This window comes from Pagrus major, chromosome 15 (genome assembly GCF_040436345.1).
Source record: "Pagrus major chromosome 15, Pma_NU_1.0".
Taxonomy (NCBI): domain Eukaryota; kingdom Metazoa; phylum Chordata; class Actinopteri; order Spariformes; family Sparidae; genus Pagrus; species Pagrus major.
The window spans coordinates 29,614,951-29,723,637 of record NC_133229.1 but is presented as its reverse complement, the minus strand read 5'-3'; the positions used below and the strand labels follow the sequence as shown (position 1 = coordinate 29,723,637).

The following is a 108,687-nucleotide window of genomic DNA, read 5'->3' as shown; positions in this document are numbered from 1 at the left end:
CTTATTGCTTCCTGATTTGTAACAGCTCTTTCTTCTGTCCCTGGGCTGGAAAACTGTAATCGCATTTCGACTAATAATATACAGTAAAAATCATCTACAGTTTAGTGTCTTATTGTGTAGTTGAGGGATTATTGGGACTCTGAACAGATTGAAGAGGCAGTGACCTAGTAGACTCACTTTGCTCAGAAAGCTCAGACAGATTGTTAAAAAAGAATTTACTGAAAAAGTATTAAAAAAAAAACTTTGGTTAAAGGTTTTGTTTAAAAAATAAAATCACTGAACTACTTTTGGAGACCTCAGTAGGTGGATGAGTACTCTGTGTGGCCGCCTTGTTGGCTGGATGACTCAATTTGTGGTGGTGTAGTTTGCTGGGAGGCTGAGCGACCGTCTGAGCGCGTAGGAGTGAAAGCACAGCAGCTTTGACCACGTTGTCCTGTTGTCTGACACTGACGGAGTGACATGACCCAGACATCTGACACAGTTTCTAAAGTGGAAGATCATGTGACAGTTGGAACATATCGAAGCAGAGAAATAAAAGAGACTACCGGTCAACTCTGGTTTTCTAAAACACATATTTGGACTTCACTATCAAGTTGTTAGAAATGTTCTTGACACAGATGCGTCAGTCAGGTCTGAGTCAGGGTTTAACAATGTTCAAGGACCAACATGTTGTTGAAATGTAAGCAGTACAAAAAGACCACACTCTCCGAAGATAAGCCGCTGAGCACGTCAGCTCCAAACAGAACAGAAATAACTTCAAGCTGGAAAGACGCTGTCTAAGAGTGAGGAAAAGAAAAAAAACAAGATGGGACTAGCCCCATACTCAAATGTTCAAAGTCAAGATTCAAGATTTAATTGTCATAATGCAACACACTTGTATCATGAAATTTCTGTTTGTAATTTCCTGAGCTATATTCACATAAAAACAAAAACAAAACAGATTAATTAATAAATAATAATCAAGTCAGAAAATGTGTTGAAGATGATCCAGGAGTCTCGCAGTCTGAGAGAAGAAGCTGCTCTGTGGTCTGCTGGTGCGGCAGCAGATACTTCTGTATCTTTTGTCAGACTGTGGCTGGTGGTGGTGACATCTTTTAGTTTCCTCTGGGCTCTGTGCAGACATCTCACATCACTGATGCTCTGTAGATGGTACCAGTGATGGTCTGGGCGGTTTTAATAACCTTTCCTGTCCCGGGCTGTGCACCACGGCAGTTTGTGATGTTTCCAGTCAGAATAGTTTCTGTTACTTCTCTGTAAGAGTTGATGAGAACTTGGCGTGGGAAATTAACCTTTAATTTCCTTGTGAAGTAGAGCTGTGTCATTAGAAGCGTTATCCCCTTACTGCTTGGAGGAGGTTGGTACATTTTTGTAACTGTCCCGGTTTTCTGGGATCCCTTCGGTGAATCGCTGTTCCTGTATTATGTCTTCTGAGGGACTCTGACTGAACGTTATCTGCAGGCATGAGGCTTGACAGATTGGACATTCATCTCAGATGGTCTAACAAAAGATACCATTAAGTTGCAATGTTGGAAATGTAGGATTTAGTGGATGTGGAGCACAACAAATATGAGGTAAAAATCAGGATATCTTGGCTGTTGGTACTTTGGTTCTGACCATTCGATTTTTAAAAGCGTCTCTCGCCAGTCCTCCAACTTTAGCGATGTGCCAGATCACAGGTGTACACCTTTAAACTGATTAAACAAGCTGTAAATGAAGATCAGCAGTGATTTTATCCATTATTGGAACTGGTTAAGAAAGATAACAAAAAGACAAAACCCACCCAACCCACAGTCTTTTCACCCTTCTACTGTCTGGCAAAAGATACAGAAGTATCCTCGGTACTTGCTTATATTGAATTAATTATTCTGTATAGTATGTAACCAGTAACCATGTGGTTACTCCTGTAAGTGATGACGTAGATAACACTGGACTAGATTTTGTGTTTCCACATCACTGAACTTCATAAACTCTCTTCTTTCACCAGTTGTGTTTCTTTGCTTTCACTGCACCTTAGTTTAAACTTTTCTTAACCAGAAAAACTGGATCTTGAGCTCTGCTTGCTGCACTTGATCCTGAACCGCTGATGACGTAAAAGCCGAGTTGATCTTGATCTAAAGTTGCGTAGGTGTAAATAGATTCTTGTCTCCAAAGAAGGTGTTATTGTGCGTGTGCGTACTCAGACAAAATGGCGCCTGACTATTTAAAGCAAACACTAGTTTGTGTCCTTTTTGAATTATATAAAACTCATCAGTGGGAGAGACTGAATGGTTTGTGAGTGATTTTCATTAACTATAAAAATGTATGACGAATCTTTCAGTATCCCTGAAGAAGAATGTACAGAAGGTCCCTGATATGAACACAGGCTTTCTGCACATTCAAGCAGCTAGTTTGACTGTTTACTTCCTTTGCTGACCTTGAATGCTCCGCAGCCGGACCGACATCAGCAGATCAGCTAATGTTGTGACTGTGATTTCTAAAAGTGTATTTTTTCTGCTTTTGATATCAAAGAAAAAGCATCTGTAATCCCCCCTCCTGATGTTTCTTGACCTGCACTGGCTTTCCTCTTTTCTCCTGAGCTCAGTCTGACAGTCGTGTAACTGCTGTTTGTTTCAAAGTGCTTTTCCAGGAGCCCTGTCTGCTCTGTGTGTTGTACAGTAAAAGCAGTTTATCTCACGGGTTTGTCGTCCTGTTGTTCTGTTTCACATCTTCACAATGTGTGATAACAACCTGTTTGAATGCTCACTCACAGGAATAACTATCAGAGTAAATCAGTGGGTGGTATTTGCATGTTGGGATTGATTTAAATGTAGCAAATGCAGTGACTGAAGTTTATCTTTTATTACACTTGCTCCTTGTCAACTTTCTAGTCCTTTCTTTGTTAAAAAAAAAAAAATCAGGCAGTTTTCACTGTCATGCAACCACAAGTATTAAAAAGGTAACAGTACAGTAACAGTCTGTTACAAACAAGTAAGATAATCAGATTTGTTTATTTCAACACGACTGTGCATTTTGAGAAGGAAGAAAGAGAAGGAGGGAGAGGATGAAGATGAAAAAAGGAAGAGGAGGATGACACACTTCTGCTGACCATCTCCCAGCATCTGTGGCTAAATCCTCCCATCAGCACCAGTGACGTCTCTCCTCTCAGCTGGACACACGGACTGTCTGCTGCCCTCATTTCTTCCTCCCTCCTCCCCCTCTCAGTTATTATTTCAGGCTGATCACTTCAGCTCTGCGGTCAGTGTCCCTCTGAGCTCCCAGCGGACTCCTCGTCTCTCTGTCCATCGAACAGTACCTCCTCTGAGTGCTCTCGGCCCCTGCAGCCCCAGGGCTCCGGCTGGGCTTCAGATCCTCCACTCATCCACCATGCGGTCTCTGATGGATAGCAGCTGGATGAAGTTTGGACCGGCCGGCCGGGACTCCCTGGACTGGTCCCCCGGACCCTCGGCTCTGCCGTCCACTGACAGACAGTCACCGGTGAGTTTGTCCAAATCTAACGGGTTTGTTGGGACTATTATTTTATTTTAATGGAGAGACACTACAGGTGAAAAGGGTAATTTTTTCAAATTATAACCATTGTTATAACATTTTAGAGTTGAAGGTTTTTAAAGAGAGGATTTTGGAGATCTCTTTTTCATCACTTATTCCTAAAAAACATGATGAAAATTGATCTTTTTTAAATGGCTGCTGACTAACACAGCCCTCTAGAAAAACATTCCAAAAAGAGAAAGGTGTATAAGTGGACTGTTTGGTGTATGTAAGTGCTCCTGAAGTGGAGTAAAAAAACTCATTTTGAGAAATTTGCCTTTATTGTAAAGTTCCATACATTTATATGTATAGATAGAGCAAAAATATTTACCTTTTATATCTCCATGAAACTTCCCCAGTTGACTACTTACAGTATACTGACTATAGTTTCCTGATATTTTATGTTTAAATATACAAAATAAAATTAAGTACACACCAATCTGCAGAAATGTCTGGAGCTGATGTCTGAAAGACGACATGTTACTGAAGCAAAATTGCTCAAGATCGACTGGTGCATGAAAAGAAAAATGTTTTCACATGTAGTGTCTTCAGTTAGAAAGAAAAGGAAGTAGGTAATAAGTTATTTAATACAGCAAAGAAGCAAATAACAAAGAAAGCAAAGAAAACGTTTCCAGAAGTTTTTACAGTTGGATGCTTATGGCTCTTATACATTTTATAGGCTGCACAATGAACTAGAATATTACACATTCTTGTAGCATTTTACAACGTTACAAAGGTTGCAACTTTGTAAATAAACAAATAAAATACAAATATGGGCTTACAGATGCACCTGGCTTCATTCAGCATAGCAACAAAATGATGGTATTTGGCCAATGAGATTATATAACAAGGTAAATGCCAGATAAACTCCTTATCTGATTGCTGAATGTTGGAGGTAATCATGAGGATGTGCAGTTAAACAAATACTTGAATACGGCATTATTAAACGTGGATTTATTTTAGGACTTGTGTGATTTGGAAAGTATGTTTTCAGGACTAACTTCTTTCAATGAATGACGTACAATTGATACAATAAAATGAAAAATATCTGAATTCAATCCCAGAGATCCATCTTTGTCAAAAAACAAAAAACCTTTAAACTGTGTCTTTAAAGTGCACAGGCAGAAAGAAAACACAACTTCCTCATCTCTTAGTCTCACCACCCAAATGTCTCCTGAAACAGAAAAAAACCCAACATTTTTCTAGGTGGTTTATGTTTAAAATATTTAGTGTTGGTGTGACTCTTTGCTCGAACATCTACAGCAAAATGTAACACGGCTACTTTATTTTGCTTTCATTCAAATCTTCATTAGATCTATATCTGGCTTGCAGAACTTAAAGTGCATGAATGTATTAAGTATTTAAACTCATTCAGTGGCGGTGTGCTCACATTAACCATCGGCCGTTTTGATGGTTCAGATTAATTCCTGTAAAGAGGTCAAACAGATGTTTGACTCACAGCACCCTCTGTTGGACAGATGTTATCTGACCAACTGACTTCAGTATTCACTTTACCACTAAATGTGATTTTTGAAGTTTCTCTATTTACGGCCAACATTTCATCATGGTAACCAGGCTGGAATTAATCTATTCTCAGAGTGTATAATACAATTTATTTGTGTTTGACGACAGGGCCAGAGCTCAGGTGAGGCGATCATCAGTGCAGGAGCCATGACCTACATCGGCATAGCAACCGTCTCCTTCCTCCTGCTCTTCATCAGTTTCCTCGGCTTCCTGATGTGGCGCCGCAGGCGTGGCTTCAGCTTTGACGGCAAACTGGGATTGGCCAACGTGATCGCCCTGGAGGACCTGCAGGACCCGGAGAGGAACTGTGAGCTGCTGTCATCCATCCGTCGCAGTCGGAGGGAGCACCAGCTCCCCAGCTCCAGCTCTGAGCAGGACGTGACGGACGGCGTGTTCCTCATGGTCTACCTGCCCTCGCCGTACGAACAGACACTCACCAGGATTGCCAGAGCTGCCAGCACGAGCAGCTCCAAGGACGTGGAGCTGCTGCCTCCCAGTCCTGGACTGGAGACAGGCAGCAGAGAGGAAGAAGAAGAGAGGAGGCTGAACGACAAGGCAGTCGTAGAGGAAGAAATCAAAGACTGAATCAGGCGGAATACAAAGGAGAGAGGGGACGATGAGAACAAATCCAATGAATTCCTGTTGAGGAAAACATGAAACCTTCCTGACTACAAAAGACTCTACTGTACATCAAACTAGATCTTGAGAGAAACAAAACTGACAACAGAAGGCTGTCATCACCCGGCCCTGTCCTGCTGCACCAACACCTCTTTGTAGATCTGTAGAGATTTTTGGACGTGGTTTGATGGGATGGGATCCAGAACACACTTCCTGTCTTCAAACCTCCCACTGGATGTTATCCTCAGTTATTCTTCTTCTAACAGAGAAGCTGACTGCTGCCGAGTGCTGTTTTTGGTTGTTAGGTGTCCTTTTGACAACGACGGTCTTTTGCAGGGATCAAACCTCTGATTTTCTAGTGACAGTCCACTAAGAGCCCCGATGGTACCCTGCTGCCCCTGCACCATCCTGCAGTATGTACAGTTAAATGGCTGAAGAAGGTGCAGAATAGACGGAGTGTATTTGATGTGATATTTTACAGAATACATCATGTGTCATACATAACCTGAAAAGACAGTGTCACTCGTTGTTTTGTTTGCACATAACATTGTAAAAAAATGTACATCTGTATTAAAGTCATTCTATTTTTTACTCTCACAATGTGCATTTTATCCGTAACACAGCTGTAGCATCCTTTTAGAGTTGTATTTCCCCCCTCCGACCTCAGTCTGTCATGGAAGCGGAAAATATTTATTTTGTAATACGATATTTGTATGCATTTACACAGTACATTCATTTTGTCTCATTGTTTGACTTCTGGACACAATGACTGGCAATAAAGTGAGGAACTCCGGTTCCTGCAGTTCACTCTCAGTTGCGTTATTGTATTTTGCAATATTTTATCTCTTAGATGTCACCAAAACAAATGCATTGTTTAAAAGTCAGAAACTCAGTGAGTCATCCCTAAAAGACAGATGGTGGCGTTTCATTATCAAAGTTCCAGGGAAGGAGGTAAAGCACCACAGTTCAAATGTCTTCCTGGACTGACGGTTGTTTTTCTTTCAGGTCTATCTAGTTTGCCTGGATAGTCAGCAGATTTGGCTTTGTTCCTCCTTCCTTAAAAAACAAACAGAATCAGGTAGCAAGTGCAAAGCGAGTCAAAAAATAAAAAAGCCTGGGCTGAACCCTTTGCTTGAATTTATTCTGGGGCAGACTGATCGTTAACGCTCCTCAGGTGCTGCAGAACTCCATCCACCAATCACAGCCAGCACAGCTTCCCAGATACAGAGCAGGTGAGTCCTATTAGGCCTAATCCATGGCCAAAACATACATGTGAAAGGTCAATGGGATGCATGTCCTCACACTGAACACTGACATTTATCAGCATTGGTGTATGTCTACACGTAGCCGACTAAATTTGAAATGGCATGTTTTTCTCTCCATTTAGGTTTCATGCTTCATCATGTTTGTAGTATTCTTGAAGATTAAGATCGGTTATATACACATTGAATCTGTATCCATGCAATTTTCTCTGTGATCACTTATCTAAAAAATTTTATATAACTCACCACACTACACAGCTCATGTCATTAACCTCAATTTATGTCGATTTGGTTACACAAATTAATAATGCAACAGTGCAGGAAATTGTAGTATTCATGACCTGCGATCAAATCTCTATTTTAATTTTATTTTTTTATGACAGAAAGAGAAAAAAACATTTAAATCAGAAAGACTACACTTTGAGTTTGGTTGTATTACAACGTGATGGAAACAGAATACACACCGATCAGGCGTAACATTATGACCAGCTGCCTAATATTGTGAAGGTTCCCCTTGTGCAGCCAAAACAGCTCTGACCTGTCAAGAGGTGGACTTAAGACCTCTGAGGGTGTCCTGTGGTGTCCGGCACCAGGGCGTTTTATAGTGGATCCTCTGGGTCCTGTATGTTGGGGGGTGGGGCCTCCATGGATCAGACCTGCTCCAGCACGTCCACCTGTCAGTGGTTTTAATGTTGTGGCTGATCGGTGTATGTAATGATGGAGACGGCTGTGAACCAGTTTTGTTATTTGCCATCTGAAAGAGGACAAAAAAAAGAGATTCAGCTGTTTTCCTGTCCTATAAGTATTTTACTGTACTTCCAATTTAGTGTAGTTCTGAGGAAAATGGTCTGTAAATGCTAGTGTGGGTGGAAGTTGTTTTCATAGACAGTGCCAGGGATTGTTTCTTGCTAGCTGGGGGCTTGATTATTTATCGGTGAGGCTATGGAGTTTGTGGATAACATATGCAGCTGTAGAAGAATATTGTCAACTCTAGAAGGGGGTTATAGTTTACTTAAAGGGAGCAGAGAAGGGCCTGTAAATCTGTAGATGAGCTCATGTGAGTCATGTTACACTCAGCTATATAGTATTTCTGTGCGTGTGTGCGTTCAGGTAGGCGTATTTGAGTAGGGGGGGAACCCTCAGGCCAATTCATTTGAAAAACGAGTGGCAGCTTGTTTCATCTCTGTCTGAGGGAGATAAAGAGAGAGAGAGAGAGAGAGAGAGAGAGAGAGAGAGAGAGAGAGAGAGAGATATTTAAAAATACTCCTGGGAGAAGGAGACAGGGCATATCTTGCTGCCCAATATGTTTCAACATGCCACACCCTGAGGGACAGTGAGTGACCGACACACTCACACACACACTCTTACACACACACACACTGTATATACTGTATATATAATTAATGTAAATCATGTGTTTGTGTTGTTATTTGTTGTGTTCTGTCCGAATGTTTGGACAAGTTGTGTTTTGATGCTTTGGCAACATTGTTGTAAAACTTTCATGCCAATAAAGCTCCTTTGAATTTGAATTGAATTGAAAATTGAGAGAGAGAGAGAGAGTGAGAGTGAGAGAGTGAGAGTGAGAGAGTGAGAGTGAGAGAGCGCGAGAGAGAGTGAGAGCGAGAGAGCGAGAGGCAGAGAGAGCGAGAGCTTGATGCGTTGCTGCTCTGCGACTGCACACAGCTGCATCACTGGCCGTCAGTGCAGCATAGTGATGCAGCAGAATTGTGAATCAATGGCTGCTCGACCTGTTTTGTCCTCTGTGCATCGGAGACTACTGAGTCTTTTGGGGGATAAACATTGAAATGCTGCTCAGTTTGTCAGTATAGCCTGAGGCTTCTCTGGCAGCCACACCCAGCACTCACACATATAGACCTATACAGGTTGAACCAGTGCCAAAGATATCCTGCATGCATCCTGCTGCACTCTGCTGCACTCTGCTCTGGACTGCTCCTGGACACTCGGCATGGCTCTCAACGTCCCGGGACTGGTGGCCACCCTCATCTTCTACCTGCTGGTGCTCGGGATTGGCATCTGGGCTTCCATCAAATCTAAAAGGGATGAAAACAGGGCACAGGCAGACCATGCAGACATGGCTCTGCTGGGTAACAGAAAGATCAGCTTGGTAGTGGGCATCTTCACCACAACCGGTGAGTTCAGTTTTCATTTTTTGTGCAGCACTGCAGCAGGTGCAACCTGCAGGTTCCCAGTTTTCTTTTAGACATTTAACAAATTATAGATTCTAAGTTTTGGGTCGGGTTTGTTTATATGTGTGTAAATAATGTAATGTAGGTGATATATTGCAAAGTTTGGTTTGGAGTTAATTAATGTGACTGAATAGTCTCATGAGGGATGTAAATGACCAGATATTAAAATGTTCATTCATTCATTCATTCGTTCATTCATTCATCTGCCAACCAAGCTGTATTATCCAAACATCTCATAGACAGCTTGAACATTTCTCAATAATCTCTTTACAAACACATTTCAAAATCTACTTCATTTGTGTTGTTACACCTTGTGAATTAATAATAGAGATTTTCCAGTAACAGGAAACAGGAAAACGCCTGTAAATGAGATAATCAGCACTCCAGTCACAGTTATTTATAGAAGCACACAGATGTTGACACCTTAATGGAAGTTAGGTGACTGATGTTCAACACATGAATTAAGAGTTACATTTGACAGTGAATGGTTACAGCCACTGTGTCCATTGAACAACCTGCATCTGACTTTAGTTGAGGTGGTAGTTTGTAAATGGGTCATGTGAATGCATAGAATTTTTGCTCTACAGAGAAGATCTGTCACTGTGTTCACACCCTTAACACTCAACATACAACACTGATTGTATCTTGGATTGTAACATTTTCTTTACTTCAAGGACGTTCGCAAAGACAACTGTAATACAATTTTGTAACAAGTTTGAAATGTGAAAATGAACCCTGTGTGTGTGTGTGTGTGTGTGTGTGTGTGTGTGTGTGTTTCCCTGCAGCTACCTGGGTTGGTGGGACCTTCATCATTGGCACAGCTGAGACAGTGTACGATCCAGATTTGGGACTGATTTGGGCCGTGATGCCTTTAGCAGCAACACTGGCCTTCACTGTTGGTAAGATTTTCTTTTGTTTTCCCTAACAAACCATGCTTAGCAGCCCTGCAGCTCTTTGAGGAAGACTATGAAGGATTTGTCATGTGCTGTCTGACAACAAACCATTCAAAGTTCATCCCTCTTCCCCCTCTCAATCAGACTAAGAGAACAGTGGTGGTCAAGTGACCTAGAGAGCGAATGAAAAGAAGGAGTGGCTTTGTCTGCAAACAAATCAGAGTAATCAAACATTATTTTCTGACTCTTACGTTGTTAAACATGCCCACAACTCTACTCTCTGTGTGTGTGTGTGTGTATCTCAGCTCTGCCCTCAGTCAAACAGACACACAGACCCTCAGCTCATGACACAGACAGAGCAGAGGAGAGAGACAGAGACAGTGATGTTACCTGGTCAGTATGATTTTGTAGTCATGACCCAAACAACACATCCTCATACTGAAACGACTGAACAGGTTGATTGCTAGTGACCTTGCAAGCTACGTACAGTGTATCACCGTTACCAAAACTACATGACTGCTTCAGTGTTTGAGGTACACTTGCACTTGGTACACTTGTTTAGGTTTAAGCAACACACATACTTGGTTAGGTTCAGGAGACCAGAGTGTTTTGGGTTAAAATCAGTATGCTACTGCATCTCTTTTCAAGGTGGTCTTTTCTTCGCTGAGCCGATGAGAGAGAGGAAGTACGTGACCATGATGGACCCTTTCTGCATCAAGTACGGAGACAGACTGAGTGGATTTCTGTCTGTGGCACCGCTGATGTCCGAAATTATTTGGGTGACATCAACACTGATAAGCTTGGGTAACAATTTATCAAACTACTGTACATCTTGGTCTGCACGAACATTTGTGTGTCTTTGTGCATACTGTGATTGTACTGTACCCGTGTACCATTACAGCGTCTGTTCAGCCAAAATGCTGCAGTACTTGTTTTTTTGTTACGCAGCTGCTTTTTTTGTTTGATCAAAGCATGTCATATGTTGTAATTACTGAGCCATTAGTTCTTTATTTTATACTCATGCAGTCGGATCTGCACATAATTAAAAACTGATTCATCGATGCACTGAATTAATTGTTTCATACTGAATAATGATGAAATGTTAGTAGTTTTGCTTGAATGTATCTTTATGTGTGTGCATATACTGTTTGTGTATTTTAAGTGTGCATGGCAACTGCATGTGTGTTTCATAGGAGTAACCATGAGTGTCATCCTGGACTTGTCCTACGCTGTGTGCATCTGGATTTCTGCTGCTGTGGCCATCACCTACACCCTGCTGGGAGGTCTCTACTCTGTGGCCTACACAGACATCATACAGCTCACTCTCATTTTTATCACTTCGGTAATTTGGTCACTGACTTTGTTTGTATCACCAGTTACAAAGGCCCATTTGCATGTCAAATCATATCAGGGCGTCCACTCAAACCACTGCTGCAGCATAATAAAGACATTCCCATCAGTACCAGCTGCTCTTGTGAAATACTGACGCTTGAGGCCGGCGACCAACCCGACCTACAATCCCAAAGCGTCAGTGTTACTGTCTTACCAACAGGAGCTTTAAGCGCTAATGAGCAAAACAATGGTCTAAATCAAAGAAGATATTTTGACTTTTATTTTGGGCCAAGCTCCAAAAATGCTGTGTCTTTCCATAATGCAAACCAATAGAGTTATTCATTATACCTCCCCTTGCATCCTAACTGCTCATTTCTTTAAAGCTGCTGTAAGTGTTGTTGTCTTTTTGGCTAACTTCCTGTCCGTTTTGCAGTTAGAAATCCCCTCCATTCTCTCTGTCTCCACATGAACGCACGCTGTAATTGCCAGACATAGCAAACACTACGCCTCTGTATGGAGTTCTCTGTCCTGATTGGATAAAGTGGGTAGGGATATCCGAAAGGTCTCTTTTCATGCCTGCCAACACACAGATTTTTGACTCCCAACTCGTCGAAAAAACGACTCAACTCCCAATTCGACTCAAAAATAATCTTTTCTTACAAATAGGACCTTTAATACTCATTTTAATAAAAGTATATCACTTCCAGCAGCTTACTTATCGTAGTGTATTTCTGTCTCCGCAGTGGTTGTGCGTCCCTTTCCTCTTAATGAGTCCCACCTCTGTTGACATCACAACCACATCCTTCAACCACACCTTCCAGGCTCCATGGGTGGGCACCCTGACTGCAGACAGAGCCTGGAGGTGGATTGATATATTTTTGCTCCTGGTAAGGTAATGAAAAGCATTTGATGCTTACCAAGACTGATCGTATGCAATAGTGTGTGATAGATGATCTTGGTGTTCCTTGTACTCATAACAATAGCAACTATGACTGTACTTAAAAGATGATGGCATGTGTAACTGTGTAAAGAAGCTCTGGCATTATTTGCTTTTTAATATACTAACTTAAAGGATCACCTCAGATTGTCCTCACTTTGTAACTGTGGCTTTCGAAGTCCAACCGAAATTAAATTGCATGTTTTAGTCTGCTACAGCTACAGATCTGTCCTGTATATCACATATTTTATGTTCTTTAAGAAAAAAATCAGAAACCAAAAGTGAGAAATGTATTTTCCTCTATGGTTCCATGACGCCCACTATTTTTGAGTTCAAAAATCAAAAAGGGTGGAGGATTCCATTAAAACTACTGCAGGTCTGTTTTCAGTATTGCTGCCCTCATGAATGTCTCTTTGTTTCTTCCTCTCCCAAGAGTATAGGAGACCTCGGTTTCCAGGACTTCCACCAGAGGACACTATCGGCCTCTACCTCGGCCACGGCCAAGTTGCGATGTTACGCTGCAGCGTTTCTCATCCCCACCTTTGGGATTCCTCCTGTGCTCATTGGGGCGGTGGCTGCATCCACAGGTAAAGCAGGAGTGTTTAGTACTGTTCAATTTGAAATTTAAACTTGATATCCGTTTTTCTGTCCACTGATTATAAATGACACTAACATGCACCCCTGTACTTCTATTTCTAAGACTGGAACCTGACCTCATATGGGTCTCCATCTCCGTTTGAACGAGGTCAGACAGGTCTGATTTTACCCCTCTCCCTGCACCACCTAACCCCGCCCTACATCTCCGTTGTTGGAATTGGAGCTGTGGCTGCCGCCGTCATGTCATCAACTGACTCTGCCCTGCTGTCTGCAGCCTCCATCTTCACCTCAAATATCTACAAGACGATCCTGAGGACCAAGGTAAATGTGGAGGGAAGAGGGTAAAAGGTGTAGCCAAACCAATCCATCACTGAACAGATGGAAATTGTCTTGTTTTAGGGGAGAGACTTCAGGTGAATAGGATAAAATATTGATCTTGCAGATACCACCATGAAGCTTCCCCAGCTGATTACTTACATTAAGACAATTTTTTCATATTACAAGTTTTCTGAAATGTTTTGTTTAAATGTGTAAATAAAGCATTATCTAATTAAGTAATACACTAATTTGCATACATTTCTACAGCTGAACTTTGACATCTCTTTAATATCACTCAATAAATCAGAAAATACTGTCAGCCATGAAGAAATTTACCTTATTTTCAGGAATATAGTGTTCTATAAATCAGGCAGCAAATTATATACCTTTGAGTATATGTATTGTCAAATTCCAGACCTAAATGTGAATTTTTGGCATCTTCTTTTCCACTAGTCTAAATGTTAAATTTAAAAAAAATACAGCTTACAGGAAAATGTGACTAACAGATGCACTGAAGTAAACCAGAGAAACAAAGTCATGGACACAGTTGTGAGTAACTCTGGAAAGCTATACCGGCATTAACTTTTTTATCTTTTGTCATGACAATCACTGTTATACTTAGACGAGAGAGAAGGGGACCCAAACACAGACAATACACAGGAAGCAGGATAAGGGGAATGAAAAGTGAGCTTTATTTAAATGAAGCTAAAAGTACAAAACACAAGAAAACTAGACAAACCAAAAAGGATCACAAGGACCAAAAACAAAGTAGCAACTAAAAGCTTAAACAAAGTGCAACAGAAAAGTAAAGTTCAAATCAAATGAAAAAACAAGGAACCAAAATCCGAACATACCAAATGGGGAAAGACAGAAGGAGACACTGGCGGAACGGCGGCGTAACACAGAGCACGGAGTACAGGAGACGCCAGGGAACATCACAGAGGAATGACTGAACGAACTGACAAACACATGAGGGAGAACAAAGGCTATATACACAGACACTAACGAGGGGATCAGGAACAGGTGGAGTGAGGAGGGAAGAGGAACAGGTGAGGAAACGAGTGGAAAAGCACTGGGAGGGAAAAACACACAGGAGGAACTGAAAAGCAAGAAGAGACACATGAGGGCATACTATCAAAATAAAACAGGAAAAACAAGAACAAAACACTGAATCATGACAATCGCAGAGTTGTAAAATCCTGTTAGAAACAGTGGAGCAGTTGTGTGAGAAGCCTTTAAATGTATTAATCTGTTACTCAACTGGATTTCCTGGATCATATTTTGATCAAGTACCTGGAACAACATTCCACCACCAACACAGCCCTGCACTGTTTTGCAGTTGCTCTCCAAGCGTCGACCACACGCAGTAAGGAGGGAGGGCATGAGAAAAGTTAAAAAAATATATTAAATTAATGTCTCATTCCAGTACAGCCTTCTTCAATCTCCCCCCCCGCTGTGTCTTGTCATTGCAGGCATCAGAGAACGAGATCCGATGGGTGATTCGTATTGCTGTGGTTTTATTCGGCCTGGCTGGTACATCACTCACCTTTCTCCACACAGGTGTTATGGCTTTCTGGGTCCTGGGTGGAGAAATCGCCTACATTATGATGTTCCCGCAGCTGGTCTGCGTGCTCTTCTTCAACATCTCCAATGGTTACGGTGCCACTGTGGGATTCATGGTTGTTTTTTTCTTGAGACTTTTGTGTGGAGAACCCTTGTTAGGGCTCCCACCTGTCATCCATTTCCCAGGATGCACCTTTGAAAACGGTGTTTACGTTCAGTATGCCCCATTCAGGACCATCTGTATGTTGGTTTCTTTTGTCACCATATTGCTGGTCTCCGCTGTGGCTTCTGTGCTCTTCAACAAAGGACTGATACCTCAGAAGTGGGACGTGTTTCAAGTCCAGAACCCACCACAAACACAAATACCAACGGAGGGTGCTCGCAGCAATGAAATCCACAATTCACAACCTCTGTGTGAGAGTGGTGGAGTCTCAGATCCAATGTTGGAATCAACTTGTTGAAATGGAGATGATCGTAACGTGATGCAACAGTGGACCCCATGTTTCTCTGAACCAATTGAGGAACTAGAAAATGAACTTCATTGTGTCTTGTGGAGATGAAGGAAGCCCAGAGTGGCTATAGGCGCAACTAATTTTTTGATGCCATTATATTGAGATCAAAAGTTTTCTATAGATGGAGAAGATTGTTTTAATAAGAGATAAATGAACCTGTTATCACAGGAAAACAAAAGCTCTTTTCATAAATTTGAAACTGTAATTAATTGTTGCCTTAAATTTGAACTTTGTAGCTAAAATTAAATAAATAAATAAATAAAATAATGGTTCTGGATATTTTCTGTCCCTTACAGATATTATCGTGGGTGTGTATTACAGAAGCTAGATTGGGTGACATCATCGCTAGAGTGGAGAGGACCAACAAAAAAATTCTATAACATTTCTCTTAATCTTGACTAAAACCCCAAAATTTAATTTCGCACACATATTTTATACATTGTATCAGTGGGACATTTTGTGCTGGTTGCAGGCATTTAGTTATGGAAGCAAACAGAGCACCACCGACCCTCATGAGCTCCCATGTTAAATCTGAGCCTAAACGTCTGGAGGAAAGTAGATAGAAAGATGTTCCCCATCTTTGTTGTTTGTTTATTTGTGAGTATTTTGTAGTAAATGAGTACTACTAAGTGTCAGCAGAATATCCATGGATGGCAACTCACTGAGCGATCTTTTTGTCGGCCTTTTGTCCCTCTCTCTCTCTCAGACAGACACAGCTGTCTCTATTTATACTCACTTGCAAAGCATCAGGCAAACACAACAATTTGTTTTCAAGATAGATTTATTTTAAATCAAGCAGAATCCAGATAGAGAAATATATGAATAAACTTTTAGGTTATAAGCATTACAGCAGCAACACATTATGCTTACAATGCTTATATATATATATATATATATATATATATATATATATATATATATATATATATATATATATATATATATATATATATATATAAAAGTTTATTAAGTATAAAAGTTAATTGTAAAGCTCTGCTGGTTTCACTCACTAGCTTTGAAGCTAAAAAAAAATAACACATTAACCCTGACAATTCTAGCCTGCAAACTGAAAACTTGTTTCCCAAGTAAAAGTGGCTTCCAGCCAGACTGAGCCAGTGATGTTTGCTAACAAAATTGCCAGACGCTGACACAGGCATGTATTTATTTGTCAAGTTGAGCGCCACAGGCTGAATGCTATCAAATCAGTAAGTGAGCGTAAAGAGTAAAGTTTATTTGTACAGCAACTTTCAAGGATACAAAATCACAAAGTGTTATACATTAATGATAAATACACAATTTAAAGCAATATAAAAAAAGCAGTGACAAATCTGACAATGTTTTATTGGTTTAAAAAACAATAAAACATCATAGAATACAGAGTGTTGAGTGTAAGTTTCTCTCAAATACAAGTCAAATAAATGCCAAAAATAAAAAAAAATATATGAGTAATATAACTTCCAACTGTCCAGTTGTTAACATCACAAGATTCACAATGAAACCAGCTGGACCAGCCAACTGAAGCTGGCTTTCTTCACCAGAGGGCATCAATGTACCTTTCAGTTGGAGGAGGCTGTTGTTTTTCCTGTTTCTCCTGAAATGTCTCCCTCCTTTTATAAATACTCAGCTGGTCTGTCACTCAGACACTCAGACATCAGCCAGTGAGGAAACCAGTCAACGTGTCCATCATGGCTGTCAACATCCCAGGAGTGATAGCGATGGTGTTTTTCTACCTCCTGGTCCTTGGGACCGGCATCTGGGCTTCTTTTAAGTCCAAAAGGGAACAGAAGAAAAGTGTAGCCACTGGAGTGGAGATGACCCTGCTGGGAAACCGGAGCATAAACTGGGTGGTGGGGATGTTCACAATGACAGGTGAGGAGAGCACAGATGGCAAAACTAGGATGGAAACTGTGTAATGTGAATTAAACTCATAATAAATCTCCCTTACACAGTAGGTGCAGGATGCAAAAGGGTGCAAAACACGATGTTTTGACTTAAGTTATGTGAATATAATTTAAATACCTGCTAACAATGCACCAAGCTGCAGCTTTTTGCAGAATGACTTTCAGTAAGTTTCAGAAAGATGATGAATGAGTGCCCAGCCTGATGATCTCCGTCCAAATAGCTGCTGTTTCTCTTCTTCGTGACTTACTGTGTTTATCCATCCGTAGCTACGTGGGTCGGAGGAGGATTCATTGTTGGCACAGTTGAGATTGTGTACACACCCTCCATGGGACTAACCGGGGCAATCGTAATGTTAATGGGATACAGCACATCTTTTATAATTGGTAAGACTTTGTAGTTACTTCTGACAGGCTACTGTTTTTCTGCATGGTTAACAAAACAATCTCTCCAAACAGGAATTACTGTAAATTAGACATGAATAAGAATCAGCTCTGCTACCTTTAAACTTAACATTGAATGTGTATTTTTTTTTTAAATGTAACAAGGCTGATAGAAAAGAAATAAAAATAGATTACAAGCATGTCATTTTTCCTTTTAGTTGTTTGGGATTTTTTATCTCACTTGATTTCTTGTTACTCTAACTCTGATGTGGTCTGTACTTCTTTTTTTTTTTTTTTAAATAAAGGTGGCCTTGTGTTCGCCAAGCCAATGAGAGAAAGAAACTATGTGACGATGCTGGACCTTTTCCATATCAAGTATGGAAAAGTACTGACAGCTGGACTGAGCCTGGCTACACTTGTTCTTGAGGTGTTCTTAGTGCCTAATATCCTGATTGGTTTAGGTACAATTTATGGTTGCATCATTGTGTGTGTGTGTGTGTGTGTGTGTGTGTGTGTGTACTTTATCTGTACAATAAATGTATAGACTGATGTTAAGTCTTCCCCTCACTGTGCTGGTAAGACTTACTGCAATGAAGATTCAGTGGTAATATTTACACAAAAACTGGTTATACAATTACACTAATATAATGTGTTTGACAGGAGGAACCATGAGTGTCATCCTGGATTTGTCCTTCACTGTGTGCATCTGGATCTCTGCTGCCGTCGCCATTACCTACACACTGCTGGGAGGTCTCTACTCTGTGGCCTACACAGATATTATACAGCTGGTCCTCATATTCATCAGCTTGGTGAGTTTGCTATAGTTTTTTTCCAGCGTGTCTGGCTATTTGTGTTAAGAAAACAAGGCATCAAAAACTCCAAAGCACACCTTCAAAAAGTGTGTTTATTTATCATTGATATTTTTGTGTCTCTGCAGTGGCTCTGTGTTCCCTTTGTTCTGATGAATCCTTCTGTCTCGGATATTAGCCAGACGCTGATGAACAACACCCTACACTCGCCCTGGATTGGTACACTGGAGCTGAGAAAGACCTGGATAATGATTGATGATTTCTTATTCTTTGTAAGGAGGCAACAATACAGCCTTTATCAAATACAATTCAGTCTAGTTGTTATGGCCGTCTTAAGACTTTTGATAAATAACACAAGTGTTTAAATGGTGGATAGTTTCCCATTGTTACTAAAGGTTCAGTTCCTAGGCAGAGGCTTTTAACTGAAACAGTATGATTGTGAATGTCAAGTTGAAATCAACTATCCTCTGACTGTAGTTGGTACGTTTAAGAAAGTTTTCCTAAAATCTGAAGGGTGCTTCAAGGTTAGTAGCAGGCAAACATTGTCCATGTTTCCCCTTTGGAGGTGACACGGTCATGATTACATCAACCAACTAACTGTTTCACACTAAAGGCGCTGGGCAGTCTGGGATTTCAGTGCTTCCACCAGAGGACCCTGTCGGCTTCTTCCTCAGCCACAGCCAAGCTCATGTGCCTCGTTGCTGCCTTCCTCTTACTTGTATTTGGGATCCCTCCTATACTGCTCGGGGCAGCGGCTGCATCCATAGGTAATAATGTTGTGCCGTGTCTTTGATCCAAACCTTGTTAATACATGCTAAAACAATAACCAATTGTATATCATGTACCAGAGCTATGACAGAAAAAAGACCTGTAGATCCCAGATTTGAATAACAGAAACTAAGAAACAGTCATATCTTGACTGTGGATAGTCTCAGGGTGTGTTGAAATCATTCAGTCTTGACCAAAAGGGTAGACCGATTGAACGACAGACTGACCAGCCCGTTCTCTGCAGAAAACATTTCAAAAGGTTCATTATAAAAGCAATTTATTATGACCCATTTTTATGTTTGTGCTAGGCAGCGACCTTTAGTGGCCATAGCGATTTTTACGGCAGCAAAAGAGGAAGTCAGGTGAAGTAGTATAAAGAGCAACAAAGTCTGCAAAAGGTAGGAGGTTGGGGACAAACAGTAGGGTCAAACGAGCACAGGACAGAACATTCAGGCGACTGCTGTTTGTTTATGTCCAGTTTGTGTCCAAGCAAAAGTCAAGTAAGTTAGTTCAACTCACGAACATCGTTAAGTTGTGTTATATCCATGAAGTTACGTATGTAACCAATTGGTGTCTCCTGAAATTAACATACATTTTTCAGTCTTTCCTTCTTTTGTGTCCACGCTTCAGACTGGAACCTGACTACCTATGGTTCTCCATCTCCATATGAACGTGGGGAAGCAGCTCTAGCTCTGCCCATCACCCTGCAACACCTCACCCCGTCTATTATCTCCATTATGGGTACAGGATGTGTGGCTGCCGCTGTGATGTCATCGACTGACTCTTCTTTGCTTTCTGCAGCGTCTGTCTTCAGCTCCAACATCTACAAGAACATCCTGAGGCCTCAGGTGAGAAAATGCACTTGTTTTTTTCAATTTACTACATCACAACAGGTAGAGTTTAGTTATTAGTCAATATGTCATACAGTTTATACAAAATGAAAAGTATGAGCATGACATACATGACGTACATACATTTGACAGTATTTTTCTGTATTTATATATATATATATATATATATATATATATATATATATATATATATGGGTTGTCAAGCGATTAAAAAATAATCTAATTAATTACAAGCTTTGGGATTAATTCATCAAAATGAATCGCACATACCAATATTTGCAGTAATCATTTAAACATTTTGGTAGATGAGTGAATCAATGAATAAATGCACGATTTCAACTTTAAAAGGTGATATTTCAAGCTTGAAGGACTCCCAAGGTACAAAAACAGCACTCCTGGCAGCAGTTCCATCATCACACACACACATCATCACACGCTGTCCCTAAAATGGATTGCATTTATTGTTTACCTGTTCTTCTTCCTCCCCTATTCTTCTATAGGCATCAGACAGAGAGATTCAGTGGGTGATCCGTGTGTCTGTGGCAGTAGCTGGATTGGTTGGTACATCACTCACCAGTGTAGCAGTCAGCATCCTAATGTTTTTATTTCTGAGCACAGAAGTGGCCTACATTGTAATTTTCCCTCAACTCGTCTGTGTCCTATTCTGCGACATCTCCAATGGTTACGGGGCTATTATGGGCTGTCTGGTGGGAATACCATTAAGACTGCTCAGTGGAGCCCCACTACTAGGGTTAGCACCAGTCATACACTTCCCAGGATGCACTCTTGAGGACGGTGTTTATGTCCAGTACTCTCCAGTTAGGACCATCGCCGTGCTGTCTGCCATTGCTGCCATCTTGTTGTTCTCCTATCTGGCTTCTGTGCTCTTCAACAAAGGCATGCTTCCTGAGAAGTGGGATGTGTTCAAAGTGAAAGTCCAGCACTCACCACAACCACTGACACCAATAGGTGACACCACAGAACATGATGAGAATGAGAAATTGAACAGGAACAACTCTCAGAACGAGGCATCAGAGCCAATGAGTAGCACAAGTTGTTAGTGTTCCTGTGTGTACAGTAGTATCTGTTTTCTTGAGGTATAATACAGACCAGTAGATACTAGTAAATATCTCCTTTATTGTTAGAACCAAATCAGATGAAACGGCCTTCAATCTGGCCTTCAGCTCTGTTGTCAGCCTCCCACTGGACCTCAGAACATGTGAGACAGCTGACTCCTTGAAAGTAAACGGTTCAACCTGGGCACCCTTTAAAGGGCACCTTTATCTCTGTTGTGTTTTGTTCTGCTTATTGTTGCTTTTAGGCTCCTTTTAGAATCATGTCTTTTCTGTCTTCATATATTATAATTAAATAATAAATATAGCTGGGCATATTGTAATGCTATCTTTATAGCAAATAGATATTCTGTATTGCTTGTTAAACAGGTGCTTGCTGTGATAACTTATGGCCTGTTTTCCATCTCCACTGAGAAGAAAGTTATCCAAAATAAAACAGGATTTCAAAAATAGACACCATGTCTCGCAGACCTTGAGGCAACATGTAGCGTGAGAGTAGCAGAATACGAAAACAAGTGAGAGTTTCTCTCTTCGCTCTCCTGCTTTTCTCCCCTTTACTTATTGTGTCTTCTTCCTATCCCATCTTTCACTGGGCTGTCCAAGCTGAGCGGAAAGTTACAGAGGGGTCGATGATCTGCTCTGTTTTCAAAGATGATCCTGGTGCTAGTCACTACAATTCACAGAGATAACAACTGGATCTCATGTGTTCACATTCAGCTGCTGACCTCCTCACAGAGCAGTAGACACTCAGGGACCAACACAATTTCATACAGTTTAACTTTTTTGGCGGATTCTGCCACCTTTCTAGTTTCAAACAGTGTTCTGGGGACCAGTTTTGGGGAACTCTAGGAGAACAGCTTGTTTATTCAGTTATGGAAAAAATAATTATTTCTGATCTTACCTCATTAATGCTGTTAATGTTACATTTCTGAGATTGAGTTTCTTCTCCAAAACCACATAGTGCTCCCTTTAACTCATATTCTTAATAAATTGCATTCATATGTTGCTGGTCTATGTGTATGATGTGAAATATGTATTTGTGTATATAAAATGCAAATAAACATGTATAGATTGTCAAGTAAAGGCAAAGGCGTACCCTCTTAATCCTAGTGTCCTCACTTCCTACATCCTTTGTTTCCCTTTTCTTTAAAGTAAAGACTTGTGGTAAAACAACATTCCTCCACAGGGTTGTTTGTGTAACATGAGGAAGTTCTGGTATGATCACTGGCATTCGTTTTTACAAGGATGTTGAGTGAAACACAATATTTAAAGTGTCACACTATCCACAAAGTTACAAAATCTTCAATAAAATATAATAAAGTAGTAACCAAATAGTTAAACAGCATTTGAATAGCAGAATGTTGTTGATCCGACATCAATAGATAATTTGTAGTCTTAGGTGTCCATCCAGTGGTGAAAACATACCAAAGAAAATTACCTTGAAAAAGATACAGTGGGGAAGCCTCATCCATGTCCTCAATCTCGAAATGATTTAGTGTTTTGGTTATAAATTAATTATATCCCCTTTATTACAAAGAATATTGGTATATAGTAACCTTCAAAATGAAAAAAAAACAAAAAAAACATTCAAACACACTCACTGACTAAACTTAGTGAAAAAACTGCAGTAAAACAATTTACCACCTAATAATACACATGTGCAGTCTACATTTACATTAAATATCAGCGTTTCTTTTTATTTTATCTAAAAAAACAAAACACAACCTGACAAGTGTATTGATCATCCCAAAGTTTGCAGAAGCCAAGGAGGTTCCTGTCTGTATGGATTCATTTGGTAGAAGCGAGCACAAAACGTGATTCTCAAAATGTTTGGATTGCAAAAACATGGATAAAAACAATGCAATGATTTTCAAATCATTTAGGGCCTATATTCAATTGGATACAGGACTAATACAAGATATTTAATATTAAAAACATCTTAAACATTTTACAATGAAGTCATAAGCAGAGGCTATCCACACTTATTTTGAGCCTTAGCCTTACTTTTTATTGTTACACTGAATCACTTGAATTATTCAGCGATGTAATCCATAGTCTGCCAAATGATACAAACCTGTTACCTGAGTGATCAATCAAGGGTGTCTATAATGCACATATTAACTCTGGTGACACACAAACTCAGCTGGCAAGGAAAAAAAGGAATCAGTACATTTGTAAACTGTCTGAAATCCAAGACTTTCAAGCATTTACATTTACATTAAGGGCATTTAGTAGATGCTTTTGTCCAAAGCGACTTACAATACGTACATTTGTCACAAGAAAGAAACCACAACATATCACCGTCGATAAAGTAGAAAAAAAACAACATAGAAACAGTTTTCAAGCCCTCATCTGAGCATGGTAGCTGCTATTTATCAAGGATACCTTAAGTACATACGTGCTATGGTTTAAGTGCTGAGGGTAAGAACATACAAGTGCATTTATTTTTATTTTTTGCATTTTGTGTCACCTGGTGTGATAACAAGGGTTGTCCTGGAGGGGGAGGAAGAAGCACAGTGTCAATCCTCCTGCAAGGCCTTCTTGGAGCTTTTCTGACATCCTGGGGTGTGTTTGTTCTCATGGGTCCGTCTGGACAAAACCAATGAAGTCTTTGTACTTCAGCAAGAGCCTGACATGTTATTGAATTATCCATTCTGGAAAACACTTGTGTAACTGCGCATTACTTGAAAATGTACACCATTTCCTCAAATGAGATAGAAAGACACACTGGGCCTGTTGCATTCAGATGACTGTAATGTGATGCTTGGTGTTTTTTTGGAGAGGTGTGTGCCTTTGTGCAACTGTGTAAAATGTCTGGAAAACAGATAACATCTTCACAAACCCTTGATTGGAATGGAAGATTCAGGAACAGACATGTCTTCAAACTGTCATGAGGTTGACGACATGCCACATTAGAGTGCACGTTGTGGCCTGTCCTGTAATTTGTTCAAGTGCTACCTGTCTCAGAGACGACAATGTGTGACTGAAGGATTGTCTAAAGGGGTTATGCAAGGTTTAGTACTGGGTCCTGTCTTATTCACAATCTATATTAACAATAGTATATCCTCTATAACAAATTGTAATACCCATCTTTATACTAATGATACAGTCCTGTACTGCTGTGCTAAAACTGCACATAAAGCCATTACAATTCTCCAGCAAGCTTTTGACAAACTGCAAGATTCTCTTTTTAACCTGAAATTAGTCCTCAACGCGAACAAAACCAAATTCATGATATTCTCAAGAGCCGGAGATATCACAGACACTGGTCTGCATGTTACCACTCTAACAGGACGCAGTATCGAAAGGGTTTCTGAAGACAAATATTTGGGTTGGATCAGAAACTCACAGTTAAATTTCATGTTAACACACTTGTTAGCAAGCTGAGACAAAAACTGGTTATAACTAGAGACACAGAACTACTTTCCCCATGTTCTGTAGGAAACGGATCACTGAAGCTGTCTTTTTATCTGTCCTGGATTAGGGTGATGTTATCTATAGACATGCCTCTGTCTCACTCTTACTCCACTAGACTCTTCGTTACTGGTGACTGTTATTCCACTCATCATTGTATTCTATATGAAAAACTTGGGTGGGCACCTTTAACAGTAAGACATTGGCTTTGTGTTTGTTTTTAAAGCCATGAAGGACAACATGCCACCATACATCAGCTGTTTAGTAAACTGGTCCCAGAGTCACTATTCAACACGCTCTAGTGATCTAATAATGCTCCAAGTTCCCCGGTTAAACACTAAATTTGGGAAAACTGCTCTCAGTTTCAGTGCTTCATACACTTGGGACATTTTACAACGTACATTTAAACTTGATACAGTTTCACCTATAGGTCAGTTTAAGACTTTCATTTCAAACTACTCAGCATTTGAATGTAACTGTTTTTAACTACGTGCTGTCCTGTATGGTTGTCTGCCATTTATCTTTTATGCACCTCAGTTTTATTTGTGTTTTGTCATGTTCGTTTGCTGCAGTTTATCATTTTTCAAGCTTTTTCCTGTTTTATTTGTTTTCTGTCATATTGCTTCTTATCTGTTATCATTTTTCTGTACCCATTCTGTTTATAGGCTCTGTGATTATGTTTGTTGTTTCTGTTTGTTATCACATTTTTGCATCTATTCTGTTTTTTATGTGTGCTCTCGACATCATTGAAAATGAAGGCTTGCCTTGCATCACTTCCAGTGATGGCAGTAACTTAAATTTCTCAAGTATTCCTGTTGCATCTCTATGCTTGCCAACTAGAAGAAGGGGAAATCAATCATTGTAATGACTGGTTCCTGTTTTTCCTGTTCTCACTGTGTGAATGCCTCCCTTCTCTATATCAGCCAGTCTGTCGCTCAGACATAGAGGAGGAAGCAAGTCAACCAGTCCACCATGGCTGTCAACATACCAGGAGTGATAGCGATGGTCTTTTTCTACCTCCTGGTCCTTGGGACCGGCATCTGGGCTTCTTTTAAGTCCAAAAGGGAACAGAAGAAAAGTGCAGCCACTGGAGTGGAGATGACCCTGCTGGGAAACCGAAGCATAAACTGGGTGGTGAGCATCTTAACAATGACAGGTGAGGAAAAAACAGCTGACAAAACTCAGATTGAAACTGTATATCTTTGAGCAGGGCTGTTTCTAGCTTTTTGGGGGCCCTATGTAGGATGCTGTTTGGGGGCCCCTATTTCATCCATCTACGATGGTGGGATCCCAAATGGTTTAAGTGATCCGTGGAGATGCATCAATCTAGATTCATGAAAACCTCTCTCAAATTCAAATTAAACATCTCAAGTTGACCCAAGCAAGTTAAACCTAAGGACAATGGAAATTATAGGTGAACAATGAGGCTCCTCTATGTCAATAAATGCAACAGATGCAGCACATTCAAAGTTTTTCAGAAACAAATTTTTCAACATGACACATAACTCAACATAAAATGCCCTCCCTACCCACCTAAAACAATACAAAAAATAATTCATTGGGCCATTGCACAATATGAACAGAAAACAACATAGGCTATTACCTAGAATAAAAATACAATAAACCACCATCTATTTTAAATTGCAAATAATACAAAAAAACAATAAGAATAACACCTATGTAATCACATTAATTTGTGATCATGATCTGTATGATCACAGCCTAACGTTCTGCTTATCTTCCTCAAAACTTCTGCTTCCTGGGTTTTTAAGAAGCAAAGTCGTCATTGATGTCATCATATGAAAGCTGCTTCAATGGATGTGTCAACAACCACAATAAAGGATGCATTGTCTCGCCTCTTGGCGTCCACAGTAGGCCTCCGCTGGGGCTTTTTTTTTCTGCTTCTTAGTCTGCTCTCTTTCAGCACAGCCTCCACATTCATTTCCTCACACATGTCTTTAGCAGAGGCCTGAGCTGCAGCAAAGCCGGTGTCTCTACAACTATATATCATATTTACATTAATAACATTAATATTAGTCCTGAATAATTAAATTAAATAGACTGGTTAAATTAAACCCAAGCATTCCGGTTTATACATGAAAAAAGCAGTATTATCTATGTTACAATGACTGGAAATACACTACAACTCAATTACTGGCCCAAATGAACAATTCGGTGGGCAATAGAGCCCTCTTGTGACAAAATAGCATAACTGCAGTACTGAAAACTGTCACATGGGGAAACAAAGCCAAAGTTATGAAAACATGTGCTTATGTACATAATTATCAAGGAATTGCCAAGTTACCAAAGACCCTCAACATTATATCCCTGGAATATGACACTCATAACATGAAAACATAAGGAAAGTGAACTATATTAGGAAGAAATATTGCACCATGCAATCTACTCTAATATGCAGTACAAACTCAAAAGGTACAATTTCGGAACTAATAACAAGTCAAATAAAGTATCCACCACTGCTCACTCATGGCCAGGGGTCAGCAACCTTTACTATCAAAAGAGCCATTTTTGTCCCCCAAAAAATTTCTGTCTGGGGCCGCAAAGCAAATTTGTGTCTTATAATGAAAGTAACGCAGTCTGGAAAGTCTAAATTAGCCTATCAAGATTATTTATGGGCCTAAAAAAGAGAACATTTATATTTTCACATGATGTTGCAACTCTTTGCATTTCCATTCCAATGATGCCATGTTTTGTTGCATTTATGAAATAAAAGAACTACAATAAACAGAAGTAGAGTAGAAATACAGAACGATATATGCAGATCTACTTTAGTCCTCCCTGTGTTTGTGAAAATGTACAAAATGAAAACTAGCCTCATCTGATAATAAATAAAACACAAAGCAGCAGCCCAGATTTAAAAACAGTAAAAGTAAACAAAACAAAAACACAGGACAGTTTAAATTCTATTTTAGCCCTTTTCATACAGAGACGCCACATTATCACCGCAGCGGTGGTTCGCCAATTCTCCGCCGTTGTTTGTTCACACAGAGCCGAGCAGCTCCGGCGTAAAGCTGCACCATAAACAGACTGACTGACTCATATGGATGCTGTTATAATGTGTAGTGATTGAGATCCTGACCCACCATACATTCTAGAAAGTGACAAAGTTACGTTTTTCACTTTAAATTACTTAATTACATAATCACCATCAGTAAACAGGACGTTTTTCGGGAGGAAGTGTGACGAAGAGTCGGTCGGACAGACAGGATGACTCTTCTCTACGTATAACTGCAGTATTTTCCTCCTCATATAAGTTGCCAAAGACACTACCAGTTACTACGTTACTGTTGTTTGGTCCTGTAACGTTACTTTGTGGGACATTTCTCTTTATTTTGTTGAGTGGCTTATCCATTCACACTGGTGGTTTATTTATTTATTTTTCTGAGCTCAAATGAGACAGAAGCACATACTGGTCCTGCTGCATTCAGATGACTGCAGAAGTGTAAACACAAGAAAGGTGTGTGGAGGGCAGAGATGCTATTAGCAAGCTTTTTGCGGTTAGCGTTTTTTTGGAGAGGTGTGTGCCTGGGTGTGACAGTGAAGCGATGCATTTCTATTAAAAGCACTTTTTGCAAAAGCCACAGAGGCATTTAACACCAGGATGGTGCGTTCCCATGGGTCTGCCCTTCCGGCAGGAACACAGCTCACATCTTTACACACCCTGGACTGGTATGCAGGATTCAGTTACCCTGTAACAAAAACAGAACAGACAAAATGCCGGTGATGCTTCTTCTAATATGGATAAGGCTGACGAGACGCCACATTGGTGAAACAATGCACAGTGCACTATAGTGCAATTTTTTTTCTATTAGAACTACTTTAACACCAGGGTGGCAAAACATTTTTTTGTTGATACTGGTGTATTTTTACCTCCTTTAATTCACTAACAATAATACTAACAGCACCAGCAAAGAGGAGTCTGAGGGAAAAATGGCAGGGCTGATCTGATCCTACAGGCCCTTTTGGGATATACGTGTGCATGTGCCTGATGAAGCTGTAAAATCCAGTTATGTTTGTTTTTAGTTAATTTTCCTGAAATCATTTCTTCCATGTGTATGTTCATGTCGTCATGAGAATATCCCACTGAAAGTTTATTAATTATGATAAATGATCAACCAACCATTTGTCCTGCTGTATGTCCACTAAGTTATTTTCTCTGTGTTGATCCATTCTGTAGCTACATGGGTCGGAGGAGGATTCATTGTTGGCAACGTGGAGATGATCTACACGCCCTCCATGGGACTCACCTGGATAATCGTACTGTTAACGGGATACTGCTTATCTTTCATATTTGGTAAGAGTTTTACATCTGACAGGACACTGTATGTCTGCATGGTTAACAAAATAATTACAGCCTGACAATCTCAGAAAGCAAGAATTGCTGTTTATTAGAAATATACATATATATATATATTAGGCTGAGTGTAACTGCCTAGAAGGCCACTAATGTCACAACTTTGTAACAGTCTTTGTATGGTGCTGCTTGGTAAACATAGACACACTTGCCAAGCAAATTAATTCATGGAGATTATTTCATTTTCACATGTTCCATTATCCTCAGGGCATGTCTTTTAAGTAACAGTAACATATAGCAGCAACACATGCACATACTGGTGAGGATCGAGGAGAAAAACAGGCTGTGTTAACAACTGTGTTATTTCAGTCTTTAGGTTGGTAGGGCACAAGCCCTGAAAAAGTGAGCTTTTCATAATATGTCCCCTTAAAGGGAAGCTATCTTTGACTTGTTAATAATTGTTTTCCCACTCACTTGATCATTTTTTTTTAACTGTCATGTGATCCGTGCTTTTTTTTTTTCAATGAAGTTGGCACGGTGTTCGCCAAGCCAATGAGAGAAAGAAACTGTGTGACGATGCTGGACCCTTTCCATATCAAGTATGGAAAAGCAGTGACAGCTGGACTGAGCCTGACATCACTTTACCTTGATCTGGTCTGGATTCCTTCAACACTAATTGCTTTAGGTTCGTTATATACATACGTTTGCACTTTAATTTCATATTATATATACATTTGTAACTGTGTGTTTACAATTCCTTTATGTGTTTGGTACAGTGAAGGTAATGCATGGATGTAAAGTCCTTCCTAGGTTGTATCGGTCATTTTCATGCAAAGACTGGTGATAAAGTTTCACTGATAGAATGTGTTTGACAGGAGGAACCATGAGTGTCATCCTGGATTTGTCCTTCACTGTGTGCATCTGGATCTCTGCTGCCGTCGCCATTACCTACACATTGCTGGGAGGTCTCTACTCTGTGGCCTACACAGATATTATACAGCTGGTCCTTGTATTCATCAGCTTGGTGAGTGTGCAATACTTTTAGTAAGGGTAAGGGTCAGAGTTTTTGTTTTTAAGAAGACACTCTTACGCAAGGCATCCAAAACTCCAGAGGACCACCCGAATTCAAAAGGTGTGTTTATTTATCATGGATATTTTTTGTGTCTCTGCAGTGGCTCTGTGTTCCCTTTGTTCTGATGAATCCCTCCACCATGGACATTAGCCAGACACTGAAGAACAACACCTTACACGCTCCGTGGATTGGTACACCAGGGCTGAAAAAGACCTGGATAATGATTGATGACTTCTTGTACTTTGTAAGGAAGCAACAATATGGCCTATATATCTTCACAATGATGATACATGACAAATATTTTATCAGTGGACTTTTTTCATTGTAACCAAAGAAACAGTTCTGATCTATTAACTGGAACAATGTGACTGTAAATGTAAAGGTGAGATTACCTATCCTCTGACTTTAACGTAAAGGTTAAGGGAGTTTTCCGTAATCTAAATGGGTGCTTCGGGGCTAAGAGCAGATGCACATTTTGCAGCATTTCCTCCAGTGAGGATGCCATATTTGTATTGAAATTAACCAACTAACTTTTTACTTTTTAGGGACTGGGGGGTGCAGCGTATCAGGCCCTGCACCAGAGGGTCTTATCGGCTTCTTCCTTAGCCACAGCAAAGCGTTCGTGTTTTGTCGCTGCTTTGATCTTACCTCTACTTGGAACACCTACTATACTGATTGGGGCAGCCGCTGCATCCACAGGTAATAATGCTGTGCAGTGTTTGTGATCCAAAGCTTGTTACAACATGCAGAAAAAAAATCCTCATTTAAATTCATGCACAAGTATTTGGCATAACAACTGTTATGCTCGGCAGAAGATTTATTAGCAGGACCCAGAAGAGGACATCAAGACTGAGGAAGGTTTAAAGGGTTTTTATTGAATCACTCAGTGGAAGGTGTAACGATGAAGGCAGGCTGAGGCTCCTACAATGACTCGCTGGTGTAGAGGGGAAGACTCACAGCGGCGCAGGTGGAGGGCTTGAGTGACTGGATACAGAAGCTCAGAGGTTTGAGTATGTTGGTGGCAGAGGTACTGAAGGCTGGGTCACACTGTGGCAAGAGCTGGTTCCAGAGAAAAAATAGATTTCGTTCCAAAAAAAAAAAACACTAGAAACAAGAGAGGCTCAAGAAATACGAGTGCTACTGGAGGACCATGTACCACGTCTGGTTGACAAAATAATCTGGCAGCGAGCAAGGTGAAGAACAGGTTTCTTAATCTGGAGCTGATTGAACCAAATGCGCTGCAGGTGTGTGAGAGAGTCAGCAGCTCCAGGCCAATCAGGAAACCACACCCAGCTTCTCCAGAGCACCTCTGCGAACTCACAAGCACAGAGAAACCACAAAAAAGGCCACAACAACATCCAAACAAATCATGACAACAACGCCTGCACATACCAGAGCCGAGTAACAGACACACCTACATGCCCTTGCATAAGTTGCTCGGCAGGTCATAAAGGTGCATATCTGAAAGGTGCATATCTGAAATATGATTGAGGATGAATCAGTATAGACCAAAGGGGATGACTGACTGACTGACTGACTGACCGAAAGACCGAAAGATTAACATTTCCATACCTTGATCCACAACTGTACTGTGGCTGAAAGCAATTAAGGTCAACTGCACCAAAGCTGTTTAATGTGATGTGCAAGGGTTCAAGTTCTTTCTCATATTCCCAACAGCTAGAGTGAAGCAATCACTGGCAATTAAATTGTTAGTCGCTGCATAATGATTATTGTCTTGTAACTGTAGATGATTGTAAATAGCTTGTCTTGTTTGACATTTACTCAGACGACACACACATTTACCTGACCATAAAGATGCAAACTCAAATCATTTTTGGATCGATTTGATATTTGGACCCACTGGTGCCTGTGATGCCCCTCTTGTGATAATGAACAGGGATTTTAAATTGGACAAACAGATTAGCTCAGTGATCAAATAGGCTCCTATCGAGGGTCAAGTTTTTTTTTCTTTTGATGTGATTTTGAAGGGGTTATAGATGCTTTCTCTACCCGACTTGACTACTGCAATGTCCTTTATGTTGGTGTTAGCTGGGCCTCCCTCTCATGCCTGCAGTCGGTACACAATGCAGTTTCACTACATTTCCTGTAAATTTCATCCTAGATCACATATTCACTCCTTGGATTTTAACTCAGTATGAAAATTTCCTTTGTTGATCTAATGGTTTTATGGCTTCTATAATGTTATTGTCCTATTTTTAAAGGTCACAGTCACGGCTCTTCGCAGTGCCCCCAGCACAGCAGTCTTTTGCAGAAACATGGTGGCCGGTGTCTGCTTAGGCCTGTGAGAGCTGATTTTCAGGAGGGGGGCCTTAAATACAAATACAACAAAACAGAAGTGTTAATACAGAGGGTTAATAGAGTTTCTGTAGCTGATGATAGGAATTCCTGCTCTTTGTAGGGAGGCAGATTTGGCTCTGCTCAGCACAAACAACTGGCTCTTTCAGCTCCCAAATGGTATAAAAACTTCAAATACTGTAAAAACAACAAACACTATTATTTGTATTGACAGACAGATGTTTCTGGAGCCTATTCTGTCTTAATTCATTAAAAAACAAAACCCTGCTCCCATTGTTCACCTAAAGAAGTCGACTCGTTCCCGACCAACAGATTACTAGCTGCAGTAATGAACGGTATGAGAATAATAAAACATTTTAAATATTACATCATGTAAAGATTTTCTAGTAGACGCCCAAAATATAAAATGCTGTATAAAAAAAAATGGATTGGATTAGACCATGCAACTGACCAATTTTTTGACAAATGGATTTACATGGCAAATCGTTAAAATATAAAATGAAGTGCTGATTGTTTTGAAAATCTCCTGAAGTTAACCTAAAAACAAAATACTAAGATGGGACTTGACTCAAACAGATCACCTGACCATTTCCTTCTTTTGTGTCCATGCTTCAGACTGGAACCTGACTACCTATGGTTCTCCATCCCCATATGAACGTGGAGAAGCAGCTCTAGCTCTGCCCATCGTCCTGCAGCACCTCGCACCATCTGCCATCTCCATTATTGGTATTGGATGTGTGGCTGCTGCTGTGATGTCATCAGCTGACTCTGCTTTGCTTTCTGCAGCTTCTGTCTTCAGCTCCAACATCTACAAGAACGTCCTGAGGCCTCAGGTGAATAAATGCACTTGATTTTCCATTTTCTACTTCACAACAAGACCAGACTCAAGCGAAACATATGCGCTATGCTTGCATGCGCTGCAGATGTAGCCAGTAAAAAAGAAACAATCAAAAAAATTAATTGTGCTACACATCAGCTCTGGGAATGGTCAACATACGTTATGTGTTCAATGTGGCCACAACATAAAAGCTTAGGTGGAAGAATACGTATATTACATCACCATCATAGGCCCAAGTTGTTGACCGGGCCTCCAAATTCCCCAGATCCCAATCTGATCGAGCATCTGTAAGACATGCTGGAGCAGGTCTGATCCATGGAGGCCCCACCCCCCAACATACAGGACCCAGAGGATCCACTATAAAACTCCCTGGTGCCAGACACCACAGGACACCCTCAGAGGTCTTAAGTCCGTGTCTTGACAGGTCAGAGCTGTTTTGGCTGCACAAGGGGAACCTTCACAATATTAGGCAGGTGGTCATAATGTTATGCCTGATCGGTGTGTGTATATATGTATATATATATACACATATATATATGTTGTTGTTGTTGTTGTTCTTCTTGAGGAGGCTGTGGCTCAGGGGTAGAGCCAGCGTCAAGGTCGCTGGTTCGATTCCCCTGGTCTGCATGTCGAAGTGTCCTTGGGCTGCTCCTGATGTGCTGGTCGACACCTTGCATGGCAGCCACTGCCATCAGTGTATGTATGAATTACTGTAAGTCGCTTTGGAAAAAAGCATCTGCTAAATGTAAATATATATAAATATTTTAAATAAAAAAAAAATCATATGCACTTGTATGTTCGTACCTTTAGCACTTACATCATAGCACTTATGTACTTAAGGTATCCTTGATAAACAGCAGCTACTTTGCTCAGATGAGGGCTTGAATATTGTTTCTATCTTTTCTAATTGATCATTGGTGATATGTTGTGGTTTCTTTCTTGTGACAAATGTACTTATTGTAAGTCTCTTTGGACAAAAGCATCTGCTAAATGCCCTAAATGTTAATGTAAATGTAAATGTAAATGTAAATCCAATAGATTGCAGGCATTTAAAATAATTTGATGATCAACATTGTGGAAAGCCTTAGATTTATCAATAAAAAGAGCAATGCACTCCTCTAATGCAGAGGGGATGGACTATATGAAAGTATAAAAGGAATAAAGTGGCATGATGATGATGATGATGACATGATTAGAAAGCAGGGGTAGAGGTATTTGAAAGCAGAGCAGTCTCAGTCATTCCTTTCTTACGTGTTTTTCTTCTCTCATATTTCTTCTTCAGGCATCAGACAGAGAGATTCAGTGGGTGATCCGTGCTTCTGTGGTGGTTGCAGGCTTGGCTGGTACATCACTCGTCCACCTGAAAACCAGCGTCCTGCTGTTTAGATTCAATGCCGCCGAAGTGGCCTACATCGTAATTTTCCCTCAACTCATCTGCGTCCTCTTCTTTGACATCTCCAACGGTTTTGGGGCTGTTATGGGCTGTCTGGCAGGAATAACATTTAGACTGCTCTGTGGAGACTCATCACTAGGGATAGCACCAGTCATACACTTCCCAGGATGCACTCTTGAGGACGGTGTTTATGTCCAGTACTCTCCAGTTAGGACCATCTCCATGCTGTTTCACATTGCTGCCATCTTGTTGTTCTCCTATCTGGCTTCTGTGCTCTTCAACAAAGGCATGCTTCCTGAGAAGTGGGATGTGTTCAAATTGAAAGTCCAGCATTCACCACAACCACTGACACCAATAGGTGACACCACAAAACATGATGAGAATGAGAAATTGAACAGGAACAACTCTCAGAACGAGGCATCGGAGCCAATGATTAGCACAAGGTTTTAGTGTTCCTGTGTGTACAGTAGTATCTGTTTTCTTGAGGTATAATACAGACCAGTAGATACTAGTAAATATCTTGTTCATCAGCTCTGTCACTGACTGTGGGCAGCACACACACATGCATTGATTTTTTATTTGGTGAGTTCATTATAGTCATCACGGTGTCTTATTCCTGAATCTTTATTTTTTTATGTTTGACACAGGGGGACATCCTAGAGGTGCTATTTGTAATAAAAGTTGATCAATCGTCAAATACTGATGCATAGGGATGCTGGCCGACCTGTCCTACAATCCCAAAACGTCATTATTTGATGAGTTCTTACAAATACGACCTTTAACAATTCTTTAGATCTTTTTTTGTTTATTTTGGTCTGTGACACATTGTAATTGAGTCAATTCCTTATCCTATTCATAACTAATGTTTCGTTTCATTGTATTTTTCTCTTCTAAAATAAGTTTTATTTATCTATTTTTGGTGGAAGGCATTCTAGTCTTCAAGATGTGAGTCAGAGCAGCTGTTACGTGTTTGGAAACATGGATAAAATCTTATATCAACAGTGTATGTTTCTGGAAATTCAATAAAAAAATAAATAATTGAAAAAATTCAGCCTTTGATGAACTCGCTGAATCAAAACCTGATAAATAAAGGTTTAACTGAATCTCTGCTGGTTGACAAATCTACATTGTCTATATTAACATATAAACATAAAGCCCAACCTTGTTTTGTTTTTTGTAGTAGTCATATAGGTATGACACATATGTTGTCATATATGTTAATATGATCAAGTTTTTTACTTTTGAAATGCATATTTCACAGAATGTCGGACTGTTTTCTAAAATACTGATAAGCTGATATGATGGCTAATAGATTAGTCTTGTATTTTTTAGTGTTTCTGTTAGTTTACAGTGACATTTATGTTTATTCTTCTGGCAGACAATGTTGCCATATTAACGAGGTACATTGTGGAGTTTAACTTTACTTGCCATGCTGCACAACAGAATAATTCGTCCAAAAGCACTGGAACAGTAACTGTTGAAATGCAGCAGAGCATATCTGTGCCTGACTCCTTTTATCTCACTTCTTCAGAAGAGGAGAAGTAGATTAACAGGAAATTACTGCATGTTGTCACTCAGCTTATTTAATATTGCGTCTCTCTATGCAGAGGACAAAACATCAGACGTTAGTGTAGGGAACTCATTCAAGTTGGATCTTTCAGCCTTAGAAAGGTAAATTTGTCTTTTTTCTCTTAATTGAAGAGATGATAAGAACTGTAAACAGTCATAAAAATGAATTAGCATGAATATTTATATCAATGTATGAAACTAAAAATAGAGAATGTATTGATTTGATATGATTGTGGGCAGATTAGGACTGTATTTGTGTTTACTTTCATGATATCACTGAATAATGTCAGATCACGAATGAGGTGACAAGTGTAATCATTTCTATCAGACTTTTTCTGACCCTCATAGCCATCTATTCTCTTTATTCTATGGTATGCATGTATTATAACTGACAATTGTTTATTAACTGTCACTGTCTAAAAATATTCTCAAAGGTATTACTGAGAAAAATATTATGTTATAATCTAAAGCATAATTTGTAGTACATTAGGAGGTAACATATTCATGGGAAACAAAAAGCAGATGAAGTGTTGTACTGACGAGAGGGAGAGCGAGTGGAGCTGGAGATGGTGTTGATAAGAAAGTTAACTCTGAGGTCAAGTCAGCCAAGCGCACGCTTAAATCAGTTAAGAACAAGGAAAGAAGCAGCCTGTAGTGATGTTTGAGTCCATCGTTGATCAAGTTGAAATTCAACTTTAATGAACACAAACCACAACTCTCCATTCACAGGATTCTTGAGTAGGAAACAACGATATGTTAATAATTCAATTTCACTATAATTTTCATACTCGAGCCACAACAACATAATGTATCCACAAGCACTTGAACAGAAACTGTTGAAATGTAAATGCATATTGCATATCATGCATATCATGCCTGACAAATTGTCTCCCATCCTTAAAAGAGGAGCAGTAGAATAACAGGAGCCTGCTGCATGTTGTCTCTTGACATACTGACTGCAGACTGTATGCTGAGGACAAAACAGACATTCGTGCAGGGAACTCATTCAGCAAGAAAAGGTAGATTTTATGACTTTACCTTTTTTCTCATAGGGGTGAGAAGAACTGCAAACAGTCATTATTTTTATATTAATATATAAAACTTAATTGACACAGCAGTTTTTAATTTCATTGTGGGTATATTAATGTTGTGTTTTACTTGCGTGATGTCACTGAACAACGTCAGGTGGATATTAAATCACTTGCTCCTTTTCTATCACATGTTCTGAAGAATGGAAGATTTCCGCATCAGCAGCACCTCACAGGACAAAAGCTTTAATTACAGCAACATCACCTCCAACTACAATGATTCCAGCAACATCAACAATTCAAATCCCGATGAGCTTCATGGAGAAGTCAAGCTCATCATGTATGTGATGACATGTGTAATAACTGCTATCGGCCTTCCTTTGACCCTCGTGGCCATCTATGCTGTTTATTCTCTGGTACGTAACTTTTGACTGAGATTTATTTAATAACTGTCTGTGTCATGTGTCTGTTGTGCAGTTTGTCTGTTTGTAAAGGATCTTGCTCTGATCTTAATGTACAGGAATAATTTACTTCATTATTAAAATTAACATGATGTTTATTGGATCGTAAACACATGCAGTTTGCATGTGTGGCACCTTTCCAGCCTTCAGTTAAACAATTTAGGTTAATGGCACCATTTAGTAAGAACTCAAAGAAAAACATTTAAAAAGTCTTCAAGTTTGTGTATTTTGTAATCATAATGTTTCCCTGCAGGTGAGAAAGGATCATGTTGTTCCGCTCTACGTCATCAACCTTCTCATTTCAGACCTCATTCAGCTCTGCTGCATGATCCCTCTGGTGACAGGAAGTGATGAGATGATGCTTAGAATAGTAATTCATATCTACTGTGGTAGTCTGATGGTCAGTGTTTGCTTCATGCTGTGCGTCGCCCTGGAAAGGTAACTATCTGTCTCACCAATATGTGTGTAGCTACTTCTGTGTCTTACAATTATATGTCTATATACTAACTGTGAAGCCTCTTGAAGACAGTATGTCTATCTTGTTTTACAGGTATCTGGTCATCGCCTGCCCACTGTGGTACCGCTTCAGACACACCATCAACTTCTCTGTGGTGCTCTGTGTCGTGGTCTGGGTCCTTATACCTGTCGGTCTCCCCACACTTTCGGCGCTGGGGGGTGTTTCTATCGCACGAATCGTTATAGGGACTTTCTTCTTCTTTCCTCTCCCACTGTTCATCTTCTTCCTGGGTGGGACTCTCGAAGCCCTGTCTGCCAGCCGTGTCCCTTCTGATGAAAAACGAAGAATTGTTGGAATTTTGGTCCTGGTGCTGCTTATTTACACAGTGCTGTTTCTGCCAGCCATCATTTTGTTCATGGCAAAGATTCACCACCTCGTATACGTGTCTTATGTGTTTTTCCAGTTGAGTCCTCTTGCAGACTTATTTCTGTATGTTTTCATGAGTAAAGGGACCATAGACAAGCTTCTGGCCTCTGTGTGTTGCTGCAGAATGGACAGCAATGACAGCAGCAGAATGGACAGCAATGATATCACCAGTTCAACAGTATGAATGATAACAACATTCACACAGTCAGCTTCATGTAGGCAGAGAAAGATGAGAAATGTAGGTACATAGAAAGGATAGAGATGAGACAGATGCTGTCATCTACTGATATGATTTCCAAGAAGACACCTAACTGTAGATAAAAGGAAGCATTGCTGTAACTCTGCTGTGGGAGAACTGGCTGCTGGGAAATGTTTTGGTGAACTTGTTCTGGTTCACTGTGATGGCTCCAACAAATGTAAATAACCTGTTTTTTTAATATAATTTTTTGAGTTGTAAGTTGATGTCTATCATTACTGTCCCATAATCACCAAAGTAAATCAGATATGATTATTCGATTAGCTGAGCTCATTATACTCGCCACACCGTCTTGTTCCTGAATCTTTTTATTTTGACTGTTTGTTAACACAGTGAGAACATCTTAACAAGTCTTTAGAACTTTTTTTGGTCATTGTGATAACTAATGTCTGTTCCTTTCTCATTATATTGTTGTATATGCTTGTGCAGCTGTTTTTTATATCACTGCCCATGTAATATATGAAACTGTGCATTTTCTGGATATCCAATAAAAAATCTGTTTCTATATAAAAATGTGTGTTTACTTTTGACTAGCTCTCTAAATTAAAACCTGATGAATAAAGTTCCACTAAATCTCTGCTGGTTGACAAATCTCTGGACAAAAAGTCAAACTCTTAGCAGGGAGGCTTAAGTACTCTTAAAATTATCCTATGTTTTTGCATAATAATTTTAGTTATGAATTACAAATTGTTACAAGGACAGTCACAACAGATAAGACACAGAGTTCTTAATGTAAGTTAGCAAAGTCAATTGTGTGTTCCCCTTTTTTAACCATAGCTGATACTGAGAATAACTGAGATCCAGCAACGTCAAGGACACACGTCACAAAATGTTGGACTGTTTCTTTAAATATCTTTTAGCTCACAGTTGCAGTCATATTTATCTATTTGGCAGACGCTTTAATCTAAAACACCATATCTGAGTCAGATTGTGGAGTTTAACTCTATTTGTTTTACATACACTTACATAGTTTGAGAAGCCGATGCAGAAAAGCAGGAGGCTGCTGCAGATCACTGAAAACACCTGTTAATTGACAGATTGAGGTAAGATTATGTTTTGGATTATCCTGACAGGATTGACATTTCTTGTTGTCTACAGTCAGGGCAGCTTAATGCTGTTTATCAGACTGTACTTGTAGTAAATTAACAAGTGACAGCGCAGCAGAAAGGTGGAAAAGAAAAGGCCTTTTTAACCTTGTCAATGGACATTTTAATACATTTTTACATGTTCTGAAGAATGGAAGATTTCCACATCAACAGCACCTCACAGGACAAAAGCTTTGATTACAACTACCATGATTACATCAACATCACCAATTGGGTTCCTGTTTAGGGTTGTGTAGATTTCGTGCTCAAAGTGTATGTAGTGACATGGAAACCAATTGCTGTCTGTCTTCCTTTGACCCTCGCTGCCATCTATGCTGTTTTTTTCTCTGGTACGTTACTTTTGACTGTTTTTGACTCAACCAAAACCTGAACCTCAAGACCAAGACCGCTGTTAACAGGAAGGACACTTGCAGTTGTTCCTCTTTTTTTTGATATGACTTAAGTATGTTTTGCCATAACTCACATCATAGAGATTACATACTGTTTCAAACGTCATTTGGGTCAGAAATAATACAGCTAGACAGATTAACAGGCAGCAGTGAGTGACATTGTTGTTCACAGGAAGAAAAAGAAAAAATGAGGAAAACAGGCAGAGCACGAGGACCACCTGACCTGTCAGGCTGTGATGAGAGAGTCACTGCAATTATTGTAATATTGTATTGAACAAACTTCCATAAGTGGGATATTTTTAAGAAATTAAGGTAAAAGTGATGACATCCAGCAAGTACTTTTGGTCAGAGGTGATTTATCTCAAAATTGTTAGATGATATTTGCAGTCAGCTGTGGTTTGTGTAATTAATCAGCCCAATGCAATCAGAAAAGCATTAACATTTGATTCAAATGAAAATAGCACCGCACTGTAAATTCAAGTATTTCAATATTCTTGCGTATCAAAACCTTAATGAATGCACATTTACTATACTGTGCATTAGGTTTAAAGGTGTCTGGGCTTCTAAGACATCCAGGCCTTCATCATTTGTGTGTACACATGGTCTGAGGCAGATCTAAATTGTCCAGGTAAGTAAATATAGATGAATCCTGGATTTGTGAGTAAAACGTTTGTACTCTCAGTTTAAGCACATATTTGTGCTGTATGAGACGGCCGGAGTGGACTGAAGCTTGTTTGGCCCCTTATAAACACCCCTCTAAACTAAACTGTGCTAATCAAAATGATAATTTTCATGTGCACATGAGCAAAAAGGTTTTCCATGGTAATTTTGTAACAGTTTGGTGATGGTTGCAAAGAATTTCACAAGAAAATCTGCGTAATGCATACGTAATGCATATTCGTGCCAGACTACTTTTTTCTTTCTTCCTTAGAAGAGGAGGTGACAATTTACAGGAACATGCTGCATGTTGTCACCTACCATATTTAATGTAGAGTGTCTGTCTGCAGAGGACAAAACATCGGACGTTGGTGCAGGGAACTCATTCCGGTGGTCTTTCAGCTTTCACAGGTAAATTATCTTACGTTATTCTCATGTGTAGAGATGATAAGAACTGCAATTGAACATGCATGAATAGTTATATAAAAAGGAAAAGACACAGCAGTTTCATTTGATATGATTGTGGATATACTATAGGTTTACTGAATTTATGTGAAATTGCACTGACCAGTCGGAAGATAATTAAAAACGTGCTCTCTTTTTTAATACCTGGTTTTCTTCAATCAGAATGGAGGATGTCTACATTGTCAACGCTTCACAGGACAACAGCTATAATTACAGCAACACTACCAACTACAATGTCTCCATCGACGGCACCTGGGAAACATTTGTGCAAATCCAAGTTGTGATGACAAGCACAATCATTTCTATTGGAATTCCTTTGACCATCATGGCCATCTATTCTCTTCATTCTCTGGTATGTACATCATGACTAACATATGTTTATTATTATTATTATTATTATTGGTCAATAGTGCTATTTAGTTACAAGTTAAAGAAAAAAATATATAAAAAAGTTGTGAACTTTGTACAGCACTATTTGGGTTTTTTCTTAAAAAACAAAAAGAAAAAACCCCTGCAAATTAGCAGATTTTAGCATGCGATCACAATCAACTATGTTGAACCTGACAAGCGTTACCTGCTGAACATCAGCATGGTAACATTGCCATTGTAAGTATTTTGGAATACATACTTGTGAGTGAGATCCTGACTGAAATGTGCATCCAAAGGCACATAAACATTAGAAGCAAATTGGGAGTCCAGTCTGAATGAGCCAGATGCGTCACACAAGTGCCTGAAAAACAGCTGCACAAGTTGCAGTAAACCATGTCCTTCGTCTTGTTATTGCAGTGACTGGCCAGTATGTCTTACATGATATTTCTGAGAGCACAAATGAGAGTTTGATACAAAAATGCAACAACGTCTCTGACTACAATTGCTGGGCAGAGCAAGATGGCATATTTGGGAGGAGGTGGAGTTCAGAACATGTTTAAAACTGTTTGTTTACTTTTCCTAATGTTTCCCTGCAGGTGAGAAATGATCACGTTGCTCCGATCTACATCATCAACCTTCTCATTTCAGACCTCATTCAGCTCTGCTGCTTGATCCTCAGGCTGGTACCATTCAGTAATCGGAAGATACATGGTACTATCTATTTTATTTACTTCTGTGGTGTGATTGCCAGTGTTGGCTTCATGGTGTGTGTTGCCCTGGAAAGGTAACTATCTTTCTGTCCAGTAAATTACTTCTGTGTCTGACCATTATATCACTAATCTGAAGCTCCTTAAACATGTTGTGTCCATCTTGTTTTACAGGTATCTGGTCATCGCCTGCCCACTGTGGTACCGCTTCAGACGAACCATCAAGACCCCTGTTTTGGTCTGTGTCCTGGTCTGGGCCCTTACTCTTCTCCATCTCCCAATTTTCTTGGTCAACGAAAAGGTCTTACCATTTGTCTTCGCCTTTATCTTCCTTCTTCCTCTCCCACTGTTCATCTTCTTCCTGGGTGGGACTCTCAAAGCCCTGTCTGCCAGCCGTGTCCCCACTGATGAAAAACGACGAATTGTGGGAATATTGCTCCTGGTGCTGCTTATTTACACGCTGCTGTTCATGCCCAGAATTATTTTGTACCTGGCACATGAAAAGAACTTTTACCTCCTCAACCTGTCTCACATGTGTCTTAAGTTGAGTCCCATTGCAGACTTACTTCTGTATGTTTTCATGAGGAAAGGGACCATAGACAAGCTTCTGGCCTCTGTGTGTTGCTGCAGAATGGACAGCAATGACAGCAGCAGAATGGACAGCAATGACATCACCAGTTCAACAGTGTGAAAGATGACAACATTCACACAGTTGGTTTCATGTAGGCAGAGAAAGGAGAGAAAAGAGAAGGATAAATGTAGGCAAATAGAAAGGATGGAGACGAGACAGATACTGTCATCTACTGATGTGATTTCCAATAAGATGCCTAACTATAGACAAAAGGAAGCATTGCTTTAACTCTGCTGTGGGAGTACTGGCTGCTGGGAAATGTTTTGGTGAACTTGTTATGTTTTTATTATTTTTAGCTCTAAGTTGATGTCTATCATTAATATTCTTAAACGTACGGTGCAAATCACAACAGCAATTTAGAAACACAACGGCAAGTCGGAAAAACCATTGCAAATTCCAAAAACACAATGACGTTAACCAGAAAACACATCACAATTTTGTGAAATGGAAAGGGCTGGACTTGTACTTATTGAATCTGATTGGGCAGATTGGTGTTAATAACAGTGGGAATGTGCGGAGGAACTGTTGAGAAAGTTGATTCAATCATTTATCAACTTTCTCAACAGACATCGTTCATAATGTATTCAGTAATGTTTAATATTACTGACACATTACCCTGTGAACTATTTGCAAATTATATAAAGAAAAACATTTCTCACCAACTTTCATTTGTCGGTGTAGAGCGTGATGACCAAGCACGTCTTCTTCTGTATGATTTCCGGTCAGCATGGACCTCCGCATATTCCCACTGTTACTGACACTGATCTGCCCAATCAGATTCAACAATTTATATTTGGGATCTTTTAAACTGAATGCATTCAAAAAATTGTTCAATAAATTTTTTACTTTTGCACCTTGGAGTTTGACTCTTTTGGTCTCCTCAGTGTTGCTCTCCACCCGATTTTAAAAAAGGACCCACCTTTCCCCCTTACATTAAACTCCCCCTTACATTTTGACAGTGGATTAGTTTTCAACAGTACAAGGAGCAATGAACCAGAAGAGGGAGCCACAGTCAGCTGTTTGATGAAGAGATGCAGGCGACAGGCACCTCCAACTACCAACTCATTTCACTGTGCCCTGCTGCTGGGTGGAAAACTATCTTACAGGGTGGAAAATGAAATCAGATGGCACTTGCTTATTAATTGATGTAAAATGGTCAATAGTCAACTAAGTCAACATTAGTGCCAACAAACAATTTATTACAGAAAACCTCTGCCACTCTTCCTGAAGCATACAAACCATGTCCTCTCAGATGTATTGAGTAGTGTAACACCAAGAGTGACACTTGAAATATTTGACTGAGTACCAGTGTTCACCTTAATGGAAACTCCAAGATACATGTATGTTCAGCCTGGTTATTCTATCTAGTTTTTCGCACAAGAAACAGAAAACTTAACTCTTTGCGCAATCTTTATTTACAACAATTGACGCACAGTTTCTATATGTATAGTGTACTTTAAAGGGCTTTATGCTGCCATTACTTGAGACTAGTAGTAGAAAGGTATGTCATTCATGCAGAAATTGGGCTCCAGGCTCTCAAAGGTGCAGTCAGACGTGTCCATAGCACAGAGGCCGCAGTGGCAGCTCACTGCCACAGGGTAGGTGACGGTCGGGTCCACACCAGGTGGACAGTCAGGAAGCTCAAATGTCTTGTAGTGTAAGTCCCGGTACGTGCACACATGCTGATAAACATACCGGGTCTTCATCACTGGGTCCTGGAGGGGAGACAAAGTAAAAGCTGATTTTTTTCTTAAGAATAATGCAGCAGTGCTTTTAACCTACTGATCATCTGACGGGGGCTGATCTAAACGATCACAGATTCAACCTTTCTTTGAGCAAAATGTTCAAATTTAGGTAGGCCCAAAATGCAAAATAACATAGGAATGTAATGTAGTTTTTTTTCACTCCGTTCCACAATGACAAAAAATTGAATGTTCCTTGTAAAATTGTTTTGTTTTTCACTCCATTCCAAAAAATTACCTTTTGAAAAAAAATTTAAAAATTCACTCGGCTCCGCGTATGACAAAAACATTTATCTTTGCTAAATCGTTTTGTCTTTTCACTCCGTTCCACAGAGTAAAAAAATACAGGAATTTCTTGTGAAAGTTTTTGTTTTTTCACTCCGTTCCACACAGGAAACAAAAAGATTTTTTTTACTCCGTTCCACAGAGGAAAAAAGTATTTTGTTCAGTCCGTTCCACACAGAAAAAGTATTTTTTTCAATCCATTCCACTCATGACATTTGTCACTTAAAATAAAATTGTACATTTTCCAGAAATTAAAATTAAAATCTGTTTCCAGACAAAAATGTGAATGTCTGCCCTCGACTAACTTTCTGAATTAAACCTGATGAATGAACATAAAGCCCAAACCTGCAGTTACCACAGATGATCTTCATCAATCTCAAATTTTGTTTTGCTATAAAATATAGGGTGCGACAGGGACAACAGAAAACACTAATACGTTTCAAGTCAATAAAGTCTAATGCACTGAATGTTTCCTCTTTTTAGACTTCAATGAAGAGTTTAACCCAGAGATTTTTGTGTTGATATATAACTACAGCGACTCACAAATTAAACCTTTATTCATTCAAATTCACCATATTTGGCATGTTTGAACCACAACAGAATGATTCGTCCAAAAGTACTTGAACAGAAACTGTTAAAATGCAATAGAGCATATCTGTGCCTGACTCCTTTTATCTCACTTCTTCAGAAGAGGAGGAGTACATTAACAGGAAATCACTGTATGTTGTCATTTAGCATATGTAAGGTTGCGTCTCTGTATGCAGAGGACAAAACATCAGACGTGTAGGGAACTCATTCAAGTTGGATCTTTTAGCATTAGAAAGGTAAATTTGTCTTTTTTCTCTTAATTGAAGAGATGATAAGAACTGTAAACAGTCATAAAAATGAATTAGCATGAATATTTAAATCAATGTATGAAACTAAAAATAGAGAATGTATTGATGTGATGTGATTGTGGGCAGATTAGGACTGTATTTGTGTTTACTTTCATGATATCACTGAACAATGTCAGGTCATAAATGAGGTGACAGGTGTAATCATTTCTATCAGACTTTTTCTGACCCTCATAGCCATCTATTCTCTTTATTCTATGGTATGCATGTATTATAACTGACAATTGTTTATTAACTGTCACTGTCTAAAAAGATTCTCAAAGGTATTACTGAGAAAAATATTATGTTATAATCTAAAGCATAATTTGTAGTACATTAGGAGGTAACATATTCATGGGAAACAAAAAGCAGATGAAGTGTTGTACTGACGAGAGGGAGAGGGAGTGGAGCTGGAGATGGTGTTGATAATAAGCGTAAATCAGTTAAGAACAAGGAAAGAAGCAGCCTGTAGTGATGTTTGAGTCCATCGATGGTTAAGTTGAAATTCAACTTTAATGAACACAAACCAAAACTCTCCATTTACTGTTTCTAATACTTTTTATTTTTTTAGATATTAATAAGCATTATTTAATGGATGTTACTCGTGGATCCTGTAAATCTCATTTGCGTTGCGTTCATGCCTGGTCTTCTGGAAAGTTTGACCTCAATAATTTCAGTGGAATATGTTAACTAACGTGTCTCGTATTTGTTGTATTTCCCCCCCTGAAATGCATACTGTATGTAGACGCACCTTTCAAACACGAACATGTCAGGCAAAGTGACTCCAGTCTGGTGTGTGTTTGAGCCACAATGCATCACTTCACATCACAGCAACACTTCAAATGCAGCAGTCTGCCCGAGGCTTCAAAGTTGATGCTGTAGTTACCCCTCTAGCATCATTTCTTGGCATACTTCTCTTCTCAGGTGCAATAGTATGAAGAGCGAAAGAGCAGGAATGTCCGGGTCAGGAGGTGGCTGGGGTTGGCTGGGTTATTAATTAAAAAGTTTCCTTCTGGAGACTGGAGTTTACCCTTATGTCACTTATGTAAGTAACGTTAGTATTTTTAATCCGAAGAACAAACTTTTCTGAACCTAAAAGTTTCATTTTGTGTTTTCTGTGCCATTATTTTTCCATGGCCAGTTATGATGAGCAGCTCCTCTACACTTTAAGCTGTAGTGAAGGCAGACAGACATGTCAGGATTCTTGAGTAGGAAACAATGATGTGCTAATAATTCAGTTTCACTATAATCTTCATACTCGAGCCACAACAACATAATGTATCCACAAGCACTTGAACTGAAACTGTTGAAATGCAAATGCATATTGCATATCATGCATATCGTGCCTGACAAATAATTGTCTCCCATCCTTAAAAGAGGAGCAGTAGAATAACAGGAGCCTGCTGCATGTTGTCTCTTGACATACTGACTGCAGACTGTATGCTGAGGACAACACAGACATTTGTGCAGGGAACTCATTCAGCAAGAAAAGGTAGATTTTATGACTTTACTTTTTTTCCTCATAGGGGTGAGAAGAACTGCAAACAGTCATTATTTTTATATTAAGATATAAAACTTAATTGACACAGCAGTTTTTAATTTGATTGGGGGTATATTAATGTTGTGTTTTACTTGCGTGATGTCACTGAACAACGTCAGGTGGATATTAAATCACTTGCTCCTTTTCTATCACATGATCTGAAGAATGGAAGATTTCCACATCAGCAGCACCTCACAGGACAAAAGCTTTAACTACAGCAACATCACCTCCAACTACAATTATTCCAGCAACATCAACAATTCAAATGAGCTTCATGGAAAAGTCAAGCTCATCTTGTTTGGGGTGACATACGTAATAACTGCTATCGGCCTTCCTTTGACCCTCGTGGCCATCTATGCTGTTTATTCTCTGGTACGTAACTTTTGACTGAGATTTATTTAATAACTGTCTGTGTCATGTGTCTGTTGTGCAGTTTGTCTGTTTGTGATGGATCCTGCTCTGATCTTAATGTACAGGAATAATTTACTTCATTATTAAAATTAACATGATGTTTATTGGATAGTAAACACATGCAGTTTGCATGTGTGGCACCTTTCCAGCCTTCAGTTAAACAGTTGAGGTTAATGGCACCATTTAGTAAGAACTCAAAGAAAAACATTTAAAAAGTCTTCAAGTTTGTGTATTTTGTGATTATAATGTTTCCCTGCAGGTGAGAAAGGATCATGTTGTTCCGCTCTACGTCATCAACCTTCTCATTTCAGACCTCATTCAGCTCTGCTGCCTGATCACTCTGGCAGCAGGAATTAATAAGTTGATGTTTGGAAATGTACTTCAAATCTACTGGAGTAGTCTGATGGCCAGTGTTTGCTTCATGCTGTGCATCGCCCTGGAAAGGTAACTATCTGTCTCACCAGTGTGTAGCTACTTCTGTGTCTTACAATTATATTTCTATATAAATGTGAAGCCTCTTGAACACAGTATGTTCCTCTTGTTTTACAGGTATCTGGTCATCGCCTGCCCACTGTGGTACCGCTTCAGACGGACCATCAAGTTCTCGGTGGTGCTCTGTGTCGTGGTCTGGGTCCTTTCTCCTGTCACTGTCCTCATATTTCGCAAGCTGAGGGGTGTTTATTCCTCAGTGATCATTGGGGCTTTGCTCTTCTTTCCTCTCCCACTGTTCATCTTCTTCCTGGTCGGGACTCTCAAAGCCCTGTCTGCCAGCCGTGTCCCCTCTGATGAAAAACGAAGAATTGTTGGAATTCTGGTCCTGGTGCTGCTTATTTACACACTGCTGTTTCTGCCAGCCATCATTTGGTTCATGGCAGAGAGTTACGGCCTCTTATACCTGTATACTGTGTTTCTCCAGTTGAGTCCTCTTGCAGACTTATTTCTTTATGTTTTCATGAGGAAAGGGATCATAGACAAGCTTCTGGACTTTGTGTGTTGCTGCAGAATGGACAGCAATGACAGCGGCAGAATGGACAGCAATGATATCACCAGTTCAACAGTGTGAATGATGACATCATTCACATAGTCAGCGTCATGTAGGCAGAGAAAGGAGAGAAAAGAGAAGGAGAAATGTAGGCAAATAGAAAGGATGGAGACGAGACAGATACTGTCATCCACTGATGTGATTTCCAATAAGATGCCTAACTGTAGATAAAAGGAAGCATTGCTGTAACTCTGCTGTGGGAGTACTGGCTGCTGGGAAATGTTTTGGTGAACTTGTTTTTTTAATTTTTAGCTCTAAGTTGATGTCTATCATTGACATCCTGACACTGATCTGCCCAATCAGATTCAACAAGTACAAGTCCCGCCCTTTCCGTTTGACAAAATTCCGATGTGTTTTCTGGTTAATGTTGTCGTGTTTTTAGAATTTGCAATTGTGTTTTCCGACTCGCTGTTGTGTTTTCTGACTGACTGTTGGGATTTGCACCTGTTGGCCACCATATAAAGGTGTTATTTGTAAGAACAGTTGATTTTTGAGTCTCATTCCCAATTCGTCAAAAACTGATGCTTTGGGATGGTGTCCGACCTGTCCTACAATCCCAAAGTGTCCGTTTTTTTGACGAGTTGGGAATGAGACTCAAAAATTGACAAATACAGCTTACAAATAGCACCTTTAATACGGAAGCAAAAGACATAATTCTTTATTAACTGAGCTCAATATAGGCGCTACACATTCTTTTTTTTGTTCCTCATACACATTTTAATGTAGTTGTTAATGTTTTCATTTCTATAGCTAATGCATGTCATTCCTAAACTATATTGGCTTTACTTTCATTATTTTTTATACAAATACATATATATATATATATTCTGTATATATGCGTGTGTGTGTGTGTGTGTACTATTTCTTTATCTTTATTCAATCTAAGTTTAATTTTTGTTTTTTCAGTGGTAGGCATGCTAGTTTTTAGGTTGAGATTCAGAGCAGCTATTGTGTGCTTGGCATCATGGATAGAATCTCACATAAGTATGTAATTTTATATGAAATTTTGAACTTTCTTGAAATTCAATAAAAATCTGTTTCTCGACAAAAATGTGATAGCTGCTTCTTTGCAGAGATCCAGCAACAATAAGTTGTGTTTTTTTAACAAAATGTCAGACTCTTTCTCTAAATACTTTGGCTCTCTGATGAGCTAATAGCTACTGATATGTGTATCAGTTTTTTGAGTATCTATTTTAGTTTACAGTCACAATTATATTTAGCAGACGCTTTTGTCTAAAGAGGTAAATTGTGGAGTTACTTTATATATCCTCAAAATACATAGTTTGAGAAGTAGACGCAGAAAAACATGAAGCTGCTGCTAGGGATCACTGACATCTGTTGACTGACAGTTTGGCAAACGGCATCACTTACAAGCTGCATGTTTTCAGCATGTTTTATGCTATATGTTGCATTTATTAAAGTTTATGCATTTATTTCCTTAATCTTCTGTGAAACTTAAGTTATAGTTCAGTAGATAAAGATAAAACAGCAGACAACAGTGGTTAAATCTGAAACTTTGAGGTAAATAATATGAGAGAAGGATAAACGGTGTGATCCATCTCATTGAGGGTATTTAAACCTGCAACAAGCTCAGCTGATGCTGACTCATTTAAACTGCAAAACCGACAAGAGAGATTATCTTTAAACACAACACTTGACATGCATGAGCTGATTCCCACTTACTTTGTTATTTTATTTTCTCAGCAGTCTGAGGATGGTTTCACAAAATTTAATTGGCTGATCTGCTGTACAGAACGGTGGTGTGATGTGCAACACTTCAGTTCGAGAAATCAGATGGAACAGTTTCCTGCTGCCTTCAGATCTTCAGATGGCTGTAAAGACTCATCCAAAGACTGATGTGGACCAAGTGCATTTTCTGGAAATTCAAATAAAAATCTGTTTCTAGACAAAAATGTGAATGTCTGCCCTCGACTAACTTTCTGAATTTAAACCTGATAAATGTACATAAAGCCCAAACCTGCAGTTACCACAGATGATCTTGTAGTTTTTTGTTGATTTGTGTTTTTTAAATTTCCAAATTGTGTTCTGCCATAAAATATAGGGTGTGACAGAGACAACAAATAACACCAATAGTTTTCAAGTCAGTAAAGTCTAATGCACTGAATGTTTCCCCTTTCTAGACTTCAATGAAGAGTTTAACCCAGTTTACTTTTGTGTTGATATATAACAGGGGATCATGCATCTTAAACTTTCACTGTGTAACAGAAGTTTAGTAAAGCGACTCACAAATTAAACCTTTATTCATTCAAATTCACCATATTTGGCATGTTTGAACCACAGCAGAATGATTCGTCCAAAAGCACTTGAGCGGAAACTGTTAAAATGCAACAGAGCATATCTGTGCCTGACTCCTTTTATCTCACTTCTTCAGAAGAGGAGAAGTAGACTAACAGGAAATTACTGCATGTTGTCACTTAGCATATTTAATATTGTGTCTTTGCATGCAGAGGACAAAACATCGGACGTGTAGGGAACTCATTCAAGTTGGATCTTTCAGCCTTAGAAAGGTAAATTTTGCTGTTTTCTCTTAATTGCAGAGATGATAAGATCTGTAAACAGTCATAAAAATGACTTAAAATTTATATCAATGTATGAAACTAAAAATACAGAATGTATGGATTTGATATGATTGTGGGTAGGTTAGGTATACTGTATTTTTGTTTACTTTCATGATATCACTGAACAATGTCAAGTAAAAAAAATAAAAAATCTTGCTCCCTTTCTATAATGTGATCTCACAAACAACAGGTTTAACTCAGAAGAATGGAAGGATCCAACATTACCAACGCTTCACAGGGCAACAGCTATAATTACAGCAACAACACCTCTGACCATGATGGTAACAAACACACCCTCTCTAGCTTTGAAGTGGTGACATGCATTATCATTTCCATCGGCCTTTCTTTGACCCCTGTGGCCATCTATGCTGTCTGTTCTCTGGTATGTACATTATGACCAAGATTTAACTTATTAACTGTCTGTGTCATGTGTCTGCTGTAAAGTCTTTCTGTAAAGGATCTTGATCGTCAGGAAAAAAATACTTCATTATTAAAAGATTCTTTTTTTCTGAAAAGTAACTGCTTTAAAAGCCTTCGTAGCCTGTTTACAACTTCCTACTCAATGATGAGATAATATGATTTTTTTCAGTACTTACATATCCTTACAAACACGTAGCAGAGATAAACATCAACCACTGGCATCGCCGAATGTCTTCTTTTTGCAGACAGGCCCAATACTGAAGTTGAGCATATGTATCTGTTCCTCCCTGTTGTTAACATTTTCTTTATCTTTGTCAATGTTTCCCTGCAGGTGAGAAAGGATCATGTTGCTCCAATCTCCGTCATCAACCTTCTCATTTCCGACCTCATTCAGCTCTGCTGCCTGATTGTGGTGGTGGCAGGAGAGGAAGAATCGATCATATTTAAATTTGGATTTTATCTTTATGATGTAGGTCTGATGGCCAGTGTTGGCTTCATGGTGTGTGTCGCACTGGAAAGGTAACAACCTGTTTATATATCTGTATATGTCTATATCTATATCTATTATGTGTGTAGCTACTTCTTTATTTGACCATTATAATACTTAACATAGCACAAAAAGTAAGGAAATGTGTGTTTGGTAGATTATTTCTTTGTTGTAACAATGCTTCTTAACAACAAATCTTATACCGTTGGAAAGCCTGTTTATTTCCCTTTTAAATGGTGCCACATTTGTAAGGAACATGCATTTGTGGGATGAGCAGCAGAGCTGAGTATGTGGGTTGCGCCCATGAAAAATTTGCCAAATCTTCTCTGCCGAACAGCTTATTCTGCTGTTGACTCTTGTTTGGTGTTGTTTGGTGGATTGGATGACTGAAGTCTGAAGAAACAAGACATATTGGAAATTTAACAATTCATTAATTTAACAAACAGGAGCCTCAGTAGCATGTGGAAGAACCATACTCCTCAAACACGATGTGTCCATCTTGTATTACAGGTATTTGGTCATTGCCCGTCCACTGTGGTACAGCTTCGAACGAACCATCAAGACCCCTGTAGTGGTCTGCATCGTGGTCTGGGTCCTTCCTGTCTTCATCAGTCCTATTTTCTGGATTAATGATAAGGTCTATTATATCATTGTTGCCACCTATCTCCTCCTTCCTCTCCCACTGTTCATCTTCTCCCTGGTCGGGACCATCAAAGCCCTGTCTGCCAGCCGTGTCCCCTCTGATGAAAAACGAAGAATTGTGGGGATTTTGGTCCTTGTGCTGCTTATTTACATGCTGCTGTTCATGCCCACTGTCATTTGGCAATTGGGATATGGTAATTACATTATCAGCGACCTTTCTTTTTTGTTTGTCCAGTTGAGTCCTCTTGCAGACTTATTTCTGTACGTTTTCATGAGGAAAGGGACCATAGACAAGTTTCTGGCCTCTGTGTGTTGCTGCAGAATGGACAGCAATGACAGCAGCAGAATGGACAGCAATGACATCTGCAGTTCATCAGTATGAACGATGACAACATTTATAAAGTCAACGTCATGTAGGCAGAGAAAGAGGGAGGGAGAGAAAGGAGCTGCCCCGCTGTCTTACTCCTGAATCTTTATTTCAATGTAGTTGTTTATCCAAAACTATGTGTGTATATATACATATATATCTATATATATATATATATATATATATATATATATATATATATATATATATATATATGTATATGTATGTATATATTCTCTCTGATCAGCTGGTAAGATAGCTGACAGATAAGACTTGTATCTGTACCAGTTATGCTTGAGTGTCTCTTGTAGTTTACATTCGCGTTTATATTTTTTCAATAAAGAGTTTAACCCTATGTCCCTTTGTCTTGATATATAAAAACAGGGCATCGTGCATCTTAAACTTTCACTGTGTAACAGACAGTTGAGTAGTTTTTTCTGATGTAATCAACAGGTTTCTCTTTGTGTTCAGGATGTTTCGTCTCCAGGTGACATCTTAACAACATTTACAGGTATTGTTGTACAAATACAGTCAGGGCTGTCTAATGTTGTTTATCCACTATGATTAATGACTGAACTTACAGTAAATTAGTGACTTTCAAATGAGAACTGCTCAAACTGAAGGACAGCCAGCTGAAATATCTGACATGCCAGAAATCCATCAGATGTGCAAGAGCCACATCTGATCATTCAAGCCATTCATTTGTTGTGTTGATCCCCTTATTTCTGATATGTATACTTGTATCATGACAATGCTCTCTGTGAAACAAGTGATGTTTTAATGAAGAAACAACAGGTTTCGCAAGTTATGTAAAATGTGGTGTTGCCACACTTGAATAACCATCTAAAAACATGTTAAAGGAACAGCTCACCCAAGAATGAAAACTCAGTCATTAGATTAAGATTGTGCAAAGAGTTTTCTTCTTCTTTCTTCTGTTTCTTGTGCAATAAACTAGATAGAATAACCAGGCTGAAAATTTACATTTACATTAAAGGCATTTAGCAGACGCTTTTGTCCAAAGTGACTTACAATAAGTACGTTTGTCACAAGAAAGAAACCACAATCAGAGAGAATATATACATATATACACATCTCTTCCCCCCATGCTGATGGAAATTCAGAAGAAAATTGTGTGTGAAATATTGAGACAACATTAGACTTTGAGAGAGAGAGAGAGACATGGCTATTTCCTGTATATGTTTTCCATCATAGATCGTTGACGTAGATGTGTGGTCAACTTAAGCAACAAATTTTTTATTTTTTTTTATTTTTGATGAGTTGTGACATTCCTCTCACTGTGTCCTGCACGAACAGTGGAGCGTCACACGCTCAAGACATAGTTAATGAGAGCTGTTTTTGTCAGAGAGGACAGAGAGGACAGAGAGGTGTGTGGAGAGACACAGAGAGAGTGTGGAGCAAGGACGGTGGTGTACCAGGCGGCAGAGAGAGAGAGAGAGACTGACAAGCCACCACCTTTTCTCTGCTGCACCCACACTGGACTGCAGGTTTAAAGGGACGCTGGGATTTGAATATATTTGGACCTCTTTTAAACTGAATGCATTCAAAAAATTGTTCAATAAATGTTTAACTTTTGCACCTTGAAGTTTGACTCTTTTGGTCTCCTCAGTGTTGCTCTCCACCCGATTAAAAAAGTACCCACCTTTCCCCCTTACATTAAACTCCCCCTTACATTTTGACAGTGGATTAGTTTTCAACAGTACAAGGAGCAATGAACCAGAAGAGGGAGCCACAGTCAGCTGTTGGATGAAGAGATGTAGGCGACAGGCACCTCCAACTACCAACTCACTTCACTGTGCCCTGCTGCTGGGTGGAAAACTATCTTACAGGCTGGAAAATGAAATCAGATGGCAGTTGCTTGTTAATTGATATAAAAAAAATGTAAACAACATGAGTTGGTTTGCCACAGTCAGAGTTGCAACATAATATAATGAAATAAAACCAGTTGGGTAAGTGTGCTGGTTAGGTGTGATGACAAAGTTCTCAAGAAATACCAGTTAGGAGGAAGAGACAGCAGTCGTGGTTTTTCTCTGCATGATGAGGATTGTGGACTGGGTGCCTATTAGTCAACTTGGTGTTTTTATTTTCCTTCCTCTGTGTTCAGTAGGCTGTGCTGCTCAAACTCAGCCTGAGGGTGGAAGGTCGTCAGCTGAGCTATAGTAGCTCCCCTTAACTCGAGGTGAAAAAAGGTAGTTTTTTCAGTCCATTCCGAACAGGAAAAAAAATTTCTTGTGGAAAAAAAAAATTCACTCAGTTCCACACATGAAAAAAAAATCCTTGTGAAACTTTTTGTTTATTCACTCCGTCCTACCCCGGAAAGTGTTTTTTCACCACAATGCAAACAGAAAAGCATTAACATTTGATTCAAATGAAAATAGCACCGCACTGTAAATTCACGTATTTAAATATTGTTGTGTATCAAAACCTTAATGAATGCACATTAACTTTGCTATGCATTAGGCTTACGTAGGTATTAGGTACACGCTACCTGCAAAGCATTGCTGCTTGTTGCACTTCCGCCAGCTGGGAGCCACCCGTCACTGATGTTTCGCCCCATTGATCCCAGAACATCTCTGGGTAGTGGGGCCGCGGTAACAGGGACGTCTCCCTACCGCTCCCTGCAGCTGACCCTAAGATCCTTGCTTTCCCCACGCCACATCTTTCCTTCGAAGCCAAAGCCAGAAGCTTCCTTGCTCTGCCTCCTCGGCCAACTGCCTGAGCACCGCCTTCTGCCTGGACTCCGTGATTCCGAGAGCCTTCAGGAATCGTTGTGTGGATTTTCCAACGAAGCCTCGACAGCCAACTTCCACTGGGTAGGTGGCTGCCTTCCACCCGGCCTCCATGCATGTCGCAGCCACCTCGCTGTACTTCTCCTTCTTTCTGTCAAAGGCTGCCTCCATGCCCTCCTCCCATGGAATAGTGAGCTCAACCATGATCACAGACCTTGCAGAGGTGGACCACAAAACGATGTCAGGCCGTAGAGAAATTGTAGCAATCTCATGTGGGAACTGGAGTTGTCGGTCCAAGTTGACTCTCATGTTCCACTCACAGCCTGGTGTCAGGACTGACCACTTTTTCCTGGTGATGCTCTTCTGAGCCTCAGCTCCTTGCCTGACGAACCGAATGCTCTTGGGGGATGTTGACGGGTTGGTCGTATTTGCCTCGAGTCTTCGGGCCTCCAAAACTTCTGCCAGTTTTCGGAGTACCCGATCATGACGCCACCTGTACCGGGTCAGAGCTGATTTGCATGCAGATAGTATGTGCTGCAAGTTGGGGGTTCTCAGCGTCACAGAGAGGGCAGTTAGATTCCGAGGCATACCAGAGATGTAAGTTTCAAGGGCTTGGGAGGGTGTCATACGTGGACCTTATGAGAAAGCTCAGCCGTGCTTGTGGGATCTTCCACATGTCGGCCCACGATATGGTTCTGTTGGTCACTGCTTCCCAATTTGACCACCACCCTTGCTGGCGTTGGCTTACAGCCTTGATCCTGTACGTCTCATCCTCCACCCTGGACACTTCCGAGACCACCAAATCTTTCTTCTCCTTTCTTGAGGCTTTGGACCATAGCTTGGGAGCTGTTCCCCACCCAAGCCCAGACCTGTCGCGCTGTGACCACCCGACGATCTCCTGATGTTCCAGCTAGCTAATAGCTTGGTCGACAGCCTGTTCGGCCCTCCACTTCTGCCCTGTTCGAACTGGGGCCTTGGCCTCCTTCACACAAGCGTCAGTTGAGTCCCTGAGCTCGAAGACAAGCCTCACCTTCTCCTGCCTGTAGCCAAGGGAGAGTGGCTTCAGGGGGAGCTGGAGGGTGTTTCTTCCAAACAGGGCCACACTGGAGAGGCACCGAGGAAGACCAAGCCATTTGCGGATGTAATTGTTAGCTTTCAAGTCCATCTTCTCTACTGATGTTGAGGTGATCTCGCACAGTTTCAGTGGCCACATCAGCTGTTGGTACAGGGTGAATTGGTAGCACCAGACCTTGAATTTCCCAGGAAGGTGGCTTCGGTCGATCTTCTCCAGGCCATCGGAGAGCTGCATTTTGACAGAGGGAGCCATGTGTTTGTCCGAGAGGTCGGCAGTGTAGAGTCTCCCAAGACTTCGTACTGGCTGCTCTACCAACGTCGGGATCTTCTCCCCATCAACAGAGAAGGAGATGTTGTCAATCCTAGCTCCCTTCCCGATTGACAGACTCCGGGACTTGGTTTAAAGGTGTCCGTGCTTCTAAGACATCCAGGCCTTCATCATTTGTGTGTACACATGGTCTGAGGCAGATCTAAATTGTCCAGGTAAGTAAATATAGATGAATCCTGGATTTGTGAGTAAAACGTTTGTACTCTCAGTTTAAGCACATATTTGTGCTGTATAAGACGGCCGGAGTGGACTGAAGCTTGTTTGGCCCCCTATAAACACCCCTCTAAACTAAACTGTGCTAATCAAAATGATAATTTTCATGTGCACATGAGCAAAAAGGTTTTCCATGGTAATTTTGTAACAGTTTGGTGATGGTTGCAAAGAATTTCACAAGACGATCTGCGTAATGCATATTCGTGTCAGGCTACTTTTTTCTTTCTTTCTTAGAAGAGGAGGTGACAATTTACAGGAACATGCTGCATGTTGTCACCTACCATATTTAATGTAGAGTGTCTGTCTGCAGAGGACAAAACATCGGACGTTGGTGCAGGGAACTCATTCAGGTGGTCTTTCAGCTTTCACAGGTAAATTATCTTATGTTATTCTCACGTGTAGAGATGATAAGAACTGCAGCAGTTTCATTTGATATGGTTGTGGATATACTATAGGTTTACTGAATTTATGTGAAATTGCACTGACCAGTCGGAAGATAATTAAGAAACGTGGAGTCTTTCAGCAAGAACTTTCTAAGAATTTTATAACTTTACTTTTTTTTTCTCATAGGGATGAGAAGAGCTGCAAACGTCATTAAATTATTTTAAATTAATATTTATATTAATATATAAAACTTAATTGACACAGCAGTTTTTGATTTGATTGTGGGTATATTAATGTTGTGTTTTACATTCATGATGTCACAGAACAACGTCAGGTGGATATTAAATCACTTGCTCCTTTTCTTTCACAAGATCTGAAGAATGGCAGATTTCCACATCAACAGCACCTCACAGGACAAAAGCTTTGATTACAGCAACATCACCTCCAACTACAATTATTCCAGCAATATCAACAATTCAAATGAGCTTCATGGAAAAGTCAAGCTCATCATGTATGTGGTGACATGTGTAATAACTGCTATCGGCCTTCCTTTGACCCTCGTGGCCGTCTATGCTGTTTATTCTCTGGTACGTAACTTTTGACTGAGATTTATTTAATAACTGTCTGTGTCATGTGTCTGTTGTGCAGTTTGTCTGTTTGTGATGGATCCTGCTCTGATCTTAATGTACAGGAATAATTTACTTCATTATTAAAATTAACATGATGTTTATTGGATCGTAAACACATGCAGTTTACATGTGTGGCACCTTTCCAGCCTTCAGTTAAACAGTTGAGGTTAATGGCACCATTTAGTAAGAACTCAAAGAAAAACACTGAAAAATTCTTCAAGTTTGTGTATTTTGTGATTATAATGTTTCCCTGCAGGTGAGAAAGGATCATGTTGTTCCGGTCTACGTCATCAACCTTCTCATTTCAGACCTCATTCAGCTCTGCTGCATGATCCCTCTGGTGACAGGAAGGGCTGTGATGTTTATGATTGTAGATCTTATCTACTGGAGTAGTCTGATGGTCAGTGTTGGCTTCATGCTGTGCATCGCCCTGGAAAGGTAACTATCTGTCTCACCAGTGTGTGTGTAGCTACTTCTGTGTCTTACGATTATATTTCTATATAAATGTGAAGCCTCTTGAACACAGTATGTTCCTCTTGTTTTACAGGTATCTGGTCATCGCCTGCCCATTGTGGTACCGCTTCAGACACACCATCAAGTTCTCTGTGGTGCTCTGTGGCGTGGTCTGGGTCCTTTCTCCTGTCAGTTTCTTCACACTTTTGGCGCTGGGGGGTGTTAATTCCTCAGTGATCATTGGGGCTTTGCTCTTCTTTCCTCTCCCGCTGTTCATCTTCTTCCTGGGTGGGACTCTCAAAGCCCTGTCTGCCAGCCGTGTCCCCTCTGATGAAAAACGAAGAATTGTGGGAATTTTGGTCCTGGTGCTGCTTATTTACACACTGCTGTTTCTGCCAACCATCATTTTGTTCATGGTAGAGAGTTACAGCCTCTTTTACCTGTCTACTGTGTTTCTCTGGTTGAGTCCTCTTGCAGACTTATTTCTGTACGTTTTCATGAAGAAAGGGATCATAGACAAGCTTCTGGACTTTGTGTGTTGCTGCAGAATGGACAGCAATGACAGCAGCAGAATGGACAGCAATGATATCACCAGTTCAACAGTGTGAATGATGACATCATTCACACAGTCAGCTTCACGTAGGCAGAGAAAGGAGAGAAAAGAGAAGGAGAAATGTAGGAAAATAGAAAGGATAGAGCCGAGACAGATACTGTCATCTACTGATATGATTTCCAATGAGATGCCTAACTGTAGATAAAAGGATGTATGTATATGTGTATGTGTATATATATATATATATATATATATATATATATATATATACATATATATATATATATGTGTGTGTGTGTGTGTGTGTGTGTACTATTTCTTTATCTTTATTCAATCTAAGTTTAATTTTTGTTTTTTCAGTGGTAGGCATGCTAGTTTTTAGGTTGAGATTCAGAGCAGCTATTGTGTGCTTGGCATCATGGATAGAATCTCACATAAGTATTTGTAATTTTATGTGAAATGTTGAACTTTCTTGAAATTCAATAAAAATCTGTTTCTCGACAAAAATGTGATAGCTGCTTCTTTGCAGAGATCCAGCAATAATAAGTTGTGTTTTTTAACAAAATGTCAGACTCTTTCTCTAAATACTTTGGCTCTCTGATGAGCTAATAGCTACTGATACGTGTATCAGTTTTTTTGAGTATCTATTTTAGTTTACAGTCACAATTATATTTAGCAGACGCTTTTGTCTAAAGAGGTCAATTGTGGAGTTACTTTATATATCCTCAAAATACATAGTTTGAGAAGTAGACACAGAAAAACATGAAGCTGCTGCTAGGGATCACTGACATCTGCTGACTGACAGTTTGGCAAACGGCATCACTGACAAGCTGCATGTTTTCAGCATGTTTTATGCTATGTGTTGCATTCATTAAAGTTTATGCATTTATTTCTTTAATCTTCTGTGAAACTTTAGTTATATTTCAGTAGATAAAGATAAAACAGCAGACAACAGTGGTTAAATCTGAAACTTTGATGTAAATAATATGAGAGAAGGATAAACAGTGTGATCCATCTCATTGAGGGTATTTAAACCTGCAACAAGCTCAGCTGATGCTGACTCATTTAAACTGCAAAACTGACAAGAGAGATTATCTTTAAACAAAACACTTGACATGCATGAGCTGATTCCCACTTACTTTGTTATTTTATTTTCTCAGCAGTCTGAGGTTGGTTTCACAAAATTTAATTGGCTGATCTGCTGTACAGAACGGTGGTGTGATGTGCAACACTTCAGTTCGAGAAATCAGATGGAACAGTTTCCTGCTGCCTTCAGATCTTCAGATGGCTGTAAAGACTCATCCAAAGACTGTTGTGGACCAAGTCCATTTTCTGGAAATTGAAATTGTCTATAATTGAAATTGAAGTTGAAGTTTGTAGACAAAAATGTGAATGTCTGCCCTCGACTAACTTTCTGAATTTAAACCTGATAAATGAACATAAAGCCCAAACCTGCAGTTACCACAGATGATCTTGTAGTTTTTTGTTGATTTGTGTTTTTTAAATTTCCAAATTGTGTTCTGCCATAAAATATAGGGTGTGACAGAGACAACAAATAACACCAATAGTTTTCAAGTCAGTAAAGTCTAATGCACTGAATGTTTCCCCTTTCTAGACTTCAATGAAGAGTTTAACCCAGTTTACTTTTGTCTTGATATATAACAGGGGATCATGCATCTTAAACTTTCACTGTGTAACAGAAGTTTAGTAAAGCGACTCACAAATTAAACCTTTATTCATTCAGATTCACCATATTTGGCATGTTTCAACCACAGCAGAATGATTCGTCCAAAAGCACTTGAGCGGAAACTGTTAAAATGCAACAGAGCATATCTGTGCCTGACTCCTTTTATCTCACTTCTTCAGAAAAGGAGAAGTAGACTAACAGGAAATTACTGCATGTTGTCACTTAGCATATTTAATAATGTGTCTTTGTATGCAAAGGACAAAACATCAGACGTGTAGGGAACTCATACAAGTTGGATCTTTCAGCCTTAGAAAGGTAAATTTTGCTGTTTTCTCTTAATTGCAGAGATGATAAGATCTGTAAACAGTCATAAAAATGACTTAAAATTTATATCAATGTATGAAACTAAAAATACAGAATGTATGGATTTGATATGTTTGTGGGTAGGTTAGGTATACTGTATTTGTGTTTACTTTCATGATATCACTGAACAATGTCAAGTAAAAAAAATAAAAATCTTGCTCCCTTTCTATAATGTGATCTCACAAACAACAGGTTTAACTCAGAAGAATGGAAGGATCCAACATTACCAACGCCTCACAGGGCAACAGCTATAATTACAGCAACAGCACCTCTGACCATGATGGTTACAAACACACCCTCTCTAGCGTGAAAGTGGCGACATGCATTATCATTTCCATCGGCCTTTCTTTGACCCCTGTGGCCATCTATGCTGTCTGTTCTCTGGTATGTACATTATGACCAAGATTTAACTTATTAACTGTCTGTGTCATGTGTCTGCTGTACAGTCTTTCTGTAAAGGATCTTGATCGTCAGGAAAAAAATACTTCATTATTAAAAGATTCTTTTTTTCTGAAAAGTAACTGCTTTAAATCCTTCGTAGCCTGTTTACAACTTCCTACTCGATGATGAGATAATATGATTTTTTTCAGTACTTACATATCCTTACAAACACATAGCAGAGATAAACATCAACCACTGGCATCGCCGAATGTCTTCTTTTTGCAGACAGGCCCAATACTGAAGTTGAGCATATGTATCTGTTCCTCCCTGTTGTTAACATTTTCTTTATCTTTGTCAATGTTTCCCTGCAGGTGAGAAAGGATCATGTTGCTCCAATCTCCGTCATCAACCTTCTCATTTCCGACCTCATTCAGCTCTGCTGCCTGATTGTGGTGGTGGCAGGAGAGGAAGAATCGATCATATTTAAATTTGGATTTTATCTTTATGATGTAGGTCTGATGGCCAGTGTTGGTTTCATGGTGTGTGTCGCACTGGAAAGGTAACAACCTGTTTATATATCTGTATATGTCTATATCTATATCTATTATGTGTGTAGCTACTTCTTTATTTGACCATTATAATACTTAACATAGCACAAAAAGTAAGGAAATGTGTGTTTGGTAGATTATTTCTTTGTTGTAACAATGCTTCTTAACAACAAATCTTATACCGTTGGAAAGCCTGTTTATTTCCCTTTTAAATGGTGCCACATTTGTAAGGAACATGCATTTGTGGGATGAGCAGCAGAGCTGAGTATGTGGGTTGCGCCCATGAAAAATTTGCCAAATCTTCTCTGCCGAACAGCTTATTCTGCTGTTGACTCTTGTTTGGTGTTGTTTGGTGGATTGGATGACTGAAGTCTGAAGAAACAAGACATATTGGAAATTTAACAATTCATTAATTTAACAAACAGGAGCCTCAGCAGCATGTGGAAGAACCATACTCCTCAAACACTATGTGTCCATCTTGTATTACAGGTATTTGGTCATTGCCCGTCCACTGTGGTACAGCTTCGAACGGACCATCAAGACCCCTGTAGTGGTCTGCATCGTGGTCTGGGTCCTTCCTGTCTTCATCAGTCCTATTTTCTGGATTAATGATAAGGTCTATTTTATCATTGTTGCCACCTATCTCCTCCTTCCTCTCCCACTATTCATCTTCTCCCTGGTCGGGACCATCAAAGCCCTGTCTGCCAGCCGTGTCCCCTCTGATGAAAAACGTAGAATTGTGGGGATTTTGGTCCTTGTGCTGCTTATTTACATGCTGCTGTTCATGCCCACTGTCATTTGGCAATTGGGATATGGTAATTACATTATCAGCGACCTTTCTTTTTTGTTTGTCCAGTTGAGTCCTCTTGCAGACTTATTTCTGTATGTTTTCATGAGGAAAGGGACCATAGACAAGTTTTTGGCCTCTGTGTGTTGCTGCAGAATGGACAGCAATGACATCTGCAGTTCATCAGTATGAATAATGACAACATTTAAAAAGTCAACTTCATGTAGGCAGAGAAAGAGGGAGGGAGAGAAAGGAGCTGCCCCGCTGTCTTACTCCTGAATCTTTATTTCAATGTAGTTGTTTATCCAAAACTGTGTGTATATATATATGTATATATATATATATATATATATATATATATATATATATATATATATATATATATATATGTATATGTATGTATATATTCTCTCTGATCAGCTGGTAAGATAGCTGACAGATAAGACTTGTATCTGTACCAGTTATGCTTGAGTGTCTCTTGTAGTTTACATTCGCGTTTATATTTTTTCAATAAAGAGTTTAACCCTATGTCCCTTTGTCTTGATATATAAAAACAGGGCATCGTGCATCTTAAACTTTCACTGTGTAACAGACAGTTGAGTAGTTTTTTCTGATGTAATCAACAGGTTTCTCTTTGTGTTCAGGATGTTTCGTCTCCAAGTGACATCTTAACAACATTTACAGGTATTGTTGTACAAATACAGTCAGGGCTGTTTAATGTTGTTTATCCACTATGATTAATGACTGAACTTATAGTAAATTAGTGACTTTCAAATGAGAACTGCTCAAACTGAAGGACAGCCAGCTGAAATATCTGACATGCCAGAAATCCATCAGATGTGCAAGAGCCACATCTGATCATTCAAGCCATTCATTTGTTGTGTTGATCCCCCTATTTCTGATATGTATACTTGTATCATGACAATGCTCTCTGTGAAACAAGTGATGTTTTAATGAAGAAACAACAGGTTTCGCAAGTTGTGTAAAATGTGGTGTTGCCTCACTTGAATAACCATCTAAAAACATGTTAAAGGAACAGCTCACCCAAGAATGAAAACTCAGTCATTAGATTAAGATTGTGCAAAGAGTTCTTCTTCTTTCTTCTGTTTCTTGTGCAATAAACTGGATAGAATAACCAGGCTGAAAATTTACATTTACATTAAAGGCATTTAGCAGACGCTTTTGTCCAAAGTGACTTACAATAAGTACGTTTGTCACAAGAAAGAAACCACAATCAGAGAGAATATATACATATATACACATCTCTTCCCCCCATGCTGATGGAAATTCAGAAGAAAATTGTGTGTGAAATATTGAGACAACATTAGACTTTGTTTTTAAGAGAAAACAGTGAGACAGAGAGAGAGAGAGAGAGAGACATGGCTATTTCCTGTATATGTTTTCCATCATAGATCGTTGACGTAGATGTGTGGTCAACTTAAGCAACAAATTTTTTATTTTTTTTTTATTTTTGATGAGTTGTGACATTTCTCTCACTGTGTCCTGCACGAACAGTGGAGCGTCTCACGCTCAAGACATAGTTAATGAGAGCTGTTTTTGTCAGAGAGGACAGAGAGGACAGAGAGGACAGAGAGGTGTGTGGAGAGACACAGAGAGAGTGTGGAGCAAGGACGGTGGTGTACCAGGCGGCAGAGAGAGAGAGACTGACAAGCCACCACCTTTTCTCTGCTGCACCCACACTGGACTGCAGGTTTTTCAGGGACGCTGGGATTTGAATATATTTGGACCTCTTTTAAACTGAATGCATTCAAAAAATTGTTCAATAAATTTTTAACTTTTGCACCTTTGTACCCACCTTTCCCCCTTACATTAAACTCCCCCTCACATTTTGACAGTGGATTAGTTTTCAACACTACAAGGAGCAATGAACCAGAAGAGGGAGCCACAGTCAGCTGTTGGATGAAGAGATGTAGGCGACAGGCACCTCCAACTACCAACTCACTTCACTGTGCCCTGCTGCTGGGTGGAAAACTATCTTACAGGGTGGAAAATGAAATCAGATGGCAGTTGCTTATTAATTGATGTAAAATGGTCAATAGTTGACTGACTTCTTTATTTAAACAACATGAGTTGGTTTGCCACAGTCAGAGTTGCAACATAATATAATGAAATAAAACCAGTTGGGTAAGTGTGCTGGTTAGGTGTGATGACAAAGTTCTCAAGAAATACCAGTTAGGAGGAGGAGACAGCAGTCGTGGTTTTTCTCTGCATGATGAGAATCGTGGACTGGGTGCCTATTAGTCAACTTCATATTTTTATTTTCCTTCCTGTGTTCAGTAGGCTGTCCTGCTCAAACTCAGCCTGAGGGTGGAAGGTCGTCAGCTGATCTATAGTAGCTCCCCTTAACTCGAGGTGAAAAAACGTAGTTTTTTCAGTCCATTCCACACAGGAAAAATAAATGTTTTCCTTGTGAAACAAAAAATTCACTCGGTTCCATACATGAAAAAAAAATCCTTGTGAAACTTTTTGTGTATTCACTCCGTCCTACCCCGGAAAGTGTTTTTTCAGCACAATGCAAACAGAATAGCATTAACATTTGATTCAAATGAAAATAGCACCGCACTGTAAATTCACGTATTTAAATATTGTTGTGTATTAAAACCTTAATGAATGCACATTTACTTTGCTATGCATTAGGTTTAAAGGTGTCCGGGCTTCTAAGACATCCAGGCCTTCATCATTTGTGTGTACACATGGTCTGAGGCAGATCTAAATTGTCCAGGTAAGTAAATATCGATGAATCCTGGATTTGTGAGTAAAACGTTTGTACTCTCAGTTTAAGCACATATTTGTGCTGTATAAGACGGCCGGAGTGGACTGAAGCTTGTTTGGCCCCTTATAAACACCCCTCTAAACTAAACTGTGCTAATCAAAATGATAATTTTCATGTGCACATGAGCAAAAAGGTTTTCCATGGTAATTTTGTAACAGTTTGGTGATGGTTGCAAAGAATTTCACAAGACAGTCTGCGTAATGCATATTCGTGCCAGACTACTTTTTTCTTTCTTTCTTAGAAGAGGAGGTGACAATTTACAGGAACATGCTGCATGTTGTCACCTACCATATTTAATGTAGAGTGTCTGTCTGCAGAGGACAAAACATCGGACGTTGGTGCAGGGAACTCATTCAGGTGGTCTTTCAGCTTTCACAGGTAAATTATCTTATGTTATTCTCACGTGTAGAGATGATAAGAACTGCAGCAGTTTCATTTGATATGGTTGTGGATATACTATAGGTTTACTGAATTTATGTGAAATTGCACTGACCAGTCGGAAGATAATTAAGAAACGTGGAGTCTTTCAGCAAGAACTTTCTAAGAATTTTATAACTTTACTTTTTTTTTCTCATAGGGATGAGAAGAGCTGCAAACGTCATTAAATTATTTTAAATTAATATTTATATTAATATATAAAACTTAATTGACACAGCAGTTTTTGATTTGATTGTGGGTATATTAATGTTGTGTTTTACTTTTGTGATGTCACTGAACAACGTCAGGTGGATATTAAATCACTTGCTCCTTTTCTATCACATGTTCTGAAGAATGGCAGATTTCCACATCAACAGCACCTCACAGGACAAAAGCTTTAATTACAGCAACATCACCTCCAACTACAATGATTCCAGCAACATCATCAATTCGGATCCTTATGAGCCTCATGGAGAAGTCGAGCACCCCCTGGATGTGGTGACATACATAATAACTGCTATCGGCCTTCCTTTGACCCTCGTGGCCATCTATGCTGTTTATTCTCTGGTACGTAACTTTTGACTGAGATTTATTTAATAACTGTCTGTGTCATGTGTCTGTTGTGCAGTTTGTCTGTTTGTGATGGATCCTGCTCTGATCTTAATGTACAGGAATAATTTACTTCATTATTAACATTAACATGATGTTTATTGGATAGTAAACACATGCAGTTTACATGTGTGGCACCTTTCCAGCCTTCAGTTAAACAGTTGAGGTTAATGGCACCATTTAGTAAGAACTCAAAGAAAAACACTGAAAAATTCTTCAAGTTTGTGTATTTTGTGATTATAATGTTTCCCTGCAGGTGAGAAAGGATCATGTTGTTCCGGTCTACGTCATCAACCTTCTCATTTCAGACCTCATTCAGCTCTGCTGCATGATCCCTATGGTGACAGGAAGGGCTGTGATGTTTATGATTGTAGATCCTATCTACTGGAGTAGTCTGATGGTCAGTGTTTGCTTCATGCTGTGCATCGCCCTGGAAAGGTAACTATCTGTCTCACCAGTATGTGTGTAGCTACTTCTGTGTCTTACGATTATATTTCTATATAAATGTGAAGCCTCTTGAACACAGTATGTTCCTCTTGTTTTACAGGTATCTGGTCATCGCCTGCCCATTGTGGTACCGCTTCAGACACACCATCAAGTTCTCTGTGGTGCTCTGTGGCATGGTCTGGGTCCTTTCTCCTGTCAGTTTCTTCACACTTTTGGCGCTGGGGGGTGTTAATTCCTCAGTGATCATTGGGGCTTTGCTCTTCTTTCCTCTCCCGCTGTTCATCTTCTTCCTGGGTGGGACTCTCAAAGCCCTGTCTGCCAGCCGTGTCCCCTCTGATGAAAAACGAAGAATTGTGGGAATTTTGGTCCTGGTGCTGCTTATTTACACACTGCTGTTTCTGCCAGCCATCATTTGGTTCATGGCAGAGAGTTACAGCCTCTTCTACCTGTCTACTGTGTTTCTCTGGTTGAGTCCTCTTGCAGACTTATTTCTGTACGTTTTCATGAAGAAAGGGATCATAGACAAGCTTCTGGACTTTGTGTGTTGCTGCAGAATGGACAGCAATGACAGCAGCAGAATGGACAGCAATGATATCACCAGTTCAACAGTGTGAATGATGACATCATTCACACAGTCAGCTTCACGTAGGCAGAGAAAGGAGAGAAAAGAGAAGGAGAAATGTAGGAAAATAGAAAGGATGGAGATGAGACAGATACTGTCATCTACTGATATGATTTCCAATGAGATGCCTAACTGTAGATAAAAGGATGTATGTATATGTGTATGTATATATATATATATATATATATATATATATATATATATATATATATATATATATATATATATATATATACATATATATATATATATGTGTGTGTGTGTGTGTGTGTGTGTACTATTTCTTTATCTTTATTCAATCTAAGTTTAATTTTTGTTTTTTCAGTGGTAGGCATGCTAGTTTTTAGGTTGAGATTCAGAGCAGCTATTGTGTGCTTGGCATCATGGATAGAATCTCACATAAGTATTTGTAATTTTATGTGAAATGTTGAACTTTCTTGAAATTCAATAAAAATCTGTTTCTCGACAAAAATGTGATAGCTGCTTCTTTGCAGAGATCCAGCAATAATAAGTTGTGTTTTTTAACAAAATGTCAGACTCTTTCTCTAAATACTTTGGCTCTCTGATGAGCTAATAGCTACTGATATGTGTATCAGTTTTTTTGAGTATCTATTTTAGTTTACAGTCACAATTATATTTAGCAGACGCTTTTGTCTAAAGAGGTCAATTGTGGAGTTACTTTATATATCCTCAAAATACATAGTTTGAGAAGTAGACACAGAAAAACATGAAGCTGCTGCTAGGGATCACTGACATCTGCTGACTGACAGTTTGGCAAACGGCATCACTGACAAGCTGCATGTTTTCAGCATGTTTTATGCTATGTGTTGCATTCATTAAAGTTTATGCATTTATTTCTTTAATCTTCTGTGAAACTTTAGTTATATTTCAGTAGATAAAGATAAAACAGCAGACAACAGTGGTTAAATCTGAAACTTTGATGTAAATAATATGAGAGAAGGATAAACAGTGTGATCCATCTCATTGAGGGTATTTAAACCTGCAACAAGCTCAGCTGATGCTGACTCATTTAAACTGCAAAACTGACAAGAGAGATTATCTTTAAACAAAACACTTGACATGCATGAGCTGATTCCCACTTACTTTGTTATTTTATTTTCTCAGCAGTCTGAGGTTGGTTTCACAAAATTTAATTGGCTGATCTGCTGTACAGAACGGTGGTGTGATGTGCAACACTTCAGTTCGAGAAATCAGATGGAACAGTTTCCTGCTGCCTTCAGATCTTCAGATGGCTGTAAAGACTCATCCAAAGACTGTTGTGGACCAAGTACATTTTCTGGAAATTGAAATTGTCTATAATTGAAATTGAAGTTGAAGTTTGTAGACAAAAATGTGAATGTCTGCCCTCGACTAACTTTCTGAATTTAAACCTGATAAATGAACATAAAGCCCAAACCTGCAGTTACCACAGATGATCTTGTAGTTTTTTGTTGATTTGTGTTTTTTAAATTTCCAAATTGTGTTCTGCCATAAAATATAGGGTGTGACAGAGACAACAAATAACACCAATAGTTTTCAAGTCAGTAAAGTCTAATGCACTGAATGTTTCCCCTTTCTAGACTTAAATGAAGAGTTTAACCCAGTTTACTTTTGTCTTGATATATAACAACAGGGGATCATGCATCTTAAACTTCACTGTGTAACAGAAGTTTAGTACAGCGACTCACAAATTAAACCTTTATTCATTCAAATTCACCATATTTGGCATGTTTCAACCACAGCAGAATGATTCGTCCAAAAGCACTTGAGCGGAAACTGTTAAAATGCAACAAAGCATATCTGTGCCTGACTCCTTTTATCTCACTTCTTCAGAAAAGGAGAAGTAGACTAACAGGAAATTACTGCATGTTGTCACTTAGCATATTTAATATTGTGTCTTTGTATGCAGAGGACAAAACATCAGACGTTAGTGTAGGGAACTCATTCAAGTTGGATCTTTCAGCCTTAGAAAGGTAAATTTTGCTGTTTTCTCTTAATTGCAGAGATGATAAGATCTGTAAACAGTCATGAGTCAAATAAATTTGTATGAATATTTATATCAATGTATGAAACTAAAAATACAGAATGTATGGATTTGATATGATTGTGGGTAGGTTAGGTATACTGTATTTGTGTTTACTTTCATGATATCACTGAACAATGTCAGGTAATCTTGCTCCTTTCTATAATGTGATCTCACAAACAACAGGTTTAACTCAGAAGAATGGAAGGATTCAACATTACCAACGCTTCACAGGGCAACAGCTATAATTACAGCAACAACACCTCTGACCATGATGGTAACAAACACACCCTCTCTAGCGTGAAAGTGGCGACATGCATTATCATTTCCATCGGCCTTTCTTTGACCCCTGTGGCCATCTATGCTGTCTGTTCTCTGGTATGTACATTATGACCAAGATTTAACTTATTAACTGTCTGTGTCATGTGTCTGCTGTGCAGTCTTTCTGTAAAGGATCTTGATTGTCAGGAAAAAAATACTTCATTATTAAAAGAGTCTTTTTTTCTGAAAAGTAACTGCTTTAAAAGCCTTCGTAGCCTGTTTACAACTTCCTACTCAATGATGAGATAATATGATTTTTTTCAGTACTTACATATCCGTACAAACACGTAGCAGAGATAAACATCAACCACTGGCATCGCCGAATGTCTTCTTTTTGCAGACAGGCCCAATACTGATGTTGAGCATATGTATCTGTTCCTCCCTGTTGTTAACATTTTCTTTACCTTTGTCAATGTTTCCCTGCAGGTGAGAAAGGATCATGTTGCTCCAATCTCCGTCATCAACCTTCTCATTTCCGACCTCATTCAGCTCTGCTGCCTGATTGTGGTGGTGGCAGGAGAGGAAGAATCGATCATATTTAAATTTGGATTTTATCTTTATGATGTAGGTCTGATGGCCAGTGTTGGCTTCATGGTGTGTGTCGCACTGGAAAGGTAACAACCTGTTTATATATCTGTATATGTCTATATCTATATCTATTATGTGTGTAGCTACTTCTTTATTTGACCATTATAATACTTAACATAGCACAAAAAGTAAGGAAATGTGTGTTTGGTAGATTATTTCTTTGTTGTAACAATGCTTCTTAACAACAAATCTTATACCGTTGGAAAGCCTGTTTATTTCCCTTTTAAATGGTGCCACATTTGTAAGGAACATGCATTTGTGGGATGAGCAGCAGAGCTGAGTATGTGGGTTGCGCCCATGAAAAATTTGCCAAATCTTCTCTGCCGAACAGCTTATTCTGCTGTTGACTCTTGTTTGGTGTTGTTTGGTGGATTGGATGACTGAAGTCTGAAGAAACAAGACATATTGGAAATTTAACAATTCATTAATTTAACAAACAGGAGCCTCAGTAGCATGTGGAAGAACCATACTCCTCAAACACGATGTGTCCATCTTGTATTACAGGTATTTGGTCATTGCCCGTCCACTGTGGTACAGCTTCGAACGAACCATCAAGACCCCTGTAGTGGTCTGCATCGTGGTCTGGGTCCTTCCTGTCTTCATCAGTCCTATTTTCTGGATTAATGATAAGGTCTATTATATCATTGTTGCCACCTATCTCCTCCTTCCTCTCCCACTGTTCATCTTCTCCCTGGTCGGGACCATCAAAGCCCTGTCTGCCAGCCGTGTCCCCTCTGATGAAAAACGAAGAATTGTGGGGATTTTGGTCCTGGTGGTGCTTATTTACATACTGCTGTTCATGCCCACTGTCATTTGGCAATTGGGAGATGTTAACATTACCAGCGACCTTTCTTTTTTGTTGGTCCAGTTGAGTCCTCTTGCAGACTTATTTCTGTATGTTTTCATGAGGAAAGGGACCATAGACAAGTTTTTGGCCTCTGTGTGTTGCTGCAGAATGGACAGCAATGACAGCAGCAAAATGGACAGCAATGATATCTGCAGTTCATCAGTATGAATGATGACAACATTTATAAAGTCAGCTTCATGTAGACAGAGAAAGAGGGAGGGAGAGAAAGGAGATGCCCCGCTGTCTTACTCCTGAATCTTTATTTCAATGTAGTTGTTTATCCAAAACTGTGTGTAAATATATGTATATATTTTTATATATATATATATATATATATATATATATATATAGAGATAAGACTTGTATCTGCTTGAGTGTCTCTTGTAGTTTATGTTCACGTTTATATTTTTTCAATGAAGAGTTTAACCCTATACGCTTTTGTCTTGATATATAAAAACAGGGGATCATGCATCTTAAACTTTCACTGTGTAACAGAAGTTTAGTGAAGCGACTCTGTTGCGCAAGACAGTTGAGTAGTTTTTTCTGATGTAATCAACAGGCTTCTCTTTGTGTTCAGGATGTTTCGTCTCCAGGTGACATCTTAACAACATTTACAGGCACTGTTGTACAAATACAGTCAGGGCTGTTTAATGTTGTTTATCCACTATGATTAATGACTGAACTTACAGTAAATTAGTGACTTTCAAATGAGAACTTCTCAAACTGAAGGACAGCCAGCTGAAATATCTGACATGCCAGAAATCCATCAGATGTGCAAGAGCCACATCTGATCATTCAAGCCATTCATTTGTTGTGTTGATCCCCCTATTTCTGATATGTATACTTGTATCATGACAATGCTCTCTGTGAAACAAGTGATGTTTTAATGAAGAAACAACAGGTTTCGCAAGTTATGTAAAATGTGGTGTTGCCACACTTGAATAACCATCTAAAAACGTGTTTAAGGAACAGCTCACCCAAAAATGAAAACTCAGTCATTAGATTAAGATTGTGCAAAGAGTTTTCTTCTTCTTTCTTCTGTTTCTTGTGCAATAAACTAGATAGAATAACCAGGCTGAAAATTTACATTTACATTAAAGGCATTTAGCAGACGCTTTTGTCCAAAGTGACTTACAATAAGTACGTTTGTCACAAGAAAGAAACCACAATCAGAGAGAATATATACATATATACACATCTCTTCCCTCCATGCTGATGGAAATTCAGAAGAAAATTGTGACAGAAATATTGAGACAACATTAGACTTTGTTTTTAAGAGAAAACAGTGAGACAGAGAGAGAGAGAGAGAGAGAGAGAGAGAGAGAGACATTGCTATTTCCTGTATATGTTTTCCATCATAGATCGTTGATGTAGATGTTCGGTCAACTTAAGCAACACATTTTTCTTTTTTTTTTCCTTTTGATGAGTTGTGACATTCCTCTCACTGTGTCCTGCACGAACAGCGGAGCGTCACACGCTCAAGACATAGTTAATGAGAGCTGTTTTTGTCAGAGAGGACAGAGAGGACAGAGAGACACAGAGAGACGTGTGGAGCAAGGACGGTGGTGTACCAGGCGGCAGAGAGAGAGAGAGAGAGAGAGACTGACAAGCCGCCACCTTTTCTCTGCTGCACCCACACTGGACTGCAGGTTTTAAGGGATGTTGGGATTTGAATATATTTGGACCTCTTTTAAACTGAATGCATTCAAAAAATTGTTCAATAAATTTTTAACTTTTGCACCTTGAAGTTTGACTCTTTTGGTCTCCTCAGTGTTGCTCTCCACCCGATTAAAAAAGTACCCACCTTTCCCCCTTGCATTAAACTCCCCCTTACATTTTGACAGTGGATTAGTTTTCAACATTACAAGGAGCAATGAACCAGAAGAGGGAGCCACAGTCAGCTGTTGGATGAAGAGATGCAGGCGACAGGCACCTCCAACTACCAACTCATTTCACTGTGCCCTGCTGTTGTGTGGAAAACTATCTTACAGGGTGGAAAATGAAATCAGATGGCAGTTGCTTATAAATTGATGTAAAATGGTCAATTATTGACTGACTTCTTTATTTAAACAACATAAGTTGGTTTGCCACAGTCAGAGGTGCAATATAATATAATGAAATAAAACCAGTTGGGTAAGTGTGCTGGTTAGGTGTGATGACAAAGTTCTCAAGAAATACCAGTTCGGAGGAAGAGACAGCAGTCGTGGTTTTTCTCTGCATGATGAGGATCGTGGACTGGGTGCCTATTAGTCAACTTCGTGTTTTTATTTTCCTTCCTCTGTGTTCAGTAGGCTGTCCTGCTAAAACTCAGGCTGAGGGTGGAAGGTCGTCAGCTGATCTATAGTAGCTCCCCTTAACTCGAGGTGAAAAAAGGTAGTTTTTTCAGTCCATTCCACACAGGAAAAATAAATGTTTTCCTTGTAAAACAAAAAATTCACTCAGTTCCACACATGAAAAAAAATCCTTGTGAAACTTTTTGTGTATTCACTCCGTCCTACCCCGGAAAGTGTTTTTTCACCACAATGCAAACAGAAAAGCATTAACATTTGATTCAAATGAAAATAGCACCGTACTGTAAATTCACGTATTTAAATATTGTTGTGTATTAAAACCTTAATGAATGCACATTTACTTTGCTATGCATTAGGTTTAAAGGTGTCCGGGCTTCTAAGACATCCAGGCCTTCATCATTTGTGTGTACACATGGTCTGAGGCAGATCTAAATTGTCCAGGTAAGTAAATGTAGATGAATCCTGGATTTGTGAGTAAAACGTTTGTACTCTCAGTTTAAGCACATATTTGTGCTGTATAAGACGGCCGGAGTGGACTGAAGCTTGTTTGGCCCCTTATAAACACCCCTCTAAACTAAACTGTGCTAATCAAAATGATAATTTTCATGTGCACATGAGCAAAAAGGTTTTCCATGGTAATTTTGTAACAGTTTGGTGATGGTTGCAAAGAATTTCACAAGACGATCTGCGTAATGCATATTCGTGTCAGGCTACTTTTTTCTTTCTTTCTTAGAAGAGGAGGTGACAATTTACAGGAACATGCTGCATGTTGTCACCTACCATATTTAATGTAGAGTGTCTGTCTGCAGAGGACAAAACATCGGACGTTGGTGCAGGGAACTCATTCAGGTGGTCTTTCAGCTTTCACAGGTAAATTATCTTATGTTATTCTCATGTGTAGAGATGATAAGAACTGCAGCAGTTTCATTTGATATGGTTGTGGATATACTATAGGCATACTGAATTTATGTGAAATTGCACTGACCAGTCGGAAGATAATTAAGAAACGTGGAGTCTTTCAGCAAGAACTTTCTAAGAATTTTATAACTTTACTTTTTTTTTCTCATAGGGATGAGAAGAGCTGCAAACGTCATTAAATTATTTTAAATTAATATTTATATTAATATATAAAACTTAATTGACACAGCAGTTTTTGATTTGATTGTGGGTATATTAATGTTGTGTTTTACATTCATGATGTCACTGAACAACGTCAGGTGGATATTAAATCACTTGCTCCTTTTCTATCACATGTTCTGAAGAATGGAAGATTTCCACATCAACAGCACCTCACAGGACAAAAGCTTTAACTACAGCAACATCACCTCCAACTACAATGATTCCAGCAACATCAACAATTCAAATCCCGATGAGCTTCATGGAGAAGTCGAGCTCATCATGTATGTGATGACATGTGTAATAACTGCTATCGGCCTTCCTTTGACCCTCGTGGCCGTCTATGCTGTTTATTCTCTGGTATGTAACTTTTGACTGAGATTTATTTAATAACTGTCTGTGTCATGTGTCTGTTGTGCAGTTTGTCTGTTTGTGACGGATCTTGCTCTGATCTTAATGTACAGGAATAATTTACTTCAATATTAAAATTAACATGATGTTTATTGGATAGTAAACACATGCAGTTTACATGTGTGGCACCTTTCCAGCCTTCTGTTAAACAGTTGAGGTTAGTGGCACCATTTAGTAAGAACTCAAAGAAAAACATTTTAAAAGTCTTCAAGTTTGTGTATTTTGTATTATAATGTTTCCCTGCAGGTGAGAAAGGATCATGTTGTTCCGGTCTACGTCATCAGCCTTCTCATTTCAGACCTCATTCAGCTCTGCTGCATGATCCCTATGGTGACAGGAAGGGCTGTGATGTTTATGATTGTAATTCATATCTACTGGAGTAGTCTGATGGTCAGTGTTTGCTTCATGCTGTGCGTCGCCCTGGAAAGGTAACTATCTGTCTCACCAGTATGTGTGTTGCTACTTTTGTCTTACAATTATATGTCTATATACTAACTGTGAAGCCTCTTGAACACAGTATGTTCCTCTTGTTTTACAGGTATCTGGTCATCGCCTGCCCACTGTGGTACCGCTTCAGACACACCATCAAGTTCTCTGTGGTGCTCTGTGTCGTGGTCTGGGTCCTTTCTCCTGTCAGTTTCTTCACACTTTTGGCGCTGGGGGGTGTTAATTCCTCAGTGATCATTGGGGCTTTGCTCTTCTTTCCTCTCCCGCTGTTCATCTTCTTCCTGGGTGGGACTCTCAAAGCCCTGTCTGCCAGCCGTGTCCCCTCTGATGAAAAACGAAGAATTGTGGGAATTTTGGTCCTGGTGCTGCTTATTTACACACTGCTGTTTCTGCCAGCCATCATTCGGTTCATGGCAGAGAAGAAGATTCACCACCTCGTATACGTGTCTTATGTGTTTCTCTGGTTGAGTCCTCTTGCAGACTTATTTCTTTATGTTTTCATGAGGAAAGGGACCATAGACAAGCTTCTGGCCTCTGTGTGTTGCTGCAGAATGGACAGCAATGACAGCAGCAGAATGGACAGCAATGATATCACCAGTTCAACAGTGTGAATGATGTCATCATTCACACAGTCAGCTTCACGTAGGCAGAGAAAGGAGAGAAAAGAGAAGGAGAAATGTAGGAAAATAGAAAGGATAGAGCCGAGACAGATACTGTCATCTACTGATATGATTTCCAATGAGATGCCTAACTGTAGATAAAAGGATGTATGTATATGTATATATATATATATATATATATATATATATATATATATATATATATATATATATATATATATACATATATATATATATATACACATATATATATATACATATATATATACATATATATATATACATATATATATATATACATATATATATGTGTGTGTGTGTGTGTGTGTGTGTGTGTGTACTATTTCTTTATCTTTATTCAATCTAAGTTTAATTTTTGTTTTTTCAGTGGTAGGCATGCTAGTTTTTAGGTTGAGATTCAGAGCAGCTATTGTGTGCTTGGCATCATGGATAGAATCTCACATAAGTATTTGTAATTTTATGTGAAATGTTGAACTTTCTTGAAATTCAATAAAAATCTGTTTCTCGACAAAAATGTGATAGCTGCTTCTTTGCAGAGATCCAGCAATAATAAGTTGTGTTTTTTAACAAAATGTCAGACTCTTTCTCTAAATACTTTGGCTCTCTGATGAGCTAATAGCTACTGATATGTGTATCAGTTTTTTTGAGTATCTATTTTAGTTTACAGTCACAATTATATTTAGCAGACGCTTTTGTCTAAAGAGGTCAATTGTGGAGTTACTTTATATATCCTCAAAATACATAGTTTGAGAAGTAGACACAGAAAAACATGAAGCTGCTGCTAGGGATCACTGACATCTGCTGACTGACAGTTTGGCAAACGGCATCACTGACAAGCTGCATGTTTTCAGCATGTTTTATGCTATGTGTTGCATTCATTAAAGTTTATGCATTTATTTCTTTAATCTTCTGTGAAACTTTAGTTATATTTCAGTAGATAAAGATAAAACAGCAGACAACAGTGGTTAAATCTGAAACTTTGATGTAAATAATATGAGAGAAGGATAAACAGTGTGATCCATCTCATTGAGGGTATTTAAACCTGCAACAAGCTCAGCTGATGCTGACTCATTTAAACTGCAAAACCGACAAGAGAGATTATCTTTAAACAAAACACTTGACATGCATGAGCTGATTCCCACTTACTTTGTTATTTTATTTTCTCAGCAGTCTGAGGATGGTTTCACAAAATTTAATTGGCTGATCTGCTGTACAGAACGGTGGTGTGATGTGCAACACTTCAGTTCGAGAAATCAGATGGAACAGTTTCCTGCTGCCTTCAGATCTTCAGATGGCTGTAAAGACTCATCCAAAGACTGTTGTGGACCAAGTCCATTTTCTGGAAATTGAAATAAAAATCTGTTTCTAGACACAAATGTGAATGTCTGCCCTCGACTAACTTTCTTAATTTAAACCTGATAAATGAACATAAAGCCCAAACCTGCAGTTACCACAGATGATCTTGTAGTTTTTTGTTGATTTGTGTTTTTTAAATTTCCAAATTGTGTTCTGCCATAAAATATAGGGTGTGACAGAGACAACAAATAACACCAATAGTTTTCAAGTCAGTAAAGTCTAATGCACTGAATGTTTCCCCTTTCTAGACTTCAATGAAGAGTTTAACCCAGTTTACTTTTGTGTTGATATATAACAGGGGATCATGCATCTTAAACTTTCACTGTGTAACAGAAGTTTAGTAAAGCGACTCGCAAATTAAACCTTTATTCATTCAAATTCACCATATTTGGCATGTTTCAACCACAGCAGAATGATTCATCCAAAAGCACTTGAGCGGAAACTGTTAAAATGCAACAGAGCATATCTGTGCCTGACTCCTTTTATCTCACTTCTTCAGAAGAGGAGAAGTAGACTAACAGGAAATTACTGCATGTTGTCACTCAGCATATTTAATATTGTGTCTTTGTATGCAGAGGACAAAACATCAGACGTGTAGGGAACTCATTCAAGTTGGATCTTTCAGCCTTAGAAAGGTAAATTTTGCTGTTTTCTCTTAATTGCAGAGATGATAAGATCTGTAAACAGTCATGAGTCAAATAAATTTGTATGAATATTTATATCAATGTATGAAACTAAAAATACAGAATGTATGGATTTGATATGATTTTGGGTAGATTAGGTATACTGTATTTGTGTTTACTTTCATGATATCACTGAACAATGTCAGGTAAAAAAATTAAAAATCTTGCTCCTTTCTATAATGTGATCTCACAAACAACAGGTTTAACTCAGAAGAATGGAAGGATCCAACATTACCAACGCTTCACAGGGCAACAGCTATAATTACAGCAACAACACCTCTGACCATGATGGTAACAAACACACCCTCTTTAGCGTGGATGTGGTGACATGCATTATCATTTCCATCGGCCTTTCTTAACTTATTAACTGTCTGTGTCATGTGTCTGCTGTACAGTCTTTCTGTAAAGGATCTTGATCGTCAGGAAAAAAATACTTCATTATTAAAAGATTCTTTTTTCTGAAAAGTAACTGCTTTAAAAGCCTTCGTAGCCTGTTTACAACTTCCTACTCGATGATGAGATAATATGATTTTTTTCAGTACTTACATATCCTTACAAACACATAGCAGAGATAAACATCAACCACTGGCATCGCCGAATGTCTTCTTTTTGCAGACAGGCCCAATACTGATGTTGAGCATATGTATCTGTTCCTCCCTATTGTTAACATTTTCTTTACCTTTGTCAATGTTTCCCTGCAGATGAGAAAGGATCATGTTGCTCCAATCTACGTCATCAACCTTCTCATTTCCGACCTCATTCAGCTCTGCTGCCTGATTGTGGTGGTGGCAGGAGAGGAAGAATCGATCATATTTAAATTTGGATTTTATCTTTATGATGTAGGTCTGATGGCCAGTGTTGGCTTCATGGTGTGTGTCGCACTGGAAAGGTAACAACCTGTTTATATATCTGTATATGTCGATATCTATATCTATTATGTGTGTAGCTACTTCTTTATTTGACCATTATAATACTTAACATAGCACAAAAAGTAAGGAAATGTGTGTTTGGTAGATTATTTCTTTGTTGTAACAATGCTTCTTAACAACAAATCTTATACCGTTGGAAAGCCTGTTTATTTCCCTTTTAAATGGTGCCACATTTGTAAGGAACATGCATTTGTGGGATGAGCAGCAGAGCTGAGTATGTGGGTTGCGCCCATGAAAAATTTGCCAAATCTTCTCTGCCGAACAGCTTATTCTGCTGTTGACTCTTGTTTGGTGTTGTTTGGTGGATTGGATGACTGAAGTCTGAAGAAACAAGACATATTGGAAATTTAACAATTTATTAATTTAACAAACAGGAGCCTCAGCAGCATGTGGAAGAACCATACTCCTCAAACACTATGTGTCCATCTTGTATTACAGGTATTTGGTCATTGCCCGTCCACTGTGGTACAGCTTCGAACGGACCATCAAGACCCCTGTAGTGGTCTGCATCGTGGTCTGGGTCCTTCCTGTCTTCATCAGTTCTAGTTACTGGATTAATCATGAGGTCTATTCTATCATTGTTTCCACCTATCTCCTCCTTCCTCTCCCACTGTTCATCTTCTCCCTGGTCGGGACCATCAAAGCCCTGTCTGCCAGCCGTGTCCCCTCTGCTGAAAAACGTAGAATTGTAGGGATTTTGGTCCTTGTGCTGCTTATTTACATGCTGCTGTTCATGCCCACTGTCATTTGGCAATTGGGATATGGTAATTACATTATCAGCGACCTTTCTTTTTTGTTTGTCCAGTTGAGTCCTCTTGCAGACTTATTTCTGTATGTTTTCATGAGGAAAGGGACCATAGACAAGTTTCTGGCCTCTGTGTGTTGCTGCAGAATGGACAGCAATGACAGCAGCAGAATGGACAGCAATGATATCTGCAGTTCATCAGTATGAACGATGACAACATTTATAAAGTCAACTTCATGGAGGCAGAGAAAGAGGGAGGGAGAGAAAGGAGCTGCCCCGCTGTCTTACTCCTGAATCTTTATTTCAATGTAGTTGTTTATCCAAAACTGTGTGTGTATATATATATATATATATATATATATATATATATATATATATATATATATATGTATATATATATATATATATATATATATATATATATATATATATATATATATATATATATATATATGTATATATACATACATATACACATTAGGACTGGGACTTTATTGTGTTAATTACGATGCTCTCTGTGAAACAAGTGATGTTTTAATGAGGAAACAACAGGTTTCGCAAGTTATGTAAAATGTGGTGTTGCCTCACTTGAATAACCATCTAAAAACGCGTTTAAGGAACAGCTCACCCAAAAATCAAAACTCAGTCATTATCTCCTCCCCCATGCTGATGGAAATTCAGAAGAAAATTGTGAAAGAAATATTGAGACAACATTAGACTTTGTTTTTAAGAGAAAACAGTGAGACAGAGAGAGAGAGAGAGAGAGAGAGAGAGAGAGAGAGAGAGAGAGACATGGCTATTTCCTGTATATGTTTTCCATCATAGATCGTTGACGTAGATGTGTGGTCAACTTTCTTTTTTTTTTCTTTTTGATGAGTTGTGACATTCCTCTCACTGTGTCCTGCACGAACAGTGGAGCGTCACACGCTCAAGACATAGTTAATGAGAGCTGTTTTCGTCAGAGAGGACAGAGAGGACAGAGAGGACAGAGAGGTGTGTGGAGAGACACAGAGAGAGTGTGGAGCAAGGACGGTGGTGTACCAGGCGGCAGAGAGAGAGAGAGAGCCACCACCTTTTCTCTGCTGCACCCACACTGGACTGCAGGTTTTAAGGGACGCTGGGACTTTAATATATTTGGACCTCTTTTAAACTGAATGCATTCAAAAAATTGTTCAATAAATGTTCAACTATTGCACCTTGAAGTTTGACTCTTTTGGTCTCCTCAGTGTTGCTCTCCACCCAATTAAAAAAAGGACCCACCTCCAACTACCAACTCACTTCCCTGTACCCTGCTGCTGGGTGGAAAGTTAAATCAGATGGAAGTTGCTTGTGAATTGATGTAAAAAAAAATTAAACAACATGAGTTGGTTTGCCACAGTCAGAGTTGCAACATAATATAATGAAATAAAACCAGTTGGGTAAGTGTGCTGGTTAGGTGTGATGACAAAGTTCTCAAAAAATATCTATTTTTTCATTCTTACTTTTTCGACGTGATACGTTGTGGTTTCTGTCTTGTGACAAACGTACTTATTGTAAGTCACTTTGGACAAAAGCGTCTGCTAAATGCCCTTAATGTAAATGTAAATTTTCAGCCTGGTTATTCTATCTAGTTTTTCGCACAAGAAACAGAAAACTTAACTCTTTGCGCAATCTTTATTTACAACAATTGATGCACAGTTTCTATATGTATAGTGTACTTTAAAGGGCTTTATGCTGCCATTACTTGAGACTAGTAGTAGAAAGGTATGTCATTCATGCAGAAATTGGGCTCCAGGCTCTCAAAGGTGCAGTCAGACGTGTCCATAGCACAGAGGCCGCAGTGGCAGCTCACTGCCACAGGGTAGGTGACGGTCGGGTCCACACCAGGTGGACAGTCAGGAAGCTCAAATGTCTTGTAGTGTAAGTCCCGGTACGTGCACACATGCTGATAAACGTACCGGGTCTTCATCACTGGGTCCTGGAGGGGAGACAAAGTAAAAGGTGATTTTTTTCTTAAGAATAATGCAACAGTGCTTTTAACCTACACATCATCTGACGGGGGCTGATCTAAACGATCACAGATTCAGCCATTCTTTGAGCAAAAGGTTCAGATTTAGGTCGGCCCAAACATGCTGAATAAAATAGGAATGCAAAGACCAAAACAAAACATTGAGAGATCCCTCCACATGTAATACAGCATACATAAAATACTCCAATGTGTGGAAGCCCTGAGGGGCAAGTGAGAATTTTTTTTTCTGGTGATCCATTTCTAAGAAGTTTTTTTTTTCTCACTTGAATTTTCTTTTTTTTTTAAAACTCAGTTCCAAACAGAATTTTGTTTTCTCCTTGTGAATTTTTTTCTTTCTCTCAGTTCCACACATGAAAAAAACATTTTTCCTTGTGAATTTGTTTTGTTTTTTCACTCCGTTAAAAACACAAGGAAAAAGTACTTTCACTCTGTTCCACACAGGGGGAAAAAAATCTTTGATACAAAAAAGTTTTCTTTTGCACCCAGTTCCACACATGAAAAAAAATTCCTTGTGAAATGTGTGGAACAGTGATCTTTTTTTTCTTTCATGTGTAATCTGGGTGAAAATGAAAATTCATAAGGTTTTTTTTCAGTTCATTCTAGACAGGAGAAAAAATAAAAAGATTTCTTCACTCGTTCCACTCGTTCCTGTGTGGAACGGAGTGAAAACACCAAATATTTCACAAGCATTTTTTTTTTTTTAATCTTGTGAGAAATGGAGTGAAAAAATAAAATGTTTCACAAGGAAATGTTTTTTCATGTGTGGAACAGTGATTTTTTTTTTCATAAGGAAAACATTTGTTTTCCTGTGTGGAACTGATAAGGGAAAAAAAAGTTTTTTCTATGTGGAACGGAGTGAAATTTGTTTTTTCTTGTGTGGAACCAGGTGAAAAAAACGTTTTTTCTTGTGTGTAACCGAGTGGTAAAAACAAAGTTTTCTTTTGAACTCGGTTCCACACACTAAAAAAAAATGTTCCACACACCTTGGTCAGTGTCCCTATGCTTTGAAGTTTGACGCTGTGTATACCCTTCGAGTGCAGTCGTATAAAGAGCGAGAAAAGTCCAAGTCATGGAGTGATTGGGGAGTTTGGATGGGTCACACACAGGACCTCCCCTCTGGACACCGGGGTTTATGTGCGATCTTTTCCTACAACTATGACCTTCGTTCCTACGCTACCCACGATACCTTGGTGATGCAGTGACCACTACAGATGGTTGTTTCCACTGGGTGACACTTGGGACAGCCCTCCTTCTCAAGAGACACCGTCTGGTTGATGAGCTGGCAGGGCGGCAGCTGGAAGGCCGCTGGTGATGGAAGACCAGAAAAATGTCACAAACTGTCACTCACAGAGGCCCTGCTAACACTTCAGCTGAACAGTTTGACCACATCACTGAAGGTTTAGCATGCATGATGTTCATTAGCACATTTCCTGTTTAATACAACACACCTCTTTCTTTGTAGTGTTTTTTTATGTTTTTGAAGTGGTCCCTTAACCCTAAACTTTACTGGGAATTTAATCTTTCAAAAGTACCCCTCTGCATTATGTTCTGTAATACGCAAATAGTTTTCCTATAACGGACAACATATACGCCCCCGCCAATAGATCTGTGATCGGCTAAAATTGGCCGATGATGCTCAACTGAATTTGACTATCAAAGACAGCCCGCCTCATGGATTACAGATCAGGGCACAGTCTGGGCTGTGCTAGGGGGGGATGGGAACAAATCAAAGCACCCAAACATCTACCTGAACATAAACTAAAGCTCTGGACTGCAAAAAGATGTTACTTAATGCTCGTTTGAAGCCAAAACAAAAAGGATCTCTTGCCTTTTTTGTTACTTTCTAAAAAAGTAATTCATACAGAATTTCATCATTAAAAATCTGCATTTTTTTAATGATAAAATTCTGTATGAGCTGCAGAAAAAAGGTTCTTTACATGAAATTAACAACTCATAACTGTCTGACTGACTCATTTACCTGCAGGAGCCAGGGGCCAAATGGAAGCTGAGGCTCCCAGAAAGAAACTCAACATGAAGGGGAACATCACTCTGCTGACCTGCACAGCCGTCATCCTGCACGAGAGGAGGTGGGTTAGTTAGTCAGTTAATCAATCAATCAATCAATCAATCAATCAATCTATTTTTTTTTTATCTATCTATTTTTCTTTGTCTTTCCACAATTTGTAAAATCTTTATAGTATAGATTCCTGAATCCTTTTTGTGCATCATTAAAAACAAATAAAGTCCTTTAAAGTTTAAAGTCCTGCAAATGAATGAAGCAAATTAACTTATTTGTGTTACTGGATATAAAAGTATTTGAAGATAATAGAATAATACATTTTACCAACATTTTACTTCACTTCTTACTTAGACATGATAATAAATGTTGGAAAAATACGATCTGAAATCGAGTCTTCAGACGAAAAAGCATCACTATAGTTATCTGCAGTCTGATACAGAGGATCAACAGTGTGTTTGAGTTGTTGAGTTGAGAGGAACAAAACATGTAATAAAACCCTTTGGCTGGTCTAAATCCTCTACTCGTGCTCCCTTTTGAGCTTAAATTTAACAAGAAAGAGGCTTTAATGAGTGTTCCACCTTCCTGTAAAGAGTTAAAACACATGCCCCATCCATGAAGCATTCATAATTATCTGTTAACCATAAATAAAATCATTAACGACAACCTGTATATACAGTACATCTTACTGTGAGGTGGTACTTATCATACTGTGAACTACAGCTGACTACAGTTGTTCACTTCTATTCATAACTCAGGAGTTGAAATAATTAACTTCAATTCTTCCACAACGCTTCAGCCAAATAAAAAAATAGAAATGAATAAATCAAGTTCAGATAAATGCAATGAATCTCTCGCTGGTTGTTAGTCTGACTTACCTCTCTGTTATCTGCAGGCAGTGTGCTGAGGCCAGGTGTCCTCCTCAGTCTTTATACAGCACAGAGGAGCCTGGTATCCAGGATGAAACGTGCTCATACTGGACGTCAGCCCTGGTTACCTGAGGGAACATTTGTGTGCATCCTGTTACGCTCAACTACTAGAATGGTATTAAAAGGAGCAAGTTGTAGGTTTGAAGCAGAGAGGAGGGTTTATACTTTTGTGTCGGCTGTGGAAGCTTTTGGGCTGAACTGTGATGTAAGAATCACAACCAACAAGGGGTCCAAAGTGACAGTTTAGACAGAAAGTTGTCATAATATCAAATATTGTTTTGTTTTGTGTTATGTTTTATTGTCTGTATTTGTATAAAATGATTCTTTATTTGCAGGATCATAAAGTCATCAAAGCAAAGATACTGTGTTAAAATATTACACTGATACAAGTGAAAGTCACACATCAAAGTAAAAGTACAATATTTGTTTTCAAAATGGAGTGAAAGTATAAAGCAGCAGAACATGGAAATACTCCAAATTGTACTTTTATTATTATTATTATTGTTGTTGTTGTTTTAGCTGTTTTGGCCTGACCTGTCACGTGTTTTGATTTGTTCAGTCGGCTGCTGTGGTGGATGTAACAGATCTTTTTCACAGCAAACATTTTCACTGTCAAAGCAGGAAAAGCACAGGTGTTACCAATGATGTTAACGATGATGAAGTGTCCCAGGAGCCCGTGTCAGTGAGTCAGCACGCACAATACTGGATACAATGAAATAAGCTCAACTAAATGGAACAAAGCCATCATTAATGTAAAAAACTGCACCTGTGCTCTTCCTGCTTTCACAAGTCAAAATGTCTGCTGGGTTTAAATCGGCTGCTGTTCTCAAACATGACCACCAGAGGGCGCCGCTGCCCCTTCACGGGCCTCACTACCTGTGAACCGTCGGCGGTACACTGTGAGTCCAAAGGTGCGTCTCTGTCTCTTTCTTTACTTAACCTGCATGTACATTTAAGATGTATGTGTTGTCGGGTCAGATGGGGGAGTATTACTGATTATTGATTTACACAGCAAAGTGCGCAGCAACAACAATAAAGGCTGAATTAAATACATAATTTATCGCAAATTGAAATTATATATATGTGAATCCAATGACGATGGGGATTTCAATGTAATATGTCCCATATGGTCTAGCGGTTAGGATTCCTGGTTTTCACTCAGGCGGCCCGGGTTCGACTCCCGGTATGGGAACGAGGACTTTTCAATAATTATATAAAATACCAACTGTGTTTAATTAGGTAATGAATGAAGACATAGGTCTTAATATGACAGACTGAGTGACCTTATAGCCACAATTAAAATGTATTAAGAAACGATTTAAAAGAAGAAAATTATCTTTATCTTTACTATTTATTTCATTATTTTCTATCACTTTTTTTAATTGTCTATTATTTATGTATTTATTTTATATATATATATATATATATATATATATATATATATATATATATATATATATATGTATATATATATATATATATATATATATATATACTTTTTTTACTGTTATTTTTCTTGCTTGTATTACATTTTATTATGTGTCTTAGTTGGTGTGCATTAGTCTCTAAAGCCATTTTTTATGGTTTAGCCCATGTTTTTTATTTATTTTTTGTTTTAAAACTGTTTTAAACGTTTCAATAAAGTCTGTTTGTTTGATTGATTAGTTGAATTGTGTGTAAAGTGCTGTTAACATGTTTGTTTGATAATAAAAGACTATTGAACACACTTCAACAGGTTGATATTAGCTTTAAGAGCTGCATTATGTGGTAGATCAGTTTCCGGTTTGAACAGGCCCATAAACTGATCTTTATGTGGTCATGATCATGGAGCAGGGCAAAGACGTCAGGCAGTAATCTGCTGCAGCCGGTGTAATAATCCTGTTTTATCAGTGCAGGATCACTGTGACATCCAGACTTCCTCCTGACATGGTTTATTTATAACATCGATCCTGTCGTCGTAGAGACTCAAGGTGAGATGACACGGTATGATTCAGTTTTCCTGTTTGGAACAAATGAGCACATTTCCAAACTTCAACCTCAGGATTTTAATTCATCGCTGCTTCTTTCCCACATACTGTCTGGAATTTAGGTTGCAGAAGCAAACATTGTTAAAAATATGAAACAAAATTGAAGCAGAAATATCGCTTACCTTAAAAACTAAGGTGTATTTCCCCAAATTTTGCACTTTCAAATCACAGATGATGTAAAATTGTACTTTTTTTTTTTTTTTACATTTTGTTTACGTGGAAAAACAGGAACATGTATATTACATCACATATTATGTGATTTGATATATTGTGATTTCATAAATTCATCATTAGTTCATTTGGAGATATTTGGAGATATTTTAAATAAAATGATAACAGACACAATAAACAAACAAACAAAATAAAAACTATAGAAATTGGGAATAAAAAATGGGGAAATGTTTTCATTATGCACAGGTTTAATAGTACCATCTAGCATTATCCTCTGACATTTTTACATTTTTGAAATATAAAGTTTTAACGATCTTTTAAAGATGCACTAAGTAGTTTTGGGGAAGAAATTTAATCAGAAAGAATAAACCTCATTGATAAATGTTCATGACATAATGAGCGAACTTTGTTTACAGAATAAACAAACTGTCAACACAACAACGACGACACAATTTCATACTGTTTGACTTCTTATGTTTGCAAAGACCCTTTTAAGTAGCAGCCTTTTTTAGCTTTAAACACTCTTCGGGGAGCTTTGTTCTCTCTGAGGACAGACTGTTTATTCATTATGAAAAGATATTCATCAAATAAATATATCCGAGTTTGTATTATTACCCTGAAATATTTCAAAATTACCTTTTTGAGCTGTAATTTATTACCCAAAACAACATAGTACACCTTTAATCCTACTTTGCGTGTATACCGGAACTTTACATCAGCCCGTTGCTCTTTTCGAGTCGGCGACAAATAGCAGACGGACCAGTCGGTATGTACAGCGCATGCGCTAAGGACAATATGGTTACGGAAGTGATTGTTACATTATTGGTTATTTAATGACAAATTAAGAGCAAACTTTGCTTAAGGAGACAAACAGAGTTGTATAATGGCAGGAGAAGAAGAGGAGTCTAACAAGGTGAGCGCCTCTCGGTTATAAGACATCAGGAAACATTTTAAATGGAAGAATGTTGCTAGTTTCCAGTTTTCAGAAGGTCAACAGCAGCTTGACATCACGTTAAACAATATTCAGCTGTATCCTAAGTCAACATGACTTAAATTAAAGTACCACAAGTATGTTCCGATAACATTAGTGAGTCAGTAAACATACACAACTGACAGCTCTCCGTTATCAAAAATGACCTGTTCACACCAAATCCCATTCAAATATTTAATCATTAAAGATTAACTTGTCCCCGGAAACGAAACTAGAGAGTAGAAAGCTTCGCTGAAATATTCTCACCGACAACCTTTTCCCACTGAACAATTCGTCCTACAGATCATTCATCAAATATCACTAGTTTTCAGTAAAACATTGATCCGTGTCCATGGCTCGACTTCTACTTCCATCCAACTGCTAGCATCTACACCGCATTTACAGCCAGGTGTAGCCGCATTGTGCAAGTGGTGATTTGAAGCCATTGAATGCATGCGGACATTGTCTGTGTGTCTGTCTGTCTGTCCTACAGGGTTTCAGGCTGCTGGGGATACTTGATGTCCAGAACACTCCCTGTGCCAGAGACGCCATCCTGCATGGAGCTGGAGGCTCACTGACTGCTGGTCTGCTGCACTTTCTGGCAACGAGTGAGTCTTATTTGAGTCTGAACCGTGTGTGTGTTTGTTTTCTTTGCAAATGTCGTGATAGTTTTATTTCATTTTTAGAATGTTAACCAGCAGAAACAGGATTTTGAGAATTAATTGGATGGTTTGATTTGCAACAGCTCCATGAGTGTACCAGTCTACTATCACTGAAGTGTTCTGTATGAAAAATTAAGGAAATTGCACATCTTTTGGACTCAAAAACCACATTTAACATTTCCGTCGTCTCCTTTTTCTGGCAATGAAAGATGCAGGTTTTTTGACGTAGTGAGGGAAAAGTTTGTCTGAGCTCAGTCTGTCGTCCTGTCGTCCGCAGGTCGGGTGAAGAGGTCTTTTGACGTGGGATTTGCAGGGTTCATGCTCACCACGCTCGGGTCCTGGTAGGTCTTTATGTTGACATCGTTTTCTTGTCTGGCTTTCACTTTCTGACCAGAACAAACACTTGCTCACATTTTGAAAAAAAACTTGTATCATATACAGACATCCAGCAGTCTATGTTTTCTGAGTTATTCTCCCAACATGAGCTCACTTCTCACTGCAGTTTTGTTTCTCATGACTTCTTGCCTGCCGTGTCACCCTGTCCAGGTTTTACTGCAGGATGACCAATGCTAAGCTTCGTGTGCAGCAGAGGATGATCCAGGACGGCATTAAGAACAAGGTCACATATGAAGGGACTGTTCTAGACCCCACAAACAAACCTGGAGCAGAAACATCATCAAGACCTTCATGACCCCCAGGACTGAATTCCTCCCCCTCCATGTAAGGGCTGAGAGGAGAAGAGAGGACACTGTCAGGGTCCTACAAAGACTCAATATCCATTTTTTTGACTGACTGACTTCGTCTGCACAAATGATGGAAGGAACTAAAGTATTTCTTGTGTGCTGTTTTGTTTTTGTTTGTTTGTCTGACAACTTATGATACAGTAAATCCAAACCTCTAGATCTCTTAGTCCAGACCACAACATTTGGAAACCAAGAGAGTAACTTTAACAATATTTAAATACATTTTTTTCTGAATGTTGTTCCACCCCAACATTGACAAATCAAATCAAAGCTAAGGTCCCCATCTGGAACATTGTGGTTTTGTGGTATACAAGGGCTGCCAAGATTCCCAGTTTGCTGTTAAGGATCAAAGTGTCTGTCTGATGTGACATCACTGATTGGGGCGTGGCCTAATGTGTAACACGCTTGAAAGTTTTAAAGGACATGGCAACATCAGCTCTCTGTGATCGAGAGTTGAATCAGCCTTTAAATTACCTCAAACCTGCTGTTGATTATTGAAAATAAACTGCTGATGTAACTGTGTGTGCAGTCTTTGATGTGTGTTGTTAAAATTGCAAGTAATTGAATTATTTTTCCTCATAAAAACCTTCAGATGTCTTCAACTAATAAATCAGTATGCCTCCCTCCTCTCTTTGTCACCACACTTGCACAACTCCTTTCTTTTTTTCGTGGCAACTCTCTTTGCCTCTTTCTTGTCTTCAATTGTTTTTTCACCACTTGGCCTGTAATTGGTAGCTTACCTTGTTCCACCATGGCCGGTGTCAGTACCAGAACGGGAGGATTCTACTCTCTGCATGTTCACTGAGCAGACAGGACCACTTCTTTATGCAGGTCCCTGTCTTGATTGGGTAAAGTGGGCACAGATACCAGAAAATGTATTTTCTCTTTTACTGCGTGTTGATGAACCATCATTCATCAGATTAACCCAGGTGAGAAAGTAGATTCAGGAGACATGATGCCTTATTTAATGAAGCTCGATCGAGGAGAACAAGCGCAACAGTACATGTTGTTACACAATACAAAGCTTCCAGTTCTGACTGACACTTCCTGGTCTGTGACTATTTAATTAGCTACAGAATACTCTGTGGGAACGCGCTTACCCAAGGCATGTTGCGTTTGATGGGAGAATGTGGACTTTGGTCTATCGTGGCATCAGTGCATATGGAAAATTCCTTTCCACTGCATGAACAGGGGGAGGAGAGACATGAGTCACTGACCAAACACTATAACACTGATTACTGTTGGAACATAGAGCTTTATTACACTTAATTTAATAAGCAGCTTGAGTCAACTGAGACGTTGAAAGAAAAATAGCTGTTTTGAAGTTGAATACCATGTTTGACATTTTCACGATGAAAAACATCAGTTCATCACGGCAGGATTCAGCAGACTAACTGTGAAAACAATCATTGTTTTTCTGCCACACTGAAAATGTGTTAGAGGATGGATCAGAGCTGAGCAATGACAATCAGCAGATAGTCCAAGGCTGCAGGACAGCTGAGTCATAGTAAGACTATGAATCCAGACAAGCTCCATGTAGGACATCATAGCACCTCACACCAACCTTTTCATAATGATTCTCTCTCTTTATTTCTTGAAAACACAGCTGCGCTACTGAATTTGCACTGCTTCGTAGAAGTGTGAAAATGATTACTGTCCACAGCGTGGTCTGCTTTCTGCTGCGTTGGCTGGACATTGTGGATTTGGCTTTTTGACCTCTGTGTAATGAGTTTGTTGTGATGAAAAATATGTAGAAGTATAAGCTGACAATATTGCAAGTCATCCAGATAAATGTGCCAGCTAAATGTGTCATGACAGCCAGGCTTGGTGCCCTGTTGTTTGACCAGATGGCCAGCAGGTGTCACTACATCCATCCTCTGAATTTTCCATTGCGTCATGTCCTACACTGTGTGTACCAATGAGCTAAACTTGTTGCAATAATTCTAAGGAAAGTGAGATGTGGCAAATCACATGAAGCAAATTACATCAGAATATAAGTTCAGTTCTGGTCTAGAACCATAACCACACGTCAAAAGTGCCGTCCTAGATGCCCCTGTGGTAGATCAGACATGATGAAGTGCCCTCTGCAGTGTCCCAAAGTGCACTACAATGTGCTGAAGTGCCCTCGAGGGTATGCTTTTTAATTATTATTTTGACCCAAAGTCATCAAAAATAGGTTTTAATGATGTCCATGAGTTTTTACTGACAGCAGAAGCTAAATTGTTTCACCCGTCAATGTGTTTTGGTGGTTGATCCTTTATTTAGCTCAGCCTCAGAGACGAACACATGAGCAAATCTCCACAATGACAGAAGCTTGTACAGATTTTTCACCTGTTTGAACATGAATGTTGTGTAAAGTCACATGGACAAAACTTACTTTAGTGGTTTTGCTCATCCAGACCCAACAATAGTCAGACTTTAAGGAACAATTCAGCCCAGTTTCGTAGTCCACAAAACATTTCTGGAAGAAAAGAGCATTGCAGCATTCTCCTAAACAAATAGCAACGGGTTTGAATAGAAAATGTAAAAGAAACCATCGAAAAGCCAAAAAAAAAAAAAAAAAAAAATGTAGTGACTCCATACAGCTCGTCCAGCATAAGTTTTCAGAAGCCCCAAGATCCCAAATTGATTTGATAAAGACTTCATATACACCCTGTAGCTGCTAACGATTTTAGCTTAGCAGCTACAGTGAAGATTTTGGCTTTAAAAAGGGTGTAAAAAACATCTTTTCAAATCAGTTTGGGATCTTGGGGCTTCCAAAAACTTGGATCGCACCAGACGAGCTTATGGAGCCATTTTCCATTTCAAGTGACCTTCCATCTTGGGGAGTAGATAATAGCATAATTTTAATTTTGGGGTGAACTGTTCCTTTGAGAGATTGTGTTTATAGAAGCCACAGTGACACTTTTTTATGCTGATTTAAAACGTTGACATTTTAACAGCCCCCAGGACGCTTGTGAAGGACCAAAAGATTTAGCAGCAGAGCCACGTAGGGGAAACACGGGGCCTTTACCAGGAGAATAAAAATCAAAAGAACATGAATAAATTCAACACAAAGATTTTTTTTCAAGGTTGAGGAGTGCCGTCATTCAAAACCTCAACACCACCTCAACCATCAACCATGAAAACAAAGGACACAGGAAGCAGCCGGAGCAGCGACTACACAAACGTCAACACTTGCTTGTGCGGTCTTAATATAGAAGACCTTTATCTCAGTCTGTTACTGTGTCCTGTGGGACGATTGTTCCACTGGAGCTGTTGGCACACGGACAAGTCAGGAGCAGGATGTCACCTTATATAATACCACACTGATATATTGTCACTTGACTTAGATTGACGCGGACATCAGAGGACGGTCCGGACATCTGTCACAGCTTCGGCATGCCGCGCAGTCCCATGTTGAATTATCAAGCGGAGGCTGGTTATTTTTGTGTGTCATCGTAAGCTCGCAGGACACATGTGAGTCGAGTTTAGTCGTGTGGACTTAGACAAGTAAAGGGTTTCATTCCAGTACTTTTTAGGCACACGTGTCATAAATAAAACGTAAATGTGTCTGTCATCACAAAATTAAATGTTTTAATTACTCCAGACTTCAATATTAATCCATTCACTGCTCAGTTATGCCAGCAGTCAGTAGAGAAGAGAGGGGATCTTTAAAGCCTAAACTGTTGTCCAAGTGCTGAAAGGGAGATCCGGTATTTGTTAACCTAAGACTTATCTTTATATTTTTATTCATGATCAATATTTTACTCATCCTCCTCCATCTCCATTGTAGCGATTTGGGAGAGGCCGACCTCAAAGAACGGCATTGATCAGAGTCGGAGTGAGAGCCCTTACGGGAGAGATGTGGGAGGCTCTCGCTTCCTCCCCCGATCGGTGTAGGAGGATTTTTCTTGACATTTATCCTCATGTTATTCTTGGACCTTGAAATAATATTGAAGGTAGATAAATACCAGGACTTCCCTTTTCGTACTGAAGTGATTTGGTTCGACGGTGCTTTGCACTCTGAATTCTGACTGTGTGTTAAAGCAAGAAGGCACTTTAGTCTTCTCTCAGCCATTTACTTTAAAGAGTCTGAAACAATAAAAGAGTATCTCATTGTGGGTGCTGTGTTTCAAGCGCTAGAGACCACATCCTGAAATAACATTTCATGGCAATTAAACAGTAATGTGAGTGTGTAAAGAAAAGAGTAGTCATGGCAAATACAGGAGTTTTATTTCAAATTAACTGATTATATTAAAAAGTTCAGCTCTTCAAAGCCACTGTCATTCCATCTAATCTGCTTTGTTCAGTCTTGCATACATCATCATTATCAATCAATTGGCCTCATTGGTTTTTCTCTGTTTTCATTCAGGGTTGGTGCTGTATGTCAGCAGTGCTCATGCCTTGGTTTCAAGATTTACATTACTTAACTGTTAACAGACATTGTTTTCGATTGCAGGAAGTAGGCAACAAAGTAAGGACTAAAAAAAAACAGTGATGTCAGGGTTCGAGTTATGTGGGAGCCAGTGGGAGATGAGCTGCTATCAGCAGGAGTCTGAGCTCCCATGAAAGCAGTGAAATCATACAATCATTCTTTCACTCACCAATAATGCACTTTTCAGTATAATGACTATTATTAATGATACAAATAGGCTAAAACAAACAGGTTTTTTACAAAAGAACTGCAGTTTGCTGCCCAACCTGATGCTCCTGAATGTGGGACCACCACACTTGGACACTTCAGAAGCGCAGCAGGATGTGGCAGAGGCTCTCTAACACAAAGTGTTATGACTGACAATATTATTTATTTATTTATCTCCGCCCCAAATGTTAGCTAAAAACCCCCACGAAGCTCAAATCATAACTCGAACCCTGGTGATGTGGGATCAAATGAATAAAATTACCTTTAAAGCATTATCTAATGAGCCTCAAAGGCACATTGCCAAGGGGCCCAATGGGTCAGTGGAGCCCCTCCGACTGAGACAGTATTCAGTGACTTTTGTTAATATTTGTCTTTGGAAATTTTCCGAATTGAATTTCCTCCGTAGGGTGGCTTGACTCAGAGAGGGTGAGGATCTTGGACATCCGGAGGGAGCTTGGATTAGAGACGCTGCTCCCCGGCGTCAAAAGGAGTCAGTTGAGGTGGTTCGGTCATGTGATCTGGATGCCTCCTGGGCGCCTTCCTTTAGGGTAGACCCTGAACATGCTGGAGAGAACACATATCTCATATGGCTTGGGAACGCCAGGAAGAGCTGGGAAACACTCCTGGGGAGAGGGACCTTGCTGAGCCTGCAGCCACCACGATCCAGATGGCAGAAAGTGCTTTTTCTTTTTGCTCCTAATCTCAGTCCAAGTCTTTTTTATTTCGAGTTCCTGCCAACACCAAGTCTGATCTGATGTTTCATTGTATTTTTGACTTTTTTTTCCCAACACAATAAAACTGCACCGTGCATGCCAAGGGTGCAGTAAAACCACATCGAATTTTCAAATGTTTGACAGCTGCATAGCTAAGACATTCACCACAGGTTTCCTTTAATGGTTTCCTATAAAATGTTGTACGACTGTAGCATCGTGTTTAACACGTGAGACTTTGAGATGGGCTTCGACAGCCCTCCTTCATCTCCATAACAAGAAACTAAAGTTAAATCAACAGCAGCACTTTAGAGTTACAGTTAACCTGCAAAATTCTTCTCAAAAACATGTAAAACAAGTGTGAGCATTGCATTCCTGTTCACGGTGAGTGGGTGGGGTTACATATTTGTGCCCAGGTATCTATTGTCTATGATCTGTAAATACTTGAAGGTATCACTGCTGCAAAAAATTGCAGAAAAAAATGCTGAGCTCTTATAATAACAAAGAGCATAGGTGTGATGCTTTTTTTTCCATTTATGCTGTATATAAAAGTATACAAAAATTGAAAATATACTGTACTATTAAAAGTATGTCATTACACGTTACATACATTTGTCCTTAAACCAGTCCGTACTGATGAAAAATGTATAAAAATGAAATTAAAATAATATTGCTTACTTAACATGTTGATTCTAACATTGGTTCACGCACATCATTGTTCTCATTTTGTTCTTTTAAGGTCTCATCCTTCTCATCCTTCTCATCCTTCTCATCCTTGGTGTCGGCCTCGGCGCCACCTTGTGTTTGTATTGAGTATTGAGATTTCACATTAAAAACATCCCATTTCTCAGGAATCAGGCCTCTGTTGAAGAGTAGAGACGCCAGGTGGGAGAACAACAAGATGGACACAAAAGCAGACAGCATGCAGATGGTCCTGATTGGGGAGCGCTGGACGTAAACGCCATCCACCATAGTGCATCCTGGGAATTTGATAATAGGTGGTATCCCAAGCAGTGGCTCGCCGCACAACACCCGCAACAGCATGCCCGCCACGCAGCCCAGAACGGCCCCGTAACCGTTGGAGATCTTGAAGAAGAGGACGCAGACGAGCTGCGGCAGCATGAGAGTGTAGGTGAGGTCGGATCGAAGCATCCACATCATCAGGACGCTGTTGTCCAGGAAGGTGAGAGACGTACCGGCCAGGCCCACCACAACCACCGAGACCCGGATCACCCACTGGATCTCCTGCTCTGATGCCTGCAGGGAAGAAAACAAACCGATTTCAGGATCATCTGGTTTCAGATTTTCTCTCATGGCCCTTTTTTTTGGATATCATTTAGTTCAGTGACACAGCAACTCAAACTGCTAACTGCTAACTATACTGTTGGCTGTTGCTCTCTCATGCTGGAACTAGCTATGGTTTGTTAATTAGCTCAGCTAGCAGTGAAGCTAGTGACCGTATAAGGAGTGGTTAAAGGTGCAATATGTAAGAATAGGCCACATGTTTTTTTTATATCGGACCTTTAATGAGGCAATTAAGAGAAATAAACTTGAATTCAGAAGGTTCAAGTCAACACTGTTGTTTCTTCACACTCTGTTGATAATATTAGTACTTTTGTTTGAGGGTTTCAAACTAAAATTCTGGCCGGATCTCACATGTTGCCCTTTAATGTCAGAGTCTCTGTCTCACCTGTGGCCTCAGGATGTTCCTGTAGATATTGGTGGTGAAGATGGACGCTGCAGACAGTAAAGCGGAGTCAGTGGAGGACATCACAGCGGCGGCCACCGCCCCGATACCTATGATGGAGATGTAGGTTGGGGTCAGGTGCTGCAGGACGATGGGCAGGACGAGTCCCGTCTCCCCACGCTCCAACGGAGAGGGAGAACCGTAAGAAGTCATGTTCCAGTCTGAGGACAGATGAGTGGAGAGAGACAAATGGACAAAGACCATTATTTCATTATTTCTTTCAACCCTAAAAGCTTTTTCTTAAAACTTCCTGAATATAATTCTGATGTCTGGATTGAGATTAGACTCAGATGAGTCAGTATCAGTTAGCACAGATTCATTCTAACATCTCAGGTCCTCCACTGCACAAGGTTCAATGAGATTTAATATAAATCAGGTATTTTTTTATATATTCGTACTTTGACTGCTCTACAGACTTAAAGGGACAGTTCACCCCAAAGTCAGAGCAACAAATTATCACTGCGCAGGAAGTGTGCATCTACTAATGGACTAGGTTAGCTCAGCCGAGGAGACGCCAGTATTGTTTACATCCTGCACTCTCACGAGCTTCTCGTTCATGAGTAGATGCAGGCGTTTTCTTCATGGTGATAAGATGTTGTTAGGAAGAAAGAAAATTGCTGCTCATGCCATCTTGTTCCATTATATTTAAGAGAAGGCAGCCAATATCTCCAAAACTGTGCAACTCACACCAACACAATCTAGATGGATACATACTGCAGCACTACAGGTAAGAGGAAAAATATGTATTTTTGTTTTGGGACACACTGTCCTTTTGAAATTGTAAAAAGAAACTAAGGCGACAGTAAAAGGAGTTAAATGTCTAAACCATGCACAGAGAACACATTTATTTTCTATCTTTTATTTAATCCTAAAACAGCCATAGTTTAGTGTGTATACAGTGGTAATCAGTTCTAACTTTTCTGATTCATATAGCTGAATTTCTATACCAAATGAATTAGGGGGCCACAGAGTATAAAAAATTTGATGTGCAAAGTAAAATGGGATAAAATAAGATTATCATTTTATTCTCTGTTCCTGAACCGTACTTGTTGATGCAGCCACTGCCCCGAGGAGTATGGGAGGGATACCCAGTGTGGGAACGATGAACGCAGCGGCGAAGCAGGTGATCTTGGCTGTCGCGGAGGAGGCGGCTGACAGCGTCCTCTGGTGGAAGTTCTGGAGACCTAAGTTCCCCAAACCCTTGGAGACACGGAGGAAAAATACTTCATACTTAATTTGTTTATATTTCACAACTAGAAAATGGTAAAACGTGTTTTCTCTGTGCAACAGACTGAATATTTCTTTGAACAGAAGTGTATTTGAGGAATAGTTTCAAAACAGAAAAGAAAGACCTCCACCTCGTGAAGAGCTCTCAGGAATGCTGTGAGATAAAGTCCTTTGGCTTTTCAACAGATTTAGCCAGACCTCTTTACAGTATCACGATTAAAGGTATAGTACGTAAGAAATGGCCAGTACTTGGCTCCAGAAGTACAGGGGGCAGCACTGCTGCTCATTATATATACTCTTTGCTGTGGCTATCTTTGGCTGGAGCAATTAGCTGACGTTAGCAAGTACTTAAGTTAACCGTGAAACTATCTGGCTACTAGCTGACTCCAGGGTCAACAGGGCTCGACCATTAACAGCTATGAGATAGTGTAGGTACAGAAAACATTAGCTAGCTCTAAACATTCCACTCAGCGAGTTCTTCAAGTGGAGGGATTCACATTGCAGCTGCTGTGCAAACATGACACCTGAGGAGAAATGTTTGTGTAGCACATGCAGTGCAGTCCACTCCATTGCACAAGAGAAACCGCGGTCTATTAAAAAAAAGATAAAATCTACAGAAAAAGAACCCTGAACCTCATGTTCGATCCCCTCCGGTCCAAACCTGAAACTCGATACGCTGCCCATGATTTAATAAAACAGTGATGCGAAGGACATCCTCGTCGGCATCCTTGAACAAACTTGACCTCAAACAAGTTTCAACTGAAACGTGCATTGATTTTCACGAGAAGCCTTCCAGTCTTACCAGAAGTAGAAAGTTATCGATCCACCTCCAGGCTCTGTCCGCCTCCAGAGTGCCGACCCACGGGGTCTGTAAGGTGTTGTTGTAGGCTGTCTCAGTGATGTCCGTCACAGCGGGGTTTATCAGGGAGAAGGGGACGCACAGCCACTGAGGAGAAGCAGTGACAGTCAGTACGCTGCTGTTCACCAACAACCAGCCTTTACAACTGTCAGCAAGAGGAGCATGTGAGCTGGCAGGTACTTCTCATGTAAGCCCAGCAGTAACAAGTGGTGCCCATTAAAGTTCATCTTAAAACAACAGATTAATTCTATTTTTCTCTCAATTTACCCAAATAGTTCATTTCAATATTTATTTAGTGTAATTACGTTTTAGTGACACAGGGATCGGAATCTATCCAAGCTTGCAGCATGCAAGAGGCGGGGTACCTGAACAGGTTGCCAGTCTTTTTTTCAGCGTTAACACATAGAGACAGACGAACACACTCACATTCACACCTCAGTTTCCAGTTCACCTGACTGGCATGTGTTTGGACTGGACAGTGCTAACCACTGAGCCACCGTCGCACCATCTAAGACTTTTTCCTGGACACGTAAAGATGACATCATCAGGGCACACAATGGCTGGACAAAAAAAGAGTCGTACTCCAAAATAAGATGAACAAAATCTTCATTCACAGCTAGTTTACAGCATAGAATGTAAACCTTTACATGAAATGGCGAAGGCTGCTTATATAAACCTTTAAAAGAATAGGACATTTAGAAAACACGTTTTTTTTTAATTTCTGTACCAGATTTAAATAAAAGGATCAATACTCCTCTCATGTCTGTGTTTTAAAGTTAGACCACTGCTTAGTAAGTTCCCATTTTACAGCAATATGCCAGTATAGAGTTTACTGGGTGTTTCATTGTGTATGAATTCAACTTTCATTTGTGAAAGAAAGAAATGTGTCATTTGTGCTTTTACAAAATTTACATAGTTGATCTATATCTATAGAGCTTATAGATCTGTAGAGGAAGTGAACATTTGTTCATTATTAGCCACAAATATCCAAGATAGACTTTGCACGAGCGGAGATTATGAAACGATGGTATACGTCTCGTAGATGTACACTTTCATTTCTTCTTTCCACTGTTTCGGTCTAAAATACACCTCGAGTATGTTGAAAAATATTAACTCTTGCAGCAGCAGCTAGCTGATTGATAAATAAATTACAGTTCTATTTAGAGGGTTTTTATCTAAATGAAAGCATTTATCTAACATCAGTAGCCCGGCCAAACACCTGGGACGCCAACCTATTAACTGTTGCCACGCACTTTTATTCCTGTTTTTTTTCCCAACAATGCTCCGCGTGCATATAAAAACAGAGAAGACTAGAATGGCAGTCAGTAGAGCTCATACCTCCGCCAAGGCCTCACAGTCCCCTTTAATTCAATGAAGCCTAATCAAATATCATATAAAACATAATTTAACCCGCTGGAATCTGATTTTTTTTCAGGATCCACATCAAACTGTACTCACTCATAGATACCCGCTGCCGAGTATTATGCATTAATGCATTATTCCCTGAGAAATTAACCAAAAAACGCCAACGTTAAAGAAGTTGAGAAAAACATTTCCTGATCCTTTTATCCGGATCCACACCAGAAGCTAATGGGGTCTATTCTGAGTAGAGACTCATCCTCCATCCACATGCTGTGGAAATCCTGCTGTCAAACCAACAAACCAACAAACGGACATGGGCGAAAACACAACCTCCCTGGCGGAGCTAATTAGCTTCCTCTCCTTGTTAGCTGTGGCATTTCTCATCTGTAAACAAATGCCTTTCTTCTGTGTGGAAACAAGGCTTTACTGCTTGAGCAGCTATGATTTCCCTGTTTTTTTTTCTTCTTTTCCTAGAGATGAGAGAAACTTCCCACAGGGGTTAAACTTCTAAAAGTCAGGCCATGTACTAGTGTTTGTGAGTTGAAAGTCATCGGAAAGGAATTTATGGGATGAGTAGTCCTTCAAAGCTTTAAAAAATTATGTACACCCTTTTAATGTTTTCCCAAATTGGTTTTTAATCCGGATCAAATGTTTTCTGGTCACGATTCATCTCATAATTGGTTGGCTTGGTTCCAGGCCTACAGTTCTTTAAATAAGGATTTCATGAAACATCAGCTGATTGAATGAAGGAAGAATTCACTAGTGGAACCAGAGCTGTTCAAAAATGTAGGCGGGCACCGTCGAGCCTTTTAAGTTAGCCTAGCAGCAAGAATGACAGCAGATGGAAACAGCAATTCAAAAATACAACCGACACTTCAAAAGCTCACAAATTAACACTTCTTCTGAACACAAATAGAAACGTGACATCCTGTGGTTTGACAGGAGGTCGTGTGCTGTGACTATTTTTTGGCGAACAGCTGACTGCAGTGAATTTGTCAGCGTGAGGGGCGCCTGACAACCCGTGGAGACGCCGCACATATGAACTGACCAGGTGGATAAACTGTTGTTCCCCAAGAAGTTTTTAACTCCTCTGTTTAAACACACACAACACAACATGCTAACTGGTCAGTTTTAGAGGTGTTGGTAGGCCTATTTTTGACCTTTGGACGGAGCCGAGTAGCTGTTTCCCTGCTCCCAGTCATGCTAAGCTTGTCTGAACACCTCCCAGCTCGAGGTCTGTGCTTAACACACAGACATGAGGGCAGTATCAATAATTTCGCTAATTCTCAGAAAAGAGGTCCTAAAATGTCAAACTATTTCTGTAATGTTTCTTTTTTCTTTTTCTTCATGACCTCTAGGACGGCCGGGGGGAAAACAGTAACTCACCAAGCTGATGAAAATGAGGATGAGCTGTATAATATCTGTGTAGGCCACAGAGTAGAGACCGCCCAGCAGGGTGTAGGTGATGGCCACAGCAGCAGAAATCCAGATGCTCACGGTGTAGGACAGATCCAGGATCACACTCATGGTGACACCTAATAAATATACACATTAGTGTTTCACACACATACACTAATTTACACATTTCAGATACTTGTGATGATGTGAAACCATAAACACCATCACAGCCACGTTATTAAGACCAGAATACCAACGCTCTGTGTTTACAGTCACCTAAACTTAAAATAAGATATAATCTATATATGAGGGGTGATTATTAAGTTCATGGCCTAAGGTAAAAGGAGGTGAGTTATACAGCTGTCTTTACATGCATGTGCAGTGTAACAACTGTGATTATGAAGACAGTTTGAAGTAAACAACTTTTGTGCTGTTTCTGTTTGTGGTAGTTGAAATTTCACAAGTCAGCCCTGTCTGAGACACTTCAGCCCACAAGTCCGCAGCGGCGATGGCTGCCAACCAGGAATGCGGATTTGAGTTGGTCCAACAGCCGCTCTGTTCACCTGATTCGGCACCCCGAGACTGTAACCTCTTCCCCAAGAAGAAGGAGAAGAAGAAGGAGCTCAGCGGTCACCGTTGACTCCAAGACTTGGACAACTACATTGAAAAATGAATGTGCTGGGGTTTTCTGAAACTGACTCCTTGTACCTTAGGCCATAACTACGATGAGCTAATATCAGCCTGGTTTATCGGATGCGGCACAACATAACGTAAACATGGTAAAACCTTTAAGGATAAGTTCACCCAAAAATGTAAATGCAGTCGTTGTCTAACACCCTCATGCCGATGAAGAGTCTGGGGATGTTTTGTCGCCTATTCCTATTGTAAAGTGTTCCTTTGTAAAGGACACCTCTAACCAGGTACGTTATTACAACTTTTAATGTTAAAGTTGAGAATTTAGATCTGTGAGAAAAATCTGTCTGTGGACAAATGGATGAAACAGTGTTTGTAATTTTTGATTCTAATTATTAAAAATGCTGCAGTGAAAGAGCAAAGAAGTAATGACACACCTACAGTATGTTTGTTTAATTCAACAAAGGAAAATGTGATAAAGGAAAAGGCAACTTTCAAGGGCAGGCTATCAACCGCATATCCTTATCTTGATCCTGTTTCTGTGCTGTGTGTGTGAACTCTGACAGACACACAGAAAAAGGAGAGAAGCTCCAGGCCTGTGAATGGCACCGGGATGTGATAGAGGCTCAGCATAGTTTTTAATCACATGACTGTTTTGGCCACAAACCATCAGTGTAGTAGAAAGTCTTCAGAGATTTACGCACCAAAAGGTGTTAATTCTGCAGCCTGGCATGCATCCACAGGAAAAGGTGTATATAGAAAAGACTTTCTAAATTGAAATTGGATCATTCAAATGATCGATTTGAATCTGAGCGCAATCCAGAATAAAGCTGCATCCACAAAGATGCCTGAATATTTATAGAAGGAAGGTTGTTCAATGTGTGAGTTATGGACAGTGACTGGCTGAGGACACTGGAAGACTGAATATTCTTGTGTCTTCTCTGGTTTAATAATAAGTGAATTATTTTCACACCACTTCACTAATCAGTCAGTTATAACGCAGCCTGTTAATTTACCGTCACACGGCCATCACTCCTGTGGTTACCGGTGTGATTTAAGGTCTTGTTTCCTTGATGGAGTTATTTCAGAACCGGCTGTACAATTAGACAAAGGCTTGCGTTTCACTCAACACCTCGGCAAAGAGCTGCGATCAACAGCTGCTCCGCTGCCAGGGTCAACACCCAAGTATCAAATGCATCACGCCCACGTACAGAAACATTCTTACCTAATCCTATGAGTGTTCCTGTCACCCACATAATCTCTGATACGAGCGAAGCCATCGAAAGAGCGGCCGTCGCTGCTTTTCCATACTTGTGCTGGAAAGGATCCATCATGGTCACATATTTATTGTTTCTCATCGGCTCAGCGAAGAAGAGGCCACCTCAAAAAATGAACAGGGAGAGAGACAGATTTAGATTCACTGGCTTGGACAGTTAAATGTATAAAAATGCATTTTGGCCAGCGTTCAGCCTCTATATTACAATATGGTATTCATTTGTTTTTGCAAACCAGATTTCTAACTTTCAGTCAACCGTTGAATTAAACTTCTTGTTTAAAAATCCCTGTTCTGCTTTAATTCCTTTTTTTGTAGCTTCAGAGACACAAAATATTTTGGAATTTCCACTGGAAACCATTAAACAGAAGTGGTAAACCACTCATCTGCTGATGCATCTCGTCTCGTGGTCGATTCTTGAGGGAACGCAGCCTAAACCATAAACACACTCAGTAATTATATGTGATCTGCTTTGTGAAACAGTGCCTCTGCTTTTTATCCCTTAATGTGAATGTTTTATTTCATAAACCACTAAAAGACAACCCCTCCATGAAGCACTTTCTCTACAAAACCCCGGCTACTGATTATGCAATCACAGAAAGAAAAAAAAAAACGTCACGGTGTAATGTCAGTCTACATTCATCTGGGTTTAAGAGGATAAGTCTTTTCTCACGTGATGTTCATGCGGAAGAGGAATGTTGTTTTTCTCTGCTAATCTCCAGACATAGGGGGAGTTGAGGTTCCACAACTTGTGTTTCCATTCATCAGAAGACATCAGAAGAAAAAAAAATGATCGTTTTCAAATTCAAGACAAAAAAAATCCATCCTGAGGTGCTGTCACTGTTCTCACTCAGGAACACTTCAACTGTCTGTGATGCATTTCAGGAGTTAAATGATGATGAAATGCTGTAATTTTAGTTCTGGGAAAAACACTTTAGTGAGCAATTTCCTACATTTCCCAGGAGGCCTTTCAACAGTTTCCAGACAGAGGGGTTCCACTTCCCTACGCTGCTTACGTTAAGATGTGACAGTGTGGTTCAGACTCAGTTAAATACGGAGATAACAATGTTCAGATAGTCAAATAATGAGCACAAATCAAGCCTAAAGAGCATATTTATAGATTAAAGACAAAGTCGCGTCAGACTCTGGCTGAATTTTGCTAGAAGATAAAATAAAGCCAGTCTGACAGTGCAGACCTGTGATGTCCTAAATCTGTCACACGGCTGATAAAAAACTACAGCCTCCAGAATCAGTTCATTCATCTATAACTGGATCGAAAGAAAACTAATCACCAGATATTTTGATATTTGATTGAAATTAAGATTAAATTTGCTGCTTTTCTTTGTCATTTATGAGAGTAAATTAAGAATTTGGGGGGTTTGGACTGTTGGTTGGACAGAAGAAGCTTTTTAAAGTCTTCACTTTGGGCTCTGAGAAAGTGTAAGAGATTTTTTCTTCCATAGTCTAAATGATCAAGCAATTAATTGTGAAGGAAATTGGTAGATTAATTCATATTGAAAATAATCTTCACTCGCAGCCATAACAAACCCCTTTGGATTGAGGCAGAAAAATGGTTGTCAGTGCCAACAGAATGACCCGTTTTAGCATTAAAATGACTCATATGAGTGTTTTTACGGTCTTCCACTTCTTGAAGTGTAAGGAACTAAAACTATAACACGTTCTGACTCCGAACTCGTCAAATACGGCAGTTCGGTCGGCGCATTTCAACATTTGTAAGTGTGAAACCGACGGATATTTTTATGGAGACCTTCAACAATTTCAAGCTGTTTGTGCCGATTAAAAACGGATGTTTTAATGAGACATGGGAACATCTCCAGCTGTGTTGGCGGCTGGAGACGTGACCCAGTTGTCAGAATAAATGTTAGCTGCGTACGTTCCTGCAGAACCACAGATGAGTTAAAACTGAACGTTTCGGCTGAATTCTCCGTTTCTCTCTTGTCACAGTGCTGTGTTTATGTTCTGCTTAGGTCGAGACAAAAAAAACACTTGGTTGGGGTTAGACAATAAAAATCCTGATTTAGCTTAACAGACCTGTTTTGGTCGCCACGATCATGGATGGAGATGGTCTGACTTCCCCTTATCAGCATATAATGTGAACGTGACGTGCTACGTTGGATATGAATGTAAACCTCGGACATATTTTGTGGTTTGCAGAAACGTTAACTGCCAACATATATACTTTTGCGACCGGGCAGCGTGGCGACAGAACCAGGTATTTTAAGCCAAAACAAGTAGCTTTGTGCCTAAACCCCAACCGGACCATAAGCACAGCGTTGTCACCACATAAAATAAAAGACTTAAGCTAAGGAAATGTAAAGTTGCAACATAAAGACATGAACAAAAATGGCCAACATGTACTCTGGTGATTGTGTTGGGTATCAAGATATTTTTTGTCTGTAATCATAGACTTGCCATTCTCGCTCCGGGGTGCTGGCAGCTGCAGTAAGTTCCCCATAGAGATGCAAAATTCTTTGGAAATTAACATGTGCATGTAACGCTTTTGTTTGTGATCGCGTCTTTGCCATGTAACAAGCAAGGATGCTCATTGAGACGTATGTAGTCTAATGCACGAATATGTGAATAAATGCATTGCAGTGTTTTCTATCCAAAGGACTCTTACAGCGAACAACAGTGTGAAGAACATTCAGCGGGTGCTGGTGTCTTTTTGGCCTTGAGATAAAAACTGCGCGGATTTGGATTGTCTCTGACTTGAGTGCTCTTGACTTGAGCCGTGCCTCTGCCTTTGCTTCTGGAAGAGGACGCTACTCACAGAAGCGCAGGGAAAACATAAAAATAGGTCGTTTTAATTACTTGAACCAATGGGAGATGCTGCCTAATAAGGACAGTCTACCCTCAGCTCAGACTTTTGCCCCGCTAGAGATCAGGATCTAAGAATAACAAAGATTTCTGTCCATTGTTTGTACAGCCAGTGTGCTGCGTAATGAGCATTGCAGCCTCCAGGGGCCACTGCTGCTGTGACTGCACACTTTCTCTTTCACGCATGTGATCCTCATAGGTCGATGATGTGACCCCCAGTGAAAATGAAAGCTGTGACCCTGGCGCGCTGCAGCTCTACCTGCCCGCTCCGACAGGAAATCTTACCGATGATGAAGCACATGGTCGCTGCGATGGGCATCACGGCCCAGATCAGTCCCATGGAGGGGTTGTACACTGCCTCTGCCGTGCCCACGATGAATCCACCTCCGACCCATGTGGCTGTATCACACACACACATGCACAGATTGACACACGCGCGCGCGTGCACACACACACACACACACACACACAGAGCAGCAAGGTTAGCGGTGGCTCGTTCAGACTTGCATGTCGTGTACCTGAGAACATGATCGGTGGAGTTTACTGTAAATTTAATGAGTCATTACTTTAGTAACCCCCCTCCCCCAGCCTCCCCCCCTCCCTGAGTGTGACCTGTAACGAGTGATCCGGGCTGAGAGCCATTATAATGAAATATGAAAGAAGTGGACATAAGGTGCAGTTATAAATAGGCTGCTCACTGACCCGTTTCCTGCTATATTTTATATTGACTCAGCTTTAATTTTAAACCACGATAACAGGTTCCTCTTTTGTCCTTGTTCCTCTTCTAAACTGCCGCTTTTTGTCCCCATATGTTAAATAAATTCATGTCCTGCCTCTTGTTTCATAATCAGGTATTATTGGGCAATCAAAAATATCAATGTATTATTTCTAGGAGCCTGGAAATTGTAATTACGCACGTTAGGATCCATCGCGGTTATAAAATGGTGAAACTGCGACGGAGGCAGGTGCACGTTTACATTTATTATATCAGACTTTTTTTTTTTTTTTACAGACGACAGGATTTTCTGGCCCGAGAGGAGAAATCGATTTTTTTATGTTACATAATTAAATTCCGCGTACGGACGCACAAACCGCTGAAACGGAGAACATCTCGAAGCAGAGAGCTCTCACGATCAGATGATCCTTTCACTAAACAATTACAGAGAAAGATGACTCCATGTTGTCGCCGGTTCCTTTACCGCATTTACTCGCCTGTCATGGTGAAGATGCCGACAACCAGGTTGATGCCCCGGTTGCCCAGCAGCGCCATCTCCGTTTTATCCCCCGTGCCCTTCTTGGCTTCCCTTTTGGACTTGATGGAAGCCCAGATGCCGATCCCGAGAACCAGCAGGTAGAAGAGCATCATGACGGACACGCCGGGGATGTTGAGCGCCATGATGGAGCTGCAGGATTCCGACTGAAGGACAGAGCGTGTGCCGGCCGCCTGGATGATACAGCATATCCCTCCCTGCTGCTGCTGCTGCAGAAAGAGTCATGCAGGAAATGCTCTGAAGCGCAGTGGAGGCGCCTGGAACTGCACATAACCCGCAGCAGTCATCCGTCAAGGTGAAACACATGCATATGCCATGAGTATTATCTAGGGCCTATTTATAAAAATGTGAGCCTGTTGGCTGTGTGTGTGTAATTTGACAAGAATAAATGAGAAATGGAAACGTGCACTTTAAAGCTTATCATGTCTATTATTTTTTTACATTCTGTTGGCATTTT

General features: G+C 39.6%; 17 protein-coding genes and 1 non-coding gene across 20 annotated transcripts; 16 read left to right on the top strand and 2 right to left on the bottom strand.

The window, feature by feature from the left end:
- Positions 1-982: 982 nt before the first annotated feature.
- LOC141009068 (uncharacterized) lies at positions 983-5,697 on the top strand. Its single transcript, XM_073481479.1, has 3 exons — positions 983-1,034; positions 3,290-3,474; positions 5,158-5,697. The coding sequence occupies exons 1-3, from the start codon at positions 983-985 to the stop codon at positions 5,632-5,634; spliced, it is 714 nt and encodes a 237-aa protein (XP_073337580.1). The 3' UTR covers positions 5,635-5,697.
- Positions 5,698-8,895: 3,198 nt separating this feature from the next.
- LOC141009694 (high-affinity choline transporter 1-like) lies at positions 8,896-15,303 on the top strand. The gene is made up of 8 exons (XM_073482386.1): positions 8,896-9,079; positions 9,922-10,035; positions 10,678-10,833; positions 11,223-11,371; positions 12,105-12,248; positions 12,732-12,885; positions 12,999-13,216; positions 14,686-15,303. The coding sequence occupies exons 1-8, from the start codon at positions 8,896-8,898 to the stop codon at positions 15,235-15,237; spliced, it is 1,671 nt and encodes a 556-aa protein (XP_073338487.1). The 3' UTR covers positions 15,238-15,303.
- A 1,670-nt stretch (positions 15,304-16,973) lies between these two features.
- On the top strand, positions 16,974-21,059 carry LOC141009067 (high-affinity choline transporter 1-like). The gene is made up of 8 exons (XM_073481478.1): positions 16,974-17,157; positions 17,457-17,573; positions 17,876-18,031; positions 18,231-18,379; positions 18,508-18,651; positions 18,993-19,146; positions 19,778-19,995; positions 20,499-21,059. Exons 1-8 carry the CDS (start codon positions 16,974-16,976, stop codon positions 21,057-21,059), a joined length of 1,683 nt encoding a protein of 560 aa, XP_073337579.1.
- Positions 21,060-25,401: 4,342 nt separating this feature from the next.
- On the top strand, positions 25,402-35,455 carry LOC141009871 (high-affinity choline transporter 1-like). The gene is made up of 7 exons (XM_073482602.1): positions 25,402-25,641; positions 28,684-28,800; positions 29,330-29,485; positions 29,676-29,824; positions 29,973-30,116; positions 30,418-30,571; positions 32,804-35,455. Exons 1-7 carry the CDS (start codon positions 25,458-25,460, stop codon positions 33,037-33,039), a joined length of 1,140 nt encoding a protein of 379 aa, XP_073338703.1. The 5' UTR covers positions 25,402-25,457; the 3' UTR covers positions 33,040-35,455.
- A 1,769-nt stretch (positions 35,456-37,224) lies between these two features.
- Positions 37,225-39,122, top strand: LOC141009695 (proteinase-activated receptor 2-like). Its single transcript, XM_073482387.1, has 3 exons — positions 37,225-37,432; positions 37,731-37,915; positions 38,028-39,122. Exons 1-3 carry the CDS (start codon positions 37,355-37,357, stop codon positions 38,542-38,544), a joined length of 780 nt encoding a protein of 259 aa, XP_073338488.1. The 5' UTR covers positions 37,225-37,354; the 3' UTR covers positions 38,545-39,122.
- A 2,274-nt stretch (positions 39,123-41,396) lies between these two features.
- On the top strand, positions 41,397-43,000 carry LOC141009066 (uncharacterized). Its single transcript, XM_073481477.1, has 3 exons — positions 41,397-41,585; positions 42,199-42,386; positions 42,484-43,000. Exons 1-3 carry the CDS (start codon positions 41,397-41,399, stop codon positions 42,998-43,000), a joined length of 894 nt encoding a protein of 297 aa, XP_073337578.1.
- A 4,238-nt stretch (positions 43,001-47,238) lies between these two features.
- LOC141009065 (uncharacterized) lies at positions 47,239-48,853 on the top strand. The gene is made up of 4 exons (XM_073481476.1): positions 47,239-47,331; positions 47,544-47,751; positions 48,050-48,234; positions 48,340-48,853. The coding sequence occupies exons 2-4, from the start codon at positions 47,545-47,547 to the stop codon at positions 48,851-48,853; spliced, it is 906 nt and encodes a 301-aa protein (XP_073337577.1). The 5' UTR covers positions 47,239-47,331; position 47,544.
- Positions 48,854-51,616: 2,763 nt separating this feature from the next.
- Positions 51,617-53,342, top strand: LOC141009064 (uncharacterized). The gene is made up of 3 exons (XM_073481474.1): positions 51,617-51,793; positions 52,163-52,350; positions 52,829-53,342. The coding sequence occupies exons 1-3, from the start codon at positions 51,617-51,619 to the stop codon at positions 53,340-53,342; spliced, it is 879 nt and encodes a 292-aa protein (XP_073337575.1).
- Positions 53,343-56,186: 2,844 nt separating this feature from the next.
- LOC141009063 (uncharacterized) lies at positions 56,187-59,763 on the top strand. The gene is made up of 6 exons (XM_073481473.1): positions 56,187-56,322; positions 57,121-57,215; positions 57,303-57,465; positions 58,461-58,660; positions 58,959-59,140; positions 59,250-59,763. The coding sequence occupies exons 1-6, from the start codon at positions 56,187-56,189 to the stop codon at positions 59,761-59,763; spliced, it is 1,290 nt and encodes a 429-aa protein (XP_073337574.1).
- A 2,202-nt stretch (positions 59,764-61,965) lies between these two features.
- On the top strand, positions 61,966-63,666 carry LOC141009062 (uncharacterized). Its single transcript, XM_073481472.1, has 3 exons — positions 61,966-62,142; positions 62,511-62,698; positions 63,177-63,666. The coding sequence occupies exons 1-3, from the start codon at positions 61,966-61,968 to the stop codon at positions 63,664-63,666; spliced, it is 855 nt and encodes a 284-aa protein (XP_073337573.1).
- A 3,373-nt stretch (positions 63,667-67,039) lies between these two features.
- Positions 67,040-68,355, top strand: LOC141009061 (uncharacterized). The gene is made up of 3 exons (XM_073481471.1): positions 67,040-67,252; positions 67,551-67,732; positions 67,842-68,355. Exons 1-3 carry the CDS (start codon positions 67,040-67,042, stop codon positions 68,353-68,355), a joined length of 909 nt encoding a protein of 302 aa, XP_073337572.1.
- Positions 68,356-70,587: 2,232 nt separating this feature from the next.
- LOC141009060 (uncharacterized) lies at positions 70,588-72,349 on the top strand. Its single transcript, XM_073481470.1, has 3 exons — positions 70,588-70,764; positions 71,134-71,321; positions 71,800-72,349. The coding sequence occupies exons 1-3, from the start codon at positions 70,588-70,590 to the stop codon at positions 72,308-72,310; spliced, it is 876 nt and encodes a 291-aa protein (XP_073337571.1). The 3' UTR covers positions 72,311-72,349.
- A 3,482-nt stretch (positions 72,350-75,831) lies between these two features.
- LOC141009059 (uncharacterized) lies at positions 75,832-77,018 on the top strand. Its single transcript, XM_073481469.1, has 3 exons — positions 75,832-75,909; positions 76,207-76,388; positions 76,499-77,018. The coding sequence occupies exons 1-3, from the start codon at positions 75,832-75,834 to the stop codon at positions 77,016-77,018; spliced, it is 780 nt and encodes a 259-aa protein (XP_073337570.1).
- Positions 77,019-79,302: 2,284 nt separating this feature from the next.
- Positions 79,303-81,014, top strand: LOC141009058 (uncharacterized). The gene is made up of 3 exons (XM_073481467.1): positions 79,303-79,410; positions 79,789-79,976; positions 80,455-81,014. The coding sequence occupies exons 1-3, from the start codon at positions 79,303-79,305 to the stop codon at positions 80,966-80,968; spliced, it is 810 nt and encodes a 269-aa protein (XP_073337568.1). The 3' UTR covers positions 80,969-81,014.
- A 1,386-nt stretch (positions 81,015-82,400) lies between these two features.
- lhb (luteinizing hormone subunit beta) lies at positions 82,401-86,371 on the bottom strand. Of its 3 annotated transcripts, none has more exons than XM_073482433.1 (5): positions 86,355-86,371; positions 85,665-85,783; positions 84,748-84,842; positions 83,956-84,074; positions 82,401-82,718 (listed from the first exon to the last, which is right to left on the bottom strand). In XM_073482433.1, exons 3-5 carry the CDS (start codon positions 84,839-84,841, stop codon positions 82,491-82,493), a joined length of 441 nt encoding a protein of 146 aa, XP_073338534.1. In that variant the 5' UTR covers position 84,842; positions 85,665-85,783; positions 86,355-86,371; the 3' UTR covers positions 82,401-82,490. The 3 variants fall into 3 exon arrangements, with proteins under 3 accessions (XP_073338534.1, XP_073338533.1, XP_073338535.1); XM_073482432.1 differs by lacking the exon at positions 86,355-86,371 and adding an exon at positions 86,250-86,345; XM_073482434.1 differs by lacking the exon at positions 86,355-86,371 and adding an exon at positions 85,881-85,922.
- Positions 86,372-86,835: 464 nt separating this feature from the next.
- trnae-uuc (transfer RNA glutamic acid (anticodon UUC)) lies at positions 86,836-86,907 on the top strand. Its single transcript has one exon. It is a non-coding gene; the product is annotated as a tRNA-Glu (tRNA).
- Positions 86,908-88,692: 1,785 nt separating this feature from the next.
- Positions 88,693-90,810, top strand: cox20 (cytochrome c oxidase assembly factor COX20). Its single transcript, XM_073482435.1, has 4 exons — positions 88,693-88,826; positions 89,377-89,491; positions 89,823-89,886; positions 90,092-90,810. Exons 1-4 carry the CDS (start codon positions 88,797-88,799, stop codon positions 90,234-90,236), a joined length of 354 nt encoding a protein of 117 aa, XP_073338536.1. The 5' UTR covers positions 88,693-88,796; the 3' UTR covers positions 90,237-90,810.
- Positions 90,811-94,486: 3,676 nt separating this feature from the next.
- LOC141009368 (high-affinity choline transporter 1-like) lies at positions 94,487-108,386 on the bottom strand. Its single transcript, XM_073481962.1, has 8 exons — positions 108,172-108,386; positions 107,245-107,358; positions 104,074-104,229; positions 102,204-102,352; positions 99,399-99,542; positions 98,416-98,569; positions 97,313-97,530; positions 94,487-96,879 (listed from the first exon to the last, which is right to left on the bottom strand). Exons 1-8 carry the CDS (start codon positions 108,353-108,355, stop codon positions 96,301-96,303), a joined length of 1,698 nt encoding a protein of 565 aa, XP_073338063.1. The 5' UTR covers positions 108,356-108,386; the 3' UTR covers positions 94,487-96,300.
- Positions 108,387-108,687: the final 301 nt, after the last annotated feature.

What these genes read in the sequence shown, in the direction of transcription:
- LOC141009695 (XM_073482387.1), top strand. Translation starts at nt 37,355, where the DNA reads ATGTATGTGATGACATGTGTAATAACTGCTATCGGCCTTCCTTTGACC. An exon ending in TCTATGCTGTTTATTCTCTG is followed by an intron (nt 37,433 to 37,730) that starts GTACGTAACTTT and finishes GTTTCCCTGCAG; the next exon opens with GTGAGAAAGGATCATGTTGT. An exon ending in CTGTGCGTCGCCCTGGAAAG is followed by an intron (nt 37,916 to 38,027) that starts GTAACTATCTGT and finishes CTTGTTTTACAG; the next exon opens with GTATCTGGTCATCGCCTGCC.
- LOC141009059 (XM_073481469.1), top strand. Translation starts at nt 75,832, where the DNA reads ATGTATGTGATGACATGTGTAATAACTGCTATCGGCCTTCCTTTGACC. An exon ending in TCTATGCTGTTTATTCTCTG is followed by an intron (nt 75,910 to 76,206) that starts GTATGTAACTTT and finishes GTTTCCCTGCAG; the next exon opens with GTGAGAAAGGATCATGTTGT. An exon ending in CTGTGCGTCGCCCTGGAAAG is followed by an intron (nt 76,389 to 76,498) that starts GTAACTATCTGT and finishes CTTGTTTTACAG; the next exon opens with GTATCTGGTCATCGCCTGCC.
- LOC141009064 (XM_073481474.1), top strand. Translation starts at nt 51,617, where the DNA reads ATGGAAGGATCCAACATTACCAACGCTTCACAGGGCAACAGCTATAAT. An exon ending in TCTATGCTGTCTGTTCTCTG is followed by an intron (nt 51,794 to 52,162) that starts GTATGTACATTA and finishes GTTTCCCTGCAG; the next exon opens with GTGAGAAAGGATCATGTTGC. An exon ending in GTGTGTGTCGCACTGGAAAG is followed by an intron (nt 52,351 to 52,828) that starts GTAACAACCTGT and finishes CTTGTATTACAG; the next exon opens with GTATTTGGTCATTGCCCGTC.
- LOC141009066 (XM_073481477.1), top strand. Translation starts at nt 41,397, where the DNA reads ATGGAGGATGTCTACATTGTCAACGCTTCACAGGACAACAGCTATAAT. An exon ending in TCTATTCTCTTCATTCTCTG is followed by an intron (nt 41,586 to 42,198) that starts GTATGTACATCA and finishes GTTTCCCTGCAG; the next exon opens with GTGAGAAATGATCACGTTGC. An exon ending in GTGTGTGTTGCCCTGGAAAG is followed by an intron (nt 42,387 to 42,483) that starts GTAACTATCTTT and finishes CTTGTTTTACAG; the next exon opens with GTATCTGGTCATCGCCTGCC.
- LOC141009368 (XM_073481962.1), bottom strand. Translation starts at nt 108,355, where the DNA reads ATGGCGCTCAACATCCCCGGCGTGTCCGTCATGATGCTCTTCTACCTG. An exon ending in TCCTCATTTTCATCAGCTTG is followed by an intron (nt 99,543 to 102,203) that starts GTGAGTTACTGT and finishes GCTTCTCCTCAG; the next exon opens with TGGCTGTGCGTCCCCTTCTC. An exon ending in GGAACATCCTGAGGCCACAG is followed by an intron (nt 96,880 to 97,312) that starts GTGAGACAGAGA and finishes TCTTCCCTGCAG; the next exon opens with GCATCAGAGCAGGAGATCCA.
- LOC141009694 (XM_073482386.1), top strand. Translation starts at nt 8,896, where the DNA reads ATGGCTCTCAACGTCCCGGGACTGGTGGCCACCCTCATCTTCTACCTG. An exon ending in TTGATATATTTTTGCTCCTG is followed by an intron (nt 12,249 to 12,731) that starts GTAAGGTAATGA and finishes TCCTCTCCCAAG; the next exon opens with AGTATAGGAGACCTCGGTTT. An exon ending in AGACGATCCTGAGGACCAAG is followed by an intron (nt 13,217 to 14,685) that starts GTAAATGTGGAG and finishes TTGTCATTGCAG; the next exon opens with GCATCAGAGAACGAGATCCG.
- LOC141009062 (XM_073481472.1), top strand. Translation starts at nt 61,966, where the DNA reads ATGGAAGGATCCAACATTACCAACGCCTCACAGGGCAACAGCTATAAT. An exon ending in TCTATGCTGTCTGTTCTCTG is followed by an intron (nt 62,143 to 62,510) that starts GTATGTACATTA and finishes GTTTCCCTGCAG; the next exon opens with GTGAGAAAGGATCATGTTGC. An exon ending in GTGTGTGTCGCACTGGAAAG is followed by an intron (nt 62,699 to 63,176) that starts GTAACAACCTGT and finishes CTTGTATTACAG; the next exon opens with GTATTTGGTCATTGCCCGTC.
- cox20 (XM_073482435.1), top strand. Translation starts at nt 88,797, where the DNA reads ATGGCAGGAGAAGAAGAGGAGTCTAACAAG. An exon ending in GCTGCACTTTCTGGCAACGA is followed by an intron (nt 89,492 to 89,822) that starts GTGAGTCTTATT and finishes TGTCGTCCGCAG; the next exon opens with GTCGGGTGAAGAGGTCTTTT. An exon ending in CTCACCACGCTCGGGTCCTG is followed by an intron (nt 89,887 to 90,091) that starts GTAGGTCTTTAT and finishes CACCCTGTCCAG; the next exon opens with GTTTTACTGCAGGATGACCA.
- LOC141009061 (XM_073481471.1), top strand. Translation starts at nt 67,040, where the DNA reads ATGGCAGATTTCCACATCAACAGCACCTCACAGGACAAAAGCTTTAAT. An exon ending in TCTATGCTGTTTATTCTCTG is followed by an intron (nt 67,253 to 67,550) that starts GTACGTAACTTT and finishes GTTTCCCTGCAG; the next exon opens with GTGAGAAAGGATCATGTTGT. An exon ending in CTGTGCATCGCCCTGGAAAG is followed by an intron (nt 67,733 to 67,841) that starts GTAACTATCTGT and finishes CTTGTTTTACAG; the next exon opens with GTATCTGGTCATCGCCTGCC.
- LOC141009058 (XM_073481467.1), top strand. Translation starts at nt 79,303, where the DNA reads ATGGAAGGATCCAACATTACCAACGCTTCACAGGGCAACAGCTATAAT. An exon ending in CCCTCTTTAGCGTGGATGTG is followed by an intron (nt 79,411 to 79,788) that starts GTGACATGCATT and finishes GTTTCCCTGCAG; the next exon opens with ATGAGAAAGGATCATGTTGC. An exon ending in GTGTGTGTCGCACTGGAAAG is followed by an intron (nt 79,977 to 80,454) that starts GTAACAACCTGT and finishes CTTGTATTACAG; the next exon opens with GTATTTGGTCATTGCCCGTC.
- lhb (XM_073482433.1), bottom strand. Translation starts at nt 84,841, where the DNA reads ATGACGGCTGTGCAGGTCAGCAGAGTGATGTTCCCCTTCATGTTGAGT. An exon ending in TTGGCCCCTGGCTCCTGCAG is followed by an intron (nt 84,075 to 84,747) that starts GTAAATGAGTCA and finishes TTCCATCACCAG; the next exon opens with CGGCCTTCCAGCTGCCGCCC. An exon ending in GTGGTCACTGCATCACCAAG is followed by an intron (nt 82,719 to 83,955) that starts GTATCGTGGGTA and finishes TCTCCCCTCCAG; the next exon opens with GACCCAGTGATGAAGACCCG.
- LOC141009871 (XM_073482602.1), top strand. Translation starts at nt 25,458, where the DNA reads ATGGCTGTCAACATACCAGGAGTGATAGCGATGGTCTTTTTCTACCTC. An exon ending in TTGATGACTTCTTGTACTTT is followed by an intron (nt 30,117 to 30,417) that starts GTAAGGAAGCAA and finishes TTTACTTTTTAG; the next exon opens with GGACTGGGGGGTGCAGCGTA. An exon ending in GGCAGCCGCTGCATCCACAG is followed by an intron (nt 30,572 to 32,803) that starts GTAATAATGCTG and finishes TCCATGCTTCAG; the next exon opens with ACTGGAACCTGACTACCTAT.
- LOC141009063 (XM_073481473.1), top strand. Translation starts at nt 56,187, where the DNA reads ATGCATGTCGCAGCCACCTCGCTGTACTTCTCCTTCTTTCTGTCAAAG. An exon ending in CCACAAAACGATGTCAGGCC is followed by an intron (nt 56,323 to 57,120) that starts GTAGAGAAATTG and finishes TCCTGCCTGTAG; the next exon opens with CCAAGGGAGAGTGGCTTCAG. An exon ending in TCTATGCTGTTTATTCTCTG is followed by an intron (nt 58,661 to 58,958) that starts GTACGTAACTTT and finishes GTTTCCCTGCAG; the next exon opens with GTGAGAAAGGATCATGTTGT.
- LOC141009068 (XM_073481479.1), top strand. Translation starts at nt 983, where the DNA reads ATGATCCAGGAGTCTCGCAGTCTGAGAGAAGAAGCTGCTCTGTGGTCT. An exon ending in AGCTGCTCTGTGGTCTGCTG is followed by an intron (nt 1,035 to 3,289) that starts GTGCGGCAGCAG and finishes TCCATCGAACAG; the next exon opens with TACCTCCTCTGAGTGCTCTC. An exon ending in CCACTGACAGACAGTCACCG is followed by an intron (nt 3,475 to 5,157) that starts GTGAGTTTGTCC and finishes GTTTGACGACAG; the next exon opens with GGCCAGAGCTCAGGTGAGGC.
- LOC141009067 (XM_073481478.1), top strand. Translation starts at nt 16,974, where the DNA reads ATGGCTGTCAACATCCCAGGAGTGATAGCGATGGTGTTTTTCTACCTC. An exon ending in TCCTCATATTCATCAGCTTG is followed by an intron (nt 18,380 to 18,507) that starts GTGAGTTTGCTA and finishes GTGTCTCTGCAG; the next exon opens with TGGCTCTGTGTTCCCTTTGT. An exon ending in TTGATGATTTCTTATTCTTT is followed by an intron (nt 18,652 to 18,992) that starts GTAAGGAGGCAA and finishes TTCACACTAAAG; the next exon opens with GCGCTGGGCAGTCTGGGATT.
- LOC141009065 (XM_073481476.1), top strand. Translation starts at nt 47,545, where the DNA reads ATGGAAGATTTCCACATCAGCAGCACCTCACAGGACAAAAGCTTTAAC. An exon ending in TCTATGCTGTTTATTCTCTG is followed by an intron (nt 47,752 to 48,049) that starts GTACGTAACTTT and finishes GTTTCCCTGCAG; the next exon opens with GTGAGAAAGGATCATGTTGT. An exon ending in CTGTGCATCGCCCTGGAAAG is followed by an intron (nt 48,235 to 48,339) that starts GTAACTATCTGT and finishes CTTGTTTTACAG; the next exon opens with GTATCTGGTCATCGCCTGCC.
- LOC141009060 (XM_073481470.1), top strand. Translation starts at nt 70,588, where the DNA reads ATGGAAGGATTCAACATTACCAACGCTTCACAGGGCAACAGCTATAAT. An exon ending in TCTATGCTGTCTGTTCTCTG is followed by an intron (nt 70,765 to 71,133) that starts GTATGTACATTA and finishes GTTTCCCTGCAG; the next exon opens with GTGAGAAAGGATCATGTTGC. An exon ending in GTGTGTGTCGCACTGGAAAG is followed by an intron (nt 71,322 to 71,799) that starts GTAACAACCTGT and finishes CTTGTATTACAG; the next exon opens with GTATTTGGTCATTGCCCGTC.